The 142,190-nt window shown below is 35.5% G+C and overlaps 15 protein-coding genes and 1 long non-coding RNA gene across 22 annotated transcripts; 11 read left to right on the forward strand and 5 right to left on the reverse strand.

The window, feature by feature from the left end:
• Positions 1 to 3,300: 3,300 nt before the first annotated feature.
• LOC145581813 (flavin-containing monooxygenase FMO GS-OX-like 4) lies at positions 3,301 to 8,548 on the forward strand. Its single transcript, XM_081638841.1, has 8 exons — positions 3,301 to 3,719; positions 5,318 to 5,584; positions 6,092 to 6,162; positions 6,374 to 6,535; positions 6,669 to 6,751; positions 6,883 to 7,018; positions 7,122 to 7,295; positions 8,105 to 8,548. Exons 1-8 carry the CDS (start codon positions 3,440 to 3,442, stop codon positions 8,333 to 8,335), a joined length of 1,404 nt encoding a protein of 467 aa, XP_081494967.1. The 5' UTR covers positions 3,301 to 3,439; the 3' UTR covers positions 8,336 to 8,548.
• Positions 8,549 to 11,743: 3,195 nt separating this feature from the next.
• Positions 11,744 to 21,164, forward strand: LOC145581814 (calcium-dependent protein kinase 24-like). The gene is made up of 8 exons (XM_081638842.1): positions 11,744 to 12,332; positions 12,617 to 12,740; positions 12,919 to 13,062; positions 13,243 to 13,395; positions 13,566 to 13,681; positions 20,315 to 20,482; positions 20,602 to 20,853; positions 20,943 to 21,164. Exons 1-8 carry the CDS (start codon positions 11,793 to 11,795, stop codon positions 21,081 to 21,083), a joined length of 1,638 nt encoding a protein of 545 aa, XP_081494968.1. The 5' UTR covers positions 11,744 to 11,792; the 3' UTR covers positions 21,084 to 21,164.
• On the reverse strand, positions 13,732 to 20,057 carry LOC145582886 (uncharacterized). Its single transcript, XM_081639926.1, has 2 exons — positions 17,599 to 20,057; positions 13,732 to 14,020 (listed from the first exon to the last, which is right to left on the reverse strand). The coding sequence occupies exons 1-2, from the start codon at positions 18,664 to 18,666 to the stop codon at positions 13,997 to 13,999; spliced, it is 1,092 nt and encodes a 363-aa protein (XP_081496052.1). The 5' UTR covers positions 18,667 to 20,057; the 3' UTR covers positions 13,732 to 13,996.
• Positions 21,165 to 22,545: 1,381 nt separating the features above from the next.
• Positions 22,546 to 26,293, reverse strand: LOC145581815 (uncharacterized). The gene is made up of 2 exons (XM_081638843.1): positions 26,189 to 26,293; positions 22,546 to 24,713 (listed from the first exon to the last, which is right to left on the reverse strand). The coding sequence occupies exon 2, from the start codon at positions 24,568 to 24,570 to the stop codon at positions 22,828 to 22,830; it is 1,743 nt and encodes a 580-aa protein (XP_081494969.1). The 5' UTR covers positions 24,571 to 24,713; positions 26,189 to 26,293; the 3' UTR covers positions 22,546 to 22,827.
• A 10,106-nt stretch (positions 26,294 to 36,399) lies between these two features.
• LOC145581816 (uncharacterized) lies at positions 36,400 to 40,761 on the forward strand. Of its 2 annotated transcripts, XM_081638845.1 has the most exons (9): positions 36,400 to 36,510; positions 36,651 to 36,697; positions 37,254 to 37,416; positions 37,592 to 37,654; positions 38,320 to 38,386; positions 38,551 to 38,651; positions 38,853 to 38,897; positions 39,830 to 40,306; positions 40,421 to 40,761. In XM_081638845.1, exons 3-9 carry the CDS (start codon positions 37,282 to 37,284, stop codon positions 40,586 to 40,588), a joined length of 1,056 nt encoding a protein of 351 aa, XP_081494971.1. In that variant the 5' UTR covers positions 36,400 to 36,510; positions 36,651 to 36,697; positions 37,254 to 37,281; the 3' UTR covers positions 40,589 to 40,761. The 2 variants fall into 2 exon arrangements, with proteins under 2 accessions (XP_081494971.1, XP_081494970.1); XM_081638844.1 differs by lacking the exon at positions 36,400 to 36,510 and having other exon boundaries at positions 36,541 to 36,697.
• Positions 40,762 to 41,424: 663 nt separating this feature from the next.
• On the reverse strand, positions 41,425 to 47,945 carry LOC145581817 (gamma-secretase subunit APH1-like). The gene is made up of 6 exons (XM_081638846.1): positions 47,749 to 47,945; positions 45,263 to 45,418; positions 44,547 to 44,632; positions 43,635 to 43,760; positions 42,755 to 42,882; positions 41,425 to 41,925 (listed from the first exon to the last, which is right to left on the reverse strand). Exons 1-6 carry the CDS (start codon positions 47,859 to 47,861, stop codon positions 41,782 to 41,784), a joined length of 753 nt encoding a protein of 250 aa, XP_081494972.1. The 5' UTR covers positions 47,862 to 47,945; the 3' UTR covers positions 41,425 to 41,781.
• Positions 47,946 to 61,706: 13,761 nt separating this feature from the next.
• On the forward strand, positions 61,707 to 69,835 carry LOC145580739 (putative disease resistance RPP13-like protein 1). Its single transcript, XM_081637854.1, has 4 exons — positions 61,707 to 61,784; positions 66,745 to 67,987; positions 68,101 to 69,717; positions 69,783 to 69,835. The coding sequence occupies exons 1-4, from the start codon at positions 61,707 to 61,709 to the stop codon at positions 69,833 to 69,835; spliced, it is 2,991 nt and encodes a 996-aa protein (XP_081493980.1).
• Positions 69,836 to 69,900: 65 nt separating this feature from the next.
• LOC145581818 (uncharacterized) lies at positions 69,901 to 70,541 on the forward strand. Its single transcript, XR_014099688.1, has 3 exons — positions 69,901 to 70,026; positions 70,133 to 70,203; positions 70,412 to 70,541. It is a non-coding gene; the product is annotated as an uncharacterized LOC145581818 (long non-coding RNA).
• A 14,155-nt stretch (positions 70,542 to 84,696) lies between these two features.
• LOC145580740 (uncharacterized) lies at positions 84,697 to 85,902 on the reverse strand. The gene has a single exon (XM_081637855.1). It carries the CDS (start codon positions 85,900 to 85,902, stop codon positions 84,697 to 84,699), a length of 1,206 nt encoding a protein of 401 aa, XP_081493981.1.
• On the forward strand, positions 85,901 to 88,014 carry LOC145580741 (uncharacterized). The gene is made up of 2 exons (XM_081637856.1): positions 85,901 to 87,242; positions 87,356 to 88,014. The coding sequence occupies exons 1-2, from the start codon at positions 85,901 to 85,903 to the stop codon at positions 88,012 to 88,014; spliced, it is 2,001 nt and encodes a 666-aa protein (XP_081493982.1).
• Positions 88,015 to 90,586: 2,572 nt separating this feature from the next.
• LOC145580743 (protein FAR1-RELATED SEQUENCE 5-like) lies at positions 90,587 to 92,011 on the forward strand. The gene has a single exon (XM_081637857.1). The coding sequence runs from the start codon at positions 90,587 to 90,589 to the stop codon at positions 92,009 to 92,011; it is 1,425 nt and encodes a 474-aa protein (XP_081493983.1).
• Positions 92,012 to 92,016: 5 nt separating this feature from the next.
• Positions 92,017 to 93,420, forward strand: LOC145580744 (uncharacterized). Its single transcript, XM_081637858.1, has 2 exons — positions 92,017 to 92,548; positions 92,807 to 93,420. The coding sequence occupies exons 1-2, from the start codon at positions 92,017 to 92,019 to the stop codon at positions 93,418 to 93,420; spliced, it is 1,146 nt and encodes a 381-aa protein (XP_081493984.1).
• Positions 93,421 to 101,796: 8,376 nt separating this feature from the next.
• Positions 101,797 to 107,022, forward strand: LOC145582889 (protein farnesyltransferase/geranylgeranyltransferase type-1 subunit alpha-like). The gene is made up of 5 exons (XM_081639929.1): positions 101,797 to 102,143; positions 103,014 to 103,123; positions 103,481 to 103,601; positions 103,704 to 103,799; positions 106,386 to 107,022. Exons 1-5 carry the CDS (start codon positions 101,913 to 101,915, stop codon positions 106,818 to 106,820), a joined length of 993 nt encoding a protein of 330 aa, XP_081496055.1. The 5' UTR covers positions 101,797 to 101,912; the 3' UTR covers positions 106,821 to 107,022.
• On the reverse strand, positions 106,950 to 112,863 carry LOC145582888 (endonuclease III homolog 1, chloroplastic-like). Its single transcript, XM_081639928.1, has 11 exons — positions 112,586 to 112,863; positions 112,341 to 112,444; positions 111,555 to 111,621; positions 111,342 to 111,404; positions 110,921 to 111,069; positions 110,376 to 110,442; positions 109,185 to 109,276; positions 108,869 to 109,006; positions 108,693 to 108,797; positions 107,960 to 108,043; positions 106,950 to 107,406 (listed from the first exon to the last, which is right to left on the reverse strand). Exons 1-11 carry the CDS (start codon positions 112,731 to 112,733, stop codon positions 107,266 to 107,268), a joined length of 1,158 nt encoding a protein of 385 aa, XP_081496054.1. The 5' UTR covers positions 112,734 to 112,863; the 3' UTR covers positions 106,950 to 107,265.
• Positions 112,864 to 113,976: 1,113 nt separating this feature from the next.
• Positions 113,977 to 120,402, forward strand: LOC145582887 (pentatricopeptide repeat-containing protein At3g59040-like). Its single transcript, XM_081639927.1, has 7 exons — positions 113,977 to 114,160; positions 115,415 to 115,727; positions 116,267 to 116,557; positions 116,938 to 117,186; positions 117,894 to 118,018; positions 119,076 to 119,174; positions 119,627 to 120,402. The coding sequence occupies exons 1-7, from the start codon at positions 114,036 to 114,038 to the stop codon at positions 120,195 to 120,197; spliced, it is 1,773 nt and encodes a 590-aa protein (XP_081496053.1). The 5' UTR covers positions 113,977 to 114,035; the 3' UTR covers positions 120,198 to 120,402.
• Positions 120,403 to 128,877: 8,475 nt separating this feature from the next.
• LOC145582890 (uncharacterized) lies at positions 128,878 to 141,381 on the forward strand. Of its 6 annotated transcripts, none has more exons than XM_081639930.1 (11): positions 128,878 to 129,017; positions 129,854 to 130,018; positions 132,052 to 132,556; positions 132,946 to 133,093; positions 134,273 to 134,383; positions 135,160 to 136,081; positions 136,496 to 136,726; positions 137,929 to 137,998; positions 138,936 to 139,123; positions 139,980 to 140,046; positions 140,849 to 141,381. In XM_081639930.1, exons 2-11 carry the CDS (start codon positions 129,866 to 129,868, stop codon positions 140,992 to 140,994), a joined length of 2,541 nt encoding a protein of 846 aa, XP_081496056.1. In that variant the 5' UTR covers positions 128,878 to 129,017; positions 129,854 to 129,865; the 3' UTR covers positions 140,995 to 141,381. The 6 variants fall into 6 exon arrangements, with proteins under 6 accessions (XP_081496056.1, XP_081496059.1, XP_081496060.1 ...); XM_081639933.1 differs by having other exon boundaries at positions 138,939 to 139,123; XM_081639934.1 differs by having other exon boundaries at positions 135,163 to 136,081.
• Positions 141,382 to 142,190: the final 809 nt, after the last annotated feature.

The following is a 142,190-nucleotide window of genomic DNA, read 5'->3' on the forward strand; positions in this document are numbered from 1 at the left end:
TTTATTTGTTGGTTGATAAACTTGAAGTTTTTTTCAAATGTTTATGGCTTTTAATGCTATGGTAGACAGACAATTTAACCAAACAATTAAGGTGGTCCAAAGTGATAATGGGACAGAGTTTAATTGTTTGCTTGATTATTTTCAAGCCACTGGAATATTGTTTCAGACATCTTGTGTGGGAACACCTCAACAAAATGGGCGTGTAGAGAGGAAACACAAACATATCTTGAATGTAAGTCGTGCTTTGGTTTCAAGCACAAATACCAATTTATTTTTGGGGGGAATGTGTTCTCACTGCCGCTCATCTAATTAACCGAACCCCAACCCTTCTCTTGGGAAATAAAACACCTTTTGAAATTCTTTTTGACAAACCACCCTCTTTTGACACTATTCGAACCTTTGGATGCCTATGCTTTGCTCATAATCAAAAACCAAAGGTGATAAGTTTGCTAGTCGTAGTCGAAAGTGTATGTTTGTGGGTTATCCGTTTGGCAAAAAGCTGTGGAGAATGTTTGATTTGACTACCAAAGAATTTTTTGTCTCCCGGGATGTGAAATTCATTGAAGAAATTTTTCCGTTTGGGAGTCCGGAGGAGGTAAATATTCCAGTTAATGAGCATGTTGATCAAAATATTCATGAGGATTTTTCAGAGTTGGTTTTTGATGAAGATAATGAGGTGGGCAATTTAATTGATGAGCAATTAGCCCAACCCAAATTTGCTACAGACCCAGCGCACATTCAAGCCACAGTGAGCGCTGGGCCTTCTCCATCGCAGCCCAAGTCACCTTCTAGTCTGGGCGATGGGAATCCAGCGAGTCTAGGCCTTCAGCATCGAAGCCCATCTTGTTCTCCAGCCAGAGTGATGGGTTGCGTGCGTCTTCCTCTCCAGCAACGCCTGATGGGCCGTTTTCTTCCCTTGAGCAGCCCAAGTTTGTGTCTCTTGATCCCATTGATGATGGGCTGCTCCATGAACCTGAAATTTAAGGCAATGATACAAATGTTGAAGTATTGGGTCGCGGACATGGTCAAAAGTTTCCCAATGTTTTGCATCGTGATTTTGTGACACATACAGTTTTTGCTAATAGTCCACTCTCGTCCCCTTCCACTCACTCCTCAGGTACTCCTTATCCTTTAGCACATTATATAAATTGTGACAATTTTTCTGTCAAATATCAGAGATTTCTTGCAGCTATTATCAAGGGTAGTGACCCTAAATCCTTCAATGAGGCAATGAAGCATGATGAGTGGCGATAATCTATGAAAGACGAAATTCGTGCTCTAGAGGACAATGGTACATGGACTTTGGAGTGTCTTCCACCCGGAAAACGGGCTCTTGGTAGTCAATGGGTCTATAAGACCAAATATTTGTCCAATGGTGATATTGAACGTCTCAAATCTAGATTAGTAGTGTTCGGCAATCATCAACAACCTGGAATTGACTATGCCGAAACTTTTGCTCCGGTAGCAAAGATGACTACCGTTTGTGCTTTTCTTGCAATAGCAGCTTGCAAAAATTGGAAAATCCATCAAATGGACGTTCACAATGCATTTCTACATGGTGACCTAGATGAAGAGGTCTACATGAAGTTTCCCCCCGGGTTTGAAAGCTCGGATCCTTATTTGGTGTGTAGGTTACGTAAGTCATTGTATGGCTTGAAACAGGCTCCTAGGTGTTGGTTTGCGAAATTGACATCGGCTTTGAAAGGGTATGGTTTTATTCAAGCTTACTCTGATTATTCTTTATTCACATATACTAATGCAAACTCAAATAAATGTCTTGGTTTATGTGGATGATCTTATTGTCTTTGGGAATGATTCCGCTGCACTTAAGGCCTTCAAGGCATATCTTAGTGATTGCTTTAAAATGAAAGATCTTGGTCCTCTAAAATATTTTTTGGGCATTGAGGTGGCACGCAGTTCGTCTGGCTTATTTTTGTGCCAACGAAAGTATATTCTGGATATTATTTCTGAAACAGGTCTATTGGGAGCAAAGCCAAGTGAGTTTCCTATGGAACAAAATCATAAGCTAGCACATGCTAGCGGTGAATTGATGCAGAATCCCGAAGCATATCGTCGACTTGTTGGACGGCTTATTTATCTTGCGGTTACTCGGCCAGACTTGGCCTACTTAGTTCACATTCTATCACAGTTCATGCAAGAGCCTCGCATAGAACATTGGGAACCTGCATTGAGGGTTGTTCGTTATCTAAAAGGATCCCCCGGACAAGGCAAACTGTTGTGTTCAGATAGTGAGCTCACACTAGAGGGATGGCGTGACTCAGATTGGGCGGCGTGTCCCCTCACTCGACACTCGTTGACAGGATGGCTAGTATTTCTAGGCAAATCTCCGATTTCGTGGAAAACTAAAAAGCAACCTACAGTCTCTACATCTTCTTCAGAGGCAGAGTACAGGTCAATGTCTGCAGTCACTTGTAAATTAAAGTGGCTAAAGGGATTATTGTTGAGTTTGGGTGTTCAACATCCTAAAGCAATTAAACTGTTCTGTGACAGTCAGTCAGCGTTTCATATTGCAAAGAACCCTGTGTTTCATGAGCGTACCAAACACATAGAGGTTGATTGTCACTTTGTACGTGATGCAATCAAGGAAGGCTTGATCTCATCGTCACACGTGTCTACTTCGGCTCAATTGGCGGATATATTCACCAAAGCTCTTGGGAAGGCTCAATTTCACAATCTTCTCTCCAAGTTGGGCATTTTCGATCCTCATGCTCCAACTTGAGGGGGGTATTAAGATATATTTAGGAAATATATTATTTGATATTATTTGCTTTGATTTTCTAGGATATTATTTCCATTGCTTGTCCTTGGCTAGCAGTACCTGTTTTCGTAGGAATAGGAAACCAAGGAACTTTGTATTATAAATATTCAGCTCTTGAGTTTAATAAAATCAAGCTAAGGTTCATGATTTCACAATTTTCCACTCGAATCCGATCCGTCACCCGCATCCGTTAATCCATCACCCACCTATCATCCGTTTAAACCGGGTTTTTCACCCATCCGATAAGACCGGCAGAGCGGGTGAGCGGATGGTCCAATGGATATTTCCATCTTTAGTGGTGGCTTGGTGAACAGTGAAGGAGATGATGGTGTATGACATAGATTGAATTAGAGTGAAGAGATTATTTAGAAGGATATGTTGTTATTTATAATGTCGTCATGAGTATTTTTATTTCGTTAAATAGGAACTCCCTAAAAAGGTGATGCAGGTGAGCACAAAAGTCAAGTCAAATTTTTAGTGAATTATTAACGGGCAGTTCAAAATTGACCCACAAATCAGATCATTACATCGGTTGTGGTTGAAACTTCTTCTTCGCCATTAAAGAAAAACAACTATTCCGTACTCCATAACACGTTGCTTTTATAAAATGCTTAAGTTTTCATCAACCACGTTGACATTCTCTGTACAAAATTTCCCAAAATGCCCCTCCCGTCAACACCCAAGAAAGTGGCCGTGATCGGCGCCGGAGCAGCCGGCTTAGTGGCGGCGCGTGAGCTGAAAAAGGAAGGTCACAGTGTAGAGGTGTTCGAGCGTAATACTCAGTTGGGTGGGTGCTGGGTTTACTCACCCGAGGTTGAGTCTGACCCGCTTGGACTCGACCCGACCCGGAAAATCGTTGAGGCAAGCTTGTACGCTTCTCTCCGCACTAATCTTCCTAGAGAAACTATGGGTTTTCGTGATTTTCCCTTTGTTCCTACTGGTAATCAACTAATTATCAATTTTAAACTTCTCATGCTTTTGTTGTTGTTTCTGTAATTAATACTCTACTTAATTACATTAGAGTATCATCTAATTTGGTTTTGGTGGAATTGAATATTCTAGATTGTTTTTATTCAGTATTTAATTAGTTTTGGAGTTGGAAAACATGGGCAAGTTGATAATGTGGATTGTTTGATTGTATATACTTCCTTAGTTTCAAATTAGTTGACACGTTTTGACTTTTAACACTACTCATACTCTATGAACACTGCAAAAGTAGATTGATAAAACGGCAAGTGTTAGAGGTTTTTATCTGTGAACAGTGCAAAATTACGCCATTTAATTAGTTGCCACTTCAGAAAGATAATCTTGTATTTTCTCAAATTGTATGCTTGTTGATCGGATATTTAATCATTTCGACCATATGTATGTTTCAATTTAATTAAAAAATTGCCTCTTGATTACTTGTAATGTGAGAGTTTTGTAATTTAGGAAAATTAACTTAACTTTTTTCGAGTTTTTAACGGAATTTGAAAGTAGCAACAGTTTTTGGTGGAGTAAGGAACAAAACATTGTTGGTTTTGCTGTTAAATCAGGTTTCTTGGAGCATATTTATGGTGAATTTGAAGTCTTGGAGAGATGATAAATATATGCTCTAAAGAATTAGATTAGGTTGTTCTAGTTCTGGTATAATTTAGTAACTTTAAGTCTTCAACTGTCAACGAATGCAAAGATTTATACGAAATAAGATATTAGTTATTGTATGTGCTACCTCTACTCATGGTCATTTGAAGTTGATCATTTGCCCTGTTCCAAAAGTTGAACAGGGGAGAGGTTAAGGGTAGAGAGATGGGAGGTATGGAGTAGCATTTCTATTATAGAAGAAATGAATGAACTAATGAAATGAAAAAAATCTTACCCCTTGAAGTTTTAGTATTTGTCATTTATCCCTATGCTTAGTAGACATTTACACTTTGTTCAGATTAAAGAAAATGGAGAGGAACAAGCTCAGTTTTTCTAGGCATTTTCCCTCAGTCTTTAATAAAAATCGTTACCGTCCCTCCAAAAATAGATTAGGGGTTGGTGGAAGGAAGGGGAGGGAGGAGAGTTTCCTACACTCTTTAATAAACACCGTCTCTCCAAAATCGGAGGGAAAATAGAGCTTCACCTTCCTCTCCCGTTCCTTCTCTTCCCCTCCTATTCTTTTCCCTTATATCTTGCTGTTCAAACAAAGTGTAATTGCTGTTAACTAATCATTTAACTATAAATATTAGTTTATCATCCTTTATGGGAATTGCTACATTTTATAGTCTGGAATGGGATTTTTGAATTTGGGACATGAAACTTGCATTGTGTATTATTTGTATGGGCCGAACCCTAGGAGATGACGCTTCTTGTTGCTGATGACTTTAGGTGCAAAACTTATGTGAATTCAATTCTGCAGGAACTTTAGAGTTCTGGAAGGAAACTAATGTATTAAATGATGGAAAGTATGAACACAACCTTTATGACATGTATTTCGATTAGTATTTTTTAGGTTCTGTGATTGATTTTCTGGACTAAAGTTACTGGTAATGGCGCATACCTTTTTCTTTACAGGCAAAGTTGACAGAGATTCACGAAGGTTTCCAGGTCATCAGGAGGTGCTGAGATACTTGGAAGATTTTGCTTTTCAGTTTGGACTGAATGAATTAATACGTTACCAAACAGAGGTGAGGCATGTTGGGTTGGAGACAGATGGAAAGTGGATGGTGAAATATAGGAGAGTTGGTGGAGATGAGGGCAGTGATGTGGCCAAAATTTACGATGCTGTGGTTGTCTGCAATGGACATTACACTGAACCACGAGTTGCTGATAATATTCCTGGTAATTAATTTGTATTTTTATAACTACTTCGTTCTAAATCTTTGAAACAAAGGTTGATTATCACTAAACTCTGATCTTTATTGCTGTGTTGTTTACGAGGGATGGGAGATGATGATCACATAACTCTTATTGTTAATAGTGTTATATCACTTGATGTGTAACATATTATAAGTATGGAGTCTTGAAACCACCTGAAAACAGAATGGTTTATGAACTTTCTTTCACTAGTATCATTAAGTGGCCCATCTTTTTAAAACATTGCATGGTCATGATTTGTATTTTTAGAGATTGATTATATCGTTATCTGCCATTGATTTGTCTTATGCTAACAAATTTTGAAAATTATGAATAACATACAAGCTAAGCTTTCTTCTTTTTGTTTGACAAGATAGAACCAATTTTTACAAATTTTACACGTTCTTGAATATTATATTTTGTTACATGCTCCTATGTTGAGTGATGATGCATGTTAGTTCTTGATAGATTTTTCTTTGATGCCTTTCACAGGCATTGACCTTTGGCCTGGGAGGCAAATTCATAGCCACAATTATCGTATTCCAGAACCCTATCAAGACCAGGTGTGTTTTTCATTCTGTGTTTTATATTGACTCGATCATATTCAGAATATTAGATGCTCAGATGCACTCAATTCTATGAACTCTCCAAGGGAAGTTTCTATGGTTATCTTTGAATTGCATAATGCCATAATCTCCTTTCCTTATTTTACTCCGTTGTGTTTGTCTAGACATAACTGTTCTCCTTTTTTCAATGTCTTGTTGCTTCCATCAGGTTGTAGTTTTGATTGGGCTTTCTGCTAGTGCTATAGATATCTGTAGGGATATTGCTGTATCAGCCAAAGAAGTTCATGTAGCAAGTAGGTCCAAAGCAGCAGGAATATTGCACAAATTTGGAAAGCATCCTGTTTATAACAACTTGTGGTTCCATCCAATGGTAAAACTACTCAACTAGAGGAAGAAACTGATAGCCAGCCTTCATGAGAAGTTATTTAAAATCATTGTTCATTTGCTTGATCTTTATTCTAGGATGGAGTTAAAATGGCATTCTTCTTCCATAAATAATGCAGATAGAAAAAGCCCATGAAGATGGTAGAGTATCGTTTCAGGATGGGAGTGTGGTCCTTGCAGATGTCATTCTCCATTGCACTGGGTATTTTGACTAAAATTATCTATGGATAGATGCAAATGAATGACATTTGCACGATTTCAAATTATATGAACAAAATGCTGTAAAAAAATAGAACCATTATTACTTATGAACTGATGCATCATTATTTTCAGGTACAAGCAACATTTTCCTTTTCTTCACACCAATGGTGCCATAAATGTTGATGATAATCGTGTGGGGCCGCTGTACAAGCATGTGTTTCCTCCTGCATTGGCCCCAGGAATCTCTTTCATTGGTTTGCCATTATTGGTAAAATAATTTGGTGTTATACTTTCTTCTATCTAGAGGGGAGATAATTTTCATCACTAGATAACCAAAAAAATTGACTAAGCCTTCTCAAATTTGATGCTAGGTTCTCCCGTTCTTCCTTTTCGAACTTCAAAGTAAGTGGGTAGCAGGCGTTTTATCAGGGCGGATATCACTACCATCCAAAGAAAAGATGATGGAAGATGTGGAAGCCCTCTACTCAGAATTGGAAGCTAAGGGAGTTCCAAAGCGTTATACACATAGGATCCACGACGTTAAGGTAACTTTAGAAGAATGATTTACTTCTAAACTCTTTGCTTCTTGGTGTATGTTTAACATGGATTAGCTCATGTGAGTTATGTAACTAACATGAGAGCTTAGCACACAATTGTGTATCAGGCTATTAGCTTCATGCTAGGAACATTTTTACATGGCTGGATCGGCCCTGATTATGATTTTTAAATTCTAGAACTCTTGCTACCGTGCTAATTTTGTGTTTAAAGAAGTTGGTGCAGAATAGTTAGAACTTGTTCTCTTCTCTGAAACAAGGAGATCTAGTCTGATTTTAATAAAATCTGATCTGAATTTTTATTATCTAGTCTGATCTGACTTAATAAGTTAACTAAACTTTGACCGTATTTAATACTAATGTATAAAGAAAAACATTATAAAAATGAATCTTGTTAGATTCGTGTCATTATGAACTTTTCAAATATGCAATTTTGATAATTTATTCAATGCGCAATTAATGATATCTAGCAATAAGTAAATGATAATTAAAAGTTTTTATCTGATCTGATATAAATGTTTCTGGTCTGGTCTGATGTGAATTTATTAAGGAAAAAGTAATAAGTATCTCAAACAAGTTGTAGAGAACAAGTCCTTAAATAGAATGTTAATAAGCGGCTATATTTAATACTTACTTACCAGCTAGATTTTGATGTGTAATTTGCATAATATCGTTACCTTGGGAGTGTGATTTTAAATGGAGGAATGATATGAAAATCTCTAGGAGTCCAGGAATGGATTGTTCCACACTGAAATTTTTAGGACATTTGAAATTGACTTTGATGTTGGAATTTTACACAGCGGCTCTTTGGGCCATTTGAATACGAGGATTGGCTTGCTGCAGAATGTGGCTGCCCACCCGCTGAGGAATGGCGGAAGGGCATGTTTTTTAGGACATTCGTCCGCTTGATTAAACAAACAGAGACTTATCGTGACGAATGGGATGATGAAGACTTGGCTCTGCAAGCGTATGAAGATTTTATGCAATACTTATCGGCTGAAGGCAGAGCTGCAATTGCTGCTACACTATGATTAAAAACTCTGTTTCATTCATTGATGAAGAATTGTATTCATTGTCTAATTCTACTGGTTTAGATTGCAAGGCCCAAGCGCCCAATAAAGAATTAGTACTACAAACAGAGAATGTAAATATAGTTGCACACTTGCACGAGATTAGCAACCATGCACATTGTGGTCTTGGTTAGACGATATAATAAGTAAATAATGGGTTTTTCTATGTAGTAACCCTGTGTTTTTCACTATTCTATGTCGTATCCCTTCTTTTGAAAGTTCCACGCCATACCCTTATATTTACATTTTTAGTTAACTTTGCCCTCCTAATGCCAATAATTTTCTATAGTATGGCCTTGTGGTTTTTGTTTTCCGACTAAGGTGTATCCTTTTTCCAAGTCAAAGAGCTGAAAAGAAAGAGAGAGAATTTTAAAAGCCAAAATTCTGTAATTGGTAAGTTGTGTAATATTGTTGAAATACAATAATATATGTCCAACATCATTGATTTGATCATTTAACAGAAGGAAGAATTGCAAGGAGGAGAACAAGATACCAGTGATAGAGAGTAATTTTGTAAGTAAAAAAAAAAAAAAAAAGTGTCCAACCCTAAGGACAATAGTGTAACGCTAGGATATGGTAAGAGTCCAACTGTCCAAATATATAAATAAAAATTAGACACAATAATATATGTCCAACATGGCACCACTTATGTTAATGTGTGCTATGTGTGTCATAGTTGGACACCGTATACATTAATGGTACGACAATTAAATGATATGTCCGTGCTTTGTAAGCCTATAGGACAAAATCGTGTGGCGAACATTTGCCTATTTATCGACAACGGTGTAAGCGTTAGTTGGGAACATGATTCGGAGCATATAGCAACATAGATGACATATTACTTAAGAGAGAAAACTCTTTCCTATTGGCGATGGAAACTGGACATGTAGGTTTTTGGGGTCAGTGACGGTCGAGCTAGTCAAAGCAGACACAAGCAGGTTTGAATCACCGAGTTTCTTGTAATATCTAAAAAGATAAGATGATTTAATACATGCAGCGACACAATTTCTAAATATCTACCTACAAGGCCACAAGGGCCACAACAACACATAAACATATAAGCAAGAGGCAACACTGAGTAGGGAGCAAGTAATTTTTGTCCAATGATGGCTCTAAGGAGGCACCATGCGCATGATACGCTTCACATATATGATATATGCACCCTTTTACCTCGAGGTCCTTCTTTAATGCCACTTCTCTTCATTGCCACTCATATATTACTAAAGAATCATATTCTCAATTTGAAGAGGCAATTTCACTGCTTAATAATCGGCAAATACAAGTTTATCTGCCACATAAATGAATTTTTGTTAATGTGGTGGCATTTCTTTAAGTATATTAAAAAAGTATGGTCATTTATTCAGTACTTTTGGTGATGTGTCCAATTACTGTTTGCAACTTGTATTTAGAAAATTACACATGTACCCCTCAACTAGTATATAAAAAGACACATATACTCTTCCACACACAAATTTTGTTTATTTGGGAATATTCACTGGACACAGCTCTTTAATAATCATTCAGTTGATAAAATACTATGTAGTAATATATAATCATTCATTTGAATCTATGATAACCAAAATTTGTGTGCGGTCCAATTTTAGTATAATTATATGTATCATATGATTAACAAATATTATTTGACGTGCACACGAATACAATATTTTAGACTATAAAAATTAAAAATAATTGCTTCCCACTTGGTCCACCACTACACCACATGTGCTTCCCTATCTTCTAATTTATCAAATCCATTGAACTTGATAAAATACAACAAATTTACAATTTTCTAGAATTAATTCATGCATTTTCAAGGTACATTGAATTCACCTTTCTATCATTTTACTATAAATTATGGTGACAATTTTCTCTAACTAAATCATCATCATCTTTCTCTCTCTACCCCTTTCTCTCTCTACAAAATTAAAAGAGTTAGTTGGCAATATAATGGCATCAGAAGAAGTATGTTTGTGTATTGCAATATCAATATTGGGTTTTATTTATTTGATGTTGCAAATGTTGGAATATCAATGGAGTTATTACTCTGTTGCTTTCTTGCTTCATGACTCTTGTAGTTTCCCACCTATTTTTTGTCCTCCTACATGGGCTCACTTTTTCATGCCCGTCAACTTCACAACAATCGATCGTAAAAAAGATGTTAACGAGTTATGTAGTCGTAAGGATGAACGACTAGGACAACAACAACAACAACAACAACAATACATCGCAAATCTGGCTATGAGATAGCTAGGGTTTGAATTAGTACGTCGAGATATTTAAAATTTCCTCTCGTGAGGAGAGATTCTTTTGAATTGATATGTACTCATTGTTATATGTATTAAGTCTACTTAGGTGTGATTGGTAGTATTAGTCTTTTTGTTGTACAATAGATATTGGTCATAAGCTAAGGTAATGCATGTGACTAATTGTATCTGATGTAGGAATCAAATTTTAGTAGATTTTGCTACATTACAACAACTATGTAATTGTATGTTGTTCATTATCATATTAGTACATTGTATGATTATCCTATTGATATTTTACACGTACAACTATTAAAAATTGTAATGCTTGAATAGACATAACATATTTGTAGGGACAAATCATGCATGCTAAAATATAAACTATCTATGTCCCATACAACGTGCATTACATGCTTATTGTTACAAATACACAACTTTAATAATTAATATCTTTAATTATTTACCTCAAAGTGATACAAATTATGAACAAATAAAATTCTGCAAATATACATTAACATAAACGATCATCTTCGTTTTCATGCGTAAGCAAAAAATTGATCAAATTGGATTTTGTATGTGTACAAAAATTCAAAATAAATAATGTAAATGATTTGATAATAATATGGTTGGAATCACAAAATGATGAAAGGGAGGCGGATTGTAGAAAACTTATTTTTAACAAAAGAGTCACTAAAAAGGGTATTAAAACGAGTCAAACTTAACAAATATAAAGTGGACAGCTATTGTGAGACAAAGTCACAAACAAAAAGATGAGTATGTAACAGCTTTCAAAAAACCAATGTAAAACAACAAAACTCATCATAAAACACCTAACATCATGTAACCAAATTATTGTTAATAACACAAAAATGTCTAAATTCAAACAATTTCCCTAAGAAAAAGGAAGGCTTACAACTTCATATAGATGTCACCAACCATTTACATAAAAAGATATCCTCTCATTTCCTCCTCCATTTTTTTTTCTTTTCTTTTTTTTTTTCTCCTCTTTTTCTTTAATTTCCTCTTTTTCATTTTTATACCATCACAAAATTTAATTTCTCCATTTTCTCTTCCTCTTTGTCTTCCTTTTAACCTAAATCTATTTCCTCCTTCAAAAAGACCTTCAAAAACAAAAGAAAAAAGGTCTTTAAAATTATAGTCAACCTTCCCTTAAAATGGGAGGTTGCATTTCAACATTCCCCCCTAATGGATCAAGACACCTTAGGAGAAAAGGCGGTGTCAAGAATGGCTCGAAGAGATCCCGGGGCTTACCGGAGGATGTGCCAGGGAGGAAATCAAGGTCATCAGCCGCCAACTCGAGGTTGATCACCGTGTTAGGAGACTCATGCATAGGGAACAACATAAAACAAAAGTACGCGTTTGGGAAGGAGTTAGGAAGGGGGGAGTTTGGGGTGACCTACCTATGCACGGAGCTTGAAACCGGGGAGAACTACGCTTGCAAAACGATATCGAAGAGCAAGCTTAGGACGGAGGTTGACATCGAGGATGTTCGAAGGGAGGTTGAGATAATGAGACATTTTCCTAAGCACCCTAATATTGTTGCCTTTAAAGAGGCTTATGAAGATAAAGAGGCTGTTTATTTGGTCATGGAATTATGTGAAGGTGGTGAGCTTTTTGATAGGATTGTTTCTAGGGGACATTATTGTGAGAGGGCTGCTTCTCAAGTTGTTAGAACTATTTTGCAGGTTGTTAAGGTAATTCATGTGTAATGAAATACCTACCACCTCTGTTTGGAAATAGTCGCATCATTTTTTATTATGCACGCATGATAATGCATGTTTTATAATATACGCGCGTATTTGATTTTAAATTCAATTTTGTAAGTCATTAAGGTAATTCGTGTGTAATGAAATACTACCTCTGTCGCATCATTTTTATTATGCACGTATGATAATTCAATGTTTATAAAATATACGCGTATTTGATTTTGAAATTAAATTTCCGAATTGTAATGAATTGTTTGTATTGTTACATGTAGGTTTGCCATGCACATGGAGTCATACACCGGGATCTCAAGCCTGAAAATTTCTTGTTTGCGAACAAAAATGAAAATGCTGCCCTTAAAGCAATTGATTTTGGGCTCTCCATTTTTTTCGAGCCAGGTATTTTTATAAGCATGAATTACAAACACGGTATATAATTTAGAAAAAATTGGCCTCATTCGAATATTGTTAAAACTCAAAACTATCTTCATCTGGTTTTCTAATGTTGTTATTATACTCGTACTATGTATTTCTAAGCTTCTGTGAATAACTAAGGTATAAATGTAAATGGTTTTAGGTCAGCGGTTCAACGAGATTGTGGGAAGTCCATATTACATGGCACCTGAAGTTCTAAGAAGGAACTATGGGCCCGAAATCGATGTATGGAGTGCTGGTGTTATCCTTTACATATTACTTTGTGGAGTTCCCCCCTTTTGGGCAGGTATTTTTTAGCCTCGTATATGTCGATGACATTATCTATCAATAATCACGTAGATAGTACATTTGGATTAGGTGATGTGACAACTAAGTCTAGACAGATGTAATTGAATTGAAATTTAAATGATCACGAATTCACAAGCTTATATAGATTAACATGGGTTCAACTTTTCTACACATGCAGAAACTGAAGAAGGAATAGCACAAGCAATTGTAAAAGGAGTGATAGATTTTGATAGAGATCCATGGCCAAGAGTATCTCCACTAGCAAAGGATCTTGTAAAGCATATGCTTGATCAAAACCCTTACAGTCGAATGACTGTCGATGAAGTCCTAGGTAAGCCTTTTTAATAACTTCATTGAAACGTTGAAATTAATTTCAATTAGCAATGTGACAATTAAATTTAGATGGATGTGTCAAGATATATAGTCATCCATCGAATTGAGAAACTTCAATAATGTTTACTAAATTTTTTGATGGTTTTTCTTACACGTTTTGGAACGAAGAACACCCTTGGATGAAAAATGCCAACAACAATGCCGATGTTCCATTAGGCCATAATGTGAGAACAAGGATCAAACAATTCTCCTTAATGAACAAATTCAAGAAGAAAGTCTTGAGAGTAAGTACTAAAACCCTAGTTCGTAGTTCTACATGTTTATTTTTTTTTTGAGGTAGAAAAGGAACTTAGTTAATAATTAAGGAGGTAGTTAAGTTTACAAAAGGCGATCTCTCACTGTGAGAGAACAAAAGTACAGTCTGATCAGAAGCACGATCATCTAGAGAGATACAGTCAGAATCTAGGTAGTTTATACAATAAGGAGGGGGACTTTGTAAAACAAAAAGCTGGTTCCGTTCAGTTGCCTCCTTCCGTGCCTCCTTTGCCATGATGTCAGCAACTCTGTTCTTCCCTCTTTCTCCATAGTATAGTTGGACCTCAGGCAGTTGAAGAAGCTGCGCCCTGCATTCAAGCAATGGTGGGGTTAGGACACTATTGCTTGTGTCATTTAGATCAAGCACTATGTTCCTGCAGTCTGTTTCAATTTGGCATCTATCCCATCCATTGTTCCTGATCCATTTTAATGCAAGGGAGATTGCCTGTAGTTCTGCATCTTGTGCTGAAGGTGAGAAACCTTTCCATTTGAAACCTTCTATCCATATACCCTTGTCATCTCTAGCAACACCTGCACAGCCCACTTGTTTGGAGTGGTTGATGTATGATGCATCCACATTTATTTTAATGAAGTTTTGGGGGGGGGGATCCCAGGCAATAGGCTTAGGCTCTGTTCTGGCTGAACTAACACTGGAAAAGTACCATTCAGCAGCAGCCCAAGTGCATTGGGATGTAGATTTTTGAACAGGGGAATTTGAGTGTGAGAATATCCAGGAGTTTCTCCTCTTCCAGATGAACCACAAAGCAAAGGTGAAGGTGATGTGCCAAGGGATATTGTGGTGGCTTAGAAGTTTGTCTTTCAGGTTCCTAGATAGCCAATTTGGGAAGGTATCTAGCTGTGAGTCAAATGTAGAGGGAGGTGGCTTAAGCTCAGTCCAGAATTCCATAGCTCTTGGGCAGTCAATGAACAAATGGGTAAGGGTTTCAATGTTTGCAGGGCAAAAAGCACAATATGGTGTGGGTTTGCAGTGTCTATTATACAAGTTCCTTGCAGTGGGAAGTCTATCCCATAACAGTTGCCATAGGAACAGTTTGATTTTAGGCAGGGTATGCACCTCCCATACACATCTCCAATGGTACTCAATGCAAGGGGTGGTAAGATCTGAGTTTATTATCCAAGCCTTTGCAGCAGCACTATCAAACTTCCCTCTTTTTGTCCAACTTGTGAAATTAAAATCTTCACAGTCAGATAATTGAACACTGTTAATTCGAGCCCTGATATCCTCTGGAAATACAAAGCCTAGCTCACCTTCTAACTGTTCTCTATCACTAAGTATTGCACTGAGGGATTTATATTGTGAAGAGAGTGTTAAAGGTCCCACAATCAAAGTTCTTGGAGTCTCATGATGTAGCCACTTATCTTCCCAAAAAGTGATTTTCTCTCCATTCCCAGGTTCCCACATCAAACTATGTTTGAAGAGCTCCCATCCTTTTCCTATGGCAGACCAAATGTGGGAGCCTTTGTTAAAAGGGGTTGGGTTGGGTTTGTTTTTTACATACTTCTCAAAAAGGAGTTTTCCAGCCCAATTTGATCTGGTATCCACCATCCAGCACAGTCTAGCAAGGCTAATGAGATTAAGGTCTGAAAATTTCAGGAATCCCAGCCCACCCCTCTCCTTAGGTTGACAGACAAAATTCCAAGCTATCCAAGTTATCCTCTTTCTAGTGATATCCCCCCCCCAGAGAAAGTTTGAGCATATGGAGTCAAGCTTATTTAGGATGCACTTTGGTAATTTTACACAGTTCATTTGGTACCTGGGGATAGAGAACAAAGTGGACTGGAGAAGAGTGAGTCTTCCCCCCCTTGACAGTGTCTTTGCTTTCCAGGAGGCTAACTTCTTCCCAATTTTTTCAATAAGGCCATTTAGTTGCCTCCTAGTTGGCTTTTTCTCAGACAGGGGGTAACCTAGGTAAATGCCTAAGTCTGCAGATCTAGTAACATTTAGGGTTTGTTCAAAATCATCAATCATGTGGATGGGGGTGTTAGTAGAAAAATAAATTTGGCTCTTCTGTTCATTTATCTTCTGACCAGAGATGGAACAAAAATGTTTGAGGGTGTCACTCAGGGATTTTAGTGTTTTGCTATCAGCAACCCCAAAGAGTAGGACATCATCAGCAAAAAGGAGGTGAGAGATTGAGGTCTGGCCCCCTCTAAATCTAAATGGTTTCCATTTATTCAGGTTGCATTGATCATGGATCTGTCTGGATAAGAACTCAAGACAAAGGATGAAAATGTAAGGGGATAGGGGGTCACCTTGTCTAATCCCTCTAGATGGGTGGAAGGGGGAAGAGAGCTTACCATTTATGAGAATTTGGGAAGAGACAGAAGAGATGCAGGACATGATAAGGTGTACAGTCTCAGGTGAGAAGTTGAAAAAGAGAAGGCAGTGCCTTATGAAACTCCACTCAAGCCTATCATAGGCTTTCTCCAAGTCTAGTTTCAAAGCAAAAAGACCTCTAGAACCTCTTTTTTTCCTCATAGAGTGTAAGACTTCAGAGGCAATTATGTAATTTACCTCTGTCCCCCTCCCTTTTAGGAAACTGTTCTGGTTTGGAGAAATTATTGAATACAGGTGAGGTCTAATTCTGTTAACCAGAATTTTTGACAAAAGTTTGTAAGAGGTATTGACAAGGCTAATGGGTCTAAAGCTAGTGATTTTACATGGAGAAAGCACCTTGGGAATGAGGCAAACAACTGTTTTGTTTATTTCTGGTGGGATTTGTTTGGAGGAGAAGATAGAGTTTATTAATGACAAGCAGTCCTGATGAATAAAGGGCCAAGAGGAGTGGAAAAATGAGGCATGGAAACCATCAATTCCAGGAGCCTTGAGAGCTCCAATAGAGAACATGGCCTCCTGGATTTCAGGCAGGGAGGAAGGCCCTGCACAGTGTATACTACCAGAAGAGTGTGGGGTGGAGGGGACAGAACAGGGCTCAGAAGAGAAGAGTTTTATGAAGTGAGCAAGAATATGCGAGTGAATATGACCAGGGTCAGTGATCCAATCCCCTACATCATTTTTCAAGGCATGAATTTTGTTCCTTCTGTCCCTAATAGTTGCTGAGCAATGGAAGAACCTAGTGTTTCTATCTCCTTGTGACAGCCAGTCAGTTCTAGCTCTAGTAGCCCAGTAAAGTTGTTCCTGGTCAAGTGTTTCACTCAGAAGTTTCTGTAGGCTACTCTCAAGGTCAAACAGGAAGGGGTTAGAGGGATTTGATTGGTAAGCTAGTTGGACTCCATTTAGTCTAGCATTTATTCTTTTAATTTGGCTTCTGAAATTCATAGGGTGATTTTTACTCCAGGTCTGTAAATCTGCAGTGAGCATGTGCAGCTTGCTGTGGAGATCTCCCAAGTAAGAGGGCCAATTATGTTGGACAAAGGAAATGAAATCTAAGTCAGTTAACCAGAGAGGTTCAAATCTGAATGGTTTCTCACCAGGGAAAATTTGTGTTGCTGTGAGAGTCAGTAACAAGGGGTTATGATCAGAGGAAAGTCTAGGGAGATTTCTAACAACATTCTGAGGGTGCATTTGAACCCAGTCAGCAGTAGCCAAAAATCTATCTAATCTCTCTAAGATTGGATTTCTTTTTTGTTTGTTGAACCAAGTAAATTTGTGCCCCACATACCCCAAGTCTACAAGATTGCAGTGTTCAATGGTATCATTAAAGGCACTCATTTGATGCAAGGGATGAAGATTGCCCCCCCATTTTTCATGTTGATAACATAATTCATTAAAGTCACCACATACAAGCCAAGGTAAGGACATAGATTCACTCATCTTTTTCAAAGACTCCCACATTTCCAATCTAGCATTAAAAGAAGTAGAAGCATAGATTGCAGAAAGAAAGAATTTGTGTTTTGAATTTACCTGTACCACAGCATGAATTGCACGTGGTTCTTTACTCACAACATGGAGAGAGTTGAAACCAGAGTTCCACAGAATGAGGATGCCTCCGGAGTAGCCAATTGGATCCACCACCTCGAAGGAGTTATAGGGTAGGATTGAGAGTATGTGTTCACAGCTGATTTTTGGCACTTTAGTTTCGGTTAGGATGATGATATCAGGGTTGTGATCCCTAATCAAGCAACGGATGTTGAGTTTAAAGCCATCACGGGCTATCCCCCTAGCATTCCATAGTAGGATCGACATTCCGGGTTTCATGTGGGGGAGCTTTGATAGTTCCTTCCTCGTGGGGTAGGCAATCTGAGTGTTGAGGTCGACATATTTGCTCAGAAACGGACTGAACATGGAGGTGGTGTTCTTTTTTATCTTGATTCCCGACATTTGGGTCTCTTTCCCTTTTTGTTTCCCCCACCCCACTGAGAGATGAAGTTGTTGGGCTTCCTGTGCAAGGTGCATGAGTTTGACGTTGTTTGTGCCTGACACTGATTGAAGCACCAGCAAGTCGTCGGTAATCGACAACGCTTTTCTTACGCTCGGAAGAACGGGAACCGGGTCTAGTATGAATTGTAATTCCCATGGTACCGCCATTAGTGAGCCTTCCTTGTTCAGTTTTTCCATCCACCATTTGAATAGTATCCCGAGTGGTTCGCTGATGATGGAGACATCCGACAGGGAGGGGACATGTGCTGGAACAAGGTAAAAAGGATTGTCCGGGGACGCCATTCGCAGGTTGGAGTAGAGGGGGGACTGATCTTCCGGGCTTAGGAGAAGCCCCCTGATGCTCGTCGGCGAGATCGCATGCCATTCCCCGAACAGGCCTTGAGCGTAGAAGGACATTAGGTTGAGCATTGTCTCCGGGAAGGTTATCACCGGCTTCGTCTTGGTGATAATGTTCCTGTCCTGCGATGGTTGAAGATGGACAATCGAAGGGGGCATGATCGGAGGTCTCAGGAAGCCTCCCTGATCCGCTAGCTCGTCCGGGTCTAAATTGATGAGCTTGTTCAAGTAGTCTGGGAGAGACATGCTTGCCATGGTCGCTGTTTTGGTTTTCTTGTGATGGATGGCAGTGGTGGTAAGGTGGGAGGAGTGGTAGATAGTGAAAGGGGATGGATAAAAGAAGGGTAAAGGGTTTCTCGGAAATAGTCATTTTAAAATTTTTTATGGGAAAGGAGGAAAAATTGGTGATGAGACAGGAGGGGGAAGGGCGGCGAGAGGTAGGGGTTAGCTGTTGTTGAGTGTTGCAGGGAAGTTGAAGTGACAAGTTGGGAGAAGGTAAGGAATTAGAAGGCAAACTGTCATTTTTGGTGGGATTTATAGTTTCCTCGGGCCCCACAAGTTGAGATAAAATCTCAAATTGATTTTCCGTATTTTTGGATGAGTGTGGGCCCCACGTGTTTACTTTTTGATTTTTGGAAGCCAAATTACCGGTGGATATTACCCCCCTATTCTGTATTTGGCGCCAAACTTTTTGATGTTCCTGCATCGGCGATTTCGTTGTTGCCGGAATGGTATTTCCGGCCATTGTATCCGTTAGTTTGATGTCCGTGGAGTGCTGACCCTGGTTTCTCCTTGAGATTTGATCCAAGTAAATCAATCTCTGTTTGAATCCTCCTATCCACAGTCCGTCCTTCCTCTGTTTTTCGTAATCCATCATTACCAGGATTCGGGCATATCTGAGGTTGCCCTGCTCTAATTTTCTGGTAGTGGCTCGAATGAAAACTCCCAGTGAGTTCCCTATTTTCCTAAGTATGCAGTCATTCATGAATTCAATAGGTAGCTCCGGGAGCTCGACCCAAATTGGAATGCGGTTGATCTTCTCCTCTGAGGGTTTAAACCCTGCTCTCCATTTCTGAACATGTAAGAAGGTACCATTAATGAACCAAGGTCCGCCTGACAGGACTTTTCCCATGTCTGCCGCGTCTTCAAATTTAGATATGAAGAATCCCTTCCCAATTGGAAAGGATAGTACCTTTGCCTTTGGTTTCCATATGCGAGGCAGAGTTTGCACAAGGTATTCAGTGGAGAAGGATTTTCCATGAGGTTTGGATATAATTGCATTAATCCATGGTTGGCAAAGGGAACTATATTCTTCCTGGGTAATTGGAAGAAAAACCTCTTTTGTTTCATCGAAATTTGAGGGGGGTGAGGAGGCTGGGAGGGTGGACAAGGCCTGCAAGGGGTTCGTACTACCACCCAATTGAAGTGCTTTTTTGAAGGAGAAGGGGTGCGTGGTGGTGGGTTGTTTTGGGGGAGTTGGTGTGGGGAAGGAAGGGTGGGAGTTCTTGACGGCAGATTTGGGGAGGGGGAGAGGGAGGAGAGGTGGGTGGTGGGGTGAAGTGGTGTTTGGTGGAGTTGGAGGAGGTGGTGGATCCGGTGGCTTTTTCGAAGTGCTTGGTTTCACTCTCTCACTAGGACTCTCTCTCTCTCTCATCCTATCTGGTGTTTGGTCAAGCCCTTATAGCCGTAGTTCTACATGTTTATTATGCTATCACTTTGTAGAAAGATAATCAATTACAATAAAAGTCCCGAGGAGGTAAAGGTGTAGATGATCAAAAGTATCTACACTAATTGACTCGTGATCCTATGTAATTAGTGTCGTAAACCTAATTATCATCTACCTTAGGCTTAAGATACTTTGAATAGCGCGAAAGAAATATGAGTTTATTTTTGTTAAATGTAGGTGGTAGCGGATACTTTACCTGAGGAGCAAGTAGAAAAGCTAAGAAGAACGTTTAATATGATGGACACTGATAAGAACGGAAGCTTGAGCTTTGAAGAGCTCAAACAAGGCCTTCTTAAGCTTGGACATGTTCTTCCTGATTCCGATGTTCAAATGATCCTAGATGCTGTAAGTTTTTCGTTATATAAATGTTAATCCGTAAATGCTCAAATGATCATAGATGCTGTAAATGATTCGCTTATCAAACAAGTTGTAAAGTCTGAATGTATTCTCTAATTCGTGTATAGGCGGATTTGGATGGAAATGGAACCTTAGATTGTGGAGAATTCTTAACACTATCGATCCACCTCCAAAAGATGGGTGATGACGAACATCTTCAACGCGCTTTCAAGTACTTTGACAAGGATCATAGCGGCTACATTGAGTTTGAAGAGTTAAAAGAAGAGTTGCAAGAAGAGTTGCTTTCAGATGATGCTAATGAAGGTACCAAAAATGAGCAAGTCATACGAGACATTCTTTTCGATGCAGACTTGAATAAGGTAATCTTCCTCCTCATACACCTAAAAATTAACCTACGAGGTATTGGCCAAGTGGCAAAGACTGAATACCCGTGTACGAAATAATGCAGGATGGTCGAATAGACTACAACGAGTTTAAAGCTATGATGCACAGTGGAATGGATTGGAAGATGTGTTCTCGTCAATACTCAAAGGCCATGTTTAACAAATTGAGCACCAAGTTGTTCAATCATTCTGGGCTATTAAAATGACTTTCAGATCTTGTAGTTTGTTTGTTGATTTTTGATGATCCCACATTGTATTTTTGGCCTGCTCTTCCACCATACAGGTACATATCAAAGAGGAATAGATTTATATAGTAAGAAATTAGAGGTAATTAATCACGCGTTATGGTTTTCGTAAAGCTTGTACTTATCTAATCAACGTTCAGAAGACGGTCATTCAATAGCCGCTCCACACCTTGGTATGAATTGATCAAACTCTTAACAAACGCGAAATGAAATAAAGGCATAATCCATAAACAAGGGGGATAGCAATTTACGAACTAACATGATTAAGATAGAGATCAACATATTAGACATAATAATAGGATATGTTCATCAAACAAGGTTCTATGGTAGTAGGCTATAACCCACCTGAGGTATGATTTTGAGCTGAGCCAGAGTTTTAGCAGCTAGTTAAATAGCTATTTGCAGAAAATTCACAATCGTTCTACACATTAAAACGATGGTGCTGGTGCATATACAAAGTATATATAGTGTGATATTTACCAAAAAAACGTGTATGTGCCATCATGTCTGTTACTAGTTCTTTTAGCAAGAGTTCGTTTTGAAGAGGGCTACCAACACACAAGATGTTTGCCCTCAGCTATTGCTGCTCTGCTGAATCAAATCAACATTAAGCGTAGGGAGGAAGATCGGATTATAAGTGTCCCTCCTGTGAATCCTTTGTTGCATTGTTTGCTGCACGGCCCTGCACCTTCTTAAACACAAGCTCTAGCAAGTCTGAAACTAATGAAGCATGCAAATTGCAGTAGCCATCCAACTAAGTAATTTAAATGAAATGCAGGGATTAAAATGGGAATCATGAAGCGTTTCTGCAGACTGCTGACCAACAGTCTTTAATAGACACTGCTATTCAAACCTATGTTATTGTTGATAGATAAAGATAAGTTAAATAACCCATGCCTTCTCATAATATAAGACTCGAACTGATCGTGAGCCAGGCAGGCTGCCCATGCAAACTTGGCTCAAATCAATTCGAGTTGGGTCTGGACAAGGCTAGAAAACATATTCAGGAGTTAGGACAGGTGACATTTCATCCCAAACTGAGCATGACCAGGACCACAGAAGGATTGGACCAGGCCAAGCAGGCCAGTCCCATGTTCTGCTCTATGTAACTGTAGTATTTTGCATGATCAGGATTCAGGGAGTTGGTAAAACTGCATATATCAATTTGGATGTAATTTCATTGTTGTATTGACCAACATTTTCTCCAAAAATATAAAAATCATTACTTAGAGTAGAAATTGTTAATGATGAATGCATAAGAGCAATGGCATAAATCGACTAAAATAAAATAACATGGGTATCAAGTTGTAAAGCAACATCAATAATCAAGAAGACGAATAAGAAATACCTGGTTACGAGTCAGAAGTTGCAGTATACAAATTCTGGTGCAAATGTAGGGGCAAACACCTCAACAACTGATGAGTGAATGCATCAAATTAGCCAGTTAGGTTTCTCATAAATATGTACATCCTCAACAGAATTAATATAATCCAGCAACTGCTTATAGCTTGAGCTACACACTGACAGAGGAGAGACCGAGAAAGATCAAAATAACTACCACTATCGTATGAACATCCTAATCATTAAATAAGTGCAGATTTTTACAGAACGATGTATATAGTGTCACCATGGCCAATAAAGAGGCCAATTATGTTATATACTTGCTATAGCCAAGGTTTCTAGTACTATACAGAGAGATCTAATATTACATCCTTTCTGCAAACTCTACTTTGCAAGTAGTCTTGTAATGCCCTGTTTGGTTACACTTACTACAGCGAACAGCATGCTTCTCCCGGTTTATATCATTGGTACAAATTCTCTTTTTCTCGGGCCTTCCTGGAGGGCGACGGAACTTGGGTGGTCGGACAACTTGAATCTCTTCGTTTACCAGAATCTGGCCAGGTCTTTTCAATTCAATTTTCCTGGGGATAGGGTGCAATTTGGGCATATATGTCTCCCGAAAGCTCTCAACAGTAAAATATTTTACTACGAAAGCATATGGATCTTTTTTGCAAGAACGAAGTGCTGCAACTGCATGGGAACATGGGATTCCATATAGCTGCCAATACCGACATGAACAACAATGAGTTCCAATATTTACAATATCTGATCGGTCAGCTGATATGACTTCAAATTCAAATTCATCAGACTGAAGGGCTTGGTAAGAGGATGCCAAGTTAACGGCTTCTTCCAACTGTTTTTCAGCAGAGGGGGCTAAAACTGATGTCCATGACTTACTCTTAGAACGTCGCTCTTCAAACATGGTTGTCAGTTTACTGTAAATCTTCTCAATCACCTGGATAACAGGAAGTTCGCATGCTTCTGTAATCCATCTATTGAATTCCTCAACATTTGAGGAAAAATGTCCATATCTTTTCCCATCAAAATACAAAAGTGCCCAACTCTGAGGAGGATACTCTTGCAACCATTTGGCTGCTTCAGTAGACATGTCCTCAATTTCTGCCAACTTTTCTTTAAAAGTAAGTATACTGGTTGCATAAGCAGCTTGCCAGAGAAGATGGACAAGTCTGGAATTTTTGAACTCCTTGCCAATGCTTTCAGTCAAGTGACGCATGCAAACAGCATGAAATGAGCTAGGGAACTTTCGATTTAAAGCATCTACTATACCCTTTGCTCCATCTGACAAAAACGTAAATTGTGGCATACACTGAGTATTCATCTCTAGCGCTTTATGTAACTCTGACAAGAACCACATCCAGCTCTCATCATTATCCATATCAACAACAGCAAAAGCAAGGGGGAACAGCCCCCCATCAGCATCAAAAGAAGTGGCTGCCAATAGGGTCCCAAGATATTTGCTCTTAAGCTGTAACCCACCAAGCCCTACTATGGGTAAGCAACCATTCAGGAACCCATAAATGGATGCATAATAAGAAACAAAGAGACGTTGAAACTGATTATCTGCACAAGCAGTATAAACCTCAGCAACAGTTCCAGGATTTGATTTTTTTATCTGATCGCAGAAGGAAGGAAGAAGGCAATATCCCTGTTCAGAAGAGCCATAAATCGCTTCAAGTCCCCGTTCCTTAGCACGCCAAGCTTGCTTGTAAGGTATTGTTATCCCATATTGTTTTTCAATGTCATGTGATATATCTTTTGGCTTGTAATTTATATTATCCCGCAGACGCTCCTCTATGAAACGCACAATCCAATCAATAGAAGCCTGATGATGCCCATTCTGAGCATTGCAGCCACACGTATGTGTAGGTTCCAAACTTCGTACAGTGAACTTGGAGGAATTCGAAATCTTTACAGCACGGATACGCCATGGACAATCTCCAATAGAACATTTTGCAATATAACGAATTAAATCACTTTTGATTACACGTAGCTCAAAGTGCTGTGCAATAGCAGCCTCTTTAATTGCATTTCGGAAAGCCTTGACATCAGGAAACTCCTGACCAACGAAAATCTTGTGTTCTTCCATGGAATTCCTAGATCACTGAGATAAACCATGTCACAATGACAATAGGCTAGCAAGATCACCTATTAGAGTAACAACAAACAAGGATACCGAAGCAGCTCCCATTTATCCATTACTGAATCAGCATTAAGACCTTCAACTTGAAACTGGAAAAAAGAGATTTGACAGATGAGTTTCTGTAGAATTTAATAACTTTGCACATGGATAAGGCTCTCAAAGTAATAATTTTAAACTAGCAACAAAACTACTACTACTACAACAACAACAACAACCCTACACAAAATGATTCAAAAGATGGGTACTTGTTGAATGGAGAATTAGACACCAGTCAAAAGCTGATAAACTAAATGCAAGAGACCCACAAAACCTATTGCAGCACTCACAAACCTAGCCTAAACTTTGGTGTTGTCCTTGAAAAAAGTATATCACAACATTGTTTGGTCCTCAATGATTGGAAGCATTGTAGCGAGTTACAACTTACAAGACACGTTTTTATTACCCAAGAGATGCATTAAATCATCATAATACTCATACACTCATATTAGCTCGTATTCCCCAAGTCTAACCCTTATAATCCAAATATAAATTGCAATTTGTACTTCATACAAGATCCAAATTCCAAATGATGGGAAATTCTATGACTTCATCAAACTGGTCCCAACTCACAATTCAAAGTACCCCCTCCATACATTCTCACTAACAAACCCGTGGAGTACTGTTGTGTGAAGTTGAAGTCGACTCATTTTCTAAATCACTTATGAACAGTAAGTTGAAAGCCAATTCCAAATCATACTTTTTTTTTCAAACTTAATCATCAAAAATTCAAAATTCAACCAGCTCCTATACAAATTGACACAATTATGCATGATCCTCAGAGAATATAAAAACTGTGACAGTCAACAAGACAAACTGCTACAAAACCCATAGTACTGTACCAAGGTATGTGGACTGGCTATGTAATTTAGGCAATTTAGTCAGCCCAATTCTTCAAACTCAAACCTCAAGAACCCGAACACGATGGATAATCTAAATTAGAACGACAAGATAAGAGCATTTAGAAGATTCATTCATCCCCAAATCAGAAACACCATAATTGATTAAAATTTAAATCAAATTTGTTATCATCATTTACATTATTCGAGCACCCGAAAATTTATTTAACCAATAGCAATGATCAAAACATGTAAGAGAACAAATTTACTTCCATAAACACATATAATTAAGCTTAATAATCTGGAACTCAAATAGGGTCACACCCTTAAAGATTAAAACACCTATATCCAAATCTCATACCTAAATTGCTGGTAAAAAATTTATCTTTTTTGGGTAAAAGTTGAATTCGGACATTTGTGAAATTCCCCAATTTCAAAAGTAACACACTAAAATAAAAATTAATAGCAAAATTACAAGTCTAAATCAATCACTTCCGTCGCTAAATACTATAGGAGACCCAAAAAAATGACCAAATTTTATGAAAATGATTGATGCCCAATTAAATTAAAGATCCGAATTTCAAAAAACTTGTAACAAAATTAGTGTCAAATGGAAGGAAAAATTAATTCGCAAAAAATGGAGGGAAAAAATAATTCGCAGAATTAAGGAAGGGAAATAAAGAACGAACCTTGAAAGTTGAAACAGTTGAAGTTGCAGATGATGGGAACAGCAGGCGGTTACCCAGTGTGACGACGACGACGACGACGTAACGACACTAACGAAGTAACGAGTGACTTGCTCTGATGGTGTTCAATTTATTTATTTATTTTTTAAAAAAATTTAATTTAATTATTTTTTTTTTTTTTTTTTTTTTTGTAATCAGCTTATGAGAGTTTGGTAATAGAGTTTAAAATTAGAGACATCAATTCAAATGTTTGGGTCGGATTTGGTGAGATCGATGGGGGTGGGTTTATATTTTGATAGGCGGGTTGGGAATATTTTATTTTATTTTTATTATTAAGGGAAGCAGAGCATATATTATTCAGGAAATATCCCAAACCGCCAAGCAGGAACAAAACATTGTATCTATAAAAGTCGAAATTTGAATTTGATTTTTTCTGGGTCGGGTTAGTCGGGTTGGGTTTTGACACCTCTAGTTAGCATAAAACTCATAAAAGGAGTAAGTAATGGGAATTTTATTAATTTATTTAAAAGTTAATAAGAATAATGTATTGTTTGGTAGGTAATGGCTCTCACTCTTTTCCTTTAATGCAACACTTTCATCGGCACAGAGTTTTATATTATACAAAAAATAGATAGTAAGGAATAGCATATGTAAAAATAGTGGATGTGAGAAAAAAAAATAAAAAATAGTACGAGTAAATAAATTGTGGGGTGGGGTAAAACCATAGGAGTGGAGATCATGTGAGGTGAGAAATATAATATAATACGGAGTAATACGAAGTGTTTCTATGTAATTTAAGCTAGTGTTGTGTATCCAAAAAAAAAAAAAAAAAACCCGACCCATTGTGAAATTAAAATGATCCAAATGAACTATGAGTATGGAGTACGAATGTGGCAATAATTTCTTCCTTTTGTTGACGACTTTTTTTTTTCTCTATTCTTAAAATTTTGAACTCTTATTAAAAGGGTGCTAACTTATTATAAAGCAAGTAATTTGAAACAGATGTAATAAAGAAGTATACAGATTTATTAAGATACACTTGTCATTCATAGATGATATATAGATCATGGCCTCCATGTTTTTGTTATCTTCAATTAATTTTCATTTTTGAAAAAAATTTGCTTATGTGTTCATATATTATGGCCTCCATGTTCTAAACTCAGTAAAATTTATAGGGCATACATCAACTTCCTTTATTTAAAATGAAATAAAATATACACTAAATTTATATATTTAGTCCATTTATTTAATTTGAGATGAGGAGAAGGACGGCAGGGAATTCAGGAAAACAATACATATGCAAATATTAGATGATCTGAAGACAAACTGTAACTTTTGTTAAAAAGTGATAGTTATTTTAGATAATGACATATAATTAAAGTATAAAGTTAGATCATTATCATCATATTATTAATTATTAATTTGATAAAACATAAAGTACTTAATAACTTAATTTATATTAACCCATTCTTTGGAATATATAGTTTGGCCTTTCCCACAAACAAATTTGTCATTTGTCTCCTGGAAATTGTTCATCATTGCTGAAAATTCTCATTGTTGACCCACTCAATTATTCTGAAAATTGTTAACTTTTGATCTTGTTGAAAGTTCTTTCTTTTGGACTTTAGAGGCAAAAGTGACACTTATTATACTTTGATCATTTCTAAACTTTATATTATCATCATCATATTATTATTATTATTAACAAGTCAATAAACTTTTTCAAGCTCGAAATTTAATTTTAGTGTATATATATGCATAATGTAGCACTTGTTCAGATTTGAGCGCCCCTTCATTGTGGCTCCAAAAAGATGAAAAAGTTTACCTACCACTAAAAAACATAAATTAAAAAAAAAAAAATACAGTCTGAAAAAATTTCCTGAAACTTTACTGTTGAATATCCAAGCTGTTCTTGAGCATCCAGTATGATGCAATAATCAAACAAAAAAAAAAAAAAAAGTCTTGGCAGATATGTTTAGTTTTGGTATGGGGAAATCAATAGTTCGATCGATGGTCTATTTGAAGGGAAGCTAATGCTGCTGCTGCTGCTGTTGTTTGGTGGTGAAATTTGCTGATACAAAAAAAGTCAGGTTCTTTCTTTGTAGAAGTTCTTTGTTGGTTTAAATTCCTTTGTTCTGAACTTGAATTCTGCTGTTACTATTCATCACAATCAGATAAATAAAAAATAGAAAAAAAAAAGATAAAAAAACATAGATTAAAAGGGAAAATACAAAAAGAAAGATAAAAATATTATGGTAGTTATTGAAAGAGCACGCTCATCCACTTCCTCGAGTACTTCTTCGAGGAAGGAGAAGCAAGGTCCAAGTTGTGAAAAAGAGAGTCATGAACTTCCTAAGAGGAAACTAATTCGAAAAACGAGCTCAATATCTTCCCCTTCTACTCCCTCTAAGAAGGAGAAAAAAAGTGGGAGTTGTCTGAAGGACACTCATGAACTTCTCAAGGGGAAACTTGCTCCAAGAGCAAACTCATTTTCTTCCCCTTTGTCTCCTTCTAAAAGAAAGGGAAAACAGAATATGAGTAGCCAAAAGGATATAAACTATGAGCCCCCCAAGGAGAAACTTGTTCGAAAGGCTAGCTCGTTATCTTCCTCTTCCAATTCTTCAACGAGAGAGCAGAGGAACCTGAGTACTAGTATTCCTGAGAAAAACAGAAGGAGCACTGCCTTGATCAAGTCAAGAATCAAGGAGTTAGGCCCAATCTGCAGAAGGCGAAAGGAGATTCTGAGTTCCATTAAATTGGAAGAGGATATTGATGTGTATCTCGATAAACAGATCGAGGATGAAGGGAAGGCCAACCCTGATGATTGCTTGTGGTTATCCTCAGGAAGCATGTCCCCTCAAGAGTTTGGTCTCTTCATGAGCGCTCTTGATCCATGTCTTGACGAATGGGTGCTCTCTTTTCTTCCTAGATCATTAAGGACACCTAAGGCTTTTGATGGGTCAAAGGTGATAAATCCTGTATGTGAAGCTAATTTATTGGGGAGAATAGAGAAAGAGGAGGTGACACATGAGGCAGATGGATCAGCTCTAGAACGTTCACAAAGCATCGACTCTTCTTGTTCTTCTTCGCTTGCTTTGAGCACCAGCAACAACTCTTCATTCTGGAATATGGATAGAACCGGCGTTTGGGTGTCTTTGATCAATCTTGATGTGGAAGATTCCAAGTTCATTTCAGATGTGGACTCACAAGTGGATGAATTGGAGTCTAACTTTCCTAGTCCCAACTATGAGTCCAACTGGGATTCTTATTTTTCTGATGTTGGAGTTTCTTCATCTGCTAAATCTACAACACAGGAGAGTACTTCCCAGAGTGAGTGGTCTTCAGACCTCCTGTCTGACTCCATGGATTGGGAAATGGAATCTGATGATCCGATATTTTGGCCTTATGGGGTGGATTGTGACTGGGATCAGAAAGATTTGGATGCATTTTCAGTTTCACCTCGCAAAGGGGTATACAAGATAAGGTTCAAATCAGGAGAAGACAGCTCTGTTACTCCTGATTCCATCAGGTTCCGGCTTCAAGGTAGGAATGGAAAGCGGATTGTTTTCATGTCAGGTTTAAGTGCATCGAAGATGATTGCTTTTAAGAAGGGATGTCGAAAGAATGCTGCTGCTGCTGCTGCTTCCACAAGGGGGAAAAGATGCTCGAAGATTGGTAAACGAGCTAACCGTTTCAAGAGAAGGGTCCCGCCAATCCTTGAGGATGATCTTGAAGGCATATCTCCAAAAGAAACACCAAAAGAATCCTTAAAGAAGGGTAGCAATTCTTCTGACATGGATCTCTCAGAGTGTACTGATGATTGGGGAGATCAGATGGACAATGATGGTCCACTTTTTTGGCCAACTGATCAGAAAACTGCAGACTGGGATGTGACATGGGATTCTTTCAACATATCACCTCGAAAAAATACACAATTGAACACTGATCTAAGCTCTCCAAAAGGTGGTTTTGCAATTTCAAGTTCTGTCAGACTGAAATTCTGTCCTAAGAAGTTGAAATCTAAGGCAGTACCCGGCACAAAATCTAGTTTAGGCACATCAAAGAGTTTCAAGTTTAAGTCCATCTCCCAGAAGACTAATGTTGCTGCTGGTGGTAGAAGCTTGGTGGTAATTGTCCCTGGGAAAAGAAGATCCATGTTTAAATCTTCAAATATGTTTTTTAAGCATGGAAGTCATGGTAAGAAGAAAAAGGATATGCCTCTGAAAGTTGGTAAATCAGTAGAAGAGTTCATAAGATTGGTATCTATTATTGGTATGAACAACATGTTCCCTGGTAATGAACTAGCTTCAGAAAATCTTCCAATTGAGACCCTTGTAGGCCTTGGCGAGTTTGACGGGCACGAGGGTGTTGATATGGAGTTTGAAGATGACTTCTTACTTGAGGAATGCACGAAAGTTTGAAAACGCATTGTTTTCGCAGATGGAAGTAGAGCTTTGGTTAGTTCATGAAATGGCTTGAGTTCTTGCTGCCACATTTATCATTTTGTACTTTTAATTTTGCAATGTTGTTTGTTATGATCAGGTTTCAGCATACATATAGTGTGAGGATAAGAACAAAAAAGGGGGAAAAAAAAAAAGAAAAGAAAAGAAAAGAAGAGTGACATTTCAGATACTGGTGTAAAAACTCTGATGTTTTCTTGAACTGAGTACCAATAAAATTTGGAGAAAGAAAAAAAAAAAGAAGAAAATGTTTGAGAAAAGGAGCTTGTTGTTTTCTGTCTCAGCCCTCTATCAAACCCAACTTAACTTCCTCATTAATGAGTAAAAAAAAAGAAAAATAAATCTATCTTAAAGTAAGTGCACGCAGCAGAACACGTAGATTGTCATCGAAGATTATATAAGCCTATGTAGGAGTTGAACCTACATCATTGTGCTGCTAAATGCTACACAGCGCTCTGCCATGCTGAGCTAATAGGCTAAAAAATGGTCATAATCATACTACCAGATAATTTCTAACCTGTTATTAATGTAGCAGAACAAGTAGAGCAACAGCAGAAGATTACTTATAAGGCCAATACTAGGATGTAGTATAAATCATGAAGGACATTAAAAATTGAACAAAGGAAGATGCTAAAGACTTGACAAAACATGTTTTATGGAAATAGTATCAAATGCCATGATCACATTCAAATAGCTTTTACTCTCATAGCCCATCTTATAACCTGAGAATTTGCCAAAGACCGTAAACTCGTAACACACTAGTGCCATACACAATACAATGATCATAAACCAATACTGAATGTAACTTACTGAAAGTTGTATATTCGTATACACATAATTGATCCTGTAAAATCATTTTTCATAAATCCTAAACTCATCAAGCAAAATAGGCACACCAAGTGTTTGAACAAAATGATAGACTACTCAATCCCTCTTAGCTAACACACACCATAAACTAAGGTTAATCAAATTGGATTGGAATTGGTGGAAATTCGGATGGACCGACTCAAAATCGAAAACCTGAATCTTATTTCGGATTACACTGAACTAGACTTGGGCCAAATCCAAACCGAAAACCGGACTTTCACTCTTAATTCTATTACCAGAGTTATAGCATTCCAGAACAAGGCTACTGCACTACTTTGATATACATTCCAAAAAAAAATTGCCTATTTCACACACCAGACGAATTTCAAATACTTGTACTACCAGTGTACAATTTAATCAATTGTTTCAAGCAGCTTGAAGAAAAATGGAATTTTGTCAGACCAATCAGAATTTCAAAAATGAAAATAATAAGTTAATAATCAAAGCTCATAAATTGGTTTCGAATATTAGATTGTTGAACAAGATTAAGGATGAATAACGCAAAATTGGTAAAAATTATAAACCCTAACCAAAAATAGGAAAGGATCATCAAAGGAATACCTTAATTGTGGAAAGTTTGTTCTTCAATAGATAAAGAGAAGGCGAAATTGCATAGGAAGCATTTAAATTTAGTGAAGATAAATTAATTGTCTCCGAAATTTATGTTCTTCACTCTTGAGAGCCTGAGAAGAGATGAAGAACTTATAGTTGACTTTTTGTATTGACTATTGAGGATTTTTTTTTTTTTTTTTTTTAATTTGACAAGGACTATTGAGGAAGTTGAAAATTACTTCTATATTTTTATTTTATTTTTTGTCGATGGAAGGTAATTAGGTAGAGCAACAGTTGGGCATGGGCCAGCCACATTATGAAATTAGTTGAACCTGAGCTGGTTATCAGCTAGTCGTCTAATCGGGCGGGTGAGCAATGGGTCGTGCATGAATATTTAAATCTTATGTGTTGAGTAGTTTAAAATTAACTCATTGACAAAAAAAAGCTAAACCATATTAATAAGGACTAACTGCCATGTCTAGGCACAACATAATACATAGTATATGGGTTGTGCAATTGTGTTGTGTTTGACTCGTTTGTAGAAGATTAACATGATTCAAACACGACATATATATAGAGTAACTTTTTTGAACCTATTTAGCTTTCTAGACATGACCCACCAAATTACAAAGTTTGATAGTCTAATACTCAAACGTGTGGTCTTGTGAGAAAGTCACTACCTATAATTATTTTCATCATTAATGACGATAACAAGTACTAATGTACTCTAGTCTTCACCAATATGAGGTCTAAAGTTTTTCAAGTATTCGAAAATCGAAAACAATTACATTCACTCCCCTTTATTTGTTGTCATGTGTGACAACAACATGCACCATTTCCCCCACATTCATATCAAAAATAAAACTACGAAAGTAACAAAACACAAAGTATAGTAATTAGTATGAAAATGATAAAATTGCACCTCCAAAGTCCAACCTGCCCACCCCCCTAATGACAAAGTGACAGCCTCATCCCCCAACAACCTGCCGCTGCTCCTCTTCCAGTTTTTACTCCCACTTTCTCTCTAATTAATCAAATCATATTTATATTTTATCAGAAAATTAATTAAACTACTGTACTATACGTCTATATTACTCCCACTAACCATATTATATACGTCAATTCATGGTTAACAACAAAACTATATAAATATAAGTATGGGTTCAATGAATATAATATATAAAAGGAAGTTATATTATGGTATTGAATGATGATTATGTATCTACCTTATAAATCTTTATCTATATAACACGTACACAATGATTGGTGTTACTTAGTAGTATTTGGTGTACCCATCTTCTCCATTTAAGTCCAATTTGTCGGAGCTTTCAATTTAATGATTCGTATGTTGAAATAGTTAGGCAATGAATAAAATAAATTCACACATGAATAAATATTTTATTACGTGTAAATTACGAATTAAGATTAAATTGAAATTTAAATAGTGTCAAAATTCAGATTGTTAAGAACTTTAGGAACATAAACAATTTTAGCATAAAAAGTATTGGCAAATACAAGTTTATCTGCCAGATAAACGAATTTTTGTTAATCTGGTGACATTTTTGTAAATATATTGAAAAGTGTGGTCATTTATTCAGTACTTTTGGTGAGCTGTTCAATTACTGTTTGCAACTTGCATTTACTGTTTGGTGAGGAAATTACACATGTACCCCTAAACTAGTACATGAAAAGATGCATGTACCCCTCCATTGGTACTTGAAAAGACGATTATACCCCCAAATAAGCTCAAAAAGTATATCTTAAATTAAACTCAAGCTGAAAAGTATCTATTTAACAATATTAGTTTTAGATTAACCATCTCGTTTCGTTTAGAGGACTTAAGGGTCAATAAAAGGTGCGCAAAAACCGACTTAGGTTTTTGCATTGGTTGACACCACCTTTTAGACATCGAGAAAGCTTAAATTACTTTCTAGTTTCTACGTTCCTAGATGTTTGCCTCACTTTTCTTTTTAGTCCGTCCCTTTAAGTTTGTCCCACGTTAATATTAGTTCATTCCTTTAAGTTTTCCCATACATAAATAGTTATTACTTATATGGACCCATTGCTTTACTCTTAGGGACCATTTGGTTGGGGGTATTCATCAAAGTGAAAGGGAATCAACCACCTTGATTCCCTTTGTTGCTGTTTGTTAGTCGTTTTTTCCCATTCCCTTACTCCCTCCATTCCTCCAAATCCTTCTAAGTTCATTCCCCACCCTCCTAGGTATTTCCATTCACATTCCCTACCACCACCACATCACCACCTTCCTACCTACCCACACCACCGGAAAACCTAACCACCTTCCTACCTGACCCTCACCGCCCCCCCCCCCCGACCTTCTCCGCTTGTCCCCTCCCCAGCAAAAACATTCCCCTGGCCGTCGTCGTCCCTCCTCCGCCACTCGCCGACCTTGAAAATCTTCCTAGGCCCCTTGTCGGAACTTGCTACCCATATTCGCACCTCCCTCAACCCTCGTCGGAGGTTGTCACACCTCTTCCATCGCTGCCCTGTTTTGATTGAGTGAAGTTCAATTTCGATTGGTTTCTAGGGTTATTTCAGGGCTGAGGGAAGTTTTTCGGGGCTGAGGGAGGTTTTGCGAGGGGTGGGAAGAGCTGTGCGAGGGGCGGGGATGGCCGGAGAAGGGAGGCGAATGGTGAGGGAGGTGCGGCGAGTGGTTTGGTGGCTGGAAACGTTGGAGAGTGAAGGTTTCAGGTGGCTGTGTGGTGTGGGACTTGTGGGTCTCATTCCCTTTGTTTTTAAAACAAACAACATAGAAAATTTTCGGTATTTTCATTCCATCCCTTGTTTTTCCCTTTGTTCATTCCATTCCGATTACCCCGTGCGAACGAAACGGCCCCTTACACCAACTACAATTGATCCTATCACTCTTTTCTCTCATGAACTCTTTCCAACCAAATTACCAATGAAGCAAAAATAAAAAGAAAGAGAGACGAATAGAGTATTTGATGTTTTTTTTTAATTTCCTTTATCCTTGATTTATTACATCATTTTATTTTATCACAAATCTAGGGCTTTAGGGCGGACGAGGATTCCTTTTCTAGCCCAAACCACAAGGGGAAGCTCTCAAATTTATACTAACATTTAATAACATGAAAATTAATTTAAAGGCCATATAGAGTGCTATGTAGGATTTTTCTTTTTTCTTTCCTTTTTTTTTTTTTTTTGGTTTTTATTTGGTAGTTTTTCTACTTCTTCCAATAATGCTTTCATATCATTTCCCATATGACACTAAGACTCTGTTCTGTTCACCTTATTTTCACTTATTTCAGGATTAATAAGTTCAGATAAGGGGTTAATAAGTTCAGATAAGATAAGTTCAGGAAAAATAAGTTCTGATAAGTTGTGATAAGGGTTAATCAGGGCTGCCAAGTTTAATTTATAACTAAAATAAGTTCTACTAAAGGTTAATAAGTTCAGATAAGTTCATATAAGTAAAAATCAGGTGAATAGAACACACCCTAACAATGGTTTCGATCATTATCATTTCCCAAATCACTGTTCCCCATAGTCTATTCAAAATATTAATTTTGTAATTTTTGTGATAGCTTTCATGAATTTATCATTTTTTTTGGACATACATTACAAAATAAATTACAGAGAAACATCTGTCAAAAAAAAAAAAAAAAAAAAAAAAAAACATAGATCATACCTTTAATTTCATGAAATCTATCACAAAATGGCAAAATTAATACTTTATAAATTTAATTTTGATGAATTTATTGATTTATTTTTTGTTTAAATTATGCTGTAATTACCTAATGTCGTAGTTCGTGATGATATGTATACCTATTAATACAAATAATAATTTTTTTTTCCATGGTAGATTTCATGAAATTAAATGTATGTTTTGATTTAAAATAATAATAATAATTTTTTTTTTTTTGATGAAATTAAATGTATGTTTTGTCTATATAAAAAAACATTTTACCAACAAATTTAACCCGTACATTGTACAGGCTAAATACTAATTATCTTTATTTATATTTAAATATCTAAATAAGGTAAACTTTTCATATCCACCAATGTGGAACAAAACACTTTCCCAAAATAGAATGGTTAGAAAATACCAAGTAAAATTTTCTACCAACTTTGCTTTGTATTACTTCCAACAATGTGTACAAGATTTAATCTCATATCTTGCATATAATTGTATTACTTCCAACAATGTGCACAAGATTTGATCTCATATTCTGGATATAATTCAGGTTATAATTCTCGACAGTCGATACAATAAGGTACATTGACAACTAATTTGAAACAGAGGGAATATTAACGCCTAATGATGAATGAGCAAGAGAGCACACGACCAACCTCGACATAATGACCAAATTAAAAGGGAGTAATTTACGAGCCAATGGGGTTTGCCAAACTATCTAGGAACTCTGAATCGAAGCTTCTCTCTGTCCTTCTCTCTTTCTCCACTCTGTAAGCTCTTTTCCTTTTTTTCTTCTCCTCCCTTTTTGACTTTCCTTTTTTATTTCCCATTTTTCTGGTAATCCCTCGCGATCTCATTTCCTCCTACTTACCCCTTCCTTCGTTTGATTTTTAATCTCTATTATTTTCAGATTTCAACTCTCATTTCTTGTTCATCTTTGTCAATTTCAGCTCTTTGGTGAGTTTCCCAACACTTATTTTATTTGTTTCTGCTTCAATTTTGCTTGTTTTTGATGTGATTTTTTCCGGGTCTGCTTTGAAAATGTGATTGGTGAAGTGGGGTTTGTGAATTTGTTGTTGGATAGTTGTTAATTTGGCATAATTGTTGGTTTTGTGCATCGAATTTTAGTGGGGGTTTTGTTGATTGTTATTTGTGTTATTGATTTTGTTTATCATGATCTTAAGAAAAATGGGGGAAAATTAGATTTGATGGAGATTTATGTGGTTGTTGGATTTTAATTAAGGTTTTCTTAATTAATGATTTTCCTTGTGTAATCTCATATTTTGCATAATTTTCTGTATTGGATTTTTATTTTTTAAATTTTAATTTGTGTTATATGGAGACTTGTTCAATTTCATGTCAAATTTATGTGTGTTTTGTCACATAAATGAGTCTCTTATTTTATTTGAGCTGTAAGTAAGTGTACTCATTGTACTTGTGATTAGGGAGTATCTTCTTATACATGTTATTTAGGATTTGTATATGTAGGGCTAATTGTTCCTTGTGTTTACAGAATTGTTTGAGTGTGAGGATCAAGCATTATGCGTGCCACGTCATTGTTAGCACAGTGCTTACCAGGGTTGTTGCCCCATGATCGAGGAAATCCCAGCATCTCTGCTGTTTCAGACAGAGATGCACAATTTACTCCACCCGCTGTTGAAATTCTCCCATCAAAGGTGAGAATTATTTTCAGTACCTTTTGAAGAATTCGATGGAAGTCTGTTACTTTATAAATCTTTTTGTTGCCTGCTTTACCTGATGATGAAGGTGTTGATAGATACTAGGATGCATCACTTTTGAAATGATTTGGGTGTCCGGCAGCATATTGACTCGCTTGTTATCTTATCTTAGGTGGTACAAACCTCCAAGGGTGATGGAGAGAATGCTGATGGACAAGAACTCCATGCATTCAAGGTTTTTCCTTGGGACTTGTTATCAAATATTTTTGTTCTGTTAAATTTACATTGGGCAAGTACAAAAGTTAAGGTTATTTGGTATACCATACTGGTTGTATTTGGAATATAAAACTTCTGCTTAGGCCCTATCGAATTCATAAATCATCTAGTGGAGCAGACATTGAATGCACAGGACATTTCAGTGTAGTATGTGGTAGAAATATTGAAGAGTATTTATGCAAATGTCAAAGTCACCTAGTATCCACGTAGTTGGGTGAGAGGATAGGTTTTTCTGCCGTGGTGATGAATTGGAGTTGTGCCAATTTTTGTGTGTTGGTCTTGGCCAACAGATTGTTTTTTAGATTTGCTTCGAAGTGATTGGTTGGTGTTGCAGTTCAATTTGAATAAATCCAAACTTTTATACTTGGATATTTAAAATTTGTAAGTTGGAGCGCTTTATTGTGATCGAAAAACTGTTAAAGTAGTAGTACTAAGTTACTAACATGTAAGTTCATCTGAATGACTGTATGCATCTAGCAACCTTGCCTCTTCTGATTTTTCACTTTCTAACTGAGCAGTGTTGAAGGACGGTTATTAAATTATTACTATCTTATCCAGGTCTGCCGTAGCTCAAGACTGTGTGTCCTAGATCTATGAAACTCGTGAGTTGCTTGTGTATTGCAGGGAAAGATTAATGTTGCAGATATAGTTGGTTTCAGCGGGCTTGAAACAATATGCTCAAAAATGGATGGTAAGTGAATTGATGCTTTTATAAAGTTCCAATGTCCTCTGTAGCCTTGCAAATATGCTTCTTTTAGTTTCTTTTTTTGTTGATTGATATAAATTTTTTATTTTTTTAAAAAAGGTCAATATAAACATTTATTATAAATAAATATGAGTTTATCTTATGTGCAGCATCACTCAAACCCTGGGATAGTTCGTTTGATCTTGTAAATGTCCTTAAACATGAGATCCGTGATGGGCAATTAAGCTTCAGGGGCAAAAGAGTGCTTGAGGTGTGTATATAATGGGCAGAAAACTTTGCTTTATTAGAAGTAATATTATTTTTTTCCATTTGAGGTTTTGTACAAAAATTTTCAGTCCAAATCCTTTGCTGATTTCTTGGGGACTATCTTTTTCATTTTCACTCCGATTGAATTGATCTCTCTACAAGTTTCACTTCAAAAGTTGATACATTTTTATTTTTCTTGTGACAGCTTTCCTGCAGCTATGGGCTTCCTGGTATTTTTGCATGCTTGAAGGTATATATGTATTCTAGTTGATGAGCTTTAGCTAATTTCATATTTCTCCATTTTTTTGCTGCTGGAATGATGTTCCACCACACTTCAACTACATAACCTGAATATTTTAGATCTCTATATCTGGATGAATTTTGAGGAACCTTGTGAATATTTTTTCCTTGTCTGTGATGTACTTTGATCGGGGAGATCTGTGCTCTTTGTTTTTTCCATGATAATATATGGGAAGCCTTTTAGTGATATGTCATTTGATCAACAATAGGATGATAGACGTTTATAAACCCGATCCGATCAATTTCCTGCTTTCTGCTGTGTTCTATTTCGCTCATTGCATAATTGCATTCCCGTTGTTGCCCTACTAGACAATCCAAGAGCCCTGAACCTGACTTTCAGTAGTGGGAAAGCTAGTATATTTCCATATTATCGGGTTCTGACACCAATAAAGTTGTATATTCTTCTCTGCTCCTACTTTTGGCCGTTTTGGTGGTGGGTGACTGGGTGAGGATGTCATGCAAGTAAACTATTAGATTCTCAGCCCTGTTTCGGTGATCATCAATTAACTGTTGTTTTACCCATTGGATCTTGAGCCTGAGCAGAAATCTGTAGACTATCAATCCTCTTGTATGGAATATTTTTAAGAGAGCTAGGAATAAGACCATGAGACTGAGTGGGGGGAAGGGGGCCGAGGGAAAGCTGGGGGTACTTCATTCGATTGTTTAATACTTTGTCCACTTGGTTTCTTTGAAATTCCCAAAAACATTGTTGAATTTTCATAGTGGCACTATTTTAAGCAAACATGATTTGAAAAGCAAGGGTAAGATAATAATCTCGTGTTTTTTTTTTTTTTTTTTTTTTCCTTCCCTGAGATCAAATATATGGACAAAACAATTGCAGTAGTGTCTATAACTCATCAACTGTCTTGTCACCAAATGCAGGGTGCATGTACTGTGCATTTTCAAGACATAAATGCAGAAACTATTAGATGTGCAACCATTCCCAATGTCCTGGCTAATTTGGAACATGCTAGAGACCGACAAAGTCGCCAACCTGAGGGGCCTGTGACTCCATCTAGGCAACCTTTGGCTCCCGCTGTGCATTTTTATGCTGGGGACTGGGAAGAGCTACCCTCTGTCTTATCTGTTGTGAGAAATGATGCTTTTGAAGCTACTCCTGGAATGAGTATGTGCTTTTCAGAGGATGATTTTAATGATGGTTGTAGTAGCCAAGAAGGCAGCATAACTGGGCAAGAGTCCTCAACAAAACCGAGGCGTTCTCGGAAGCTTTCTGGAAGCCGAGCCTGGGAAAGGGCTAGTGAATCAGATCATGGGGATTGTGGTTACGATGTTGTTTTGATGACTGAGATTCCTTGCTCAGTAACCTCTCTGAAGAAACTCTATGCACTGATTAAAAAGGTGAGCTCCATTCGTTCACTATTAATGTTTCTTATCAGTTTGCCTGGCTCATTTTGCAACTCTCTTAAATTATGCTGTTTACTGAAACGCTTTTACTGTGTTTTGTTATACCAGTGTCTTAGGCCTCCTTATGGAGTTCTATATCTAGCGACAAAGAGGAATTATGTTGGCTTCAACAGTGGAGCTCGGCATTTGAGAAATATAGTCGATGAGAACATTTTTGGAGTTCATTTAGTCAAAGAGATGACTGATAGAGAGATTTGGAAGGTCTTTCACAAATAAATACCCATGCTAACATGAATTGAGTATATTATTGATTAGAGATTTGAGATACAAAATTTTTCCCCCTTTCCTTTAGGCGTTTGTATCTGTATAATATGTACTGCAGATATCGTTCCTTCATTATTTTGCTTAGTGATAGTGATAAAGAAATACAAGTATGACTTTCAAGGTTAGATGAGCTGATCTACGTTGTAATTTCTTCCATTTAGATATCGGTAACCGGTGTAAATAGGTTTTGGCTGTGCAAGAAAAATTCTAGCAGTTTTCCACAAACTCCATAACTGATGTACGAAGTATTAGTTTTTTATCGCCATTATACCATGATCTTCTAGTCTTCTGTGCTGTAAATAAAGTGATAATAGAATAATCTGTTTATAACCTTGTAGAGTGGTAAGTTTTTACGTATGTAACTTATAATTCTAAATTTCTAATGGTTCCAGAAAAAGTTTTATGTTGCTCCAAAGAACTGCTTAAAAGTACAAGTGGCTTGAGAAAATGTTCGTGTTATGTACTTCACGAGCCACATTGTTTGTAAATTGTAACCTTAACCTTTGCACAAAATCTCACAGCTGATGTATCATGTATGTAGGAAAGGTAGAAGGCATAAAATTGGCATGACCTATTGCTCGAACCCAATAACCCTCCCTATTGTTCCCCCTTCACCTAAACCAGTCAAAGGCGAAGGGGTCCTGTGATTCCTGTCTAGTTGAGGTGAAGGTCTTCAATAGTTATTTTTGGTTGTGTTTGACGATTCCTTTGTGCATTTGCTCATTTTCTCAATCTTTTAGTTCTCTACTACAGATGGAAACCCATCCAGTCACAGATAACCAAAAGGAAAAAAAGAAAAAAGAGCTTAAATGATTGAGTTTACAATAATATTTACATGGTGCAGCATATTAAGCTAAATACTTCGTATGTAATTTACAAGTCAACAGTAATTGTTAAAGCATACATCCTACAGTAAATTTTTTAATAAACTGCACCTGTTCAGCCTTTTACCTGAACCTCAAAGAATCTGACCATATATCTCGCCTATAACTGGAGATTGGGTTGCTCAAAGAGAAAAAATCTAAATGACATAGATTCGCAAATTCAATGGAGGAAGATTCTATAGCGTACTTGAAGAGTATGGGTTAATTAAGGAAGTATTGTGGGACTGGCTACGTAACTGAGTTTGTAAGAAAGATGATCGACTACTGCAAAGTAATTCCTCTACGCTGTTCATCAACCAATCTTCTCCACGCCATCTTCCCACAATGAATCAGTGTCAACGCAGCCATAAAATACAGCAAAGGAATGGAAATGATGCACCCACCAGGAGCAAAATTAATGAGTGTCTGGAAAAAAGAGGGCAGAGTTTCTTATTTATGTCCAGCAGATAAACCACAATATAGTAAGGTAACTTAAATCACAATTAGATCTAATGTTGAGGCAGACAAAATACTGAATTAATTTTATAAAATTGCAAAACACTCCCTTATTATATCACCCAGTTCTCAACAATAATCACATTACTAAATAGAAAGTTGCCCTTATCTGTTATCTGTGTCTACGTTGACAAGCTAATGATTATTGCTCCAAAGACTACAATTGTTATAAATTTTTTTTAAAAATCTCCACAACTGACTGTACTTTGATAAATGTATTACAACTGAGTAATTTTATTCAGCTTTTAGCATTGAGGAATGAGTTTACTAAAGTATTTTTACAAGTGGATAAATGTCCGCTCTCTAAATGTCCATCCATCCCTCCCTCATAATGAAGTTAATGAAGGTACTAATATCCCCCTCCCCTAACCTTCTCTCTCATCTCCGACAACTCTATCCAAAATTCTGGCCAACAAACAGCACACTTCCTACCTAACAACATAACAACAAAATGCTAACAGGAATATTGTCACACATTTCATGCAGAATAATGAGCACATCATTCGTTGTACCACAACAAAAGAAAATATATGCTGAACTAAACAAAAGGGTGTGCAAGTATACCAGCACGACTACATAATGCTTAACTTATTATGAGCAGCCATAACCGAGACCACATAACAACAAAATGCTAACAGGAATATTGTCACACATTTCATGCAGAATAATGCGCACATTATTCGTTGTACCACAACAAAAGAAATATATGCTGAACTAATAACAGGGTGTGCAAGTATACCAGCATTCCAGCAATCAGATGAACGATAGGAACAAAATACTGGTCAACTCTCTTCGATTCAGAATATCCGTTGAAGGCAATCACCATTGAGAATGTATGAATGGTAACAAATGCAAGAGCAATAATAGCTGCAATAGACAAATCAAAAAATTGCCTTTAGTGAAATTTCAACAATCGCATATCAACAATATGAGTGTTTTAGATGATAACCAAAGTAAATAAACAGATGTAAAATAAACCTCGTAGCTGTTTATCCCTTCCCCATCAATACACTCACATAAACACCCTTAAAAACTAAAGAAATTAGTCAAATTACAGGGTGTGCCTTGATGTTTGACTATATAAAAAGGTATATTTCACCTTGAAGGTTATCATACAAAATTTCTCCATGTTTTCAACTTAATAAGATATGGTCAATAAGAATTTTTTAACAATTTAGAAGCATTTGAAATATGATTACAGGGGAAAGAACAGTCATGAGTCTCATGACTTTTAAATAAAATTTTGTTTAAATGCATAACAGAAAAAAGATCTTACAGAGGTTGAATTTCTGTAGCAAGATATTCATAGTACTACACTCCGCTACCAGGGCCACCACCAATACTATGTATACATATAATTTTAAACAAAATAGTTCTTTTTGATGGAATCTATCAGTTGAATCTATCATTTCTTTAGAATGTGAAAAAACTGTGTACTTTTTCTAAATTTTGGGAGAGCCACTGTATTTTAGGTCATCTACAAGAAACTCCTTCCCCTCCCTCCTGCGCCCTCGGTGCTTCCGAAAACCACCAAAAGAGAGATTAAAGGGCCTTCGGCAACTTTACCCATTCATACCTATGTACAAACTGAAAGGAAAATCTATTGAAATCTGACTCACCCGAAATGAGAAAGAAAGGCATCCATGTGCATCTGTCAGCATAATAAGTTGCAGGTCCAAATGAAGGTGTCAAAAGGCTAAGGCAGAAAAAAACAGCATGAGCCACACCATGACCTAAGCCACCAGCTGCTTGCAATTGATTTGAAGAAAAAGCACATGAACTGGATTAGAACTATTAGTCTGTTCAACAAAAGCACAAGATATACTACATCTATTTACATCATGAAAAAAAACCCACAGAATAGGAATAATAAATATCTATACATAGAAATAGCAACAAGCTTGTTTCCAAAATGCACTACTGTTATTGTCTCGGAAATACAAAGCCACCAAAGGCACAAAATTTAAAATCAGCCGCTGCAGATTAAGTATTGTCACTACTAGCCATAGATTCTTAGCATAATTTAGCAGGATAATATCACGCATTTAAGTCTCCATGAAGAAGATATGAATCCAGACAATCAGAAATAGACTGGTTGCTGCCCAAAACTCAGCGGATAGAATATCTAGGGTCTATAGTTTAAAATCCCCAAGACACCCCTCCTTGCTAGTTCTGACAACCAAAAGTCAGATCCTCTTCACTGACCAGTGATTCCTAAAGCAGCATCTGCAAAAGTTAAAATCAAGGACAAATCTACTACCTACTTCCCAGCTTCCCCCAAAGAGATATATAGGCAAACAATTTAGCAACTTAGCTCATAGCTTAAACAATATATTGAGGTGGGGAAAAAAAAAAAAAAAAAAAAGGACCATGTACAACACAAAAACCAGCAAAATTGGAAACAACAATAGTTCACAAGGGGGGAAAAAATAAAAACATTTTTGTGAGATCACAGTCCAAAGACCATGTCAGATTACCATAGCAACGGCTTCAATGGCACTTATCCATACTACAAAATATTTCTTGCTTACCTAAAGCAATCTGCATCTTATCAGTCAGAAACAGGCGAGGTTTCGAAAGCCTATCAGCAAATGCGTCCAACATGTCCTCCAACCTCCTGTGCAAGGTTACATGGAAGAAGATGAGTGATGACCAACAAAAAAAAAAGAAAGAAAGAAGTATCAGTTACAATTTTATTACATTCCATCTTCCACATAGACTCCAGCATGAAAGCAGAGTGTCGTTTTTAAAGAGGCTAAGTTTTTTTTTTTTTTTTTTTTTTGAACAGGCTAAGTTTTTTTTTTAAAGAGGCTAAGTTATATTGAACCAGCTCTTCTTAAATGATCAGGCCAAAATTTTCGAAAATAATACTAAAAAACTTTCAACTGAAATAACCTACAAAAACTTCAAAAGTAGATGTATAGGTTCCTCACTCCAGAGGCAACTAATACACTAAATTATTGCTCTTTTTATCCTTATCTTACCATATAACGCAAAAAATTTACCCCATTGCAAAATATACACCCACAACTTCTTAGTGGATTTCTTCTGATATATATTTTCTTATAGAAAACAAAAAAGAAATTATAATGGATGAAAATTTGAAAGATATAGCAAAGAAAAAGGTAAGATGTACTATGACTCTATGAGAGTACTCTCCTCTTGCATAAGAGATAGATAACTCAAAATACATTAAAATCAGTACATGTACAAGAGATGCAATATACGAGGAAGCATAGTTACATACAGGTAAGCTTTCCATAGTAGAATACGAAGTCCTTCCTGAAAGCAAACAGATGTAAAGACAAGAATTGCATACGGCCACCATGCTGTTGACTTGAAAGGCAAAAAGCCCCTCCAAAGCCCTGAAAGCATAATCAAACTCACCAGCCATAGTAGTGTGCTGCAAATTCGAATAAAAGACAAGTGAGACAAATTTGAGGGGAACATTTGTCCATTCATTATCCTAACGGAACCAAAATACTACTTTGATACAGCTACTTACAAGAACTCAAATAATAAGATAACAACCTTCTAGTCTGGACAATAGAGATTAAGTATTGTACAATACAGGAAAAATAGAGAAATCAGGCCCTAAGTAGAAATATGAAAGATTATGTCATACAGCACACCATCATGGCTTCACCTAAAGTCACTCTTTGAAGTACAATTATGATAAACTTAAACAGATCCAATAGTTGATTGGCCTCTTAGTTGAATCTTTTCCGTAGGATCAGAGCATTCTATTTTCACATCTAACTCCTTAGAGTAACTTCAATCTTTAGAAGCGAGAACTGAGAATCCGAAGCTTATGGTATCCTCGATAACATACCAAATCCTTGAGCATAGATATATTTTTCAGCTGCATATGGAAACAACTCCAACAATCATCTAAGTTAACTCAGACTCAGCTTTAGGGAAGTACTTTTTAAAATTAAAAAAACCACTTTGCTAATAAACCACAGAAACAAAGATCTAGAGAACAAATGTCCACAATAAAAGTTACCATTTCAAAATTGCAGCAAACATGTCTACTTACATTATATATTGCCCCTCTTCTTAATACCATAATCTGGTGTATAAGAAAACCTGCTCGAGGACAACTTTGTAGTCAAGCACTAGTGACAAGTATTAGCTATCAAGAAAAGCTCTAAATAAACAATTCCCATTTTCCAGCAGGAGTAGGAAGCTGCTAAGCATTAGTCAGAAATCCTGATGGACGGTTTCAGTTCCTCCTTAATAAAATAAAAGTTAGAATTAGAATTACTTATATGGTCAGTTTGCGAAGCTGGAAAGATCAAGTCAGTTTGGATAGTTCCTGGAACTAGCCAACATGAAGTTGGAATTGCTAGTGATTGTGGACAAGATAAAAACAATTCAATATTAGTTTAAGTAGACAAAACAATTACAGAGGAGCTTTATAAGGAAAGGTAATGCCTCTCCTTTCTTTATAGCAAATGTTCCACTAAAATGTCCTTGACTTCTCTTTTTATTGTAAAGTAGTAAGTCAGTAAATTGCATCTAAAATAAAGGATCTGACGGAGAAACCTTTTTTTGATTGCAAGGTCAAGGCTAAAAGAGCCTCTTTGCAGCTGCATGGTTAAGGCTGCAGTATATCCTACCCACTCTCCCTCCTATGATCTTATCCCAACTTTAAAAAAAACCTCCTTAAACACATTGGAATGTGTTATGGTAAGCCGTAGGTGGCTATTCAATACCTAGGATATGGTATAGTATGGTAAGCAATAAAGATGATAATCTCCATGTAAATTCTTCAAATTACTAAGAAGTGAAATCTAAGGTGGCTATTCAATACCTCAAGTAGCTGACAGGTGGATCTAAAGTGGCTATTCAATACCCCAGGCTTCTAAGTTCTAAGAAGTAAACCTAAGGTAGCCACTCAAAATTTCAGTTAAGAAGTGAATCTAAGGTGGTTAATCAATACCTCAGGCGAATACACTTAATTGCTCAGTCGGCAAATTTCATTCCCATAAGACTGAGTTCTGCTAAACTACTCCCATGCTCCAAACTCCAAATCTGCTCCGTCTCAAACTTTGCTACTAAGCGATAGATAATATGCCTAACAGAAATGAATAGCTCAAAGATCTCGCAACTCTCAAGAAGAGGGATATCTCTTTGATCATTCCACACAAAAACCTTTAAGCATTGGGCATTCATCTTGGAACTAACAAAAACCTCTCTGGCACATAGCTCCTTTCTTTCTTGTATCACACAAATTATTTCTCCTATCTCAAACCAAACAGCAAGCAATTAACCATCAAGCACGGTTTCATTGTTCTCTCTGATCTCATTCTTACTGTCTAGAAATAATCAAATCTGACAATTGAGTTGTATTATTTCATTGTACTATAGGTTCTCGAAACATCGACAAAACAGCATAAAAACCCTAAGACCTGCTGAAAATGGTGTAATATACAAACCATCAAAACTCAGTACAAAGATGAACCTCAGCCAAACAATCAGCAAAACTACCAAACTCATTATAAATAAAAAATGCAACAACTAAACAGAAAATTAAATAATCTCTTTAGTTAGCAAAATCACTAATCTAATACGAAGTACATAGAATTGACATAGTAATCACAAAAATTAAGGATGACTAAGAACATTGAATAAAACCCATTAAAATTGAAAACTACCCAGTTCATTTTCTGGGTTTAATTGCATAAATAAGAAATGAAAAAGAAAAATATAGAAAATGGAGAGAAATACCTGGAGAGAACGGTGAGGATCAAGAAGGGTTTTTTGGCGATGACAGAGATAAAGAGTGACAAAGAAGGGCCTAATGCTATTAATGTATACCCAATTCCTGCTGCTACAGTCATCTCCTTCTTCCTCTTCTCTCTCTATTTCTGAATTCGATCAGATGAACAAGTTGCTGCCTTGTGGAGAAAATAGGAAAAATACAGTCAATTTATTTATTTATTTTTTTTTAAATAAGATACGTGGTGAATATTGGTACGTTTTTTCACAAGATTGTCTTAATATGTCTAGCTAGTACAGTAGTGTAGTAAAAAAAAAGAAATTTTGATATTCATAATTGGTCGATGTCTTGATAAGTCGGAGTAGAATAGGCGAGAGAGAAACATAATCTGTAGTCGGATTTCCTTTATGAAAAAACGTGTTAGGACTAAGAAATGTTAGAATGCCTAAAAAGAATCCAAAATGTTTTGATTTCATCCATCCATCACCGACAGAAGCGTTCTCGAGCAAATTATGTTATTTGGCTAAAAGAAGACAATTACGAAGGGCAATAGCCTCAACAAGAAAAGTTGGGCAAGAACCTAAATTTTAGGTTAGACTAGGTATATGATTTCCTAAACATCTCTAAGGACAACACCAATTGAGGCAAAAATTTTGAAGGACAAAACCGTCAAAATTAAGTCTACAATAGCTCAAAGGGGGAGGGGAATAAGAAACAATAGAAGAGGTAGGCCGAGTAGGCTACGACTGAGAGCGGTGTTAGAATGGTGTATTTCATCTAAAAAAGAATGAGGCTACCATTCCTGACAAACACAAATGTAAATAAGATTAATATTGGCGATAGTATATCTGTTTTGGGGTTTGTGATTCTCATGGGATATGGATTTTCAATGCAACTCGGACAGTTGAAGACACTTGCAAAATACAACGATTAAGTTAGTAATCGAAAAACGAAGGGATTTTAGAGAGAGAAAATAGAGAGAAGTTAGAGCAAACAACAATAAATAATGTCTTGAATGCAATGTTTCAATCCACTCCTCCCATCATGAATGATTAGGGTATTCACAGGGGTAGGAATGTGTGTCCTTCTAAGACTTAGTATCCTAGAATGGGGAACTCTGATTGGCTGCACAATTGGATAAGGGCACGTATCCCTTTAGGGGGGGCCGTTTTAGTGCATTTCTTGGGAATTGGGTTATTAATGTAATAGTTGTCTTTCCACTCTCTCAAGTGATTATTCTGAGTTTCCATGCATCTTCTTCCTATTGGGACACGCATGTTGCACAATTATTAGGCCACATGTCACCTTTAGGATTGAATCGCATGATGGGGTATTTTTACCCTCAACATATCTATCTTTAAAAATGATTGCATTACGATGACATTCCCAGATACTCCACAAAAGGAAGGCTATCTAAGGGAGGAAGCTAAAAGAGTCGGTTTTAAGTGAACGAAATAGGTCTAGGGTCTGAAAAGAGAAAGGGAGGGTTCCAATCCAATTGCGCATAGAAACAAAGGACTAAAGATCCGAAATTGCTGAGAGAAGCAATGGACACTTATCCAAAGAGAAAGAGATGAGGAGAATAAATACTATTGGGATTAAGAATAGGTATTGTAGAAAGCACAAAAGGTAAGGACATAACTATTACATAGGGCTAAGATTTGTGTATTAGATAAACTATTCAAAAGAATTTTCCATACGAAAAGGTTAATTTTAGGTGCGGCTAAGTTTCAAAAAGAGAAGATTTGAAACTTAGCCGCACCTAGATTCTCAAGGAGTTCTTCCTATCTATATCTGAGGATCGCAGAGAAAATGATCAACAAATCAACCAACAAAAGTATCAGCTAATAAGCGATAGTTTAGGATTTTAGGTGCGGTTAATTTTAGGTGCGGCTAAGTTTCAAAAAGAGAAGATTTGAAACTTAGCCGAAAAGGTTAATTTTAGGTGCGGCTAAGGTTAATTTTCATATTTTAAAGAAATGTAACATGTGTTCGGTTGGAATTATTTCGAAAAGAGAAGATTTGGCGCCAAATGAAGATCGTCTGTTGAGAGGGCATTAAGGGAAATCAAGACTAGATTCTCAAGGAGTTCTTCCTATCTATATATGAGGATCGCAGAGAAAATGATCAACAAATCAACCAACAAAAGTATCAGCTAATAAGCGATAGTTTAGGATTTAGTTAGCATGTGTGGTTGTTCTCAATGTTTGTTATGGGTTTTATTCTCAATGAGCGAACGGAATCTTTTGTGTGGTTGTTCGATACATTTTTAACCTCTATGGGAATGAAGAGTCCTATCACATTTATGACAGATCAAGCTCAGGCAATTGCAGCTGGTATTCGTACTGTTTTCCCTCCAAGTGTTCATCATCGTTTATGTGTTTGGCACATTGAGAAAAATTCAAAGAATCATATAGGTGCTTTAAGAGCTTTGGATGGTTTTACAGATTTGTTTGGCTATTTGTTGAAGTATTGTGAAACTTCTGTTGAGTTTGAGCATTTTTGGAAAAGGTATGTCGTTATTTCTTAATATACTGATAATTATGTATTTGTTTATTTATCTTTGTAAAAATGATCATGTCACTTTATATAAATGTTCATTAAAGAAGATAGTTTGTGCATTTTCACATTATCTAATATACATTTGTATTTAGATTATTTTTATTATAATATCGACTGTGATTTTTTATATTTATTAATATGATCATTTTATTTAATATGTATGTACATTTTATTAAAGAGTTTGTTCAATTCCACATCAGCTAATGATCATTTGTAAATGCAGAATGTTGATGAAATATAAATGTGAAAAGGATGATTGGCTGTGTGATTTGTACAAGATTAAACAGATGTGGTGTCCTGCTTATTCTAAGAAGTATTGGTCTGGTGGAGTTTTGTCACCTCAATGGAGTGAAACAACAAACAAATCTGTTTCGAAGAGGCTTAATGGAACACAAGGTTTATGTGATTTTTATCATGTATTCCTTGATGTTATTTCTGAGTGGAGGAGCAAAGAAAATGGAAATGATTATAAAACATTGAGGGGTAATTGTCATCTTGCTTTCGCTCATATTAGCCTTTTGGTTCATGCTAGATCTTTATACACCATTCAAGCATATGTTATTTTTTAAGAAGAGTTCATTAAGGGTACTGCATATGATCATTCTGATGCTGGTATTCATTTTCCTGAATATGCATACTATTTATGGAGAAGTGGGAAGGATTTGCTTAAGCATGAAGTTATTTTTAACAAAGAAACTCATGCTATATGCTGCACTTGCATGTTTTTTAGTGAAATGGGATTGTTATGCTCTCATTGTCTTCGTGTATATCATTTGCATTGTGTACCTAGGATTCCGGATGAGTATATTGTTAAGCGTTGGACAAAGGCTGCCATGTGTACTCATACCAATGATGAACCTTCTATGAGAACAAATATTGTATCTTCTAGTGTTTGGAGGTCACAAACACTAAGGAAGTTTGTGAAGTTGATAACTAGCTGCCAAAATTCTTTGACTACAAGAGCAGAAGTTGACTGTTATTTCAACATTTTAAAAGATAAAGTTGAGAGTGTTAGGGGTACAATTAACTTCAATGAGGCTGCTGAAGGTGTAGAAATTGTTGACCATGAAGTAAATAATCCTCCCAAAAAGAGGCTTGTTGGTGAAAGAAATGTTCGCCCTAAGAGTACTTTAGAAAAGGCATGTAACAAAGCTAGGGGTAATTGGAGGAAGAGAAAGTCTTTATATACACCCTACATGAGGGATAAGGTCAAGCAGGAGTTCAGGTAATGTAGAACATATTATGTTTTATATATGATCATTTAGTTTTATACTTATGATCAAATTTTATTTTTTAGGAAGTGGATGAGAATGGACTTCCAGTTACTTATGCTAATTCTATGTGTGATCCTAATGAGTTGATAATTTTAAAAAATCCACCTTCTAAGGTAATATTATAAAATAATTTTTTTATAAAATATATTCATTTATGTTTCTTTAAATGATCAAGTTTGTTGTATGATTCATTTATTTTTGTATTTTTCTTTAGTTTGCTAGGAAGGAAGCTTATGTAGTAGAAATTCATTTGGAATCTGATGAAAGTGTTTTTAAAGGTTTTGAGCAGGTAATTCTAATTATTATTTTAAAATTATCCTTATTTTGTTAATATGTTTAATATATTTGCTAAATTGTATTAATATTTTTATGGGATCCTGGTGAAAGTTCTTTTGGATGCAATACATCTTTTGATAAAGATATTTCTGCCCTTGCTAAGGTTATATATATATATATATATAATATCAGGTTTATTTATTTTTTTATAATTGTACATTTAATCTTTGGGTAATGTTCATTTATGTTAATCATTTAAAATATTTTGTAAATAGGAGAAGGATTTAAATGTTGCTAGAAATGATCAAGGTGTTTCTACTGTTCAAGATCATTCAAGTGTTTCAAATAATGTTCAAGATTTAATTCGTTCAAGAAATGTTCAAGATCAAGTTTCAAGCAATGTTCAAGCTCGTTCAAGGGTTGCAAGAACTGTTCAATTTTGTCAACCACCTGCAAGAAGTGTTGAAGTTTCTGCAACTGTTACATCTTCTTCAAATTCTCAAGCTCTTTCAAATGCTCCTTCAAGAGATGTTTAAGGCATTTGTCGTGGTGGCAAACAAGTTTCTTATAAGTATGATAGGTTCTTAGCTATTTTTGATACTAATGTAGCTAAGAGGTTGGCAAACAACAACAATTAAGAAATTGTTATCTTGAATTAATATAATCTTGGCTGATTTTAATAGTTTATTATTTTTGATAATTGATGTTAATGAACATATTATATTTTGTTAATGAACATTTCACTGAAAGCCTTTTAAAAGTAAAAAATGTTTAATGAACATTTATAAAATGCAATTGAACGTAACTACATACATATAATATTCTGGTAATGAACATATTATGCTGCTTTAATGATCATATGAAAATATATATTTCATAAACAAAGTCATTTGAATATAAAGAAATATGAACTTAATGTCTTTTACACAATATAAAAAGATATTACTGTATATGTAAATGATCATTTAACAATTCACAAATGGACAAATATATGAAATGTCACTTTTATAGTAATCTATTCTTCCATAAATCTTCTTGCTCCTCTTCTGTTGTTTCTAGCTTCTGTGTTATCTTGAAAGAGCATCAGTTGAGCAATGTACTAAATTCTTAGCTTCTTGATTTGGTTTATCTGTTATTCAAACATATTATAATGTCAATATGTTTATTCATTGTTATGAAAATGAACATTCTTTGCCTTTAAGTCTCAAAGTCACTTACATTATTTCCCTTCAAGTCACAAATCCATTACTCTTTAGGATCAGCTGTAAACGTTTCCATATGCTTCATTATATAAACCCCACAGTTGGTGTGATCTTCATTACTTCTCCACTTCATCTTTTCTAAGACTACTTTATAGTTCTCAATCCGATTTGCATCCTCATATCCCAATGATATCATATACTCTGCCATTGCTTTTAACTGAAATATACATAAAAAATTATTATCATACCGTTTTCAATTTATACAATATGAGTAAAATTTGAGTTACCATTTTTTGTGGATGGTCAACATATTTCTCAGATATAGGCACATGTTGTGTCAGCTTTCTGTTATCAATTATGTGAATCTTCTCACTGATATGATTTATGCATAACAGATAGAAGTGTTGAGATGATGAAATTGGGAAAAAAAAACCTGCAAAATTAAGATTTATTTTTGAACATTTTATAATATACAAATGAACATATTCTAAATGAATATTAAAAAATATATTTTATACCTGATTATAGCCCACAATGTTATCAATCTTATAAATCTTCAATTCATTGTCAATTCTCTCTTTGAATTTTTTGATTCTTTCCACCATACTTGTTTTATAGTCACAAACAGTGTAAGAACACATAATTTGCTGCATTTAATATGTAATAGTCAATATTAATATAAATATTAATAAATAATCATTGAATTATATATATATATATATATATATATATATAGATACTTACATGAGGCATTGTAGAGAAATAAATTTTGTTTTTTGACTTTTTGTGATTCAACAATGTTGCCCAGGAATCTATCACACAATTCATTACTTGTACATCATCACCAAGTGTTTGCCTCTCTTTTCTATTTATGAGAATTATCCCATCATAATAGAGTAATGCACTGTTTTTTTTTTTTGAAAAAAATATATTAATAGTGATCATAATATATTGTATTAGCAATTAAATTTAGACAAAAATATATGTGTACCTTTCATCTTTTCCGCTAAGAGCAAAGTCACACACAATTTTGTTCATCTCCTTCTCATCCTTGAACAAATCATTATATTTCACCATGTATGGAGAACGAAAGGCAAGAGGAACATTAGGAGCTGAGTTTTGCGCTGAGGCCTCTCAATTTCTTTTCCTTTTCCTTCTTTACCTTTGTCTTTCCTGTTTAAATTAAATATTAAACAAATTGTTATTGAACATTAATGTATTAATATATGAACATTTATCTAATTAGAATAATATGATAAAAATAAAAGTATTTTTACTTTTTTTTGTATCATGTTACCTTTTCTCTGTATTTATTGTTGCTTTTTGACCTACCAATGTTTGTTTCTCTCTTTCACTGAATCATTTACATTTTGTAAATGAACATTAAGATATATAGAAATGATCATTTGTATATATGAAAATGAAAATTTAAATATATAGTAATGATCATTTATATTAAACTTAAAATTTTTGAGATTTTAACTTTAAAAAAAATATGTAACATTATTTACCTGTCTATGAGTTTTGCTGATGCATCTTTTACCTTGTTTTCACTGAAATATCAAAGAGAGTTAGTAGGTACTGAAATGAACAATCATAAATTATCAAATGTTCATTCTAAACAACCATCATTTTAAAACATTCAAAATACTTAAAAACTTAAATTACATAATTATAATACAATAATTGTTCTTAGCAAAATAAATTACCATAACCCTAATTGTTTCTAGCAAAATAAACAACCAGCCTTAATAATTACAAATTTAAATTGTTTTAAAGATACATAGCTACTGAATACATCTTGAAAGTTTGGTGAGATTTTTCATATTACACCTGTCCTCCTTGCTTTTGTTTTTCAAGTACTTCTTCCATAGATGGGCATTGAGGTGGTGAGGATAAATGTTTAATAACATCATCTTCATTCCTTCCTCCTATGCTCAATTCCAAATCAATATTAGCAGGAGGTGCTGTAGAATGACTGTTCTTTGGATCACCTAAAGAAATTTTTGCCTCTGCAAAAAATACCAAAAAAAAACATTTTAATTACAAATGAACAATTTTCATGAAAATGAACAAATTTACTGCAAATGAACAAGTTCACTGAAAATAAACAAGTTCACTGAAATGAATAATTTACCATTTTCAGTAGTTTCACTGAAAATACATTTAAGTATTTGTAGATGATCATTATTATTATTATATATGAACATCTTATACCTGAAGCTGAACTTCCTTCATTAGCTTTTTCAACTACTTTTGGAGCAGAGGCTACATTTCTTTCTTCTGTAAAATATGATCAATTTATTTTAGAAATTCAAATATTGAAAATGAACAATTATGATTAATTATACTTGGAATTCTGAAATGAACATTATGATTATTAATTATGTACATATTGAACCTGTAATAGAAGTTCCTTCATTAGCCTTTCCAATTGATGTTGAAGCAGAGGCTACATTTTTATTTGCTGTATTATAAAAAAATATTTTAGAAATAAAAGTATTTAACATGATAAAAAAAAAAAAATTGAATATAAACATCTTACTTATTTCAGAAACTGTTGGAATTGGGGGTTCAAGAATCATAGCCTTTGTTGTAGAAGTTGGACCTGTTGCTGTTTTGAACTAAATTTTGTTAGTGAAAGAGAATTTTAAAATAAAAGCGATAACATGATACTTAAAAAAGAATTTAGTTTGTATTTACCAATGGTTGGAGATGGCGAAGTTAAATGTAAGGTGAATGCTTTTTGTACATCATAATCTTGCTCTTTCCAGTTTCTTGTTTTGTTCATTTCAGCTGCTTCCATCAGTTCTTTTTCAATTTGAGCAATTGCATTCAGGAACTCTTCTGTTTCATAGAACTCTTCATCTTGGCTTAGGATTGATTGCTCCCTTGTAGCCATTTTTCCTAAAACTTCATCAACCTTTCTAACCAAATTATTTTCTGGAAATATTTCCTTTGCCTTCATCAATTTTCCTGAAAGTCTTGAAAGGTTTGTACTAGTCTCTTTCACTAGGCTAACAAAATCATTCATGAAAACCTGTATTGTAAATCAAATTATAAGATTTACCAAAATATATTTATTATAAATAAACTGAACATTTATTTCATTATAATTGATCATTTTCCTAACCTCTGGACTTTCTTCCTCTTTTACAGCAATTCTAGGTAAGATTTTCCCTCTACCAAACCCCAGTTCATACTCGGTTTTTAACCTTTCAACAACCATGTCTCTTTGCCAAGCAGATATAATGGGGAATGTTCTTGAAGTTCGTTTGTCCAACCTTTGAACCTTATCAAAATAAAACAGCTACAAGACAAAATAAAAAATGAACATTAATGAAAAAACAAATGAACATTAAACATAAAATGCATGATCATTTTTCACATTATAATTGAACATTTTATAAAACCATATACTACCATCAGAAATTGCAGAGGGCCTTTGTAGAACCCCTTGCCTTGCTGCTTTCTCCAATCAACATGACTTTTAATTAGTGAGTCAAATACATACTGACACCAATTCAAATTTCTTATTCTTTCTTTGTCCATCATTTAAAAAAGAAACTTGAAATGACATTGATTGTTTGATATGCACTTCATCATGCAGTTCACAGCAACTGCTATAAAATTGGTTATGAAATGTTCACTTGGTGATCTGTTGTTGATGAATTTATCATGTATGTATCCATTCACAATCCGTAAAGAAAATGAACAAGACAATTACAATTGATGATCATTTAATGTATTAAAAATGAACATTTAAAGAAAATAACTGATTATACCTGACTCACTGATGGAGTTTTTCCTGCCCATGACTTTCTCCATTTCTTCAGAATTTCTGCATATTCCTCACTAGCTTTATCAGACTTTGCCTCAACAATTGGAATTTCTCCTGTAGGCAAGCCATAAACTACCCTCACATCCTCTACCTCAACTTGAATTTTTTCATTCTTTGGCAATTCAAAATTCTGACTATTCTCTTCAAAACTATCCAACACCCAATTACATAACTTTTGATCAAGTTGTGGTAATTTGATGTCAAGAAGTGATCCTAACCCTATATCAACAACTTGTTGTTTTTGATCATTTGTCATCTTATCTATCCATGCCATGAACTTGACATGTCCTCCTCTTTTTGATGATCTCTCTTCCTTAAACTCCTCTTCCTCAATTTCCTCAACCTCCTCATTTTCCCCTACCTCAACTATTTTAGTTTTCATCTTTTTTCTTCCTCTTCCTTCACTCTTTTCTTGATTATACACCACTAACTTCTGGTCCCCCTTCTCAGTCTTTGCCTTCACTTGCTTTTACTCCTTTTTCACTGCCTTTTTCTTCTTTGGTTTTATTTCAACTTCCTCCTCCTCCTCCAATTCATCATCTTCCTCATCAACAGGCTCTGTTTCAGCTTTGTAGATAGAATCTTCACTATCATCACCACTGTCAGCGGAATGTTCATCAGAAGAATCCTCTGATTGTTCATCATATGGAACTTGCTATATTTTTTTCCTCTTCCGAACATTCTTCTTGGCAGGGCTGACAACTGAAAATGAATATAAAAGTCATTAACTATGATCATTTAATGTATTGAAAATGAACATTAATTAATTGAATATAAATGTTACTATATATATATATATATATATATATATATATATATATATATATATATATATATATATAAATTAGTATAAATTTTACTATATATGATCATTATATTTTTTGAAAATGAACATTAATAAAGAGCATGATTATACCAGATTTCTTAGCAATTTTCTTTGTTCCTCCTGCTGGTGTGGGAGCAGATCTCTTTTTTCCTGATTGAATAACTTTTTCAGCAGGAGCACCTAGTCTCTTTTGAATATGACTAATATCAGCAGTAGTTGTCTTTTTTCCTCCTATATAAAAATAACGTACATGATCATTTTTGTAAAAAGTAAATGTTCATTTGCAAAAAGTAATATGTTCATTACTTTTTTACACTCTTAAAATTATTCTGATAAAAAATATATTGAATATTTACCTTTTTTAACTACTTTTTCTGCAGGAGCACCTGTCATCTGTTGAATGGGACTAATATCTATTGCTTGCCCTTTTTTCTAAACTTTTGCAGGAGGTCGAGCTTGTTTTGCTTCAACAAGAGCAGTTGCCTTTTTTTGTGTTGGTGAAGCTTCCTTGATAGCAGGTTCTGATTGTGAAGCTTGAGATTGGACTTTTGCAACATTTAAATAACGACAATTAGATAATGACATTTTAAAAACTTTTCATGTCTAGAAAACTATACAAAATATATACCTTTATCTTTGCTTCTTGTAATTCTACCAATTGACATCTCTTCTACTAAAGGGCTATTCCTTTTTCCTCCCCTCCTTGCAACCATTTTATAATTCTTTTTTCTCTTTGTTGACCCTTCACTAGGATCAATTGAAGCAGTAACCCCAAGACTTTCTGTTTCATTTTCTTTATTAATGAGGCGAGTCTCATCCTCAACAATGACCTCATTCAATGATTTGTTTTCTGCATTTATTTAAGCATGTACTTTAATAATTATGTCAAATGATCACAAACAGAATATAAAATGAACATTTATGTAAAAACAGTTAACATGTTCATTTTATGTGATACCATTGATCAGTTTATATAATAAATATGAACATTTTACCTTGAGCATTTTCAACATTTTCCTTTGGAGGGCTCTTTTCCTTTTCATGGCTTTTTTCTTTTACAGTCCCAAGCTTTGTTGTTTTGCTTAAAACTGGTTCCTTCTCCACATGGTCTGTTTTATTTGAATCTTTTGGTTTATCTCCTACAATAGATACATGTTCACATATTAAAAATAGACAAATAAACAATCCCATAAACAATGTTCATTTTACTTTTTATATATGAACATTTTACCTTCAATAGCTTTTTTTCTTTCAGCTCCTTCTTTTTCTAGCTTCTCTACATGTTCAGGTTTTTCTTTCTTTTTCTCCACTATTTCAGAAAATACATATATAATTATATGGTATTCATATAAAATATTCTGCAAATCATAAACAAATATTATTTACATGTTTACCTTCCTCAATTGATTTCTTTCCATCATCAACTTTTTCTTTTTTCTTTTTTGTTGATTTTAACATTAGATTCTTCTTTTGAAGCTTTTGAAGAATTTTCTGAGTTGTTTTTGCAAACTTTGGATTATTTCTTGCATTATGTTTCACTGCTTCCATTTTGCTGTATTATTTTCAAATAAAACTACAAATATTAGAATACAACAACACAAAAATTGAAACAGTTGATTATGATGTTGTAGAATGTATACCTCTGTATAGTTTTTTGATCTACTTCAGTAGTACTGTGTACATTAACTGATGAATCTCTGAAATTAGGTTATACATATATGTCAATATAAATAATATTGAAAATGTTTATATTATATAGTGATAATGAACATTTGTTATTCTATGCATACTTACTCCTTGTTCATGGGTTTTTCTACATTTTGAGCAATAGTAGTTGGTTCTGTCTTTTCTTCATCACTGAAAGGTAAAAAATTGTAATAATATAAAATCAATCATTTGTATTTATGTAAATGATTATTTAATAAGTTCAAAATGAACATTTACCTTTTCTGTGACTTATCAGCAGCAGTTGACACCTCCTCATTTGTTTCTCTGCATTGTTTTTAAATCCTATGGTTATAATTAAGATTGGTTGAAATAAAAAATGTATTGAAAACAATGGTTATATTTCACATGTTAAATTTTAAAAATAGTATTAAAATTTGATACCTTATTGGTTGATTTGTCTCTAGCCTTGATTTTTACATTATAAAAGTTACCTTGATCTTTTTTTTTTCACTAGAATTTTAAGAATTATTTTAGAAAACTAACATGTATACAATTATATATGTAAATAAATAAATTACATATATATTAACTTACTTGGGGTCTAACATGTTTCTTTCAAAATATGGTTCCCACCAACTTTTATGGTCTTCTTTTTTTTTTCATTGGAAATAATTGATGGCATAATCTCTTGTTCAATTTTAGGTTCAAAATTTCCATTTCTAAATTTCATCATGTGTTTCACTTTACATGGTTCAACACTACATATCAAAAGTTACCATCAATATATCAGTTTGCATGCATATTTATTAAGTTTTATAACACAAATTGTAATTGATCATTTTATAAAATATAAATGTTCATTATTCTTAATTACAATGATTTGCATATTAATCGAAAAAAGGACATATTAATATACTTGTTCATAAGGTTACAATAAAATGAGCAGTTCTATATATGTTCTCATAAACGAATATGTAAATGTTCATAAGTTTACAGTAAAATGAACATTTATATATGTATAAATGTACAAGTTCAAACATGTATAATTATGAAATTAAAAATCAACAGTCAAAATGTACAACTTCAAACAGGTATATGAACATTTAGTAATTCATGATCATTATACCTTGGAATTGGAGACATTTCATTTTCAGCAGGATCACTGGACTTTATTATGTCTTTTAAAAGTTGAGGATCAAGCAGAGGAGATATAGGTTGGCGCTTCATTTCATCTCTGTTTGCAGATTTTAATTTTTTTTTTACAAATTTAATCAAAATACATGATGAATAACTTCAAAATTTAATCAAAATGCATGATAAATAACTTAAAAATTTCGAAATTAAGTGAAAAATACTTACGAAACTGCAGCATCTTTGATTTCTGGAACCTCCTTCTGTAGTCTACAAAAGAAATTACACAAATTATTACTTTCCTTTGTTTTTGAACAAAATTTTAAAAATTAAGGGTTTAATTCTTAAAATTCTTCAGTTAGAAAACTTCAAGATCTTCTTTGTTGTCTTTTGGATCTTCCTTTTGTGTTCTATAAAAGAAATTAAACAAATAAACTTACAATTGAACAAAATTTCAAAATATTAGGGTTTAATTGCAAAAAATCGCTCAAATGTACTTACGATTCTGGTTTTTCAGTAGATTTTTGTTCTTCTAGTGCAGTTCTTCTTGTAGACTACTCATTGTTGATGCGATTGTAACAAATTTGCAGAAATTAGTAGGAATTATACTTGTTCAAAGGTTTGATGAGAGAGAAAATGGAGAGAGAAAATGCGGATGGAAGAACAATGTAGAATTTGATCAATTTTTCAATTTTTTTTTTATTCGTATATATATGTGTGAATTGTGCAGTTACTTGTAGTTACCGTGGGAAGTGGGTGGTAACTGCACAGTAACTGCATGGTTAGTGGGTTTACTATGGTTAGTTGTAACTACAGGTGGTTAGTGGGGTGTGATTAGTGTGGGTAAGGATTTTATTGTAATTTGGGGGGGGGAGGAGTAGGTAGGAATGGCTAAAGGGGGTGTAATGATTAGGAATTATATAAGTAGGATTAAAATCGTTGAAGTATAAAAGCCACAACCACAAGGCGCACAACATGCATATAAGGATTTCTTAAATAAGGATCTTCGGTTTCCTGACTTTCATCCTCTAAATCTTAATCTTCTCTCTGAGGAGAGGTTACAGTGTTACACCAACGCCAAAAGTGTATTACACTGAACTCAGCGGCGGACTCAGTGGTGCACAGGAGTGAGGTGTCCAGTGATCGAACGGCACTTACTTCCCTTGATTATCTTAGCTCTACAACAATGGCGATCAAAAGAGTTCCACCCACAATCGCTGCTCAGCTTAACTACCTTCTCTCTCATTCGTTGTTCTACATCAAGGTAATTCTTCTATTTAAAACATTGCAAATCCTGAATTTAGGAATTTGAATGATCATGAATACTAATTTTATTAATCTTATTATTAGTAGCCCTAAATGGCTATATGAATGAATTTAAGTCATTGAAAATCCTAAATTCAAACTGGGTCCATAAATTTATTGCATGGTTATTTGTATTTCAGACCTTAACAAGATTATCATTAATCAACTTTTTTGGCTTTTGATTTTTGTTTATTAAAAAAAAAAAAAAAGTATAAAATTTGTTGAAATTCAGTTGATTTTTTCATAATCCACAACACCCTCGAATTCCTCAGGTGTGATCACTCCTGGAATCGTTTTACAATTGGTGTCATTGATAAAGCTGGTAATTAATCTCATTTTTAATTAATTCAGTTACTAATTGTTAATTTCATGCTTTTATAAAATTATAATTATCTTTAAAACAAAAACATTTTTAATTTCAACAGAATTTAAAAATGCAACAAGGTTCTGCAGAGTTTAATTGCAACGAGATTCTTCAAAGTTTACATTCTATGTTACATGGACTCTTCATTTCAACTCGAGTACCCATGTCGAACGCTCGACACTCGGACATGAGTGTGACCTTGGACACTTTTCTTTTAGTTCAAAATCATGGAACTTTTTCATAAAATAGCCGAGTCGACGCTTGGACACGTACCCATGTTGGACGTGGGTACTCGAGTCCACGTAACATAGTTTATGAGTGTCAATAAATTTAAAATGAATTTGAGTGTCACTGTATTCATGTTGAGTCTACAAGAACTATGAAAGTTGGAGCGTTGACCAATATCAAATTGGAACATGTTTTGGTGTGTTTTTGGAATGGAACAGTTAATTTAAATGATTTAATATAAGAAATGATATTGCAGCTCGAAGAAAACTGGAAAGGGAGTGCGACCTAAGGAAATCGGTTATGTAAGAGCAATGATTTGGGTTTCAAGACTCCTATAGAAGCCGTTGATGTATTTTATATATAGAAAAACATCTCCCATTTCAATATGTAAATTGTGTTCTTCTTTACATTGAATTTGTGATTGAGTGTTGTTCATTTGTTGCTTGATTTAGCCAATTTGGTTAAACGAATAGTTTTCGGTTTTTTAGATTTTCCTGGTGATGATGATGGTTTGATCTCATGATTTTTTAATTTGTTTATCTATCATTGTTTTTTTAATGTTGTCCTTCACCCTTAGCCACCTTTAGAAGAGAGAGACTTGGGGCTGACAATCTTAGCCACTTGAGCGTGTTTAGGCCATTGTACTGGGCTTATGTTTCTTATTCTAGCCTTTGTTTTTCATAACTACTCCACTGCCTTGAATTCGAATTTCATTACAGCACGTAGTAGTTTTGCTAGACCTAAACCCTTTGCTACAACCAAGAATGATGTCTACCATTTTATCTACTATTTTCCCTATGAAGGAGTCTTGTACTAGCTAGTTGGGCTGAAGGAGGGACTCATTAGCCTTAACCATTGTGTTGGGGGGACAAAGTGGTTCTGACTGGCTGCAAAAGGTAAGCCTGTCATCCAAGAACGCATTGAGAAGTACTCGAAGAATGAGATAAGGTTTATAATCTTTTAGCCTTTATCAAAAACAAGAAAGCTTGTATATTGTGGAGCTTAAGAAGTGTCTGAGAAGATGAGAGTGAATTTTACAGCAGCTCTTTGCTGCACAAACAGGGACAACATGGGTACCGGAAAACACCAAACTGGACTTTGAATTTTGAATTTTGAATTTTGAATTTTGAATTAGTCTCTGTATATATGCTTGGTTCAAGCTGGTTTGGTTTACTTGCAGTGAAAAGTTTAATTTGGTGATGGTAGATGAGAATTAAACAATAATTGTGATGCAGAATAATAATATATAGGTAGTGAGAGAGCTTTTCATACCAGGAGAGTAGTGAATATTGTTCGATTTATGTTATTTTAGTTTTTTATTTATTTAATTGATTTTTTTCTCTGATCTATCATGTTGGTGTTGGCATTATTAGATTGAGGAAAACTTAATACTTATCCTGCTACTTGTATTTTCAGACAAACATTTGAGGCAACAAAGTCAAGAGCTTGAAGGAGGTAAATAAAACTAATACTTCTATGTTCACAGTTAATAAGCTTGTTGTTCGCTGTAGGGATCAATTGATATTTAATGAGCTTGCATATCTTTTCACGGTTTCACCCATTCTATAGTTGATTACTTGATTTGTGGACCTTTTCTGCAGATTAATTAAAAAAAAAATATTTTCCTTTTTTTTTTAAAGAGACGAGATTTTAAATGCTAAAGTTTGGAACTAATACCCTTGAGCTTCAGCAGAAATTCATCGTACCCACTGCAACATGTTAGCTCAAAGATGAAAAAGTAAAAGTATCCGATAGGCAGATCAAACAATTAAGCTAGCTGCATCTGTTAGAGAGGTATTGGCAAAACTGATTGTTGAGTGATTTTCAAATAAAGATGTTAGTTGCCAAAAATAAAAAACCTTTTTACTATCGTTACAGTGTTTCATAAGAGCGAAGGAAATTGCATTATTTTTCTTCAGTCCCTTTTTCGATGACTATTAAATACCAGCCCAAATAATGAACTTTGTTAGTTACCACTATATTGGTCGTAATCATAGTGTGTGTGACTTACAGTTTTGGTGTCTTCAAAATAGTTATTTCGTGAGTAATGGAGCTCCAAACTTTTCAAAGCGGCTTTTGAGGTAAGACCGTAAGACATACCATGCTTTATAAGGATCGAATATCACTTTCACAATCTATGGTTCATTAATTTCTTTCACATTTAATATTATTAAGTGATCAAAATTTGTTTGCTTCAGTCGTAATTTGGAAGATTATGTCACATGCACAAAATATGTACTTATATACCTCGTTCAACAAATCTGATTTGATTAGGGATTGTGAGAGTTAATTTTCACTTTCAAAAGCACAATTAAACCCACTAACTTAGGACCTGTTCTCTTCAGCTTAATTTCATTTCAATTCAGCCCGGCTCTAATCAGTTCATTTCCTAATTTTCTTCTCTCATGAGCAATTCATTTCAGCTCTATTCAGTTTAGCTCAACTCAGCTCCAATCAGTTAGTTCAGTTCAGCTTAGTTCAATTTAGAAAATTAGAATAGGCCCTTAGATATAGTTCTTTCTTTGTAGCTTAGAAAAATCTTAAAACACCGTTCAATTTTTGTGATTGGGTGATAGTTTAGTTATGTTGGTGTTTGATTTCTTTCTTGTTGCTTTTTATATATATACAGTAAATCTTGCCTGCGTTAAAAAACTTTGGCTGTTTAGAATACATGTCTACGTTTATCTCATTGTCTCATATGCACTTAATTTTCCGTAAACAAAAGGGTAAATTGCATAATGGAACATTTTCAGCCACAACTAATCACCATTATGGAAGAGAAGAACACAAGACCATGCTTCATACTCATTCATATTGTTGCATACTTTTGTAATACATCTTAATGATTGAGATTTTGTGTGGTTCTTTCTTGTGCAATGAATTGGAGTTAAGCTGTCATTACTATAATGAAAGCATACTAAACTTGGCCGAAGGGGACCAGCACCTCTACTCTTCCACTATGCCGATGTGTTGCTTGTAGTGAGATGCAAGGGATGTTGTGAGCTGTGGGAGGTCATAGAGATTCTACCTATTCATAGAGTGATCGTGTGATCGATACAGGATATGTACTCTCTCTTTTAACTAATAATTTTATGCCTATTACATATATATTTGTTGGGAGTTATGTGGATGTAATTTTCCTCTGATCTCATATATATTTATTTACGGAGTACTTAAATTGCAGTTATTGAATTAGCAATTTAATTTCTATGAAATTGTTTACCCTTGGAGTTACGATTTCGGATTGAATTAGTTTGTCTATCATGAAAGTGATGAAACATTAACCAAGAATGTTAACAAGTCTTTTTGGATTACTTATATGACACTATTAATTTGCAAGAAATGACATCCCCACCCCCCAAAAAATGACATTTCTTTTATGCAAGTATGGATTTTCAATTCTTTTAAACAAAACCAAAAAATAAAATAAAATAAAATAAAATAGTTTTAGTCTTTCAGGCTTGATAGTTTCCAAGGTTTAATTCTTGAAGTGGGTCACTTTATGTTGGGCCAAAAACACTTCTATTAAATGATCAGTTGGACTTGATTAAGATATATTGCTGTTTTTATGTTGTGGGTTGGTGTAATGGTAGATTTTATTCCAAGGTACGACTACTAGTACTGGCTTCTGGTTATAATTACGAGTTAGAAATCACATTTTTGGTTTTCGGATCATCTTTTTTTTTTTTTACCCCTTTTGGGGCTTCAATCACTAGAAAATATTCATAAATTCTCATTTATATATTCATCTTTGTAAAAACGACAAGTGAAATTACTAAAATATATAATCGCTAAATGTTAAATAATCGAGTACTCATAAACTTTCATATGAAATCTAACATCGCGTGTGAGTGTGTGACCTTCCTCCCTACTCCCTAGTTATGATTAAATGTCAAATTTACTATTTTATTCTTGTTTTAAATCTCAAATTTGATACGCATTACTCTCTTTGTTCTTTTATTTTTGTCTTATTTTCATTTTTGGGTCAAACTTTGAAAACGTTGATCATAAATTACTGCCAATTTATAAGAGATTATATAGTTATGTGAGATCTTGTCATATTAATCTCATTATATATTTTATTAATATCACATTTTTATAATTAATTATGTGTATGAAAACGAAAATGCGTATGTTTTAAGCTAAGATGCTAAGATGCGTCTTAGAGAATGTGAAAAAATTAAATGGGGCGAAAAAATACGGATAAGGAAGTATACATTACTAACTGAGGGCATTTGTGTTATTATGTCTTCTAGTTAGCTAAAGAATTCCCACGTTTAGGCTTTAGGTAATAAAACTGTGAGATTATGTCTTTGAAGCAAATCAGGTGCTCGGAGACTTAGTCATTCGTGCCGAACGGATTCAACCCTTGAAAGATAGAGGTAGTCTCTCAAAAAAAGTGCCTCTTTACTTTTCTAGTTCCAATCCTTATTGGGTTGCATACTGTGTCTCTAAAGAGTTTCGGAAAACCAGGAACAAATTGGATGATATGGTTGTTAGTCTTAGTTATATTTTTGAAAGTCCTGATATTGTTCATGAGCCAAATATGAATTGTACTTCTGATATTGCTCTTGAGCTGACGAATATGAGGGAAGAGACCTGTTCAGAACCATACGGATATGAAACCGATATCATTGGAAGAGGGCATGATGTGGAGAATATACTTGGTAAGCTGCTTGATTCTTCTAATGTTCAATGCAACCCGTCCTTCCTTTCTATTGTAGGAATCGGAGGGTTGGGCAAAACTGCTCTTGCCCAACTTATGCTCGACCATCCAATGGTTAAAACTGCGTTTCCATTGAGGTTGTGGACTTGTATCTCTGATCAGCTGGATGTTCGTCGGATTCTTATACAGATTTTAGAATCAGCCACTTTCCAGAATCACGAGGGTTCCACTATGGATCAGCTTCAAAGCCAACTTGGAGAGCAACTAGCAAGCCAAAGATACTTGCTTGTTTTAGACGATGTGTGGAATGAGAATCGTAATCAGTGGAAAGAATTGGTAAAATGCTTGGTTGGAGGTCAAAAGGGAAGTTGGATACTTGTGACCACACGCTCACGTAGAACTGCAAGTATAGTAAGTGATGCAGTGCATGACCTTCAAGCCTTATCAAAGGAAAGTTCATGGCGCTTGTTTGCACGAATCGCTTTTGATCAGTCAAACCCCCCTGACGAGCTGGTCAAGATTGGCCGACATATCGTTGACCAGTGTGACGGAGTTCCACTCGCTATAAAAGTTAGTGGAAGTCTTATGCATGGTCAAGACAGGGTCAAGTGGCAACAATTTCAAGAGAGAGGATTCAGGCACAGTGGCATTATGCCCATATTACAGTTGAATTTTCAAAGTCTTGACTATCAATTAAAGAGTTGCTTAATGTATTGTGCATTGTTTCCTAAGGATTTTGAGATAGAGAAAGAGAAGTTGAAAAGCCTTTGGATGGCACAAGACTATGTAGATCCAGATAAATTTCCAAGTATAGAAGATGCATGCGAGGAATATTTTTTGATTTTGTTGAGGAGAAGTTTTTTCCAAGACGTGAAAAAAGATGGTTATGGCCAGGTCGTGTCTTGTAAGATGCATGATTTCATGCATGATATTTGTCAATAAGTTGCAGGGAAGGAGATGTGTGTAATGAATACCTTTTTTCACAAAAATTTGATAAATATGTTCGCCATCTATCAGTTGAGAAGAAATTTAATAAATATACTCTGGGTAAAACCCATATTCTTTCATATCTTCATATTTCTTATGATGATTTTCAAGTTGGCGAGGTGAACATGTTTTACCTGGAGTCATTGGTAGCAAATAGCCCGAGCCTAAAGACATTGGATCTGAGTGGGTTAATTTTCAAAAGCTTGCCAAATTCAGTTAGTAAATTGTCACATTTAAGGTATTTAGATATCTCAGGGAATACAAAGATGGAGTTTCTCCCCAAGTCAATTACAGAACTTCATAATCTACAAACCTTAATGTTAAGGCGGTGTCGTGCACTGAAAGAGTTGCCAAAAGATTTGAGCAGGTTGGTTAATCTCAGATTGTTGGATATCAGGAGTTGCTCCAGGTTGACTTGCATGCCTAGTAGCATGGGTAAGTTGACATGTCTTTACAGTCTAAGTGATTACATAGTAGGTGGTGAACATAGTTATTCAAGTTGGAGTCAATGGTTTGGTAGGTTGGACGACCTGACGCCTCTTATAAACCTCAGGGGTTGTCTTAACATTCAGATCAGGTGGCCTGAAAATATTAAAAATGTAGCTAAGGAAGACGGTGAACGGGATGGATTATGCCTGGGGAATAAGGAACATCTCATTGCTATTTTGTTTGATTTCATCCATGAAGAACAGGCTGATGGAAGAGCGGGTAATGAGGAAGCAAAAAGATTGATGGAAAAGCTACATCCACATCATAATTTGAAGTTCTTGGAGGTGAAGAAATACCATGGTCTGAGAATGCCTGGTTGGGTAACCATTCTCCAAAATCTTGTAGAGCTTTGCTTTACAGATTGTAGGGAGCTCGAGTACCTGCCATGCCTCGGAAACTTGCTTTGTTTGAAAGTTTTCAGACTCATAAACTTAGCTAAATTGGAGTGGATAGGGGAAGATAGCCCATCGGCTGATTCCAGCTCCACACCCACGCCTCATCAATTGTCCGGCACAGAGGGATTATCGTACCTACCATCCCTTGAAACAATTGAGATGAGCAATCTGCCAAAGTTGAAAGGATGGAGGAGGGCAGCAGGAGATGATCATCAGTTCCTCAATGATGGTTGCAACAACAAGACACAATTGCAAATTCTACCATCTTTGTCTGGCCTAAAATCTTTGTTCATATGGAACTGTCCGGAGCTGACATGCTTTCCGCCGTGTCTCAAGATGGAAGACTTTACATTATTTAATTGTAATAGCAGACTGCAAATGATTTTAAATTGTGAAAGGGATGAGGCTGTCATTCCCTTTGCATCTTCTTCGTCGTGGTCACCTCACCCTGAAAATTCGAGTGCAGTTAAGAAGGTGACTATATCCAATGTTTCGTGGCTAAGTTCGGTTCCTAAGGAGGCTTTTCGGTCTCTTGAAAGCCTAGATATACGGGATGACAAGAAACTAGGGAGCCTGGGTGAAGCTACAAATGTTTTCCGTGGCTGCTCATCTTCCCTGAGACACTTGATCATTCGCAATTGCTGTACTCTGAGTAGCGTTGTGCCTGGAGGATTGGAGCATCTCACAGCCTTGGAGAAGTTAGAGGTAAGGGATTGTAATAATCTGAGGCTATCAGAAGAACAGAACGAGGAGGGTGTGGAGTGTACTGACATCAACATAAAGCTCATGCCACGGCTCACTACTTTGACATTGCATGGTCTCCCACAGCTAGTGAGTCTGCCCAACTGGATGCAGTTCTTGCCCGCCCTTCAATCTCTTGAAATTTCATTTTGCAACCGACTCAGATCAATGCCGAAATGGATGTGCAACCTCCAATCTCTGACTCATCTTACAGTGTCCGGGTGTTCAAAAAGTCTGAAGAGAAGATGTCAACTAGAAGATCCCCCAGGGAAGGACAGGCTTTACATTCAACACATCAGGAACATTGATTTTCAAGAATGTTTTTATTAGGGTATGTAGCAGTGAATATTGATTTATTCCCTTTCCAAATGTAACACACCAGTTTTCTCAACATTTTCCCATGATTATTAAATAACTTATAACTACTGAATGTGCAGATTTAATTTGCTGCTCTCCCTGAATTCAGTTATCCTGTCCACTACTCCAGTGCGTCTCTCCTTAGACTTATGTAAGCATTCCGTGTGTTTTTTTTTTTTCATAGTCATAAGTCTCCCTTTCTATTTCATGCTTCTATTTTGATTTTCATGATTGACTGATTGGGTATGGCCTAAACAATTATTTATACATTGTTGCCTACTTGCCTGTTCATGCGTAATTACATTAGAATTATTATTAGAAGTTTGCATTTAATTATTACTCGTAACATATAATTGTAGATGTTCCATGGTGATAGAGATGTGCGTAAGCAACTTCGTTAAGAGCGACCAGATAGAGAGCAAGTTACCCAGTGCCCAACCTCATCTGGGGTTAATCAAGGAACCTGTTTTGATGCTAGACTTGTTCTTGTAACCAGCATGTAAATATATATTATAAGTAACGTTTCTTTGAATGGCTATTGTGTGTAATTTAAGCACACAAACTTCTCTTTTTTTACTCGGATTTTTAATTGTGATTTTTCCTGTCGACTACTTTATGTCCTTCCCACTTCAATGTTATGTCCTTCCCACTTCTCTTGTTTCCAATTGGAATAGGTTTGTTTCTCTGGATACCAAATAATAAAGTTATACTCCCTCTGTTTTCTTTTATTTGTATCAGTTTAGTAGGCACATTTGCCGATACGTAACTTTGACCATTAATATCTTTAATTGTTAATTAGTAAAAATTATACTACCTCCGTTTCTTATTAGTTGCAACTTTGGGGTATTATTTGTGAGATATAAAATATTCCAAAGTTGCAACTAATACGAAACAGAGGTAGTAACAAAATTATATTATTAAACTAGACATTATGACGAATCTAATGATATATTATATAATAATATTTATTTATTTTATAAATGTGAAAAAATCAAGTCAACCATGGTATATGAATAGTACAAAAATCAAAGTGATTCATTTAAAAAAACGGAGGGAGTACTCTGTAAGTTGTAGGAGCAAATAAACGAATAGTTTATAAGTTAAATGCCTCAAATGAACGGAATAAAGTAGCAGAAATTAATTTCGAAAATAAATGAAATTTCTTGAACAGCATAATCTTAGATCATTTTTCCAAGCTCAATAATAGAGTAACATAATGACTTAAAGGCCATGTAAGGATGTGCTGATGTGCACATGCTTTCTATCCATCTCGAGCAAATTTGACTAGTAAATGAATAATGTTAACAAGGAGCTAGCTGGTTTCCAACAAATTTACGTACAATGTAATTGATTGCACCATAAATTGTGGTTGAAATTTCCAATTTTCTGGGTCTACTTGCCTGATCCATATCAATAATTAAGGCTAGAACTAGCAGCATAGACTGAAAATTAGTACTGTAAAACCGTAGAATAGTAAAAATGTGTTAGTTTCCTGGAACTCGCTTCTATCTTTCCTGGAATTTGTTTTTTTTGCTCCTTTTATCCTTTTTTTTTTCATACAATTAATTTGTGCAAAATTGGTCAGTTTGATAGAACCTTGCTATAAGCCTATAATTATGAAAGGCTAGAACTAGCAGCATAGACTGAAATAAATGCAAATTTGTTTGAATTTTCCACGCGTTTTTGTAGACTTTTTGCATAGACTAAAATAAATGCATTAACATATTACGGTTCTGATTTCAAAAATTTTAATAAGGTACTCACTCCGTCCTTAAACTACATTTCTATTTCTAAATTTACACGAGAAATAAGAAAGTTGGAGTAACCTTAAAACACATGATTAAAAAGTATACAATGGGAATTACAAGAAATTTATTGCTATCTTTGAATAAAACAAAACAAAATGATATTAGTGCCTGAATATGTCATTAATACTTTGAAAAGAAAAAGGACCAATCGCATTTGTTTATGAAAAATAAAAAGACCAATCAAATTCATTTATTGTGTTGCACATGGATTGCAATTGTTCACATGGACCAATCAAATTATGGTTTATGTGCAACCATTAATTGCTAAACGGAAAAGTAATAAAGGTAATGCCACATCACACTGATTTAGGGATAATTTAGGGACATTTTAGGGGATAAATTTGGAGAATAAGAATAACTTGGTAAAAATTTTCTTATTAAAAAAAGAAAATAGAAATGTAATTTAGACATAGAGGGAGTATCTATTATATATGCTCACCTTTAATAAATCTACTCTCTATACTCCATTTGTTTCGCTTTTCTTTCCTTTTCTGTTTCCATTATTTTTGTCTTTTTGAAAGACCTTTTGTAATTTTGTTCTACTTTTAATGTAGTAAGACAAGTGATGTAATAGTTATAGTCTTATAGATGTATAGTTATAGTCATGTAGTAAAACATGTCTCAATCAATGTGAAAACTAGTTATAGATGTATAGTTATAGTCATGCTAATAAAACATGTCTCAATCAATGTGAAAACTAAGGTGTTCAAAAAATCAGGGTACTCTTAATTGAAAACGAAATTTGTTGGCAATCGCAGTTTCTGAAATCAAAACTATTCCGTGTAGCAAAATGGAGAACTTGTTGCAACATGTTCCGGTTCAGGTTTTTAATTTTTTGGAGCTATAACCTATACGGTACCCTGTGCATGATAAAAGTATCACTTAAGTTAAAACTATGCACCAATTCTAACCTATTTTTTAAATAATAAACTAGTGTGTGGTCCGAGTGATGCCCCAGGTTACTAGTTTGTACTTGTTGGTATCTCGATTTGCGTGTCTTAGCTACTTAGATATTTCTCGACATGCAAAACGAGGTATTTTCGTTATTTTTTTGCAAATTCCGAGCTTAATTTGGATCCAATAAGAGTTAAAATGACCCCTGAAACCTTACCCGAACAATTTCTGTCAAAAAAAATAACAACACGCAAATCGAGATATTTCTCGACACACAAAACGAGGTATTACCGTTATTTTTTTGTGAATTCCGAGCTTAATTTGGATCCATTAAAGGTAAAAATGACCCCAAAAACCTTACCTGAGCAATTTTCGTTAAAAAAAATAACAACACGCAAAACAAGGTATTTTCGTAATAATAATAAGAAAATAAAAAAAATATATTTTTTTATTAAAAAAAAAAGTCGCCGGAATCCGCCCACTTTTGGCCGGAAATTTTCATTTATGGTGCTAGGTGCACCCAAACTAATACTTCAAGATGTTTTGTCTATGCCGCTTAGTTTAGGGTGCTGAGTGCACCCAAGCCAAAGTTCAGAGTGTTGAGGCCAATTTGCCCATTTACTATTGTAGGATTTTTTTTTTTTTTTTCATTTCATTTCATTTATCTATTTTGGTTGATAAAAATAAAATGATCCTGTTAATTCTTTATGCGTTAGTGTCTGTTCATGACTCCATTACATTAGAGTTAAGAGTTACGGTGTAATTAATTAACCTATAATTGTAATTGAACAGCTCTGGTATGGATGTTGCTCCAAGAGTCCTAAGTGAAAACTAATGGACATGTTAGTGAATACCTTCCTCAAGAGCTGCTCGTGGAGAACATGTTTATACCACCCTAGCCTGTTGGCCATGAAAATTAGAAGCTGCTTCATTTCATTTTGCAAGAGCTTATCTTTTTTTTCTTTTTTTTTATTTTTTATTTTTTTTTTGAAACCACGTTGCATGAGCTTATCTACAGAGTATTTCATTTACTAAATGTTATTTTTCTTTGAATAGCAATATAATTTTCTCTATTTTTTTTTTTGAAAACACGTTGCGAGTATCATTAAAGAAGATCAATTTCCGCCAAAGTAATCAAGCTTTGGGGAAACGACCCGAGGGAAACAAATTCGTTACAACCTCTAGTATCCCATCTAGCAATGTGATGGGCTAGAGTATTACCCGCACGTTTAATATGAGAAAACGAGAAAAAATTAAAACTAGAAGCAAGACAATTAATATCTTCATAAATCAGAAAAACTGGAGAGAAACCCTTTGCCTTGGACTTGACATCCTTCACAACCTTCTCAGCATCAGATTCCAGCAGCACTTCTGTGAAACCAAGTCTGCTTGCAACTTGCAGCCCAAACCTGCAGGCAGCAGCTTCTGCCACACAGCTATCCCACCCTGCATCAGCATGTCGAACAGCAGCAACAAGAAGTAAGCCCTGTTCACTTCTAATAACCACCCCGAGCCCTGTCTTGGCCCCTAGGTGAGCATCACAGTTCACTTTCACCTTTCCTGCAGTGGGGCAAGACCAAGTACTTGGTGCACGACACACAACAGCAGCAGCCTTGTTAGATACCCTTGCCATATGTTCATTGCTTTCTCTAACATAATGCATCCAACCTCTAGCCACCTCTACAGCATTGAAGGACTCTTGCTCGAAGACACTCTTATTTCTGCAGTGCCAAGCAGCCCAGGCTAATGTAGCAACCTGCAGCAGCTCCTCCTTAGATAAATTTGTGGAACACCAAAGTAGCAGATCAGCAAAATTGCTGGCAGGAGCAGTCAGAATCTGATTGCACAAGGGGCTAGCAGCCCATATCTCGGCAGCAGCTGTGCAATTAAGGGTGGCATGCATAATTGTTTCCTCAGGGGCATTGCAGATACTACATGTCTGGTTAGGAACAATGTGTCTATAAAACAATCGTTCCTTGACAGCAAGGAAACCCTTACACGCTCTCCACAGAAAATGCTTCAATTTCGGAGGACAAACCATTGACCACACAAGCTTCCATACAGCGTCTAAATCAGGGCCTTGTTCATTCGCACAATTTTTCCCCAGCCAGTACCCCGACTTGACAGTATAATCACCATCATTTGAGGGCCACCAATACATCTTATCTGGGGGGCTTCGAGCTGACAGAGGAATTGATAATATACTAGCTACATCCTCTTCATTAAAATTGTTCTTTAATGTCTCAATGTCCCACTCCCCGCATTCATGGTTAATCAGGTCACACACCCTTAAATCCATATCACTCGTTGCACACGGAGTTGGAACAATTGCAGAAGAGTTCCCTGGCAACCAAGCTTCATCCCACACTTTAATTGCACTACCATTCCCAACTCTCCACTTGAGACCCTCTAATAGCAATCCTCTAGCACCCCAAATGCTTCTCCAAGCATAGCTTGGATCATAACCACACGGAGCCTTGAGAACTTCACAATTTTTAAAGTATTTTGCTTTCAAAATTGAATGAAAGAGAGTTCCCGGATTATGATGTAACCTCCACATTTGTTTTGCCAAGAGAGCTTGATTGAAGCATTTTAAGTCTCGAAATCCCAATCCACCGAGAGCTTTGGGTCGACATAAGAGATCCCACCATTGCCAATGCATCTTACTCGTAGTGTCCGTTGAGCCCCACCAAAATCTCGCAAGCATGGCATGAATCTGATCAATAAATCCATCGGGAAGTTTAAAGATACTCATCATATAGGTTGGTATAGCCTGGGCCACCGCCTTGATAAGCACCTCTTTTCCCGGCCGAGAAAGCAACTTTTCCTTCCAACCCTGCAGTTTCTTCCACAATCTCTCCTTTAACCCTGCAAAGATAGCCTTTTTCGACCTCCCTATGATAGTTGGCAACCCAAGGTACTTTTCATGTCTTTCAACCTCCCTGACACCTAAAATATCAATTATTTCTTGCCTTCGGTTTTGACACACCTTTTTGCTAAAAACAACTTCTGTCTTGCATAAATTGACTTTCTGACCAGAAGCTCTCTCATATTTGCTGATAATATCAGCTATAACCGAGCATTCTTGCACATTTTCTCTAGCAAAAAGAATACTGTCATCTGCAAAAAATAAGTGAGACACCCTAGGAGCATTCCTGCAAATTCTAGCACCATGAATCAAGTTACCATTAGCCGCCTTCGAAATTAGAGTCGAAAAAGCGTCCGCACATAACAGAAATAAGTACGGCGAAATCGGATCACCCTAGCGTAATCCTCTTGATGGAACCACAGACCCCGAGATCTGCCCATTGATCTTAAAAGCGAAGGAGACACTATTAAGACAACACATAATCCGATGAACCCAACTATAAGAGAAACCCATCTTAAGCATCACCTGCTCCAAAAAAACCCACTCCACCCTATCGTATGCCTTACTCATGTCAAGCTTCAAAGCGACATTTCCATCTTTCCCTTCACCCCCTCTCTTCATAGCATGAAAAATTTCGAATGCTACAATAGCATTATCAGAAATGAGTCTCTGTGGAACAAAAGCACTCTGATTTGGGGAAATGATAACTCTAAGGAAATTTTTCAATTTATTTGCTAACACTTTAGAGATGATTTTGTAAATAACATTGCAGCAACTAATAGGCCTGAACTCCGAAATCAGAGTAGGTTTATCACATTTTGGAATAAGCACAATGCAAGTGTTATTTATCCCCGCCAGATCAATATTCCCATTCCACCAATTCTGCACGTAAGAAATAATATCTGACCCAATAACATGCCAATATAATTTTCTCTATAATTACTCAATATTTTATATAATGAATTTTCGGCATGTTAGGAAATAGAGGATCCATTGATTTAGCTTATGTGATTGATATGCGCGAAACATAGTCAACAATTTATTAAACATAAATTTGAGAAATATCATGAATTTAGATGAGATGAGCACACAGATATACGTGGTTCGATCAACAAGACCTACGGGTAAGAGATAGTATATTCTTATTAGTTTTCATGGAGGATAAACAATAGAGATAACAAAAAGAGATACAACACTCTCCATCTCACACAAAGTCTCTCAAGGGAGTTACATATTATCTTGAGTAAGCTAAGGCTAATTAATAAATACTCTCCCTCTGTTTCATAATGATGTCTTTGTTTACGTAAATCGATGTGAATTTTTACCTATCTTTGACCGCAAATATCTTTAGTATCACATTAGCAAAAATTATAAAAGTTAGATATTAATAATGTAATCATCAAGACCAATCAAACTAGATTCGAGTGGTCGAAGGAGATCATGTAATTAATGGAAAAATCCGAGTGTTGCAATAAATAAATACGGAGTAAATAGAAACTGAGTAGGTATACATACATTAACTTTTTTTTTTTTTTAGGAAAGAGTAGGTATTAGCTTTTCTATTCAAAATAAAAAATAAAACCCACAAATTCTCCTACTCGGAAAAAAATCAGAAATAAGTGCCATACAAAATTACAAAAAAAAAAATGACAGCTCTCTAATTTAGTTATTTACATTTTTTTTTCAGTGGGAAACGCTTTACTACTTTAGAATTTTTTTTCCACAAAAAAGTTAAAATGACAAAAAAAAATTCTTGTATTCCGATACAATATGGGGCCGAGTGTCGGACCGTGAGAATTTAAATTTTACGACAAGGAGATCCGTAGTTATAAAATAATTAAACAAACGCATCATTGCAATTTTGCAAGTGGGCAAGTGGACAATATCATCAACTCAATAAATTTGTTATATATATTCGGGTATATCATTCACTCGGGATCATAAATTGTTATTTGAATTTTTTTTAAGTTAACAGGGTATACATATATTTTATCTGTTTCTTTTCTTTTGTTTCGGTCTACTATTTATATGGTTAAACTTATACTCCCTCCGTCCCCGATTGATAGTCACTTATGACATTTTTGGGCACCCAAAATGTTAATCACATTTCACAATTTCAGGTGCCAAACAACAACACAAAATGACAGATATACCCTCATTTTTTTGGTTGTATTATCTGTGCTTCCAGAAATGCCCTCATATTTGCCTTTGTACTTGTGCCTTAATTAAATGTATTGTTCCCCTTGAATTTCGCTACTCTGACTCACTTTGTAACGTTCATTTCTCTCTTTTCATTTCTGGATCTACATTTCACTCCTTTTCTACACTCTTCCATTGAAGAACGAATATTTTCTTCCATCTCTCTTTTCAATTTGGGCAATTTGGGGTTCAAAATCGCTGGAAAAATTGTGGATCGGTGCTTTACTTGTTCAAACGGATCAAAACCCACAACTAATTTTGTGAATCCGCCCTTTTTAAAGGTGATAGGTATCGATTATGTTTTTAGCTTCCCTGTATCTGTCTTTTTTCAATTTTTTTTTTTTGAAATAATTTGATTATAATTGTTAAAAAAAACCAATTAGGGTACTTCTTTGCCATGGATCTTGATTTTGTCCATTACTATGATTATTATGAGGCTTTGTTGATAAACGTTTGCTGAATTTGTGAAATTTTGTTTTTTGCCCTAAATCATGATTCGTATGTCGTCTTGTTGATAAATGATTGCGATTTTGTGAGTTTTTTTCAATTTAATTCATGATTATTACGGATTATGTGAGGTTGTTGATCATGTAAGTACGAATTGGTTAGTTTATTTAAAGCCTAAATCACGATTGTTATGTGGCCTTGTTGATGATGTATGATTCTGAATTTGATTAAGGGTTAATTGTTCACTTGAATTAGGGTTTCACCGTTCACTTGATTTTGGGTTCAGTGTTCACTTGATTTAGGGTTTACTGTTCATTGCATGTATTGTTCACTGTTCAATGTATGAGGGCTTTCAATTATGAAACAATCTTGGGGTTCATTGTATTTGTTGACATTGTTATAACATGAGTCCTGCTGTTTGAATATTTCATGGTTGAAACAGAAATAAAGGACCCATTGTTATAGCCTCTTGATCTCATGTATGGCTATCATAAGTGCTTGCATATTCATTTAGAATTGCTGGTTGGATGTATGGCTAGCATAAATGCTTGCATATTCAATTAGGCTTGCTGGTTGGATGTTTGCCTGTCATGAGTGCTTGCATATTCATTTAGACTTGCTGGTTGGATGTTTGGGTGTCATGAGTGCTTGCATATTCATTTATACTTGCTGGTTGGATGTTTGGCTGTCATGAGTGGTTGCATATTCATTGAGGCATGATTGAGTGAGTCCCCTGGTTTCTTTTACTTTTCAGGTTGCCTGTGATCATGAGTGAGTCCCCTGGTTCAGAAGAATCACACTCTCATCACACCCACAGCTATGAAATGTATAGAAAGCAGAAGGCAAGCAGGGATGAGGTTGATAAACCATCCAAATCTCCAGCCAAACCACCAAAATCTCCAGCCAAACTCCCATCTACATCTCCTATTCAACCTCCTGCCAAGTATCTTGTGAAGTCCCCTGTCAGAATTCCTTTGGAACAACAAACTAGTTCACTCTTTGATAGGCAGTTTGCTGATTCCAGATCACACTAAACATCTGAGACCTACCAATGCACTAATCGTGACTATGAATTAGGCAGTGGCTGTGATGGGTAGCACAGTTACAGCAATGAAACTTTGAGAATCAGATTTGGAATTGTCCTTGAAGGCATGCCACCTGCAGACTCTGACTTTTGGCCTCATAATTGGTACATAACGCAAGCCAGAAAGAAGGGTTTGCCAAGACCCTATGACAATGTTGATTCTGATTTCTCAGACTCCAATGATGATGATGGTGGTTGCTCTCCTTCTAAGATGCCTGTGTCCCACAAAAAGGATTCTGATAATGAATCACACAGCTAAGTTTCAGAATGCCTTGGTGTTTTTTGTTGTGGTTTTTTTGTTTTCTGAGATTAGACAGATTTGAATATGATGGTTGGTTGTATTTAGAACATATCATGATTGGTTGGATATGTTTCCTATTGTTTGATGAGTATCTGTATTTTTGTTGCCTATTATCATGATTAGTTGGATATGTTGCCTATTGTTTTTGTACAACCTTGATGATCTTTGGTTGCCTTGTTGATATGCCTTGTTGGTTGCCTATTACTTTTCTTATTGATGATGATGAGTTTTAGTTCCCATATATGCCTTGTTGTTGACAATAAGTCATGGCTGGTTGGTTTGTGTTGCATATTCTGTCTGTTGTTGTGCATGATGAGTTTCTGCCTTGGTCATGGTCTGTGATGATAGCTTGTTTGCATTGAGAAGGCATATTGGATCTTGTTCATTTCATTTTGGCCACAAGATACCATCTTCCTTAAGGAAGTATAATGCATGATATAAGTTTGATTTGGCTACTCATTTTGCCTTTTATGATAAAAAAGTATACAGTCTGAGACCTCTTTTAATAACATGTCCTTTAATTGACTTAGTGTACTATTGCTAATAGGATTCTTATTTAACTGTTCAGATTATTGAACAGTTTACAATTATCCCATTAGGCAATAGTACATTATGTTGACTTTATGTGACTTGCTGAGGTCAATGATGAATGATGGGAGTATGATGTTTGGTTGGAGTGTCAGTGATGCTTGGGGATAATCTGAGTTAACCACAAAATAGTGCAATGACATATTACGAGCACTATGTTTTGCAAAATAAAATGCATGTTTCATTTCATAATAAAGGATGTGATTACATTTTTAAAGTGACCTAATGTCATAGGCAAAACATAAGCAATAAATACATGTCAAAATATTAAACACTTGACCCCTATTCACTAATGTGCATTGGCATTTGAAGTAGATGCCTCATGATCATTGGCCATAACAGGCCTATAGGCCTCTGTGTTTGCAGTTGCTTGTGTGTTGTCAATGTTGACCTCTTCAGTGTCTTGTTCATCATTTGAGTCTGGCTTGTCCATGTACACTCTCTCCCATGCATCAATCACAGCCCACATAGGAGCTTCTATGTCATCTTGTAGTCTGCCCTCTCTTTCCAGCTTTTCTTTATTAACATGTGGAGGTTCAAACCTGTTAGAACCTTTACTTTTCAGAATTTGGTTCATGGTGTGGCACAAAGTTACCCACACCTTGAATAGCCTTGTACGATGTAGCTCGATAAATGCATCTTCCACAGCCTTGATCAACTGATCTGGTGTTTTAGCCATTTTCTTGTGTTGAAGTGATTGGATGCTTCTAAAAACTCCCAAGTCCAGAACATTCATGTCTGGACTGTTTGGTGGCTGCTGAGTTAATATAAAAGTGAACCCTGGCTGTTCACAATGTTCTTGCCAAACAGAATCATCTTTGAGTAATATGAGCCTTTGCATTATCTTGCTGAATGTATATTGTGTTGTGTTGACCTGTTTGAGGCCATTTTGCCATAATTGCTGGAATGACCTTTTCAATCAACATCCACCTTGACACATCCCTGTTGATTGGATCAATGACCTTTGTTACCAACTCTCCTTTCTTCCTGTTTTTTAAGGACTTAAGTGTTGGCACCTTTTTTGCAAAAGGAAAAATGCCTATTTTCCTATCAAAAATGACTTCCTTTTGTGCATTATACTAAGGTTTTACAACTGCTCCTTGGAACATGAACTTGGGAATGAACTTGGCTAATTGCATTACTCTATGTGGACCTCTTTCCCTTTTTGCTAAGTATGACCTATGTGTTTTTTTGGTCAATGTAAACCACTTTTCATCAATGTGCACTGTGTTGTACATTGACTGGTAGACTCTTTTTGTGCCTGGTGAATCACCTATAATGTTATTGAGAATGAATCTGAGCCTTTCTATTTTGTTTGCTGGTGTAAGCTTTGGCTTTAATGCATTTGTGTGAGGTCTAACTTCCCCTCTCTTAATCAATCTTTGGATTGTGCTTTTACCCACATTAAGCATTGCTGCTAGGTCCCTTTGGCATGATCTGTTCCCCATTGCCACTGATGGCATCATATGGAATATATATTCTCTTTCTTCCACAGTTGTGGAAGCCTGTTGACATATTGTACTGTTGCTGTGCTTCCCTTTGTTGCTTCCCCTTTTTCCAGATTCTCTGAGTACAGTTCTTGTGCACAGATTGAAATGAATGGCAGCTTGTTGAATGGATCCACATTTCAGCTTTCCATCTGTTGACCTGGTCAACAACCATATCAAAATGTCTAACTTGGCCCCACTACTAAGCCTCCTCCTTGTTGGCTGATGATGAACTTCAGGATTCTGTTGGTTGATTGGTGCTTGCTGATTGTTGTTGTTGCTTGTTGTTTCTTGTTGATCCGCTGTTGCTTGCTGATTGTTGTTGTTACCTTCTGTCTCCATCTGGTTGCCTGTTGGCTGAGATGCATCTGTTGCACCAGGGGAAGGGATATGGTTTAAGTCCACCCCAATGTTGTCATAGATATTTTCTGAGTCATACCCATCTTCGTAGGCAAAGTTGAGATCATACTCAAACATTTCTTGCATTTCAGCATCACAAGCAGGAGTATCTTCATCCATGTCATCATTCAAATCGAAGTCTGAAGCCATTTTTAGTTGGAGGCAATGATGTGTTTAGGGTAAATTTTTTTTTTTTTTTTTTTTTTGTTTGAAAGATGTTTCTGCCAATTATGCTTTGTAATTCCCTCTCAAATGATTTGAAAATTTGAGAAGGGTTGGTTTTTACAAGGACCTCATTAAAGTTGCTTAGTCATGAACCTGTGTACATTTTTTCTATTGGATGGCAGGATTTTTTCTGCGAAATTGATTGGCTTAAATTGTATCACATGGATTAGTATTGCAATGCTTTTATTTCATTGGTTGTGTAATAAAGACAAAAAAAAACCCAAGAGTTTCCTCTTTGTTATCCGCCCTTTTTAATGACAATCAGTTTCTCTCTCTTCTTTTTGTTTTGCAAATGATTTGGTTTTAGTTCCCATGTATTTCCTTTAATTCTCCTTAATTCTCGTGATTTTTCTTCAAAAGTGACTATCAATCGGGTACGGAGGGAGTAAAATGTTGACCACTTTTATAATTACTTGATATTTGATACCAAGTATTTTTTAGACTTTTAGGTGCTGTATTTCCCCTCAAAAATTCCTTTTTTTTTAATTCCTTTTTTCCCAATTTTTTTAGCCAATGCCGCCTACTATAATCATATACTACGAACAAAATGTTCACCAAGTAATTTATACACAAAAAATTTACCAAATCTTATAGATGTGGTATTATTGATACACATATACATACATTCCAAAACCGTGATAAAATACTTTTCATATCTATTACCATATTTCTTATAAATATATCTATTACTAGTATATCTTATAAACAAATTAGAGTGTATTCTATTCACTTGATTTTCACTTTTCTAAACTTAATTTAATTTATCTGAACTTATTTGAACTTAACTTAACTTAACTTATCTGAATTTATCAAAACTTATTTTAGTTGTAATTTAAACTTGTGTAACCTTTATCAGAACTTATTTTTCCTAAATTTAACTTATCAAAACTAATTTTACTTGAACCTAACTTATCTGAACCTATGTGAACTTGAAATAAGTGAACAAAACAGACCTTTATTATTAGGAATCGTCCTACTAATATCATATTTCTTGGAGAAAAATAACATTCTTTAATTTTGGAAAAATTGGCCACAACAACACCAACTATGATAAAGGTGCGTGTAGCAACACAATCTTGTAAGGGTGCACATATTAACATATATGACACTAATGAACTAAGGTTCATTCCATGGAAAAAAGTGGAATCTTTATTAATTTATATAATTGTTTAAACAATATTTAAACTTATATGATTTTAGGATATGCCAAATTGATTTTCTTGTTTTTTATGTACAACACTTAAATTGTGGAGGTTGAGAGAATAATTTAAAGGGAAAATATTAATTATAAAGGAAGAGAAACTAAGTCAATCATCACATGAGATGTAAAAAAAAAGTAATTGAAGAAACAAACGATAGAAAATAATGGCGAAAACTTTTTGAAATAATTCAATTTAATGGTTACTTAATTACATGAGATGGAAAATTAAGTAGAATGAAATTAAACAAAAATATATTTAAATAAAAAAACATTAAAAATATTTAAAATTTCACTTTCATAAGAAATCTAAATTTTGCCAATGTCATTTATGTTGTTATGTGCACCCAAGTTCATAGTTTGTGATGTTGAGTGCACCCCCGAAAGGTTGTGCTGCTACACGCACCTTTGTCATAGTTGGTGTTGTTGCGGCCAATTTTTCCTTTGATTTTTATTTAATTCTCAGCAATTTATGTATTACTTAATTTTGTTTTCCACTATCACAAAGTGTAATAGATGTACAATAATTTAATTTTTGGTGCAATTTTTCTCTCGTAATTTTTTTTTTTTGGTCTCTCAATTATTTTGCTGGAAAAAAAGTCAATGACTGAAATCCGGTCAAAGGACCCTCACCAGTCACCACAATCCAAATCTGATTGAAGGATCTTTTGTGTCAATTTTTTCTTTAATTTATAAAAAGACCTACATAAAGTGATCTTTCTAATAAATTTTCATTTTTTAAAATTTTTAGGGATGGAAAAGCTGAGTTAGCAATTTAGCATAATAGCATGCATTTTAACTTCCTATTTAACAATGCCACCTAATCAACACTATACTCCACCTTCCACGCAAATTAAACTCACGGTTTCCCTGAAAACTACCTCTAACCGGTCGTTGCTCGATCTCTCATCATCTACAACCACCCTACCGCAACCGTTTTATTCACCTCTTTTCCCCATCATCCTTTTATTCACTAATCTAGATCAGTACTAACTCGATAGAATCCTTCATAGTTATAATTTTATAAACCAATACAAACTTAACACAGGAATTGGATAACAAGCTAAACAATAACATACTGTACTAGATAGTTGAAGTAATTGATTATACATTGCATTGATCTTCAATATGTCTTAAATTTGTCTCTACCCTACCCAAACACCATTCTCATCACAGGGAAAAGAGATGAGATTAGGACATCTCAATACTTGTAATCGAGTTAGTTTAGGAAAAAACTTCCTAAACTTATCCCAATAAATGCTTGGCTCCTGCAAGTATTTGAGATGCACGGTATGTACATTATGAAAATAATATGATGACTCTGTACCCCCCAGGCATGAACCTCCGCCTCCTCTAATGTAGAGTTTCTCCAAGGAATTACGACTATCGTTACTAATCAAACTTAGAAGATACGACAACGTATTCTCCGGAGCAGCCTGAAGCTCCAATTTCTTAACACTCTTTGGAAATCCTGTTGAGGCAGTAGCACAAGGAACATCAGCAGAACTCCGCACCCAAAGGATTCCTAGAACTGTGAGCTGCTCCATTGCAGACAGTGTATCAAAATCTTGGATAGTAGGGAAACTCATTCTTCTAGTCCGGATTGTCAGTTTTATCAGCTCCTTAAGATTTGATAAATCACTAAATAATGCCATTGAAGGCGCATTATTTCTCTTCTTGCTTTTCTTCCCATTTCCATAATCTCCCACTTGTGGATCTTCTGGATTAATTACAAAGCCCTTGAGCACTTTAAGCCGAGTCAGTGAGGCAATTCCCCGAGGGATGTGATCAAGTAAGTAGCACTCCGACAGATCCAAGTGCATAAGTTGCTTCAGTGACTCGATTCCTTCCGAGAGGGACTCCAAGTTGGGACATTCTCGCAGATCCAAAATCTTCAGATTGTCGAGCCTGTACACCGAATCTGGTAGCTCAACTATTCCTGATATCCCTTGTAAGCTCAAACAAGTTAAATCCCCCATATTTCTCAAACCCTTGAGAGTTTCAATATCTTCAACTACAATGTACCTTTTAGGATTATGATCCCAACTTCCTAAGTGTAATACTTTAACATTTTTCTTTTTGGTTAGCCATTCAAATGTCTCAGCACCGAGGCTGCTGTCTCTCGTGTTCAGCACCATTGTTGTTAATGCCATGGTTTTCTTAGATAATGCTGATGACCTTCGCTGAAACATTGCTTGTTGCTGTTGGTGTTGCTGTTCTTGTAGCAGGCTTAATACAGACCAATAAACTCGGTCTGTTTCAAATTCCCCACCAAAGCTGCTAATCTTTTCAACGACTTTGGAGAGAACATTTTCATTCATCTTGTAACAGCTTTCTAACAGCTTTCTCATGTTTACAATTTGGATTCTTTATTTATCAGCTGATGCTATTGCAGTGCTCATCATTGGGTTGATTTCCAACAACGAAGGTGTTTCACCTCAGCAGACAGAATTACTCGCATTTTGGGCACCATTTCTTCTATTACATCTTGGAGGTCCGGACACAATTACCGCCTTAGCTCTTGAGGATAACGAGCTGTGGCGTCGACATGCTCTTCAGTTGGCCACCCAGGTAACTATCACTATTTACGTCTTTGTTCAATCATTCCAGCATAACAATCTGTTGGTACCAACAATGTTAATGTTTGCTGATGGATTTATCAAGTACTTTGAGCGAACTTGTGCTCTATTTTTTGCTAGCTTAGACAGTTTTAGAGACTCCCTTGTGTCCAAACCTGAATCTGGGCCTAACTACGCTAGGCTAATGGAAGAGTATTATTCCGCAAAGAGTGCTCATATTCCCACTGATTTCGAAGGTAAAGATGGTCCCTTAGAAGGTGTATCAAAATTATTAGAGGGGCCAAGAGATGGTCAAGATTCTCAATCTTCTTCTAATGTTAATCTAGCAACAAATAATGGTGTTAATTCTAATCCAATACAGTGTCCCTTAGAAGGTAATAAGGTGAAGGAAACTGATGGTATGGTTAAAGCAGCTCACCGTTTTTATGAAATGTCTAAACCCCTCTTAATGGATGGCTTTTTGAGCTTAAAAGATCGCGATGTAAGCCGCAAGTTTTTCTTAAACAGGCCTTGTGTGGAAGCTTTTAGGATCATACAGATTGAGCTCAACCTAATTTATGATATTTTCTATACTAAGTTGTTCCTATTTCAAAAGAAAAGAGCTTTTGCTAGAGTTTTCTGCCTTTTTTTGGCTCTTGTATCCCTTTTAGTTTTTTATTTTCAAGACCGGAGCAAATACCCTGATAATAATGTTGATGTAGTAGTAACTTTCACATTGCTTGGAGGTGCCATTGCCTTGGATCTATCAGCTGCTCTTATCTTCGTGTTGTCAGATTGGTGGATAATCCTATGCTATGAAGATACGCGCACAAACTGCATTCATTCGCTTATGCTGATGATCCTTAGGTGGTCAAGATGGGGTAGACAATGTGATCATAGAAGATGGTCTAGTTCCATCTCAAAATACAATTTACTAAAACTTTGCTTTAGAAAACCCTCTTCATTTTTCGACTTGATATACTTATTTAGGATAAAGCAAATCAGGGATATTATAGTTGGGTTCCTCTATGTCAAAGAAGATCAGATTGAGGAGCAGCTTATCAAATATGTAATAGAAGGGCTGCAGTCCAAAGCTAAAGATGCTCATGAGATGTCAGTAGCAAAGGAGATTTGTTCTGCTAGAGGGAATTGGTTTTGCAAAACGATTATTTCCTCGCTTCAGAGTGTTTAAGCCCTTGGACTGTAGATATTGATTACGATGAAAGTTTGCTGATTTGGCACTTAGCTACTGATATCTGCTACTGCAATACAATTGACAATAAGGATGATGCTGATTCATCAGAAACGAAAGATTATCGTAGATACAGCAAGGTACTGGCAGACTACATGGCATATGTTATACTGAGGCAGCAGAAGATGGTGTCTGCATTAGTAGGTATGTCAGAGACTCGGTTTGAAGACACTTGTGAAGAGGCCAGGAAGTTCATGAATAATAAGCCCATCAGAATCAGCTGGATTTCAGATTTTTGGTGGAAGGCTAAGAGGTTCATGTCCATGTCAAGTCATCAAGACAAAAGTCCCTCAGAAATCGCGGAAGCTGAATTCTTCAAGAAGTTCAGTAAAAAGGTGCTTCAAGTAAGAGCAGATTTTGAGCCTATAAAAGCCAAGGGTGATAAAAGCAAGTCAGTACTGTTTGATGCATGTCGTCTTGCTAAGCAATTGGAAATGTTTGGAGAAAAGCAGTGGGAGATAACCAGTAATGTTTGGGTGGAACTGCTATGTTATGCTGCTGTTCGCTGCTCACCGAGATCACATATTGCGCGGCTAAGCAAAGGTGGGGAGCTCATAACGTTAGTGTGGCTGTTTATGACTCATCTTGGCTTAGGGGAGCGCTTCCTGCAAAACCAGGGGTTCGGATGGACTAAGCTTATTATTCACAAATAACACCACTTGCTTGATTGTATTGTATTGTATTGTATTTTGTCATCTGGTAGTAATATAATGCAAGAATGACTTGCCCTGCAAATGACATTTACTCTGTAATTGTTTTAATAATCATAGTTTAGTCTACAGGACTTATGCTGCTCCTTCAATTTATTAGATCCTAACATACTAACCAATTTTATTTGCACAATTTAATTTGTATGAAAAAAAAAAATGAGCCCCTTTTTTTTTTTTTTTTTTTTTTTTAATACCATTGAAACTAAAGATTTACCATAGCTGTCTATTCCTATATAAACTGATTTTACATTAATAAAATTTCAATTATGTAAAGCAGGTGGTTAGTTATTACGGAGTAAATCTTAGTCCTTAAAAATGTAATTGTGCACTACAAAGCATGATTAAAAAGTTAGTGCATCTACTAAATTACTCTCCATTCATATATTTTTCAATTTTTGACGCTCTTCATAAGGTGACCTTTGATATTTGTGTGTAAGTTTAACTTTATTGGATTGAACCCTTGATATTTGCATCCATTGTTTGGACTCTACGTGTTGAGAGAAATTTTTTCACATCATAATGAATAATTTTGATGCACTTGTGTTACAAATTTACAAGTAGTGATTGTGGCGATTTTCACGATTATGTTCATAATCATGTTCATATTAGTTGCATAGTATTATCAAAGCTAAAGTGATTTTTTAATTAGTGGTTATGACCATATAATATTAGGGGTGAGCGTAGCAGGGTACCTTGTAAAAATATCAGTACCCGGAACCGGAACCTGTTGCAACAGGTTCCTAAAAATAGAAACCGGAACCGGAACCTGTTGTAACAGGTTCCTAAGAATTGATAGTTACTTGATAAATTGTGACAAATTTATATTTTTAAAAATGGATGTTCACAATAAAAGCTTACAACTTTAGTATAGTACTTCAAATATAACAAACCAACACTAATTGTCTAGAATATATAATACCATATAGGTTCCGGTTTCATTTACCCTATAGGGAACATGTACTAATAGGGTATCCTACAGGTTCTAGGTCCAAAATTTTATTACCCGGAACCGGAACCTGTTGCAACAGGTTCCTAATTTTATTACCCAGAACCGGAACCTGATCAACAGGGTCCGGGTTTGGAACCTGCGGTTCTGAACAGGTTCCGGTTCCACATCAGGGTACCCTGAATTTTTGCTCACCCCTATATAATATGGGAATTATAAAGATCATGTTGAGGCGTGTTATTATTAATTTTGTTAGATTTGATTAATCGAACAATGGATCAATTCAATTTCCATGGATAATTTTGAAGGATTTGGGAAGGATAGAGGATGCGATGATTGATTGTATGGCCAATTAATTGTGTGTGTATGTCGTGCAGTCTTTACTTTTCTATGTCTTTTTTTTTTAAAAAAAAAAAAAAGTTTAATTTACCACCATGAAAAATGTAAATTTAAGGTTTTATAGATCAGATTTAGAACTTTCATTCTCAAATAAACCATATAAATCCCAAATTCATGATACAATTAGTTTTTTTTTTTTTCTTGATGACTTTTTGATTTTTTTTTTTTTGATTTTATTGATTAAAAAATCAAAACGTTTTACTTATTTAAACACGAAGTATAAGACTTTGTGCTTCGTCCCATCATCATATTATAAAGGTAAAAAAATCATCACGCTTCTAAAGACTTGGCACTTTCGAAGCTAAATGCTCAAACCAATCAAGAATTCATGTGAAATTTTACGGAGTTTTTATTAAAAAAAAAAAAAAAAAAAAAAAAAAAAAAAAAAAGTACATGTTGCAAAAAAGCTACCCATCATCATTATAACCGTAAAAAAGTGAACTGCTAAACAACGCCCACATTTTTATCGAAATCGCCCACATTTTTATGTAAACTTCCAACATTACTCTTTTCTTCCTCTCTCTCCTAACACAACCACCACCGCCCGTCACCACCATTGCACCGTCGCCACCACCGCCAACATGACGGACAGTGATAGCGGCAGGCCGTGTACTCCGCCGGATCCACTTCGCGAGGTAATTTATTTTCGCCGGAACTCAAACCGCCCAAAAAAAGGTCCACCGTGGTCAAACCGAGCAAACCGGGCGGTTAAACTATGGTAAAACCGCGCAATCCGGGCGGTCCAACCACGATCAAACCGTGTATTCATGGTCAAACCGCCTGGAATACACGGTTTGACCGTGGTTGGACCGCCCGGATTGCACGGTTTAACCGCCCGGTTTGCCCGGTTTGTTTTTTTTTTATTAATATTGTTTTTATTATTATTATTTAATTATTATTATTATTATTTAATTATTATTATTATTATTATTTCATTGTTATTATTATTATTATTATTATTATTATTATTATTATTATTATTATTATTATTATTGTTCTTGTTGTTATTATTATTACTATAACTATGATTATGATTATTGTTGTTGTTATGATTATGATTATTATTATTTTGATTATTATTTTAAAAAAATTTTGTTGGGATGTTTAATAGGCATCACTGCCGGATTATGGTGGCGATGGCATCGACTACAGTTCATATTTATAACGTCAATGATCTTCCCGACTTTTGAAGAAGCATTTGAATGGGCACAAAACATTTCCATACGTTACGGCTTTTTCCTTACAAAGTCTTCGTATAAGAAACAACGAGATGGTCGACCGGTCAAGTATCTTAAGTGCGATCGTGGCCATAGAAACACAGCCGAAGATAGAGATATGGAGAATGCTGTACGGAAAAACACGAAAAGAAAGGGTGTTAAGTGTCCATTTCGTATCAAGGTCACACGTATGGTGGACGATCAAGGGTGGAAAATCATTCCTTCATCAGGTTTGCATGGCTTGCATAACCACCCAATGATGGTATATCGAGAGGGTCATCGGCAAGTGAGTGGTCTAAGTCCGGCTGCGAAGCAATTGGTTAGTCAAATGAGTTCAGCATGTGCTAAACCTAGTCACATAATGGCGGCAGTGAAAGATGTGTTTCCCACTGAGAACCCTAACATGAGACACATCTACAATTTCAGAAGTCGTGTTAGGGTTGATGCTAGTGAAGGGAGAGATGTCGTCAACCAGTTCCTTCACTTGGCCAATGAGCGCAAATACGTTAGTTGGGTAGCTTCTGACCCCGACACACGTGTTGTCACCCACGCCTTTATGGCACATCCAGAGATGGCGAATATGTTACGAACATATCCACATGTCATAGGGATGGATTCCACTTACAAGACAAACAGATACAACATGCCGTTTTTCGAGATTGTTGGGATCACACCGACAAATCAAAACTTTTTGATCGCGTATGCTTTAATGAAGACAGAGTCCTATGAGAGTTACAAGTGGGTCTTGGAGAAATTGAAGTTGTATATAGGTTTTGAAGTGATTCCTAAGGTGATACTAACTGATCGAGAGTTGGGACTTATGAAGGCGGTGAAAGAGATATTCCCAAACACAGCTCACTTGCTATGTAGGTGGCACATCAACAAAGATGTGTTGGCCAAGGTATACCATTTGTGTAAGAAAGACATGGTGACTGCCGAGAAATTTAGGAATGGGAGGTGGTCAAAAATCATGAATGCGACAACTGAGGATGAATATGAATTTGAGTTGCAACAAATGAAGGATACTTGGGGAAGGTCAAGGCATACCATTGTGGATTATGTGAAAAAAACTTGGCTTGTGCACAAGAACAAGTTTATTCCGGCTTGGTCAAATAAGGTGTTGCACTTTGGCAACGTGAACACGTGTAGAGTGGAGAGTCAACATTTTGTGCTTAAACAGTGGCTCGGAAGCTCCAAAGGGTCAATGGATTCTATCTTCAACCGTGTACACCGCGCCACTGAGGGTTTGCTTATTCAAATTCGTCATCATTTGGAGGACTCCAGACGACGAATTGGAGTGGAGTACAGGGGAATGCCCTTGCACAATCTCAGTGGCTATGTTTCCTTCCATGCTCTCAAATTCTTAAGCAGGAGGTGAATAGGATGAGAGAGTTATCTGATGATGTGTACGAGCGTTGTGGTTGTGCGATGTTGATGACACACGGACTCCCATGCGCTTGTACTATACACACCTCGATTCAGGGTGGTACGGGGTTGTATTTGGATCAGGTCCATCCTTTATGGAAAAACCTAGTCATTGGAGACGGTGTTGACATTCCTATCTTTGAGGATAAATTGGAACAGGAAACGACGCAGTTTAGATCCCTGGTTGATGAGGTACTACTTCGTGATGCCAGTTTTGTGCGAAGTGTGAACCGAGTGTTGTTTGCGGAGCTTTACCCTGAAGATGTAGATTATGAAGAGCCTGAGATAAATGAGACAACCAGGGGTCGACCACAAGGCCAACAGTGGTCCTCATCTACTAGGCGTGATCCAAGTGGCTTCGAGCATATTCCGGGCGGTCGTAGTCATGGTCGTGGGCGAGGTCGCGGCCGAAGTAGGGGTCGTGCTACTTCTACATCTAGTTCCGGACGTGGTCGATCACAATCATCAGTAAACATGGAAACGCCTTCTGGTATATGCTTTATTATTATTATTATTGTTGTTGTTGTTGTTACTTGCTATTATTATTATTATTATTATTATTATTATTATTATTATTATCATTATTATCATTATTATTATTATTATTGTTACTTGCTATTATTATTATTATTGTTGTTGTTGTTGTTGTTAATATGTTTTACATTTAATTAATTCTTTTGAGATTTAATTAGTGTGGACGTTGTCGGGTTTTTATAATGCTAAAATACTTTCCTGGTGATTATTACAGGTAGTCAGATGAACATCGATGATTTTTTATACGTCGATCATTTTCCGAAATTCATGTTGCCGTTTTTGGAAGGTTGGCTTGACCCGATAGGTGACGGAAATTGCGGATTTCGATGTGTTGCAAATTTCTTTTTGGGTGACCAGGAGCAGTGGATGTTGGCTAGGACTATGGTTGCAAACGAGGTTGCCGCGCATCCTAACCTTTACTCTCAAATTTATGCTGATCAACTGGAGAACGAGGTTCGTCGTATCAGATGGACTGGTGGGAGATGCACAAGTGAACATTGGATGGTAGTGTTTCAGGACTTGTTTCCGATCGCTAACCTATTCAACACTGCCATTATGCTTTTCGGTGCTGGCGTAGATGGAATAGGTGTGTATCCATGCATCACTGTGCTACCATGGAGTGCCCCGTCCACTGTCATGGGCCCATATATGGAGTTTGCACTCCTCACAGTGGCAAACTATCACTATGTTCGATTGGACATGTCACCTAATTTTCCAGTCCCTCCTGTAGCAGGTTTTTGGTACGACGTGCGCGATTTTAGTGTGCAAGACTGGGATCAACGATATGTAGGTCGGATAGCAACATGGCATATTTTAGCTACAAATTAGTGATAGAACTTTGCAATGTTTAGTTGTAGAACTTTGCATAGTTGTAGAATTAAGCAATGTATTATGCAAATTTAAATTCAAATAATAAATTTAAAAAATTTTACAACATAACCTAAAACAATGAAGTTAGTTTCTAAATAAGAAAATGAAATCAACTACATCCTCATCACTGCGTCCCACGCCGCAATAAGCTCCTGGGCCTCAACCACTGTCTGGGTAATCTCACCGCCGCTATCAGCAATGAATCGTCGTATAACATGCATGGAGCGACCCATCCACTGTAAAAAATACAAAAAATAATCAGTACCAATATTAAGTTGCACAGTAATCTATGGAAAACAAGGAACAAATACTTACGTAATCAGTGTTCGTCCTCCCTGGAATTGGTGGGGGGGCAAGTACCGCGGTATCACTGATAAGCCGAGGATGGGAGTACGTGTAAAACCAGGCCAAGTAGTCAGGTGTGCATGTGGGCTGTCCATCTAATAGAGGTGGATGGAACGACAGGCCGAAACAGCAGCTCCCAGGACCAAACTTATCCCATAACCCCTGACCTCGAAAAGTAACGTTATACGACCGGACATTAGTAGGTCTGTACGCGCTGTCAGGCTTAAAACCGGGCCGCGGTATCCCCTGCACATGACCAAGTTGCCGTAAAACCCTGTCCGGGTTATACGGCTCGACGATGTCCCGAAACTGTATACATCCCATGTACGTGGTTCTCGGGACGTCCTGTGCGGGGGTAAGTGTATAGGGCCGCCAGTTAACCTGCACACGCAATCATAAGAAGAATGTTACATTAGTTGTGAAGACGTTAAATAATAATATAATATATGCAAGCTAAGTTCACATACTACCTCAACATCAGTCATCTGATCAAGTCGGGTACGGAAAGATATAAGTCGCTGGTGATCCCTCGACTCTGAGCGTGGATCCCACATCGAGGCCCGTGCCTCACCTGGCTGTACCACTAAAGCTCCCTGACAAGGCCGAAAACATGGGAAGTACTCATATATCCACGCCTGCAGAAGCGTGAGACAACCTCCGATAGCCTTACACTCAATACGGGAGGCGATACCCAACTACCGATATAGGAAAGCAAGTGTAGCTGACCCCCAAGAATATCGGTGAAGATCCTCATAAGACTTCTTCACCTCTAAAATGCAGGAGGGAAGAAGGCGGTGACCACTCTTGTCAACGAACAAGGTGCTACCAAGTAGTGTGACAAAGAAACCCATGAACTCAACGTCTGGGACCCGATCCAACAACTTGCACCGTTCATAGATGCTAGTCACCGCTACAGCACCGTTCTCCCAAATAGCTTTCGGCTTCACCAAAAGCTCATCCCTACTCAGCCCCAACAACTCCTGAAAGTCAACCTGGAGAGATGCACTGTCGCTAACCATGTCAACCAAGTCACCCTCAACGGGGATCCCCAGAATATAAGTGACGTCGTGTAGCATGATCGTCATCTCACGAAAGGGGAGATGAAAAGTGTTCGTATCCGGCTGTCACCGTTCAACGAACGCAGAGATCAAAGGCCAATCAATGTGGAAATGCATGATAGACGGCAAGTGCTGTAGTCCAGTGACACTAAGGCATGCACGTAAATCCGCACTCAGCTCTGTCTCCCATTCCTGCAACGACCTACACCACTGAATCCTACTGTGGCACCTCAACGGATCACGATCATCCCCGGCCCAAACACGAGAAGCAACGTGAGCTGCATAGCTAGGGATAAGACTGCCATCAGCTGGACCACCTGGCATCGCCTCGTGAACAAGCCAAGACGTATCTGAGTCTTGAGAACCACGAGACCTACGAGTACGGCCGGTGCTCGAAGTCGTAGTCGTAGAACCCACAAACCTCCCTCATCTACCTTTCCTCACGAAAATCCCAGACGACGACTCCCCGTGCTCGAATCCTCCTCGCCCACTCTCGGAAGTCGTGGCATCCTCCGTGTCATGATGATCAGAATCATAATCATCCATGACCTGATCTAGCTCGTGCTGAGCATCCGAAGGCCAACCCATGACATCATCCGCCGTGCGAGAAGCTGCCCTCTCCCTCCTAACAGAAGCATCAACACCACGAGATCAAGTATGTCGAGGACCCGATCCTTCGACACGTGTGAACTCGATATTTAGCCTTCTAACGGTTTGTGGCTATTATTTAATAAAAAAATGTAATACAAATAATTAATACTCAATTCTATAAATCTAATTAATATTCACTAATAATAAAAAAATTACATTATTTTATTTTCCTAAACATAAATCTAATTTATAATCACTTAAAATAAACAATTACATTATTTTATTTTCCTAACATAAATCTAATTAATATTCGCTACCAATAAACAATTACATTATTTTATTTTCCTAAACATAAATCTAATTAATATTCACTAATAATAAACAATTACGTAATTTTATTTCCTACACATAAATCTAATTAATATTCACTTAAAATAAACAATTATATTACTTAATTTCTTAAACATATTTCTAATTAACATTCACTTAAAATAAACAATTACATAATTTTATTTCCTAAACATATTTCTAATTAATATGCACTTAAAATAAACAAATATATAATTTTATTAATATGCAAAATAAATATATAATTAAATTAATTTTTTTTTTAATTACGTAAACCGCCCAAGTAAGACGGTTTAACCACGGTCAAACCGCCCAGGCAATACGGTTTTACCGTAGACAAACCGCCCAGAAAATACGGTTTGACCGTGGTCAAACCGCCCAAACTATACGATTGAACCATGGTCAAACCGTATATCCTGGGCGTTTTGACCATGGTCAAATCGTCTAACTTGGGCGGTTGTACCATGGTTGAATCGCACAGACAGGGCGGTTTGAGTACTTTTCCGGCGAAAAAAAATATACCCGCTCCGCCTGGGCTGCGTCCTCCTCCCTCGCGCGTGCTGCGTTCCTCGACCGTGGCATTCTCGGCAATTATGGGCGGTGGTGGTGGTGATATTGAAGTGGTGGACCTTGTGGTGGTGGTTGCACTGTGCGGTGGTGGTGGTGATTTAAGGTGGTGAATGTTGTTTTGCGGCGGTAGCGGCGGCAATGGTGGTGTTGGTTGGTGGTGGTGGTGATTTTAAGTTTTCTTGAGAGGTTTTAAGTGAGGAGAGAGAAAGAGGTGATGTTAGAGAGTGAAAGAGAGAAAGAGTTTAGGATTTTGAGTATGGGTAAGAACGTAAATTCATTCCTAATTTGTGGGCGATTTTGATAAGAATGTGGGCGTTAACTCCCTAAAAAAATTATCACACTTTTAAAGACTGGGCACTTTCGAAGCTAAATGCTCCAACCAATCAAGAATTCATGTGAATTTTTTATGGAGTATTTATTACAGAGTATTAAAACATTACAATACATTTTGCAAAAAAGCTGCCCAACATAATATTATAACGGTAAAAAAATTATCACAATACTTCTAAAAACTTGGCACTTTGGAAGCTAAATGCTCTAAGTTCTAACCAATCAAAAATTCATGTGAATTTTTTACAGAGTATCTATTATCAAAAATTATTAAAAACGGTACATGTTGCAAAAAAGCTAGGAAAACGCGTCACAAATGGACCTTATCATGGAGTATTAGAATAGATTAATAGTAGAAATAATTTAAGTCTAGGATGAAGTGTGCTAGGCAGTAGTTTTCTTTGTTCATTCAATATGGGACTACGGAGTACTTTTTGTTGATAACCCATACTCGTATTTTCTTTCTTAACAAAGAGAACCGACAAAATTAGCTTAGTAACCACGTGTTTGTTGATACCCATGCACGTGAGGTTTTCTTGAATTGTTGATACCCGTTGAGCTTAACAAGATAATCTAATCTAATATGGAAGATGATTTGGCATATTTATTACAGTACTCCGTATCATTTAACAAATTGCTGTAACTTCTCCAAATTTATTATTCTTCAATCACTAATATCCAACTCTGTTTTAAGTTATTGTTCTTGTTGGCCCATATTTCACCGTGGCCCATCTATAAAAAATGAGCCAGCTTACCTGGCACAACCCAATATTGTAGGATGTGAAGAAGGCAATGGAATATTCAACAAGATTACTTAAGAAAAAGTGAGCAAACCAAGGAAGATATGAAATCAAACAAGATTAAAGAAATTTTGTCAAAAATTACCATTTAGATGACCGGTTTTGATAGCAATTATTATCTTTATAAAGTGTTTTTTGAAAAAGCTACCACAAAAATGCTAAAAGTTTGGATAACACAATCCTTTTATATTTTCAGGCAATAATCTCCAATATGTATTAGATATACATAAATAAACAATGTGTGAGTAACCCTAAATTGGTCAATATCATTCAACCCCAAACCCTGAAAACCTTGATTTTAATTTTAAATCAGTAACCTTAATTCCTAGATTCAATAAACAAATTAAATCAACTACAAAGCAAAATTTCCCTCAAAAAACAAATAAAAAAAATCATCCGTTATAAATTTGAGAAATGATTTCCCTTGTTTCCATAGATTTCTAAAATGAAGAATTTTGGTTGAATTTCTTTGCTCCCTGGCCATGCCAAAAAGTCAATGTAATACAAAAAAATAATGTTATCCAAACTTTTTGCATTTTTATAGTAGTTTCTTAAATAAAAAAAAATAACTCATATTCGTAATTCCACCTTAGTACTAATAAAGATTTGCCCAGAACAATACTTCAATCACCTTGGTGATTTTTTTTTTTTTTTCATGAGATGAGACACAAATAATTAATTTGTTAAGCTTGGATATGATATATTTACAAGAAAGAGTATGAACTTTTAGAGTGAGATTTTTATAAGAAATTTTGTGTAGTATTACCCAAAAGATAGGCTATTTTGTAAACAACTACCCTTTATTTTAGAATTACCCATAAGATAGCATATGTTTGTCTAGCACTACCACTAAATGATTTCTGTCCAATAGAACGTTTGTGGGGCCCACTCCTACAGTTTCCTACTCAATTATATTCTCCTTCATTTACTTTCCCTCCAAACTTATCCAAAAATCTAAGAGAAAAAATTCGAGCAATTCAACACAATTTCTCACTAAATTGGATAATGTTTTAAGCTAATGTTTTAATTCTTGGTCTGTTTAATTGGTTTAGGGTTTTTAATATACTTTAATTAACATAATTAGGGATTTAATTTAGGATTTAGGGCTTCAATTCGGTTTTGGGATCTTAATGTCTAGGGTTTAAGGCTTGATTTGAATTAGAGGCTTGCTTAATTCGTCAATTACAAATATAGGGTTCTAATTTGAGCGATAAAAAATTAGGGTTTCCTACTTTTTCAACAATTTATAATTTAAAGGCCACAAATTTCATAGTAATTACTACATTGTACCTTGTTCATCCTTGTTTTCGTTCAATATTTTAGCATTTACTTTACCCTTCCCTTTAACCATTGATGTAATTTCACCCTTTGACATGGAATTACCAAAACAGCAAGAAGATGAATAGGAAAGAGCGAGATAGCAAAGAAAAAGGTTTTAAGCTCTATCAATTTTCTAAAAAGGGGATGAATTTGGAGATTAGCTTAGGTTAGATTAAGATGGTGAAAGGTGGAAAGTTAAAAAAAGAGAAGTAAAAATGGAGAGAAAGTAAATGAAAGAAGAGAGAGGTGGTAAAGGAGGGGAGTTAATTGGGTGAGAAATCGTAGAAGTAGGCCCCACAAGTGGCTTATTTGGACATAAACCGTTTATGGTTGTGCTAGACAAACATTTGCGATCTTACGGGTTGTTTAAACAAATTAATTATCTTTAGGGTACGTAGTTCTGCACATATTTTTTTTTTTTTAGTTGGACTATTAGAGAAACTTGTCTTTTTTTTTTATAGCTTATAAAGAGTTGACAATTAATTTTTTTTTTTTTTTTAAAGAATGTAGAGTGAGCTTATATAAATTCAATTTAGAAAATATTTGGTTTTACCAAAAAATAAAATAAATATTTGTTGCATATAATGTGTAGCATTCATTTGATAAATATTATCCATAATATGAAACGGATACTATTTTTTTTTTAATAGCAAAAATATTTCATTAATTATAAGTCATACGACATCTACAATATAGATTCGACGTTAACAAATACATAAGATATTGAATCAAATAAAATTTTCCTTCATAAAAACTACGATCGTTGAGTAGATCTTGCACCGTGGAGCATCTCCCGTTTATATCGCTGGAAGATACATCCTTGTTGGAGAGACAACCTAACGATCCTTTGTAGTCGTCAGGATGTTTTCCTTCTGATTCATCTGTCTGCATTCGAAAACTTGATAACTTTTTCACCAACGAAATAATTTCACAACAATCCATTAGATCTAATATCATGGATTCAAAACTAAGAAATTTCTCCCCCGAAAAGAGGAGATAAACCTGGTCTTTTCGAAGGAGGTCGAAAAACCCTTGTCTTTTGAAGGAGATTGGAAACCCTTTCTTTCGAGGGAGAAAAGTTCCCCCTAAAAGGGGAAACGGGTACTAGTGATTAACTAATAAACTTGTACAAACGTTTTCCAAATTTTCTTTTATTTTTCAAAACAAAATTTTTAAGAAATTTTAATTTTTAACACTTAAAAAAACACTAATTGAAAATGGTTTTTAACACTACTAACAAACCCAAAAATAAAAACAAAAAACAAAAAAACAAACAAAAAAAATTTAATTCCATCGAAAATTTTAAAAAATTTATTTTATCATCGCTTAATAGTTGCTATCCAAAATCTGTTAAGTGGGGTCTATTTTTCCACGTGTCGTCATATTATTAGCTTAAAAAACAAAGATTAAGAAATAAAAAAAGCCAACAAACTAACCCAGCCACCCCAGCCCCACCGCCGGCAGCGCGCTACCACCATAGCCCAACCTTGACATTCTCGTTCCTAGCCCCAACCACCAGAAACTCCTCCCCCTCTCATTCCCCAAAACTGGTAGTGACTCCCAACGGCCACCAAAAACGGTCATTTATTTTTCAAACCACCAAAAACGGCCAACAACAACCGCCATTAACAGTCAAAATCGATCACTTCGGACCTAAACCGACCAATTTCGGCTGCTAATGGCCATTTTCAATGGCTATTTTATGGGGTATGAAAAAGCGATGGCCGTTGGGGAGGGCTGTCGGTTTTGGGGAAGGGCGAATTTTGGTGGCTAGGGCTGGGAATGGGGGTGTCAAAGTGAGGCAGTGGCATCGGCGCGCCGCGCGCTACTGACGGTGGGGTGGGTGGTTGGGTTAGTTTTAGGGTTTTGGTTGTTTCAATTTTAAAAAAATTATATTATTTTAGACCAATAATATGCTGACACATAAGTAGGGATGTCAATGGGGCGGGGCGGGCGGATGTTGGCCTTCCCATCCCTATCTCCATCCCCACCTAACATTTTCATCCCCATCCCCGTGGCGAGTCTAATATTCATCCCCATCCCCGCCCTGACGGGTACAACTCCAAAACCATCCTCGATCCACCCGACCACCCCCCACTTGGATATCCATTCCCACCTAATCCCAACCAAAGACCCGCCTAATCCCCACCCAAGACCCACCTAATTCCCGTCTCTCAAATACACAATCCTACATAATTAATACGGATTATAATAAATAATAAAAAAAAAATTCTTAATATTACACACATTTTTGTTTATAATATAAGTGTAGTACAATGTATTATAATTAATATTTTATTTCACATAATTATTTTATAAAATGGTATAAAAGTATATAATTTTACTTTTATATGTGTGTGTGTGTGAGGTGGGGATGGGACGGGTACGAAGTGGGGCGTGGCGGGTACAACTTAAAATCCACCTTGCCCCATCACCCATAGCGGGTATGGTTTTTAACCCCATCCCCGCCCACCACTCGCCAAAACGAGACCCATCCCCGCGCCATTGGGTCGGGGTGGAGACCCGTCCCACTGACATTCCTACACATAAGCATTGTGGGTCCTACTAATGGATTTCATTATGTATATAATTTTTTTTAAACCTCATTATGTATTTTTTTTGAGACCAAAGAAAAGCGCCATATATCAATCAATCAATGGAAAGCTTGTCCATGAGAACATACGAGGAGATGGATGAGGGACAATGATTTTTCCAAACCTGTTCATCCCCAAAAGGCACTAATCTAGTTAAGTTATGAGTAACGGAATTACCATCCCTTAGCACATAAAACCTCATTTTGTATAGTTTAAGTAGTGATAAAAGCCAATTTTTAAAAAATTTAGTGTGTTAATGTATATATATATATATATATATATATATATATATATATTATAGTGTTAAAAACCAATTTCGTGATTTTTTGTGGAGCATTAAAAATCAAAATTTTCAAATTGTTATTCCAAACTTTTTTTCGTCCCGTCATCTTTTTTTTTTTTTTTTCAATTTTTAAAAGCAGCTCAAAATAATTGAAAAAAAAAGCTGAAACCCCATCACTTTTTTCTCAATTGCAGTTCATCTTCATTCGAACATGGATTCCGACGACGATCAAACCATTCCACTGAGCCAAAGACCCGAATGGTCCGACGTTACACCGGTGCCCCAGAATGACGGCCCGAACCCGATTGTTCCGATCGCATACACTGACGAATTCAGAGAAACTATGGATTATTTTCGAGCTGTCTATCTCTCTGATGAGCGTTCTTCTCGTTCACTTCAACTTACTTCTGAAGCTATCAAATTAAACGCCGGAAATTACACTGTAATTTTTCAAAACCCCACTTTTTTTTGCTTTAATGGGTATTTTTATTTGTATATTTTTGTTGCTGTTGTTTGATTTTGGTGTATAAGGGGCTGCTGATGGGTAGTGATGTAGACGGGATTCGATCCGAGGTCTTGAGTACTTTGTTAGTTGACATTTAATTGCATTTGTGGTTGATGTTTTATTAGTGGGTATTGATTATCTAGTTGCACTTGTTAATTGAATTGCTTTTATCGGAATATGGGTCTATGCAAAAATGTATGAAATGGGTTTGATAGTGGTATAGTAGTAGCTTTGCTGGAGTATTTTAATTTGGTGTGTAATTACTCTATTTCGATTGTGATTCTCCAGTTTGGTAATGATTTTGATATTAGTTGGACAAAGTTAAGGGTGTTTTGCTGTTTTTGTGTATAGGATTAGTGGATTAGAGAAAGTATTTTGATGGTTTGGTTGGGTTTGTTGGTTAAATAAGTTTAAGGGTTGAGAAGAAAGATTAATTTGCCCAAAATCGGTTTTTTGTATTTGCTGAATAATCACTTTTGATCTGTGTTACTAGGATTTGGGTACTCAAAAGTGTCTAACTTGGCTATTTTGTGAATATTTACCATGTTTGTCCCAAAATGAAGTGTGAAAGTGCTCTACCCATGTCATAGTGTCGAGGATTCGACATGGGTACTTTAGGTGATTTAGAGTCTGACATAGCTCTTGATTGCACCTTCTATACTCTCCTCTCTATGTATTATGTATTGCACATTGGAATTATGTTTTCTTTGAGATATACTTTGCTGTTTTTTTTATTGTATTTATATTGCAATCGAAAGGGTAGTAATTAACTACTGATGTAGCTATATGCTTTGTTCTTTTTTACAGGTTTGGCATTTCAGGCGGCTTATTCTCGAGTCCCTGAATGCTAATTTGCACGAGGAACTGGATTATGTAGAAGATGTTGCGAAGAAGAATTCAAAGAATTACCAAATATGGTAAGTGGTGTTATCTTTTATTTATTTTGATTATAACTCTTCGTGAGGTGATTATCCGTTTCATATGGCTTGTTTAACCTATCCACAATCACTTTTGTCATTAACATTGTTTGGTACTGTTGGTTCTCTTTTTCTGCTCTATATTATTATATGAGAAGCTATAACCAGAGATGAATAAATTGATTAGGACCATCATTTTAGAAACAATTGTTATGAACTAATGCTCAACAAATTCTGGCTTATCGTGTAACCATTTTGCAGTCCAGGAGAAGTGTTTATGATAGTCTTAAAATTTCACCAAGTTGATATTCTTTATACTCTGTACTGGCTGTTTCATCTTATTATAGTTTTGTGTAGGCATCATAGGCGGTGGCTTGCCGAGAAGCTAGGACCAGATGCTGCTTTTAGAGAAATTGAATTTACAAAGAAAATACTTTCTCTTGATGCTAAAAATTACCATGCCTGGTCTCATAGACAGGTGAGCTTAGAATTTAATTGTTTGGCCTGGTGTTTTTCTTATGTGTCATATTATTCCATTCCTTGACGCTGACAGCACGTTCACATATTATTTCTCGTGCAGTGGGTTCTGAAAACATTAGGCGGTTGGGATGATGAACTCGAGTACTGTAATCAGCTTCTTAAGGATGACATCTTTAACAACTCTGCTTGGAACCAGGTATGCCACTAGTTTTGAAGATTTTTCTGAATTATTTTTTAAGTTAAGTAAAAAAAAAATGCATAAAAGGCACTAAGGGGGTAATTTTCTGAAATCTATCACAATGATCTGCTTGTAGATTATCCTGTGTATTTATTCTGTGCAAATTAGTCAACGATGTACTAGGTATATAATCAGTATTTCCAGGACATATCATGCACAAATCCATCACTTCATATGTGAAAACATTCTCGGAGATTAAATAAAATTGCAAATTACAAAGGTGAGTATATTCACTAAAGGCTTTCATGTAATCAAGTTTGAAGAAGTTTTCTAAGCATGGTATACATATTAATCACTGAAAGGGGGGAGGGGGTGCTAAGAGATCGACACCTCTCTTCTCTCATGCTACGTTCTGAAAAGGAGTATCCAGAAAGAGCTGCCATTGTTTGTCACGGGGGTGCCGAGAGATCTGCAATAAGTCGAAATACTGCTCAACTGGGGGTGGGGGTGGACTGTATAAAGAAGTAGGTGAGCATAATGTAGGTCTATATGAGGTACTTGGTTGCTGATACCATTGAAGAAATAATTCTTGTTCTTTTCTCTTCTAATAAAAATGTTGAAAAGGGCCAAGCCTCATAAACAAAGAGTTGACTAGTACTTACAAGTTACAACTGCTGTTTGAAATTTTGACATTAGCTATCAGTTGTGATGACCTATATATAGTCTATAAATATGGGGGCTTAAGAAAGGTTTTCATAATGGTTCTATTGTTCTAAAAGGCTACAACCAGTTGTTGTAGGCTTCCTTAAGATTGTATAATAACAATTGTGGAGGGTAGAGGAGGATAGGAGGAGCAGGGAAATGATATGAGAGGTGGAGAGTTTTTCTCAAATTTGGATGACACAAAAATGAATGAGGAAGAAAAGAGACGAGGTGATTTCCCTACCAATATATCCAACTATGTAAAGGATAATGGATCCCCTTATTCTTTTAATTTATTCCTAATTGTCATCCAAGTAAAAGAAATAGATTTCTCACTCTTCCAAAGTTTTTATCATCCTATTCCCTCCAACTTCTTTCACCCAATCACTCATTTTGCATTAAGGGCTTTTTCCCCTCTAGGACCTTTCTCTAATGCTACATTGGAGAAGTTCTTTTGGTAATGCTTATAAGATCTTTCAGATGGAATCATAGTGAGACTGTGAGATCTTGTCGTTCTCTTTTCAGGTTTGCAGTTCACAAGGGTAATTGAAATGCACCTTTGACATATCTGCGGCCTGGAGATCTATTACTTGGATAATTGTGCTGTCTAGAAGTTGGGTATAGTTTACACATTTGACTCTATCCTAGTAGGAACTGAAAGAAGAATTCAGTTACCATTCATACAACCACAGTACAACTTGAATGTTATATTTGATTCTAAAAATAACTGGATTGCCTAAACTGGTATCTAAATTTTCATTGATGTAGTAAAGCGGAACTTATAAATGACGAGAAAATATAGTGTTCCCAAGGTAGGTTAGGAAATTCTTTTGATGTCATTCTTTAAAATTACTGTAAATTATCAAAATATTCATTGTAAGATGGAATGTTGAAAATGATACTGTAGTTATCTTTGCCCACTAGTCCTGACTCCTGAGGTCGTAGGTGAAATCCAATTTCCAGGTTGGAACCTTTAAAAAGAGTCCATACTTCTGTGTATGTGATATTTCTTTTTCTGTTTTATTTAAAGAAAAAAGTTAACGAATTCAGATGTATATTGTGTAAAATAAAATAAAATAAAGTACTATAAAAATTGGGATGTAATTGTGTTTGCTGAGGGGGTGTAATAAAAAATGCGGAGAGCGGAGTGTTCAAAGAATTTGGAGTAAAAATCATCAACCTGGTAACTGCCACTACTTATAAACTGATGGATGACTTTACCTCTTCCAGCTACTGTGAGAATATTTGTCTAATTTGCTTCAGGAGCTAAGTACTTGTATGCTGGGCACTTTAATTGAAAGCACAAAAGACAGATCGATCTCACTTCTGCACTGATCATTGTAGCTTCATGTGAGATAAGGATCCCGCTATAGTTTGTATTTTTGCCACAGCAATCATTTTGCTAAATTTTTTATTCTGTTCTGTTCTATACCTTTCACCTTCACTGTACTCCATCATATTCTACTTGCTTCATCTTACAAAATGATTTTCTTATACATCTTAAGTACATCCTTGTCTGTGTATGCTTTCTTCTGATTCCGGGGTGTCACCACTTTATGTTTTTTCTCGTTACAAAGTTATTTTGTTATAATCTTTAAGTACTTCCTCTGTGTATGCATTATTCTGAATCCAGGGTGTTGCCACTTTATGGTTTTTCTTATTTGCTACGGGACTGACAAAAGATTGCTATATCGTTGGATGTGCAAAATCTTTCTTTCTTGATGTTCATTTTATGAAAAGGTGGTGAGATCTTAATAGTGCAGTTCATTATGAAAAATTCTTGTTCTGATGCTAATAATGTCCGTGCCGTAGATCTATACAATAAAGTGTACTTGAATGCTTTACTCTTTATTTTGCTACTATACAATTCTAAATCACTCCTCTGTTACATATGTGATACAGAGGCATTTTGTTGTTACAACATCTCCTTTGCTTGGAGGCCTAGATGCCATGAGAGACTCTGAAGTGAATTACACTATTGAAGCCATTGTACAACATCCCGAGAATGAAAGCTCGTGGAGGTACCTTCGGGGCCTTTACAAAAATGACTTGAAGTCTTGGGTGAATGATCCTCGAGTTTCGTCTGTATGCTTAAAGATCTTGAGCGCCAAAAGTAGATGTATTTTTGCCTTAAGTACACTTTTGGACCTCATCTGCCAAGGTCTTCAACCAAACTCTGAGTTAAAAGAAGCAGTTGATTCTCTAAAGAGTTCAAATGTAGAATCAAGCAGTTCTGGCTTAGCAGAAACAATATGCTCAGTTTTGGAAAGCATGGATCCCTTGAGAGTGAATTATTGGAGTTGGCGCAAGGAACACATCCCTGCTTTAACACCTTGACGTCGATAATTAAGTTAAACTTTATCATCCTATATATGTTGTGGTCCTTGTGGATTGAACCATTTGATTAGGCATTTTACTTTTACCCACGAAAATTTATAAACGTTGTGGAATTTGATTGAACATCAATAGATATTATAGAGAGATTGATTTCTGAACTGAGTTCTTTTGCATATACTAAATGCAGCTAATTAGTACTGTACATCCTTATGTCTCACGAAGTCATGACTCGCACTCAAATTACAGTTTACAATGATTTCTTCCCCTCAAAAGCAAAAATAGCAACAAGTAGGGGGCCGCCAAACTTTGTTTTGACAGCATAAGGAATCAGAATGAAGCCACAAAGTAAATGACAGCAGAGTGCAGGCTGCTTGAGTCTTTCAGGCCTAGCAATTGGTAGCAAATTTACAAGAATCTGGACATCCACAATGAACTACTTCTGTTACTATAGCTTTTCACGTACTGATTTCTTCGACTTTGATGATGGGCTAGGTGCCTCCTTGAAAGCAGATGGGCAGAGGCTATTAATCTGACAGACACCACATCGTGGTCTCAACGGTGCACATATGGTCTGCCCGAACCCTACCTGTTTAACATCCACCAAAAGTAATAAAAGGTAAATTGGTTAGAATAAATCACTCGGGTACACAAAATCTAGTACAGTGAAGAAAAACACTGTACACAACATCATATCAAGTACAATGAAGAAAAATACTGTACACAACAGCATCCAGGAATAAACTCAAGGCATATAGATTCAAAATTTCCACAAACATATCACTGTATCAGACATCTCAGATAGTCAGATCCTTGACATGACAGAGTCAAGCTTGGTAAATAACATCTCATTTGCAAACTAACACAATATACTGAGGAACATGAGAAGAGTCTTGAAATAAAAATGTTATTGATTTTCCATAAGCAGGAGTACTAAATGGCTAATAAGTTTTAATTTATGATTTCCAGACCTGGTAAAGAAAATACATGACGCCTCATTAGCAATTATAAAATATTTCATATAAATAAGGTCTCCCGGGAGGCCAAGATATATGAAGGATCTTCTTAAACATTGTTTTATTCAGCAAATGTTTGATTCAAAAACATTCCAGATTAAGTATAAATGAGAGGTGCAGTCATACCAAAAGTGGATTTATGGAAACCCATTCTTCCTTGGGAAGCCATTTCTGCAATGCCTCTCTAGTTTCCTCTGGTGATTTAGTTTTCTATAACATGAACAAAAATATTAGAATATATATTTGCAAACAAACAACGGTTAGAAGAAAGTTCATCATACAATATAAGTAGAAGGAAGAGTATAATCACTAAGTTCACTATTGTTGGCTATCCAGGGGACAACGAAAGGGCGCAACTGTGTAAAAGACTACAAATGCAACATGAATATTTTATACCATCTTAACTTCTTAAGTATTACATTGACAATGCCGGGCTTTCGGATTTAGTTCAAAATAGCTGATCTATGGCAACATTCAAGGAGCACAGAAATACAGAATAATCACAAAACAACCTTCAAGGAGCACAGAAATACAGAATAACACGGAAATTTCTGAATATGTGTGACGTACTGACATGTAGGCAAGCCACTATGGCAACATTTTCGGTTCAGGAGGGAAGGAGGGGGGGAGGGGAGCATCTCACATAAATAATTAAAATTGAAATCCCAGACATAAAGCCTTCATAAAAAAAAAGGTGATATATAATAACATTGCTGTCTGGCAATGTGATACAATATGACAAAAGGAAAATTAAATGAAAATATAAAATAATAATTAAATAATAAAGCAGAAATAAGGATGAAAAATGGGGAGAGGAAAATAGCCAGAGTTGCTGTTGCAGAATATATGAAGAGTTTACCTGATTAGTGCCAGCTCGTGTCACCCATCCTAGTCTGTTGCAGATGCGATGGACATGAGTGTCAACACATATTCCTTGGACATCATTCCAGGCAATGTGCAAAACCTACATTGTGACATGAGTTTAGCAATCAAAACGACTTTTGAAATGAAAGTATTCGAAGTTCAAAGACGCACCAGATGAGCAATTTTAGGACCTATCCCAGGGAGTTCAAGTAATTGTTCCAGTGAGCTGGGAATATCTCCATTATACTTCTCAATACAGATATTTGCAACTTTTTTCAAGTTACTGGCCTTCCTGGTGTAGAACCCCACCTACAATGAATCAAGTGATACATAAAAATTTGTTCATGTAACTACATATCAGACAGAATTGGTCAGAGTAAGATAAATATTCTTGCTTTATACTTCCCATGCCCCAGACACCACCAAACCAATAGCAATGCAAAATTGCAGTATAAAGCAAGAATATTTATCTTATTCATCAGCTTACCGGGTAGATCAAGTTCTTGACTGTATCCTCATCAGCCTTCTCAATGGAGTAGGGATCAAGAAGTCCATTTTCCAAGAGACGCTGCACTGCTCCTGCAATGTCAAGAAGCCAGTCATATATGAAGAAAAGAGTAAGGTAATACTGGAAACCCTTTTATATACTAGGTAAATTGGCTTACAACAATTTTGAAGATTTATTAGATCAAACAAAATCTGTGAGAAATATGACCTCACAGCATTCTCACTATGCCAGCTGTGGAAACCACATAAATTTCACATTGATTCCATTCCTAAAAATTTCTTTTCACAAATGAAAATCAGTATCTCCCTCCACTTTCGAAAACTGCAGAAAATTTGTTCACAAGTGCAAAAGAATAAATGAGCAAGCCAAGGTATAAGAGCAACTCCAATGGTTGTAGCTATGGACTTGCTTGCAATTTCAATAATTCCCTAGCTACTAGCTTGACTATTGGAGCTAGAAAACTCAATTAGCTTGGTTAAGCAAATTAGCTTTGCCAAGCTAATTTGCTTGGGAATTAAACTTGCCAAAATAAAATGTTTATTACACCAATTAAGCTCTTTCCATGTATTTTCTATCCAACGATTACTAATAAGCTAATAGCTAGCCATTGAAGCAAAAAGTAGCTAAATTGATAGATAAAAAGCTTATGTGGCATGGCAAGCTAATTGTCAAATTAGCTTGCCATTGAAGTTGCTCTAAAGACTATAAACAAGGAGTATATTAATGTACATTATAACTTGTTTAAAATCACAAAAAACCATAATAAATGTAATGGCCTCAAATCCTCAATACACCACATGAGGTATAAACTAGATGTATATTAAAGAATAATAAGACAACCAGGATGCAGGCTTTGGAGTGTCTGTGTTTCCAACACTTGATAGTCAACTTTGACATTTTAGAATGAAAACAAGCAAGTAACTACAAGAAGGGTGTTCACTGGAGAATAATCACCTCCTTTCCTCTAGAGTAGCAAAGAGAAAAAAAAAGCCTACATACCAAGTGGGTATGTAGACTTTTTCTTTTAAAGGTATAGGATTGAAAAAGAGATTGGAAAACCTTTGTTGTTGTTAAGTAAAATTTTGACTTCTTCAACCACTCATAATGCCTTCATTATTATAAAAACAATGTTAAAAAAAGATAAGTTTTTAGATAGGAACAAGAACTTGCCATGAGTAACATGATCTTTGGTTTGGCTTGAAAGAAGTGTACCAGCTAGTACAGCAAATCTTCTTTCCTGGAAGAAAAGCAATATAATTAGTCTTTTGAAGCTCCACATTTCAACATGCTTGTCATGATTATCATTCTATCTCAGTATGCACTAATCCATTAATACTTATTGCTATAAAATATTATCGACATTCTTACTATTAGTGATAAGTCAACTATGACCATCACGAGAAATGAAGGGAATACAAATTAGCAAGTCAATGAAACATAACTTTGACATACTATAATAGGTTATCAGCACTCCAGAAATTCTAAAGAACTAACTTTTAATCTTCAACTCATCACTCAGAAAGTGGTGGGTGACAAGATGAAAAATGCATCAGAATTAATAAAACAATCATCCAAAAATTGTGATATTGCAGATGAACAGGCAGCCATCACCCGTATGTTGGTCATCTAAATTAGATAAAATTTGGGAATGAAAATTGAAATCATATCAATGAAGGTTTCCAAAGTAAAGAGCATCAGGATTGAAGGCGTTGTACCTTTGGGGGAAGAGAACTACCAGCCTTCTCACATCCAACAGAGTCTACTGGTGCATCTTCAGAAGATCTCATGTGACGGATTCCTTCAAGAACTTTCTCCCAGTTTTCTGGGGATTCACTCGAAGCAAATGATCCCAGAGTAACACTTTCTGTAAAAATGGACTTTATCAACTAAACAACCTTGAAAAATGAGTTCATCTGTAAGCAAAAGTTTCCTACTTGTTATAGAGGGTCTAACAAACACAGAAACTTAAACACAGAGGGAGAACAATAGAGACATGATTCAGAGAGATAATTCATGATTAGAGTCTATTCAGAAAAACTCAAATACAAAGGTATAATTAGGCAATTTTCATGTCAATCATCAATCATCACTACAATGATTCCTTCAATATTCATGAATTCATGACGACAAACCTACCACGCTTCAAAGTAACAACATCAGTTCTTGTAGGATGTGTTGGAGGCATAGGCTTTGACTTTCCTGAAACAAACGTAGTCATTATAAATTTGAAAAAGAATCAATTTATATTAGTCAGGAGACTCAGGACTTATGACAAATAACTTATGTGAAAAGTTTGCAAAGTAAGAAACTCTAGCAACAAACAGCTCTACACAGCACTTAAGCACTTGCCTTTTGTAGATGATTTAGCAATGCGCTTTTGAAAGGTGAAATCTTCAATATCAGGTAGGCCAGAATTCTACATCATGAGGAGTGAATTAACATAGATTGTCTTTTGCTATGCAGGACAAGAAATTATCAGAAAACATGAATCGAGCACTGCTCTATTCAGATCAGAATAACAAGAAAATGCAATCTAATATTCTCAACCAAAGGGGTTATAAAATTGAAAGCCTTCAGTCCTCAGTGGCTAAATATTTAAAGCCATTAATTCAAGATCATAGTCCATTAAAACACATACAAGTGAATAAGTGACACAACTATATAAGGTTGCATTTGCATGTAACCTACTTAGAACTCAGAAAAGCACAATGTGTCTATTAAAAACATAGCCTAGCGATGAGTGGAGTATAAACACGACCGAATATCCTAAAATTACACTTTATAATTCTACTCAAATCGTTCCATATTACTCCAACAGGTTAAGCTTAGCCAAACTTGACTACTTGAGACCATATATGCACATTATATCAACAACAATATAGCACATTAGCACCTCTTCTACTAACTAATTCAACCTTCTATATTAACATTAATTAATACTCCCTCCATCTCTTAAACTTCTTCATGTTTTGAATTTGTGTGATAACTTTTAGAGACAAAGGAAGTACTACCTACAAAACAAACAATTTGGGTATAAAGGTAAAGGGCATGCCCAAACACCCACTTAACTATTACTAGTATATCAAACACAAAATTAAACGAAAAGACACGAACTTTAAGGGTATTCATACTCACTCTATCACTATGAATATGTTCTTCATCTGCTTCTCTTTTCACCCTCTTTTTCCTAACAAAAACTTGAATTTCTGAACCAGAAACTGCGGTTTTTAACTCAGAACCTGTGCACAAATCATGACCCATTAAAATTCAGAAACAAACAGATAAAATGCAAGAAAAAGTGTGCAGAAAATTCAAAAGGGTATGTAAATATTTGCTCATATTTCTTGTAATTTTGTTTGTCATAACTCAAAAAGTCATACCTTGATTTGGGACTGCCTCTAAATTTGGGGGTTCTTGCTTAACATTGAGGGCAAGAGCCTTTGAAGAGAATCTAGTGATGGGCATTTTCAAACCGATTTCTGCGTAACGAAGAGGATTTAGCTGCCCAATTGGGAATTTAACCAACATTTTTGGGGTTTTATTACTTGTTTAATTTTTTGGAACACCATAATTTTTGGGTATATGAGAAGACACTGAAGTGGTGTTGTGGTGATCGCTCTTTAGTTATGTTGTTGAATGCACCACGTCTTAACCTATGTTGTTCAATTTAATCACTGTTGGGTTTCTTAGAACCCGAGTAATGCGTAAATGAATAGGATATCTCATACGAATGACAAGATACAACTGATACAAGTACTATGGAGTATATATTGTTTCAACGAGTAATTATCCTAACACTATTTATGATTTTATGTTGTTTTCGTGTTAATGTAAAGATGGCTTAGGTACTCCATACATGTCATGCCACAATATTCAATAAAGCGGCTCAAGTATGACCTAAGTCTACTTGCCAGTCTATTGTTTTGAGTTGTGTCATGGAATATAATGCATTTCAAAATCACACGTCAATATGTAATTAATGATAATTTCAATTTAATATTTCTAGTTTTAGTTATCTTATCAAACGCTCTGGAGCATTCGTTAATTTTTGCCTTATAAATGCTATTGTTTGTTTAATCATCAACAATTAACATTGATTACACACTTTTCAATGAATGTTAAACAATTACCCAACTCATTTTCAAAGAATGTGACACACATTTATCCGACTTTCATCTTAGGTACATGTTGCATATCCCATCTTAGGTACATAGTGCAAATCAAATCTCACGAGATATTGAACTAATTTTTTTTTTTTTTAAACAAAAAATTGAACTAATTTTACTATTACTTCCTATTACTCCCTCTGTTTTTAAATACTTGCTCCATTTCTCCATGTGCGGAGTTTTAGGAGATTTTGGAGAAAGTAATAAAATATAAATGTAGTAGGGTTAGTGGAAAGTAAATTGGAGGAGAGAGAATCTAAAAGTAATAATATTGGGTCCCGCTAGTTGAGAAAAATAAATTAAATATTATAAAATATTTCCAAATAAGAAAATAAAGTAAGTATTTAAAAACGACCGCAAAAAAAAAATAAAGCAAGTATTTAAAAACGGAGGGAGTATTTCATTGCTCCCTATTTAACTTATGTCACTACTCCCCCGTACACCCACAAGCCACAAGTAAAAAAGCTCAACGAGTAAATTGCACAGAAAGAAACACAATTAATCCATAAAACCCAGTTTGAAAAAAAATCAGACTACAATAAAAAAAGGAAAAAAAGAAGATATCTTTAACAACTACCCAGCAGTCCAACACTATCTCTCTTCTTCTTGTTCTTCTTCCAACACTGCTTTCAGTACTAAACATAAACACCCCCATTTCAGCTACATGACGGGGATGCCAACGCGCCACCTAATCCATACTCACGCCCCGTCGTTTGTTTCTCACGCGCGTCCTCCTCCTCTTTCCGATGTTGCCGCTTCTCAAGCATTTCCGGCTACACCCACCTCCCAGTAAGTTTAATCTTAATTTCCCTATTTTTTTTTTTGCTGAATTTCCCAAATTTTTGCTTGCTTTTAAGTATTTTACTGTTCAACTGCTACTAGTGAACTTCTTTGATGATAGGGAACAAATGTAGGAAGTGAATTTTATGTTTAATTGTACATAATTTTTGTGGGTAATGCTTATTTTTTTTTATTATATGTATATTTATGACATTATGAACTTACAATTAAACAAAATGTAGTCAGACAAGGTTTTCATGATTAGGATAGTTGGATAAGAGTGAGAAATTGAGGAGTGGCATAAACTTCACTTAAAGGGTCTGCTTGGTGATACTAGTTGTAACAACTGTTAGTTGTTGCTGTATAGGTAGCTGGTAGGCGAAAAATGAAATTTCTATCTTCGTTCCGGTACCGTGAAGGTATGGTAAGAGGATATAGTGGTGTAGTAGAAGAACATGTAGGCACAATAATGATTAATGATTAGTATACTGAAGGACCTGGATGTGCATCCCTTTCTGGGGTTTGTGATATATGAGTTGAAGACTTGAAGTAATGCTTGGATTTCAATGGAGTCGACAATACAGTACAATAATTTGTAGGCCGTTGAAGAGGAGTTAATTTCCGTTCGTTTCCTTTGATGCTTTTTGGAGTGTGCTAGGATAGTTGTTCATTTATTTGTCATCTCCTTATATAACGGAGAAGGGTAAAAATATACTTTGTTTAGTTTTTTATACTTGCAACACCCCTCTTTAGCATCCTGTATAAGGGCTTGTATAGTTTACCTTATTTTAACTTATTTCAAGTCTAATAGGTTTAGTTAAGTTCAAATAATATTAGTTCGACAAAAATAAGTTCTGATAAAGTTACCTAAGTTCAAATTACAACTAAAATAAGTTTTAATGATGTCTTATAAGTTCGGTAAGTTCGGATTAGATAAGTTTAAATTAGTAAAAATCATGTTAATAGAACACACCCTAAGAAAGTGATTAGAGAAGGTAAACAAACATTATTTAATATAAGTTTAACCATAATAATCCAAACCTCTTCTCTTATCGGTGAAGGGGTGTGTTGCAACTTGCAAGTAAAAGTTATTGGTAAAAGTATAAATAAAATGAAAGATGTAACACTTTACTAGTGGCTGTAAGACTGTAACCTTTGCTCTTTAAGATTGGAATTCTTCTTTATTTGTTGTTCTTGTTTTGTGTGGTGTATGGGGGTTTTGCAATACTTGACATATACGTGCTTTTGATGTTTCTGCTTCAGAAGACAGATGGCACTTTCAAACTTGTGTTATATCAACTTTAATAACCATAGAAGACTGGAAGTTGTTTGTTTTGGTATGTTATCACCAAGAAAGTTCATGCAAAAGAGGAAAAAAATAGAATTATTCAAAGATGCAGCCCATGAAGCAGATCAAAAAAACTGGAGGAAATTGATGCTGGAAATTGATGAAACTGGTTCTGCAGTTCCTGTTCTGAGAAGTCGAAAGGCTTCCAATGATTCTCTTCCTAAAGATCTTGTACTTGGGACTTTGGTTAGATTGAAGCAGTTAAAGAAATGGAATCTTGTTAGTGAGGTGATTTATCCTCCTGTCCTCCACCCTGTGTTCTTATTCACCTGGCCTTTTGCCAGAAGTGCAGTTGGAAATACTAAATTATACTACAATGACCTGAACTTTTTTATGTTCACCAGTAAAATCGAGATCTAAGAGATAAGACAGTGAATAGTGCTTGAGAATTAAAAGGTTCTATCATAACTTGCTAACTGGAGAGTGATTAAAACTTGTAGACTTCAGTGAACATCCTGAATAAGTTATGTACTGCAAATGAAAATGAACTCTCGATTGAAGCATTCAATCTTTCGTATACATTTTATGTCCACATGGTAACCTAAAGTTAGGGTATACCAATAGAGCTCTGTCTTAGTGTGTGTGTGCGCGCGTGCGTTGGTGGGGGGGGGGGGGGTGGGGGGGAGTCTACTTTATTTGGTTAAAAGCTTATAATCCTTCGCTTTCTCTGTCAAAATTGCTTGCTTGTAAATCTTAACTTTATATGCTTTCAAAGTAAATGTGCGTTATGTTGCGACTTACAATTTAGCATCCCTTCTGCTTTCAAGATTCTTGAATGGCTAAGGACTCAGCAGTGGTGGGACTTCAATGAAATGGATTTTGTGATGCTTATCACGGCTTATGGGAAGCAAGGGGACTTTGTAAAAGCTGAGAACATATTTAGCTTCATGAATAAGAAGGGATACACTCCAAATGTGGTATCCTACACTGCTCTCATGGAAGCATATGGAAAAGGAGGCCAATACAGTAAAGCCGAGTCTGTGTTTCGGAGAATGCAGACTTCAGGTCCCGAACCCTCTGCTTTGACATATCAAATAATCCTCAAGATATTTGTTGAGGTAATGCATGCTCCTAAAGTAATGCTTCTTTGTTTATCCCTGCCTGTTGGCTTATTGCGTGATCTGTTGTGTCTTGATTTGAGAAAGGTAACACTGCAGTATAAGCCTACTGATCGATGTAGTATTAAATTAGCATGCAAAACTATGCCAAATGGTTCTCAAATGGAAGACTATGCTTGTGCAATCACATCTTTCCATCATATCAAGTCATTTTAGGCTTGCGATCAGTTAAATTTCTTTGGTTAATTTAGAAAAATAATAGGATCTTAAGAGGAGCTTGTTTGTATTATATTATAGTGTTTATGGTGTTTGATGAAGATTTTTTAGTGTATCTTTAGATCTAAAAGCGTTCCTGTTCCTGTTCATATTTATGTATACAGGGAAACAAGTTCGGGGAAGCTGAACAAATTTTTGAGAATTTGACAAATGATGAGAAATCTCCTTTGAAACCAGATCAGAAGATGTTCCATATGATGATTTACATGCATAAGAAGGCTGGAAGCTATGAGAAGGCCCATAAACTCTTCTGTCTGATGGCTGAACGGGGGATTCAACGATCCACTGTTACATTCAATAGTCTTATGTCGTTTGAAACCAACTATAAGGAAGTTTCTCGTATTTATGACCAGGTAAAGTTGAAGAACTAGTCATCATAGTGTTCATTTGACATCTTTTTTTTGAGTTGTTACTAAGTAGATCGTGTTCATGATTTGCATTCTTCTCAATCTTCAAATTTTTTGCTGTGCATGTGTCAGTCTGTCAGATACATTCTTATTGTTTCGCATCCTTTGCTGTGCATCAAATTGGATTATGTCTAATAATATAGATAACTAGAGGGAAATGGGGCACAATATCATATGACATGGTCTTGGGGTAATTTTGCACCCAAAAAAAAAAGGTCTTAGCGCCTTGGGGTGATGGGGTTACTCCCCTTTTCTTTTTTCTTCCTGTTCCTCTCGTGTTTTTAGTTGATGATTATACCCGGGCCTTTGATGGCGACTTATCAAAATATACAAGTATGCCTTAGGTGGCGATGCGTCAAAAATCAAAATCTTATAAGCATTATAGAGATTTTTCAAATAAATATTTTTAAAAGTGAGGTTTTCAGTTTTGTTTGGTGAAGAAAATTCTTTTGAAGTATCCGTATCACACTTAAATAGAACTGAAGACAATACTTGCATGATAAAAATTGAGAAATAGATTTATCTGATGTATGTCCCACATTTTTTCCCTGCAGGATTTTGCTTTTGTTGTTTTTATTTTTTTAATTTTTTAACAATGGTGCTTCTTATTTTTTCGTTAAATAATAATTTTAAATTTTTTTGGTGGTAAATAGATGCAAAAGGCAGGTCTCAGACCTGATGTTGTTAGCTATGCTTTACTCATCCATGCCTATGGGAAAGCTAGACGTGAGGAGGAAGCTTTAGCTGTTTTTGAGGAAATGCTGGATGCTGGTGTCAGGTATTGTGAATGAAATCATCTTTTGGCTTCTGTCAGCGAATTTACACTTTGTTTGGATAAGAGGATATAGAGAGAGAAAGGGAGGAAAGGGATAGGAAGAAGAACAAGTTCCCTTATTTAAAAGAAAGGTTGGGGAAGGAAGGGGAGGTATCCATCTTCAGTGGGATTTAATTTCTTCTTTGTCACTTGAAGTGTAGTCTGATTCTAGGTTCCTTGGAATGAAGGATTTGGACTTTGGAGGGTAGTTTGGGGAGAGGAAGGGATCCATTTTCCACTGTTTAAATAACAATTTGGTTGAGCTATTAGTCTAATAAATCGAGTATCAACCTCAGATTCACAACCATATCCTACTTTTCAATTCACTAAATTGCACCTTCTCTCTCTCTCTCTGTTCAATGTCTACCTGGGAATCCTGGACGCTTTCTCATATATTCCCGTGAAAATTGACTTACATTAGCAAAATTAGTTCTAACTTGTGACAATAGTTCAAATTGGAAAGTCTAAGCACATAGACAAGAGCCTGTAACTGTAACTATGCTTTTTCTCCTCAAAATTAGGCTAGAAGTAGTTAAAAAAGTGCTAAAATAGGCTTCATCATGCCCAGTTGCGCAACATTACTGCAATAAGAGGTTCTACGTAACTTTGAGGAGGTGCATACAGCCATGCAGAGCTTTGTCTGACCATAAGAGGATGGTCTAATGAGCTCCAAGTGGTTCTTTGATAATACTTCGTGTAACTTTTCCAGCCCCACATATTACTTGTCTTGTTTCATAGTGCCTATAGGAATAATCTAAATCAAAGCGGTACCAGAATTTAAAGATTGAGGATCATATAACTCTGCTAGTGATAAATGTTGAAAGGGAATGTAAGCTGAAACCTTATAAATGTAAAGAATGCCGTTAAAAAGGGAAGATATCTAGGTGGAATCCGAGACACTGGAGTTCTAGAATAAGTAATATTAAAAAAATTTATTGTTCTGTTCATTGATGCTGAATGCCAGTCTTTCTGTATTATAACACATTCTCCTGCTGTCTTTTTTTTTCTCTTCTTTTCCCAGGCCGACTCATAAAGCTTACAATATATTGCTTGATGCTTTTGCTATCTCTGGGATGGTGGAGCAAGCTCGAAATGTCTTTAAGTGCATGAGGCGAGATAGGTTGGTTCAATTTCTGATTTTGGGAATTCATATCTGATTATGCCATCATATCTTTTCGGCCATTAGATAGGATTTTGTGGTTTTGTTTTGCCTTCATGCAAACAGAAGCATTACCTTTATGCCCCATTTCCCCGTATTATATTTTATTAGCTTCAAAATAGAAGAGTACTATGTCCACCAAAATAAAGAATAAAAAAAAAGAAAAAAATCATTGTTAGTAAAGCATCGAGTTCTTGAAACAATTTTGCATATGTACTACGTTCTGGTTCAGCTATATGTACCTGGAATACACATTCATATGCCTCTTCAGTTTTAGCTCATATTAACAATGAGTTGTGCATGGATTTGTTGTTAATATGGTGCATCTTCTGTAAGCCCTTTAGTCAATATAACTTACATGTTGCAGCTACTAACGAAGTTTGTGTGTCCACTTTTCTCTCATATGACTACAGGTTTACCCCTGATCTATGCTCCTATACAAGTATGCTTTCAGCATATATAAACGCCTCTGACATGGATGGCGCTGAGAAATTTTTTAAGAGACTGAGAGTCGACAAACTTGAGCCCAACGTTGTTACTTATGGGACATTGCTGAAAGGCTATGCTAAAGTAAATAATCTTGAGAAGATGATGGAAACATATGAAGATATGATAACACATGGGATCAAAGCAAACCAAACAATTTTTACCACAATAATGGACGCGTATGGAAAGAATAAAGATTTTGCAAGTGCTGTGCATTGGTATAAGGAGATGGACAATCGTGGATGTCCTCCTGATCAAAAGGCAAAGAACATCCTCATGTCACTGGCTAAAACAGAAGAAGAACAAGAGGAAGCTAATCAACTTGTGGGAAGTAATGCAAGCTATCAAACCCCCCGGTTCTCTAATTACAGCAGTGACGATATAAATGAAGTCAGTGATGAGTCTGATGACGACTATTCTGATGACGAAACAGAAGTGAATATCAACTCTGAATCTTCTGAAATACATGATGAGTTGATAGCTAACAAAAGTTCATGACATTGAGGCATGCTGATGCTGTAGTTATTAACACAGGTCCCAACTGTATGTGACAACATATAAATCAGTGTCCACAATTTTGTTTGTATATTTCCAACCCATATTCTAGTTTGGTTCAGAAGGAACCATTTCCAGGAATGTATTCAGATAGTGAAAGAATTGTTACACATAGCAATATAATTTTAGTACGGAGTAATTATTTCCAGCTTCCTAGTTAATTAGTTACAGATCGAGAACCATATGTACTCCGTTTCTTAGTGAATGCATCAATTTAACTTGATACACTCGCCAATGTATGGGTTCGAGTCACTTGACTATTAATATCTTTAACTATAGTACAAATCACAAAAACTTAAATTATTTGAAAATACTGTAATTATACTACTCTGTTATTTGGTTGATAAAAGCATAAAAAATTGAACAATGAAGTTTGTTTGACTGAAGTATAACAAAATAAGAACATGTAGTACTTTCTATAAGGTCCCGCTACCCAAATGGAAGAGTTTATTTACCTAAGCAACTTAGTTAAGTGGTATTTTCCATGAAAGTTGAACCCTTTTTATGACCAACTAAGCAAATAAGTTAATTTTATAGGAAATGAAAATTCATGGACAAACATATACGAGTATCCAAGAAGATGGTACTTCATGTGGTCAACCAAATGACTACTTAATCTATCTTCTATGAAGTACGCGTAATTATTTAATGTTTGACTTTACTTATAGATGCTAGCTAGCTTAGTTGGTTCAAGTCATTTAAAGTAACAATCTAAAATGTCAAAATTTGTTATTAAATCTCGGCTTACCATTTGCCCCCAGTGTGAACATATTATTTTTCATCATATAAAGTTATTAAATATTGTTTTCCTGCTACTAATCTTCATTAATTAAAATTGTTGTATTTTCCTAAAAGTATGTTTTTAACTTTAAAAATTTGTTCTCCGTAATGAGTCTTATTGATCAATCATAATTCATAACTACATATTATCCTTGGATATAGTAGAATTTTTTTTTTTTTTTGTAAAAAATTAATAAATGAGGTATCTATCCTTTCTCTTATACTGAGTAATTGATTTGTGATCCATTTGACCATTTCCATATCAATGGGCAAATTATTGCTCCTATCAGATTTGATCAATTATCATAACCTGTTGATTCTTTCTAACATTAGAGATTACATAAATTTCAACAAATAATTTTGATTTGGTAAATCATTACATTAATTTATCCATTATCACTTTTGATACATTACCGTAATATGTTGATTCCCTCTAATAATTTAGATTACATAATTTCACAATTAAGTATGAGAAATAATTCAATCAAAAAGGAGATGAACTGGCAATTTTCATTTAACACCCAATTTTAAACCTCAGATAATACGGAGTAATATATATCCTACTTTTGTAATAATACCGGCATCTAATAAATTGAAGGTCTCACACTCAATAACCATCTTTAATCAATTCGCATAATCACATATAATAAGATATTGTGTCCGTAAAAAATATCACTAATCAATTCGCATATAATAAGATATCGTGTCCCTAAAAGACATCATTAATCAATTTGCATATAATAAGATACCATAACTCGGACATTGCCCGGAACAATAACTAGAGAGCTGCGTAGCTCAGATAGGAGATTGGATAAGATGCAAGATGGATACTTTCCTCTTTCCATGATTCCCCATTTCAATAATAATTAATTTAAGTAATTCATGTTTTTAGGACAATGACAAGTGTAAACTTCGCGCTCTTCTTCTAAAGCTTCTTACAAATAAAATCGTCCCATCACTTTTTTTTCACACTCCCAAAATTCTGCCTACTGTTATGAAATATATAGAAATTAGAGGATTAAGAGAAGAAGGTAATAAGAGAAGTATTACTACTTTTATGTATTACTCTTGGTAATATTTTTGTGCATCATACAAGTGAAATTACATGGCTATTTATAGTAGTAAGAACCACTATTACATTGTGGGCTATAACCTTAGAGGGTGGCAATTAGGGTTGGCTACTACATTAAATGCAATGAAGAATTGGAGTGTGGACATTCACACCTTGACTAATTTAATTAACTCTTAACACTCCCCCTTGAATGTCCATACAGAATAGGGTATATGTTGCCTCGTTAAAACCTTGCTAGGTAAAACCCTTTAGGATAAAAGCCATAGCTAAGGGAAAAGAGTACAACAATACATTACTATATGCTTTAGTGTACTGCCTCATTAAAAACCTTGTCAGGAAAAACCCATTGGGATAAAAACCTGATCGAAGGGAAAAAGAGTGCAGTGCATATAATGCTCCCCCTGATTTTAACATAGTTTATGAAGACGACGCATCCCAATCTTGTGGACCAACCGCTCAACACTCTTCGAAGGTAGGGACTTTGTAAACAAGTCTGCAAGATTATCAGATGATTGGATCTGTTGGACATTTATCTTCCCTTCCTTCTGCAAATCGTGTGTAAAGAACAGTTTTGGGGATATATGTTTAGTCCTATCACCTTTAATATATCCTTCAGTTACTTGTGCGATACATGCAGTATTATCTTCATAAATGATGGTTGGACTTTCAGTTACTTCTTTCATCCCACATTCTTCTTGGATATTGCCGATCATTGACCTTAGCCATACACACTCACGTCCTGCTTCATAAAGGGCAATCAACTCAGCATGATTTGATGATGTCGCAGTTAAGGTTTGCTTTGTTGATTTCCAAGAAATTGCAGTTCCACCATAGGTGAACAGATATCCAGTTTGTGACTTGGCGTTTTGTGGGTCTGATAGATATCCAGCATCTGCATATCCGATGAGGGTGGCATCTTGCCTTGATTGATAAAACAAACCAAGATCTTTTGTTCCTCGTAGATATCGTAGTAAGTGTCTTACTCCTTTCCAGTGTCTCTTCGTTGGTGCGTTGCTAAACCTGGCTAACAAATTCACAGAAAAAGCTATGTCTGGTCTAGTATTGTTAGCTAGATACATTAGAGCCCCAATTGCACTTAGATATGGTACTTCAGGACCAAGGACATCCTCGTTTTCCTCTCGAGGTCTAAATGGATCATATTTCATAGTCAAAGACCGAACAATCATCGGGGTGTTTGTTGGGGTCGCTTTGTCCATGAAAAAACGTTTTAACACTCTTTCGGTGTAGTTAGACTGATGGACGAAAATACCATTATTTAAGTGCTCAATTTGCAATCCAAGGCAAAATTTAGTTTGTCCAAGGTCTTTCATCTCAAATTCTTTCATCAAGTATTTTGCAGTTCTTTCAAGTTCATTTGGGGTTCCAATGATATTCAAGTCATCAACATAAACTGCAACAATTGCAAACCCTGATTGTGATCTCTTAATGAAAACACAAGGACTGATTTGATTATTCTTGAACCCTTCTTTCATAAGGTATTCACTAAGACGATTATACCACATCCTCCCAGACTGTTTCAATCCATAAAGTGACCTTTTTAATTTTATGGAAAGTAAATGTCTAGGCTTGTGGTTTTCTGGTAATTTTAGTCCATCTGGGACTTTCATATAAATATCTGTATCGAGTGACCCATATAAATATGCGGTTACTACATCCATTAATCGCATCTTTAGTCCTTCTGAGACTGTCAAGCTTACCAAAAATCTTAACGTAGTTGCATCAACTACGGGAGAATATGTCTCCTCATAATCAATCCCTGGAATTTGAGAAAAACCTTGGGCTACAAGTCTTGCCTTGTATCTTACAATTTCATTTTTCTCATTTCGTTTTCTCACAAATACCCACTTGTATCCAACTGGCTTTACACCTTCTGGTGTAAGGGTTATTTTTCCAAACACTTCTCGTTTTTCGAGTGACTTTAACTCTGTCTGCATTGCCTCTTTCCATTTTGGCCAATCATGCCTGCAACGACATTCTTCCACTGTTCTTGGTTCACTATCATTTTCGTCAGATGCCATTTCAATTGCAATGGAATATGCAAATATTTCATTTACGATAACATCATTTCTATTCCAATAATTCCTGGTAGAAACAAAATTTATTGAAGTTTCATTGTTATCGATGTTATGGTCATCTTGTTCATCCCCTTTCGGATTATCATCTTTTTCTCTATTCTTATCTGTACTTTGTCTTTCTTGACCTTCTGTAAGGGGAATATTGTCGATCTCATCAGGTCTTTTTAATTTTCTTGGTTTAGAGTCTTTTGAACCAAGTGGTCTTCCACGCTTTCGGCGTGCTAGAGATTCATTTTCAATGATCTTATCACCAGAAGGAATTTCAATTCGTGCAGGGGCATTTTCAGCTGGTATATGTGATTTTGTCACTTTCTTTGCATCTATAAATGCATCAGGCAGCTGATTTGCAATGCTTTGTAAATGAACAATTTTCTGAACTTCTTGTTCACACATATTTGTTCGTGGATCAAACATTGACAATTGTGTTGCATTCCAAATGATTTCTATTTCTTTCTTTCGTGGGTCCACTTTCTCTCCCCCTAAGGCTGGGAATACTGTCTCATTGAAATGACAGTCGGCAAATCTGGCCGTAAATAAATCACCGGTCATTGGTTCAAGATATTTAATTATGGAGGGTGATTCAAACCCAACATAAATTCCCAGCCTTCTTTGTGGACCCATCTTTGTTCGTTGGGGTGGAGCAATAGGAACATACACCGCACAACCAAAAATTTTTAGATGTGAGATATTAGGTTCTCGACCAAAAACTAATTGTAGTGGTGAGAACTTATGATAAGCAGTTGGTCTCAACCTAATTAGAGTTGCCGCATGTATTATGGCATGACCCCAAGCAGATGAAGGCAATTTTGATCTCATCAATAATGGCCTTGCAATCAATTGTAGTCTCTTAATTAATGACTCAGCAAGTCCATTTTGTGTATGAACATGAGCTACAGGATGTTCTACAACAATTCCAATCGACATACAATAATCATTAAATGTTTGGGATGTAAATTCCCCTGCATTGTCAAGCCTTATTCTTTTTATTGTATGGTCTGGAAATTGTGCTCTTAGTTTAATAATTTGAGCAAGGAGTTTTGCAAAAGCAACATTTCTACTGGATAAGAGACTTACATGTGACCATCGAGTTGAGGCATCAATTAATACCATAAAATATCGGAATGGTCCACATGCAGGATTAATTGGTCCACAAATGTCTCCTTGAATCCTCTCTAAAAATGTTGGAGATTCAGTAGCAATTTTGTTCATAGATGGTCTTATTATTAATTTGCCAAGTGAACATGCAGAGCATGTTAATTCATCTGATCGAGGGATTTTAACATTCCTAATTGAATGTCCTACTGAATTTGCTATAATCTTGTGCATCATTCCTGTACCAGGATGACCCAAACGATCATGCCATAAATTTAGCAGATTCTTATTATCTAACTTCTGGTTAGATATCAAATTTATTTCAACTGGTCGTATATCTATATGATATAACCCTGAAGAATATGCTGGCAATTTCTCATACACATGTTTCTTGCCATGTTTTTCTGCCGTGAGGCATAAATATTCTTTTTGATCCACTATCATTGTTTCTAAATGAAAACCATTTTGACGCACATCTTTAAAACTTATAAGATTTCTTCGAGATTTACTCGAATATAAAGCGTCAATAATGATTAATTTTGTTCCATTTGGGAGTATTATGCAAGCTTTTCCAGAACCTTCTATTAGCTTGGCTGACCCAGAAATGGTATTAACATTTGCTTGAAATAATTTTAACTTTAAAAAATATTTTCTATCCTTCAGAATAGTGTGTGTTGTTCCACTGTCCAAAAGGCATTGAAATTTGGAACCAACTTCGGGCAGATCCATATCTTCATAAAATAATAAGTATAAGATTAGTTTAAGATAATTAAACTGGACGTACTTTATTAATAATGAATAATTAAGAGTACATAACTTGAACATGAAAAAAAAACATACAAGAAAAGTACATAATGAAAACATAATACATATCATAGTAATTGATGAATTATCTAAACATGATTATTCTCTCCAAAGATAAATTCACCACTAGCTTCACCATTGTCTATGTGGAAATCAGACACATCAAGGCTAATTCCAGGGACATTTTCTTCATTAACATAATTTGTTTCGGCATGTTTTTCTTTCCCTTTAATGGAAGCCTGGTATAGTTCTACCAGATGTTTGGCCGTACGACAAGTACGTCCCCAATGTCCAGTCATGCCACATCTATAACATGTGTCTTTTCCTTTTGTGGTGGCTTGATTTTTGTTTCCTTGTTGATGCCCCCTTTGAGTGTTGTTTCTAGGGGGAAATTGGCCTCTACCACGGCCATAACCACGTCCACGGCCACGTCCGCGGAAATTTCCACGACCTCTGCCACGGTTATTATATTTTCCACGTCCACCTCTATGAGCAACATTTGTCTCGGGTGGATTTGAGCTTTCTACAACATTTGTTTCATTGAATGCTTGAGACCCAGTTGGTCTTAGGTTGTGATTCTTCAACAGAAGATCATTATTCTTTTCAGCAACCAATACTGTAGAAATAAGCTCAGAATATTTTGCAAAGCCTCTTTCACGGTATTGCTGTTGCAATACAATGTTGTTAGCATGGAATGTAGAGAGTGTTTTCTCTATCATTTGTACTTCAGTGACTGGTTGATCACAATATCTCAATATTGATACGATTTTATATAATGATGAATTATAATCACTGACAGATTTAAAGTCCTGAAATCTCAGGTTTGTCCACTCAAATTGTGCTGAAGGAAGGAGTACCCTTTTATGGTGGTCATATCTTCCTTTCAAGCTATCCCATAGTTCTCTGGGATTTTCCACCATTAAATACTCAGTTTTCAAACTGTTATGTAAATGATGCCTTAAGAGAACTATAGCTTTTGCTTTCTCTTGATCAGTTGGAACTTTAACTTGAGCAGGGGCATCTTTTTCGTTTCCTGGGATGGTAATTTCTTTGATTGTATGTTCCAATCCCTGAGCCTTCAAATTCATTTGGGCATCAACTGTCCATTCAAGATAATTATGTCCAGACAAGTCTAATACGTCAAATTGTCTTTTCATCAAGTCTCCCATTTTAACTACAATCAAATAGGTAATTATTATTAAGCCAATTAAGCAAGTGATAATTAAAGTAATCAAATTGTAATCATAATAATAATCCATTTAAAACATATTTGCTTCTCCCCCTTGGGTTATTATTATGATTTACATAAAGTTAAGCTAAAATTAAACATGATAATTACGTTAGTTAAACAATGACAACAACAATAATAACAATAACAATGATAATAATAACAATAACAATAAATACTACTACTATCACTACATCACCGACAACGACAACAACAATAATAATAATAATAATAATAATAATAATAATAATAATAATATTAATGACATACATTAATGATAAGACAAAAGAAATATTTATTATAACAAAATGCACTTATAATCTACCTAGAAGACAAAAAAAACTTGAAGTACTACGGAGATTACATGCATGAATTCTCTTTGTCGAAAAACCGAGCGCTACTTATGTAAAATGATGAAAATCATCATTGCCATTAATAAAACTACTAGGGCCATAATTAAAACTAAATATAGTTTTAATTTCCTTAAATCTTCTTCGAAAGTAAAGGGGTGTGGTGGTTGTCGGTTGTCGACGGGGAACATGGTGTATGACCGGTGTAAATGGAGGAAGAAGAAGAGGAGATAATTTGGGTAAAGTTTAAGGAGGGGATAAGGTTTGTATGGTGAAATAAGGGGGTGTAATCCGCCTTTTATAGGGGGGTAAATTATCCGTTTCAGCTTTACACTACTGTAAAAATATCATACAATGTTCTAGTAGACTGGTAAAATAATCGTAATCAAACTATTAATATTTACAAACGTAAATAAGTATCACACTGGGATGCAAGCCGTAGTGGTCCGAGAACCCTAATCTATTCATGAGGTCAAGGGTTCGAAAACTGAAAGAAACATAAAAGTGTGTAATCTAAAAAATTAAATAAATATAAAGGCTGCATCATTTTTTTCATTTTAGTAATTATGCACAAGTAAGTAAGTATAAACATGATTTGTGTGACCATGAAATTTACTCTATTAACATGCATACAACAAATATTTCCACATGCAAAAGTAATTATATATTACTTTCTATAACCATGCATGAGAGTTACCAAACTAAGTATCATAAATAAGGTATGTATTGATATCCTCATTTTTAATCAACATGGCTAATAATGTGGAGTAATTTTGTGGAGAAATATATTGTGAGTTTCTGGTATAGAGGATCCCATATGGGCAACTATAGAGCATACTCCTCAAAATATATTTTGTGAAGGAAATTGAATCTTTGTAAAAATTGGATAATCGGTATAAGTATACCTGATTGAAGATGGTGCTGATAACGTGTTATGAAATATATAGAAATTAGAGGATTAAGAGAAGAAGGTAATAAGAGAAGTATTACTACTTTTATGTATTACTCTTGGTAATATTTTTGTGCATCATACAAGTGAAATTACATGGCTATTTATAGTAGTAAGAACCACTATTACATTGTGGGCTATAACCTTAGAGGGTGACAATTAGGGTTGGCTACTACATTAAATGCAATGAAGAATTGGAGTGTGGACATTCACACCTTGACTAATTTAATTAACTCTTAACACCTACCAAATTTACTCTAATTTTTTTTGTTGGTACGAATTCCAAAGCACTCTTACTCACTTGTCTCTTTCAGTTTCTCTTCTTCTTCTGTTACCACACTTCACTCAACCACTCCTATTCATTGCTGTTACTAGTAGACTGATCTTTGGGGGTAAATTTCAAGCAATTTCGCTACTTTAAGACTGTAAAAATTCATTCTTTTGCTGTAAAAATTGAAGATTTCAGTGCCCAATTCTCTAAATTGTTTACAAATTATTTGATTTGGGCATTTGGGTTGTGTTTTGCTGTTTTATGTAAGACCCAGAATTATTTTTTGCCTATTTTGGTGTCTTCTTTTTAATTTTATTTTAAAAATATGTTCTTTAAAATGTTTTGCTTAAGGGTAGAAGATTTCATTGCTCAATTATCAGTTTCTTACAGAATTGTTTGATAGAATTGGGATTTTGGTTTGTTTTTATTTTATTTTACTTCATTTTGTTTTATTTTTTATTTTGATAGAATTGGGTTGTTTTGTTTTGCTACTGCAGGTAAGACCCAGTAATCATGTTTGCCTAACTTTGCATATTTTGATGTGTCCTTCATAATGGCTTGCTGAAAGACCAGAAAATTGCATCACCTAATTCTCTATTTATATTAATTTTTTTGTTATTTATTTTATTTTTTTTTTTCAATTTTTGTTGAATTCTTTGATTTGGGCATTTGGTTTGCTTTGTTTTGCTATACCAGAATTATTTTATGTTTATTTTTTTAAATGATTTGCTGAAAATCTAGAGAATTGCATTTCCCAATTCTCCTTTTCTCCAAAAGTTTTTGACTTGGACATTGGGGTTGATTTATTTTTTTTGCTACTAATGTAAGAGACCCATAATTTTTTTTTGCCTAATTTTGCTTATTTTAATGTGTCCCCATTTACTAACTTGATGCTATAATCCTAGTTTTATGGATTATTTTGGGTGAATTTTGATGTTTGTTGTATCTGCATTGTAGTGTGTAGGTTTGATGCTTGGAATGCATTCATCTTCAGAGGAAATGGGTCCCACTGAGGGTGCTGTTCTGGCTTTGCTGGATTTCCTGGTTGATCCATTGCTTCCTGCAAGAACAACTTCAAGAGAGACTATAACTCTCTCTCAGGAAGTTTTGGTTGCTAAACAGGTTGATCATCCTTTATGGGCTAATTTTGTTTATTTAGTACTTCTTTTTGGGTTGTTTGTCTGGTGTTTTATTTTTTTTGGAATTTTGGATGTGATTTCTTTTAATGCTGCTAAAGGGTTTTGATTGTCCTCGGAATCAGCATTAGAGCAATAATAATCTCTTGGTTATTAAGGGTCTGTTGTTGAATGGACATGATTGAGAGAAATTCTCCTTTTTAAAATTTGCAATTTTTTCTTATTGTTTACTCATGAAGGTGGTGTAGTACCTAGTCAATTGTTTTGTAGGATTCATATGGATATTCTTTTTTGTAGTTGTTAATTTGAGCCTTGTACATGTAATGCTGTATGACAACCTAATATTCTGTCCTTCATTAGAAGGATTTGAATCATGGCATAGGTAGATCTCGTAGTGTTTCTGCTCTGAGTAATGTCTGTTTGTCTTTAAAGATAGAAATGCAAAAGCAACTTTTGAGAATCTGTGGTTAGATTTTGCTACAAGTACATTTTATAAGTAAATCAAGGATTGGTAAAAAGAAGTTGAAGATCATCACTCGTGAATTATACTCTGTAGAAGTTTTGATTAAAGAGATTCCGTCTAAATGAATGATATCCTATACTATAAAAAGTATTGAAAAATCTGAATAATGTTATTGATTAGGATGGAGGCTTATAACATGATAACCTATATTGACTATTAATCAGGCTTGCATATAATTCTTTTCATTATAAAAGTTGGGATGTGATGGGGCCTTCCTGATTACTACAAATTTTTGTAGTTTAGTAGTAATCTATATAGATTGCGTTTATAGCTCTCCTGCAAGGCATGGTCACATGATAATAGGATAAGACAAAACCATAATCTGGCTCTTAAATTGATTTTTGTTCAATCACTTCAGGCCCTTCTTAATTCTATTGTAGCAAATAGATGATGCCCCCTACTTGTTAACTTGCCAAGATTTGATAAATTTGTATGTTTTGTTGTAAGAGGGAAAAAAAAAATGAAATAAAGCTTGTGCTACTAGGAGCTTCATTTATGGTTGTTTCAATTAAGGTAGGACTTTAATGGTTGACTTAAATTGTTAATTCCAAGCCAACATTCAAAGGAAATATTATGTTTAACTCTTTAAATCGCCAAAAATCTGGTAGAAAACGGGGAAACTTTTGGTTCAGTATCAAGTCTGCATTAATTTTCTTGCACTTTCGCTCTCTTTAAAGTGTTGAGCGTGTTGATTCTGAACTGCAAAAATTGATACTTAACATTCTTAATATTGTGGCTGCAATAATGCCAAAAGTATTGGATGAGTTTTCCAGATGAAATTATTAATTTAAAGTATAGTTTGGGCCTTATTTATTACTAAATGAAAAAACAAAAGAAACCTTTTTTTTATAATTCTCATGTACATTCTATTGCATTCTGCAATTTAACAAAGTTCGCAAATGGTTGTTTAAGTGATTAAAGTAATTCATGATGGATGATTATTACTTAGATGTTTTTGGCTTGTATATCTTGTGGAACAAATTTCTTTCTCTGTACCAATGATTCTGTACATTAATTTGAAAGCCAACATCTTAGATAATCAGACTTTTAGTATCTATAATAAGTCTCATTTGGTTGACTACAGTAATTAACTTTGTCCTCATGGATGAATTGACATAATATTTTTGAGTATTAGCATTATGGTTGTTACTGTATTCAAGATTTCCGTGCGGATAATTTGGTTGCTTAAATGATACTACTTTCTGTTTCTTGACTTTAAGTGATCAGACGCCGGGAGTGAAGTTAGAGTACTTCAGAGTGTGTATGCACACACATACACACAGAATAATAAGAGAAGAAAACCCCTCCCTCTCAGTCTATTCCCTTTTTTGGTAGTTGGGAAATGAAGGCTGTCATTATGCAGCTTAAAATAGATTGTCTAGTTAGATACTTTATATGAATAGTCTAAGATCGACATATGAGTAATGTATTAGTATCAGTACTGAATTTTATATGGTTTCTGTTTTTGCTAATTGCCATATTTAATGCTGACATAGGTGCATGCAGTAGTAGTGCTGTACAATTACCACCACAGAATACAACATCCAGATCTCAAATTTTTGGATTTTCAGTCTTTCTGCAAGCTGGCTGTGGTTCTGAAACCAAGTTTGCAATTATACTTTAAGCTCATGCAAAGGACAGATGCTGAGCTGGAACATATAGATGAACATCTTTCATTGACCGAGAAAGCGATCATGAATGCTTGTGACATTTCCAAAAGTTTAGATGCATCTAGCAACTACCCGATCATTGAAGGTTGGCCTGTTGCCAAAGTTGCTGTTTTCTTAATTGATTACAGAAAAGAAAACTGCTATTTGTTCCATGGTTCCATCACACAGGGAGTATGGTCAACAATCGAAAAAGAGGTTAATGGTCCTAGTCAAGGATCAGAAGCTGTAAATAAAAAGAAACGAGTCATTAAAAAGGCTTCGAAAGAGAATCAAACTGCTGATGTTATTGGTCTTCAGCAGCTTGCCTACTTAGCAGTCAAAGAAACATGTGGTACGCTATTATGTTTGCATGGCTTTTCATTTAAGAAGTTTGTATGATTATTTTTTTTTCTTGGTGTTGGGTGTGTGTCTGATTCCTGTGTTAGCGACTCTATCTTGCTTTATAAAGTATATCGCTTTATCATATATACTTCCTTTTGAAATTTTGGACCTTTTGAAGGATACATGCTGGTTTAGTCAAGTGTATATATCAGGGGGTAGGTTTTTCCTTCATGATTAGAGGTTTCATTCATATTTATCTTAAATATACTATACCAGCTTTCTAATAGATTTCCAGCCTTTTCTTGTTACTACATGGGCCAACCTAGGAGTGCATCTTTTTCTGTATTATCTTTTAAATTCTTATGTAGTTATGTTGTCATTCTTTTGCACGAGGAACAGGTATTAATCAGTGTGATCTTAAAATCTTGGAGACCCACTTGGTATATTCTACAAGCAAACCAAAGACAGCTGTTCGCTTATTTATAATGCAATGCACGCAAACCAATCAGCACGCGAATCTGGTTCCAATAAATGATGTCATGGACAGGTTTGGCCCTAGTTCTTAACATTTCTATTTCTGGTTTTCTGCTAGCTATTTCTGTGGGGAAAAGGTAATGCAATATGGGATTTAATATGTGAGCAAATTTGGAAATTGTACAGATTACGGTCTCAGTTCGCATAGCTCAGATATGGGATAAATCATTTAGTCAAATGGTAGAAGACAATTCTTATTCCTTACTATGTATCAATGTATCATTGGGCAAGATGTTTAACAATAGATGATGGTCTTTGTGTTTCTCTAGGTTACCTAGGAAGAAGAATTCAGAGAGCTTCAATGATGGGTGTATGAAGTTGAATATAGGGAAAGCCTAGGTAGGGAGGAATAACTATTATGTCTACTAAAGTTCCTCATTTGTAATATTAGGTTCTTGGAGACTGGTAGCACTCGTAGAAGAGAGGTCTTATTGAAGACACCATTAGTGTTTGTCCTGATATCATACATTTTCAAAAGACTAAGCTTGAGCCTATTGAAATTGGTCATGTGACTCATACCAATCAATAGGAGTCCAGATTTAAAGACTGATGTTGTCTTCCTCTTTTTTGTGCCGGGCAGTTTTTTTTACTCTTGTCAAGTTGTCATAATGGGATATGGGTGTCATATTCTTGGAATCTTGAAGATGCTAGCAGAGTTTATGCTCTGTGTGTGACTCATTTCTGATGTGGAAGGGTTGGCTGACCATTCACCTCTATTGTGATACTCAATCCCATCATTTATTCAATTTTTTTGTGGGTAAAGTGCGAAGAATTGACTGGTATTTGTTCCTCTCCGTGGGTGATAAGAGTGGACTTGAAAGTTGAAACATATTTAGTTTTATTAGTTGTTCCTCTTTGGGATTCCTCTTTAGGGCTTGAAGCAATCATTATATATAAGTTATGACATGTATATCCTGAAAACACCTTAAATAAAGAATCACATCTTTTATAAGATGAAGTTCTTGTGCCTGTTAATTCGTTTGGGTTTACATATTTTGGGGTGCTAGTGTCAACAGATCCCCCGGGCTCTGAAACTTGCAAGCTAATATTTAACTTAGTGCAGTAAGAGAATTTATGGGTCGGTATAGATAATTTCTTCAAGATGCTATGATTTGGACTTTTGGAGTAAGGGAATAAAGTTACCTTAATATACTACTTCCACTTTTGAGCAGTGATTTTGTTGTTGATGCAGCTTGCAAGGTCCATTGGTAAGAAAAGATTCCATCAGTTGGATATTTACACCTGTTGTCGAATATTTTCACTTGTTGCCATTTGCCGATAAAGTGTCAGATTGCCTCACTAGGTATGCTTATTAATTCCTTAAGTCAGCATTTGTGAATTGTGATGACATTATGAATGATTATCCAGAAACTCCTTTTTTGGCGGTTTTAAGCAGTATATGTTTTCTGATGTGTAAAATGTGGGCCTGGGGAAATATGCTCGAATGGACAGGTGGAGGAAACATTAATGTTTAGGTGGTAATTGTTAGTGTAGCTTTTACTTGTAATGTTAGTTTGCTCCCTATTTTTAAACTTTAATTTCAAATAATTTTTTTTTTTTTTTTTTTTGGTTAAACAAATAATTGATTTACTTAATGATTTTGTGTAGTGCTAAAATATCTCTTTTGGAGGGTAATGGCTTTGTTGACTCCGTTCGGAACCTAGTAATTTTTGATATCGGGTGCTTAAGATCAAGTAATCTCTTAAAACAATTGAGGGTGTTAGATGCCTCGAGTTTTTTGGGAGTCTGAGATGGAGACTGTAGGACTCCCAACTCTATTTTTATATAGGTGACACACTCACGTACATCATTTTTACACTCATAAATGAGGCAATCACTGACATAGATATAGGTGAGGAGAAATTTTGGTTTGTTTACCTTTATTTTTTTTCCCTTTTCGTTTTTAATTTTTATCAAATATGGGAAAAACTCACATTTAGCAAACTGAATGTTGGTTTGTGTGAGTCATGTTTTTGATGGGGTAGGAATATTCAGTTTATCGTTGTCTCATCGAACATCATACTTAGTATTTGTTATAATTATATATATGTTTGTAAAAGAAATTCCTTTGCATGGTAGTAGGGTAATGTCCCAAAATTCATCAGAACATGTTGAAGTGGCTAAGGATGATGGAACTTGCAACATAAGTCCGGAACAACTATCCAATCCTTCACATATGCCCCAAAATTCTTCACAACATGTCGAAGCCGCAAAGGATGATGGAAAATGCAAAAGTTTTCACATGAGGCCGGAACAACCATCAAATCCTTCACACACGCCCCAAAAATCTTCACAACATGTTGAAGCAGCAAAGGATGATGGAAGTTGCAAAAGTTTACACACAAGGCCGGAACAACTATCAAATCCTTCACACATTCCCCAAAATTCTTCACGACATGTTGAAGTGCCAAAGGATGATATAAATTGCAAAAGTGTTCACATAAGGCCGGAACAACTATCAAATCTTTCAAACCATATTGCAGCAAATGAAATTGAAAATCGCTCTGGCTCTCCTTCAATGCTGGAAACACTCCTGAGCAATTCTGCAAAAAATGGCACCATCCTTCAAGTAAATAAGGAACCATTCCTGATCACCTCTGAAAAAAATTGTACTATCTTACAGGAGAAACCACTCTTGAGCATTCCTGAATCGCAAGAGGTTAGAAATGGAAATAGCAATCACTTGGAAGAGGGAACTGTTCCAAATGTAGATAACTGTCATCCAGAGGAACCCCGACACCCTGAAGTAGCAGAAGTGGTAAAAAACAATAGTTCTCGCCGAAAATGGGTACCTGCTGAACCTGTTGTGTATAGGAAAAGAAATAAATCGCAAAAGAACAACAACTCCAATAAGACATCAGGTAGCAAGATGATCGATGCTTCTACAGATTTTCCTAGGCTGGCACAAGAGCAGAGCACAGCTACTCCTTTATCCCATAAGAAGGACATTTTAGCTCAAGAGACTGATCAAACTGCATTGGCTGCAGGTGCTATTGTTGTGGTAAAGTCCATAGAAATTGCTTCTGAATCCCTTTTTCAGTTTCTTGTTTTTTGTGAATCTGTTTTGGCAAGTACATCTTTAGTTTTCTAATCAGTCCTGGTGTAGCTTGAGTTCATTTATAATATGTGGTTAACTGCTAATGAGAAATATCTCTGGCTTGGGGTCTGAGAAACACTTTTCTCTTATGCTGGGCACCGTAGTTGGCACATGTCAAAATTGGTGGCCAGTCCTGGCCATAATTTACTCACCTCATGCTTGCTATTTTTGACTTCATGTAGACTATAAAATAAAGGTAGGTCCTTTTTATAGAAAACCATGGCAAGTATTATGTGATATAGGTAGCTGCTTTATCTGTATTTTCTTTGAACCTTTTTGTTTCATCTACTATCTAACAATCTTATATGGACTTTGCAGGCAGATTTTCCTGTTACATCTTCCCATGAATGTGATGTTGAAAAGGATTTATCTGATAATAGGGTTGCTGATACTGTAATGTCAGATCCAGATGAAAAAGACGACCATGCCCTTGTTCCCTTAGATACTGACTTTAAGCATCTCCGCAAATTACAGCTCACTATTGCTTCAAAGGAGAAATTGCTATCACATACTGCACTAAATGTCCTTTTAAGGAAGAGAGAGCAATTGGTATGTCCACACTGTGTACTTTTTGTGAGATTAATAACTATGTGATGAAACTTAGACCCCAGTGCCTGACCTTGCTTCACAAAATGTGTGGGAATAATAAAATTTGATTGACTTCCTTCTTGGTTCACCAAGTTATTCGATGTTCTTGAATCTTGATGTGTTTACTGTGGCTGCAATCTTATGTTCAAAACTCACTTGTGTTGAGAACTTTGTGAATCATGGACCCATCTTACATTTGTGCTTCCTGTCTCTGAAAGTCTAAATTCTGATTTAAGCTATGTGTTTTGTTTTTTTCCTTTCCATATATTAGGTGCATGAATGTATATGTTTTACTATCGTGAAGATAGAATGGCTAACAATAGAATCGTAGTTGCTTTCTGAAACCCAAGTCCTGTGTGAAAGATATGCTGGCACACTCTTGATGAGTCCAATATTGCATTGGAAACCAATTTGATAATTAAACCCAACAGGCGAATTCAGAAGAAGGGATATATAATTTCAAAGAACTGATCATCCTGATGTAAAAATGTTTCACTCTGCTTGAGCTTCTTCTATAAAATAATATAAACTTGGTAAATAATTATGTTATGAGATTGCTATACAGATACTTCTTTTTCATACAGTTTTAATGTATACCTTTAAAGTTTAAAGGCTTGAATTTAGACTAAGAATTAATAGTGCTCTAAGCTTACATAAATATAGCCAAGCCATAACCCCTCTGCTTGTATTGCTGCAAGCATCCAGCTCTATGTCAAAGCAAAGTTATGCATTAAAGAAAGCTTGTCATTCACTTTTATGCCTGCTGTGAGAGACTAAGGCCTTGGTATTTCCCCCCTGCAAAATACAAGTATTAGGAAAATCATGGCCTATAAGTTCAGATAAGGACATTACACTTCCTGTAGCATACGTTTCTTTTTCTTTTATTTATCTGTTATCTCTCGTCTTTTCTTTCTCCCCTTGCATAGACTATTGGAAATATGTATATATCTAAAGCTAACCTTCAAGGAAATAGTTACAGTCAGTAACTACAAGATTAAGCCGCTAACCATCAGCCTGAGACTTTTGGTTGAATTAATTCTCATTTTGTCTTTTTTTTTTCTGAAAATTTGATGACTATCCTCTACAATTTATTAAAATACTGCAAGAAGCTATCTTGTTGCACTACCGATTTGGTGTTTTAATGTTTTGTCTTTATGTTGTAGTCCCTGCAGATTCGCAATAATGAAGATGAGATGGCTTTGTGTGATAGAAGCATCCAAGCTATTTTAAATGGTATGATTCTATCGTTTGTTGATAAATGCATGTAGTTTCTAACATACCCAGTTACAATTTCAGTAGACTGGTTAAATTTCCATTCAAATAGCTAAAGTCTCTTTCATCAAATTTTAATTTGTGCATTGCATTATACTGATCTCATATCCGTAGACATCATTAGTGTTTAAGTAGTGTTACCACTAGAGAGGCGTTTGTTACAATTTTGAACAATTTCCATAGAGCTTACTTTTTCTGTAACCAACAAAATTATATACACCCTTTAGTTGAATGATTCAATGGTACAAAACATTGATTATCAGATTAATTACTATATGTATATGATTGAAGATATAAAAGAAAAGAATTTACAAATCTTAGAACTTGCAACAGTATTCTGACTCGGGGGCACAGGGACTTTCCCTTGTTGATTTCTTTTAGAGTACCTAAAAAGATTTAGTGTAATGAAATAGTACGTCTAAAAATATGTCCGCATCTTCTTCAACTAGTACATTTTTGGTCCAACACAAATCGTTAACTGTTGAGTTCATTTCCTTGTATATTACTTTGGTTGGTGATCCTGCTTGTATTCAGATTTTTCTAAGATGTAGATCCCCCATAGTTGCATTTTCTTGCTCTTGATTTTGAGTACTAACTCCATTTCATATTATGTGCAACAATTACTAAAAATGGTTGCTACACATTATTATGTGCAACAAATGTTTTCTTTCCATTTTTAGTTGTCTATTCTCTTATTTCTCTCTACCTCTCTCCTCATCACATGCATCTCTATCTTTCTTTCCATTCAACACTCACAAACAAATTTTTTCTAGGAGTCCGTGCAAGCTCATTTGTTGCACATAATATGAAACAAAGGTAGTAGAAAATTTGAAACAGAAAATCAATTGGGTTAGGCCCTTCGATTTCTATTTGATTCACTTTCTTCTTAATGCTTCAGCAGGTAGTGAAGATGATTTAGCTGTGAAATTAGACTCCATTTTGGAGGGTTGTAACGAGATATGTATGAAATCTTCTGGGGCAGCTGGGGACAAAAAAGCTCTGCATCTTGAAGACCAAGACTTGCCTCCAGTAGCAAGAAGGAAGAGACTTTCTGAGGCCGATGTCTCTGCACTAAGTCCCAGTCAAGTAAGTTTTCACTTTTAAAAATCCTATCATGATGCCTCTCATCTCGTGGTTTCTGTGCTTTTCCTCAGAGATATTAGTAATCTTTTTAGTTATAAAGTTATTTAAAGAACGTGAACAAAAGAGTACAAGTAGAGGACAGGAAGCAATATATTTTTCTTAAAACCACAATCCTTGTAGTTGGTCATATTATTATGTCTTCCCTTTTTCCAATTTGTTTCTCTAGCATAAACTTGGGACGATGGTCTTGAAAGTTCTGTCAATGTATCTGTCAAAGTCTAATCCACTTTCCCTAGTTGATCCTGTTGACTTTCATTGGCCTCCGTAATTAAAATAGCCATAGACCCTAACCAATGAAACCACTAAGAAAACTTAGAAGATAAATGTAGGCATAATACTCTGTCTTAGTAAGCCTCGAACAATAGGTTACCATGTAGGAGCGCCATCTAAAACACGCATTTCTTTCAGCATCAAAAGGATCAATCAAACTCCCATTTACAAATTATTGAGTTAATTCACTATTTACTGCTTGTTCCAATTGGCAATTTGTATACCAAACTTTTGCAACATATGCTTCAGTAAAAAGAGAAATCCCATTCAACTACTCAAGGTCAGAAGTATCATTATCATAAATACGTTCCCCTCTACTGGAAGCAGGTAATGTGTAACCTGTAAAACAATTAACCACCTTAACAAACCTAGAATTATGTTTTGGCAATAATTAGTTTTAGTGAAAGAATAATTCTAATTGTAATGGATATTATTACATACTGGATCTTTCTTTGATTTTGTTATCCTCTTATCTGAATTATTGAAGCTTTATCAATTTTTTTACTTGTATTATCTTTTCACAAAGCAGGAATTGGATCGTATATGTAATACAAACTATTGGATGTTACCTACTTACAGCTTATCAGGATCCGAAGGTTTGTTCATGCTATACAACAAGATAGGTTGCTTCTCATTTTGAAATTTGTGCTGTATACTGCTGGTTGGTGTCGCAAATTCTGTATGGCATTATATGTGTATTACCTAAACTTGATTTTTTTTTTTTTTTTGTAAGATGTGATACCCTTCTGGCCTTCTGGTCACTTCACTAATTTATTGACAACAAACTTGAACATCAGTTATGAATTCATAATCTCAAAAATACAGAATAGGTATATTTGCCTTAGGAGCTATGTTTTTAGGCTTCAAATAAAACGAGCACACTGGAGTATATGGTGTCTATGTACTTGGCATCTCAAAATGGTGTTGAGGAAGTCCAGAATAATCATCTATATATTGAAGCAATTGAAGTTCAGTTTCATTTCCATGTACCTCCATTGATTTAATTTTCTTGTATGCTTTAATTTAATTAGCTATTGCGGTTTCCACGAAATATGGAACGAATAATATAGCTCATTAGACTGTCAATAAGCTATTACTTGAAAATTGCAGTCATGGTCATAGTTGTGTGTATGCAAACATGATGAAAAAAAGGATTAGAAATATTTATACAGTATGAAAAACATCGAATTCAAAGGAATGAAAGGAAGGTGTAAAAATTCATGAGGATCAGGGGATTCTTTTGTTTTTTTTTTTTTTTTTTGTTGGGGTTGGGGTTGGGGGGGGGGGGGGGGGGGGGAGGTAGTATGAGCTGGTGGAGAGTAAGAATCTTCAACAAACTGGAATTAGAATGTATGTGTTTTTTATTCTCCTGCTGAATTCTTGCCTTCTCTTGTATAGGTGGCTTCCTGTCTATTGTTACCGTGAAGGGGGTTGATTTTGAGTGTTCATCTGAAGGAACAATGCATACAAATCCTCATGAAGCGAGGAACTCAGCTGCATCAAACATTTTGGCTAAATTGCGGAGTATGGTAGCTGAGTCATAGATCATCAAGGCAAAATTTACCTGGAACTCTGGAAGTAAGCATGTTGGCAGAAACGAGCAACTCGGTGCTCCTTTTTATTACATCTATTTCAAATTTATCAGCTGAAATACCAGTTTAGAAGTGCAGAGGAGACCACATTGTAAAGTTTATGTATATCTTTAGACCTTTAAATCCTTAGATTATAACAGTGAATTTTGCTAGATCTTAGAGTTTCATATGTTGATGCAGAAATCCCGGCTGAGAAGTCTGGAAAACTGTCCGAAAATGGTAGAATGAATAATCTGTTGTAGTGGGTGATGAATTTAGGCTCACTATTGCATGTTAGTTCAGTAACTTGACTTCTATTGCTGCATCAGCTAATAAATTGATCTTTGATTTCATATTTCATCCAATCGAGGCACGAGTTTGGAATATTTTATACTCATCTTTTTAAACCATTGGACATTAGGGTCCTTGTATGGACTTGTTATTGATTAGGTTGTTAGGATTTAGGAGCCAAATTCGAGCAAAACCACTCTAGTAACAAGGTTGGTTTTTATTTTTGAAAGTAAATTTAGTAATTTACACAACTATTGTCTCCTTACGGACCTTATCATAGGAAAAAAGCTTAAAGCGTCTAAATAAGTGAGGTAGCTTTTTACTTTTGTAAATTTACATTTACATGCAATACGTATCAATTGAATGTCCTTTAAAGCTTAGTCAGTTGTAATGTAGTTCTTACTACAAGAGCTATATCTTATCTCAAAACCCCCATTAGTAAAATCTATGTAAGAAACTTTTATTTTTTAGTTAGGAGTAGTTCAAATTCAAGGAAAGTGAACAACAATTAACTATAACATCCTAAATCCAAAGAGATATTATTACAACAAGTTCACCACATGATTATCCTTATATGTCTTCTGTTTTTATAGTTGATATCATTTGATTTTTACACTATTCACACATAACACTTTGACTCGCTTTTGTGATTTATAAATAAGATAAAACATAGTTGAATTGCTTCGGTGTATATTTTATTAATATCCACTTTTTATAATTTTACAATAATTAGAAATAGTAATGGTTAAAAACATGTGATGACAAGTGTGTTAATAGAAATGTGTCAACTAAAAACATATAGGAAGTTTACTACTAGTAAATTTATAACCCAAAAACTACTTTGTAAACGCATCCTAACGATAAATGTTCGAGATCGA

The sequence above is a fragment of the Chenopodium album genome, chromosome 15, assembly GCF_948465745.1.
Source record: "Chenopodium album chromosome 15, dcCheAlbu1.1, whole genome shotgun sequence".
In the NCBI taxonomy this organism is placed as follows: domain Eukaryota; kingdom Viridiplantae; phylum Streptophyta; class Magnoliopsida; order Caryophyllales; family Amaranthaceae; genus Chenopodium; species Chenopodium album.

Coding starts and splice junctions, on each gene's coding strand:
- LOC145582890 (XM_081639930.1), top strand. CDS start 129,866: ATGCTTGGAATGCATTCATCTTCAGAGGAAATGGGTCCCACTGAGGGT. Junction 136,082..136,495: donor CTGCAGGTGCTATTGTTGTG/GTAAAGTCCATA, acceptor TGGACTTTGCAG/GCAGATTTTCCTGTTACATC. Junction 137,999..138,935: donor CATCCAAGCTATTTTAAATG/GTATGATTCTAT, acceptor TTAATGCTTCAG/CAGGTAGTGAAGATGATTTA.
- LOC145581813 (XM_081638841.1), top strand. CDS start 3,440: ATGCCCCTCCCGTCAACACCCAAGAAAGTGGCCGTGATCGGCGCCGGA. Junction 3,720..5,317: donor TTTTCCCTTTGTTCCTACTG/GTAATCAACTAA, acceptor TTTTCTTTACAG/GCAAAGTTGACAGAGATTCA. Junction 7,296..8,104: donor ATAGGATCCACGACGTTAAG/GTAACTTTAGAA, acceptor AATTTTACACAG/CGGCTCTTTGGGCCATTTGA.
- LOC145582886 (XM_081639926.1), bottom strand. CDS start 18,666: ATGGCAAGCATGTCTCTCCCAGACTACTTGAACAAGCTCATCAATTTA. Junction 14,021..17,598: donor CAATTCATGCTGTGGTACAG/GTAAATTCAAAA, acceptor GCTTGAATGCAG/GGCGCAGCTTCTTCAACTGC.
- LOC145581817 (XM_081638846.1), bottom strand. CDS start 47,861: ATGACTGTAGCAGCAGGAATTGGGTATACATTAATAGCATTAGGCCCT. Junction 45,419..47,748: donor ATCCTCACCGTTCTCTCCAG/GTATTTCTCTCC, acceptor TCGAATTTGCAG/CACACTACTATGGCTGGTGA. Junction 41,926..42,754: donor ATCTGATTGCTGGAATGCTG/GTATACTTGCAC, acceptor TCTTTTTTCCAG/ACACTCATTAATTTTGCTCC.
- LOC145582888 (XM_081639928.1), bottom strand. CDS start 112,733: ATGTTGGTTAAATTCCCAATTGGGCAGCTAAATCCTCTTCGTTACGCA. Junction 108,044..108,692: donor CACGAGCTGGCACTAATCAG/GTAAACTCTTCA, acceptor TTCATGTTATAG/AAAACTAAATCACCAGAGGA. Junction 107,407..107,959: donor TTTCCATAAATCCACTTTTG/GTATGACTGCAC, acceptor GATGTTAAACAG/GTAGGGTTCGGGCAGACCAT.
- LOC145581816 (XM_081638845.1), top strand. CDS start 37,282: ATGCGTGCCACGTCATTGTTAGCACAGTGCTTACCAGGGTTGTTGCCC. Junction 37,655..38,319: donor AAGAACTCCATGCATTCAAG/GTTTTTCCTTGG, acceptor TGTGTATTGCAG/GGAAAGATTAATGTTGCAGA. Junction 38,652..38,852: donor GGGGCAAAAGAGTGCTTGAG/GTGTGTATATAA, acceptor TTCTTGTGACAG/CTTTCCTGCAGCTATGGGCT.
- LOC145580739 (XM_081637854.1), top strand. CDS start 61,707: ATGGCGATCAAAAGAGTTCCACCCACAATCGCTGCTCAGCTTAACTAC. Junction 67,988..68,100: donor TTATGGCCAGGTCGTGTCTT/GTAAGATGCATG, acceptor GCCATCTATCAG/TTGAGAAGAAATTTAATAAA. Junction 69,718..69,782: donor GAACGAGGAGGGTGTGGAGT/GTACTGACATCA, acceptor GGTCTCCCACAG/CTAGTGAGTCTGCCCAACTG.
- LOC145581814 (XM_081638842.1), top strand. CDS start 11,793: ATGGGAGGTTGCATTTCAACATTCCCCCCTAATGGATCAAGACACCTT. Junction 12,333..12,616: donor CTATTTTGCAGGTTGTTAAG/GTAATTCATGTG, acceptor TGTTACATGTAG/GTTTGCCATGCACATGGAGT. Junction 13,063..13,242: donor AGTTCCCCCCTTTTGGGCAG/GTATTTTTTAGC, acceptor CTACACATGCAG/AAACTGAAGAAGGAATAGCA.
- LOC145582887 (XM_081639927.1), top strand. CDS start 114,036: ATGACGGGGATGCCAACGCGCCACCTAATCCATACTCACGCCCCGTCG. Junction 116,558..116,937: donor TCCTCAAGATATTTGTTGAG/GTAATGCATGCT, acceptor TTATGTATACAG/GGAAACAAGTTCGGGGAAGC. Junction 117,187..117,893: donor TTTCTCGTATTTATGACCAG/GTAAAGTTGAAG, acceptor GGTGGTAAATAG/ATGCAAAAGGCAGGTCTCAG.
- LOC145580744 (XM_081637858.1), top strand. CDS start 92,017: ATGAGAGAGTTATCTGATGATGTGTACGAGCGTTGTGGTTGTGCGATG. Junction 92,549..92,806: donor AAACATGGAAACGCCTTCTG/GTATATGCTTTA, acceptor TGATTATTACAG/GTAGTCAGATGAACATCGAT.
- LOC145580743 (XM_081637857.1), top strand. CDS start 90,587: ATGATCTTCCCGACTTTTGAAGAAGCATTTGAATGGGCACAAAACATT.
- LOC145582889 (XM_081639929.1), top strand. CDS start 101,913: ATGGATTCCGACGACGATCAAACCATTCCACTGAGCCAAAGACCCGAA. Junction 103,124..103,480: donor TCAAAGAATTACCAAATATG/GTAAGTGGTGTT, acceptor AGTTTTGTGTAG/GCATCATAGGCGGTGGCTTG. Junction 103,800..106,385: donor ACAACTCTGCTTGGAACCAG/GTATGCCACTAG, acceptor TATGTGATACAG/AGGCATTTTGTTGTTACAAC.
- LOC145580741 (XM_081637856.1), top strand. CDS start 85,901: ATGTTTACAATTTGGATTCTTTATTTATCAGCTGATGCTATTGCAGTG. Junction 87,243..87,355: donor GTCAGTAGCAAAGGAGATTT/GTTCTGCTAGAG, acceptor TTTGGCACTTAG/CTACTGATATCTGCTACTGC.
- LOC145581815 (XM_081638843.1), bottom strand. CDS start 24,570: ATGGAAGAACACAAGATTTTCGTTGGTCAGGAGTTTCCTGATGTCAAG.
- LOC145580740 (XM_081637855.1), bottom strand. CDS start 85,902: ATGAGAAAGCTGTTAGAAAGCTGTTACAAGATGAATGAAAATGTTCTC.